The sequence below is a fragment of the Perca flavescens genome, chromosome 6 (genome assembly GCF_004354835.1).
Source record: "Perca flavescens isolate YP-PL-M2 chromosome 6, PFLA_1.0, whole genome shotgun sequence".
Classification (NCBI taxonomy): Eukaryota; Metazoa; Chordata; class Actinopteri; order Perciformes; family Percidae; genus Perca; species Perca flavescens.
Window position 1 is genome coordinate 11,740,697 of NC_041336.1, and position 144,179 is coordinate 11,884,875.

General features: G+C 39.6%; 4 protein-coding genes and 2 long non-coding RNA genes across 11 annotated transcripts; 4 read left to right on the forward strand and 2 right to left on the reverse strand.

Annotated features, from left to right (window-relative positions):
• Positions 1-674: 674 nt before the first annotated feature.
• On the forward strand, positions 675-23,229 carry nr2f5 (nuclear receptor subfamily 2, group F, member 5). 2 transcript variants are annotated; one of them, XM_028580061.1, is made up of 4 exons: positions 675-1,940; positions 13,909-14,189; positions 16,449-16,695; positions 21,007-23,229. In XM_028580061.1, exons 1-4 carry the CDS (start codon positions 1,562-1,564, stop codon positions 21,324-21,326), a joined length of 1,227 nt encoding a protein of 408 aa, XP_028435862.1. In that variant the 5' UTR covers positions 675-1,561; the 3' UTR covers positions 21,327-23,229. The 2 variants fall into 2 exon arrangements, with proteins under 2 accessions (XP_028435862.1, XP_028435863.1); XM_028580062.1 differs by having other exon boundaries at positions 675-1,928.
• Positions 23,230-23,851: 622 nt separating this feature from the next.
• On the forward strand, positions 23,852-76,421 carry il21r.1 (interleukin 21 receptor, tandem duplicate 1). Of its 2 annotated transcripts, none has more exons than XM_028580548.1 (9): positions 23,852-24,310; positions 66,166-66,282; positions 66,559-66,667; positions 68,222-68,409; positions 68,921-69,054; positions 69,170-69,359; positions 69,597-69,678; positions 72,560-72,653; positions 75,473-76,421. In XM_028580548.1, exons 2-9 carry the CDS (start codon positions 66,222-66,224, stop codon positions 76,238-76,240), a joined length of 1,626 nt encoding a protein of 541 aa, XP_028436349.1. In that variant the 5' UTR covers positions 23,852-24,310; positions 66,166-66,221; the 3' UTR covers positions 76,241-76,421. The 2 variants fall into 2 exon arrangements, with proteins under 2 accessions (XP_028436349.1, XP_028436348.1); XM_028580547.1 differs by lacking the exon at positions 23,852-24,310 and adding an exon at positions 65,697-65,809.
• A 26,460-nt stretch (positions 76,422-102,881) lies between these two features.
• LOC114557169 (uncharacterized) lies at positions 102,882-110,909 on the forward strand. Of its 3 annotated transcripts, none has more exons than XM_028580520.1 (5): positions 102,882-103,584; positions 108,017-108,313; positions 108,775-108,865; positions 109,990-110,526; positions 110,619-110,909. In XM_028580520.1, exons 1-4 carry the CDS (start codon positions 103,197-103,199, stop codon positions 110,477-110,479), a joined length of 1,266 nt encoding a protein of 421 aa, XP_028436321.1. In that variant the 5' UTR covers positions 102,882-103,196; the 3' UTR covers positions 110,480-110,526; positions 110,619-110,909. The 3 variants fall into 3 exon arrangements, with proteins under 3 accessions (XP_028436321.1, XP_028436322.1, XP_028436320.1); XM_028580521.1 differs by having other exon boundaries at positions 109,990-110,138; positions 110,187-110,909; XM_028580519.1 differs by having other exon boundaries at positions 109,990-110,909.
• A 6,019-nt stretch (positions 110,910-116,928) lies between these two features.
• LOC114557789 (uncharacterized) lies at positions 116,929-127,509 on the reverse strand. Its single transcript, XR_003692840.1, has 4 exons — positions 127,259-127,509; positions 126,593-126,710; positions 120,086-120,153; positions 116,929-119,273 (listed from the first exon to the last, which is right to left on the reverse strand). It is a non-coding gene; the product is annotated as an uncharacterized LOC114557789 (long non-coding RNA).
• rpz (rapunzel) lies at positions 118,783-125,103 on the forward strand. Of its 2 annotated transcripts, XM_028581442.1 has the most exons (3): positions 118,821-118,870; positions 121,565-121,633; positions 122,384-125,103. In XM_028581442.1, exon 3 carries the CDS (start codon positions 122,434-122,436, stop codon positions 123,115-123,117), a length of 684 nt encoding a protein of 227 aa, XP_028437243.1. In that variant the 5' UTR covers positions 118,821-118,870; positions 121,565-121,633; positions 122,384-122,433; the 3' UTR covers positions 123,118-125,103. The 2 variants fall into 2 exon arrangements, with proteins under 2 accessions (XP_028437242.1, XP_028437243.1); XM_028581441.1 differs by lacking the exon at positions 121,565-121,633 and having other exon boundaries at positions 118,783-118,869; positions 122,382-125,103.
• Positions 127,510-128,914: 1,405 nt separating the features above from the next.
• On the reverse strand, positions 128,915-136,316 carry LOC114557395 (uncharacterized). The gene is made up of 3 exons (XR_003692793.1): positions 136,126-136,316; positions 130,237-130,517; positions 128,915-130,113 (listed from the first exon to the last, which is right to left on the reverse strand). It is a non-coding gene; the product is annotated as an uncharacterized LOC114557395 (long non-coding RNA).
• Between the last annotated feature and the right edge of the window lie 7,863 nt (positions 136,317-144,179).

Here is a 144,179-nt window from a genome sequence, read left to right on the forward strand (position 1 = left end):
TTCAGTAACTCCTACTTAAGTAAATTCTCATTTTATGTACACTGGGGTTTCAGGTTTCCATATCATACTTGTGTAAGCTGCATATTGGAACACAATTAGCCTCCAAATTAGTCACAAAATCATGCTCATAAGTACACGTATTAAACTGAGATTTAAGACGAGCCCAGAGAAACTTTACGCCTTCCACCTGAATGTGAAAACAACCTTCCAGCCTTCATCATTCTGCACAATGGAGGTCAAACATCCACATTAAGTAAGAAAAAGCAAAACACATGTTTGTAGAGAAGGTCTTTAAATCCCTTCCCTGCTCATTATGAAGATGAAGACATGATGCTGGTTTAACAGAATATAGATGCAGCACTAATAGTTTCCAGAACTTATTTAACAGGTTTGTCAGACCTGGTCTGGGCGCGCAAGATGCACAGCACTGTATTGTCAATGGGACACTAACTAGTGTAGCCCACTTTAAAGTACTTGTATCACAACAACCGCTCCTGTCAGTCAAACCCAGCCTAATCGACCGCGGTCCAATCAGAAAGCTCCTTACTTTTTTAACAGACTTTGGGGGCCTATCGCAACCGGCCATTCACGTCTCACCTCTCCCGCTGAGGGGAGGGGATATGACCTTATTTGGCAGTTATGACCTTATATGGAGCGCCGCCAGGGGGCAAGCCGTACGAGGCAGCCTGCTGGTGACACTTTCCCCCAAATTGTAGCTTTGACTCTCGGAGATGGGGCAGACAGTCGTAGGGTGAAGCGGTACACTCGAGCGGCAGAGATTGTTGTGCGGGCAAAGTGTCTCTTGTTGAAGCTTCTCCCGCGCGGACGGTCACCGAGGATATTTCAGGCTGTGTGTTGGGTAAATAAAGACCAGACTTCGCTCTCCAAAACCTCAGTGCGGCGCGCAAGAACAAGAGGAACAAGGAACGCCTCGGGACTGCGCCTGATACTGTTTCCACGAGCTTGACGGGACTAAATAAATCCGTCGCTGAATGACATGAAATGCGGCCAGTGTTGACTCGATCGTGTCATTCAGGAGGCAGAATTAATCTTGAGTGAGTCCCAACGCAGTGCGGTGGACGGACCGGAGAAGACCCGGGGCAGAGGGGCGAAACATTGTTGTCTGCTGTTCCGCCTGTCTTCCAAATTCGAGAGGCGAGAAAGAAGCGAGATAACATTTTATCTTTACAGCCGACGCGCTGACTTATTGGACTGACTTTTCCAAGAGGTCATACTCTGAAGAACAACGTGTTTATGGATTGCTGCGCAGCGAGGAACACCCGGAGTTGTAGGCTACGCTCGCATGCGTCGATCATGTTGATACCTCGCTGTTGCTGTGAACTTTGATAGATGTTTACAGAAAAAAACTCAGTATTATAGATAAGCGATTTAAAATAAATACGCTCAGATAAGCTCAGATTGACCTCTGGAGGAAGCGCTTCTTTTTTTTTTTTGTTCACCCTCCCTCGTTTTTTCTCTCCCAAGACGTCAGGACGGATCCCTGTCACTCAGTCTCTCCTTCTGTGATTTTAAACAAAGGCCGAAAGTGTTTGGGGATAGCATGGCAATGGTAGTAAACCAGTGGCCAGAGAACATTTCTGCAGATCCGGGGTCTCAGCTCCAGATATGCGGCCAGGAGCCCGGCGGGGCACCGGGAACCCCCAACGGTTCCACCCCAGGGAACGACGCACTTTCCGGGGACAAGATCCCCAACGTGGACTGCATGGTGTGCGGGGACAAGTCCAGTGGGAAGCATTACGGGCAGTTCACCTGCGAGGGATGCAAAAGCTTCTTTAAGCGTTCGGTGAGGCGGAACCTCTCGTACACCTGCCGGGGGAACCGAGACTGTCCCATCGACCAGCACCACCGGAACCAGTGTCAGTACTGCCGGCTGAAGAAGTGCCTGAAAGTCGGCATGAGAAGAGAGGGTAAGACCATAGGTGTGTGACGGATGTCCGTGTAAAGTGTGGCACGGGAGACATTTGCTTACTAATCGTATTATACTGTGTAAATTTGTGCGTAATGTTGCTCGCCGTAAAATATCAATCTTAACAGGCCATTAAGTCTGGAAAGGCAGCCGTAAAAGATTTTACTGTTTTAAAACAAGTGACTGACTGTTAAAAATCGACTGAGGCTCTTTTTTTATTGCTTGTATTTAGCCTAAATAATATATTTGCACCAAAGTACACCATCGGTTGCATGAAAACACATTTGAGAAAATTCTGGACACAAACATTTGAATTGGAAACAGTTATTTTACCACATTTTCGTCTTGCTGTAAGAAAAGAAAAAAAAATACATTTAAGATTAGGCTGACACTCTTTCTGTAATTATGCCCTTTCACGTGCCAGTGAGAGATTCTGTGCGTAAAATACGCGTCATGTTTTGTGATGCCTGTTGATCTAATGGTTATGTGCTGCACAGTTTATAGGCACTGTTGTTATGGGTAAATAATCAGTCACCACCTGCGGCAGCACAATGCTTCTTATTTCACATTCATTTACGCTACCAAATCCAACCCATTCGCCCTGGTTCGCTCTGTTCTGTGAAATCCCTCCTTTGTCCCGCTGTTTTAATTATGCTGTTTGCTCACCGACACCCAGAGCCGCTATAAGAGGATGCCGCTACATTTGTTGTATTGTGTTGGATTAACAACGGGTCACTTAGTGTCAAAAGGGAGCAGTGGAAACGTGTTTGTGGAGAAGAGGCTTCCCTTATCAATTTTTTTAATGATCAAAATGCACTAAGAGCCTGTAGAAATATTAGATCGTCTGCATTGTTGTAATATATAGCCTATTTGAAATTAATGACAATGTCAACAGCTACGTGCACACCGCTAACTATCACACAGCTTTAACACAGGTGAGCCATGGACAATAAGGCTTTTTTTGTCTTGTGAGTGCAACAAAAGTTCGTTTCAACCACGTATCCTCAAAAGTTTGAGTCTTTAATGAAGATGTCACCTTTCGCACAGTTTATTTTCCTTCTCAGAGGACAGAATTAGGGTCAGCAGCCGCATCTCAGTGAGCAGTCTTGCTCACGGACACTTCGGCAGGGGATGTTGAAGGACAGACAACCCCGCCGCCCTTTGCGTCCAAATGTAAATCCACAGACGGTGGAAATACCCGTCCTCCTTAAGGGTTTCTGGTGTGTGTGTGTGTGTGTGTGTGTGTGTGTGTGTGTGTGTGTGTGTGTGTGTGTGTGTGTGTGTGTGTGTGTGTGTACTGTACACACAGTCTCCTCATGTAAAATACCCGCAAGCCCAACCCGCTCGGCCGTGCTTGTTTCCGACTGAATGAACCCGAGGTAATCGCCTGACGCGCCGCAGCGTGTTTACTGCAACAGCAACAACAATCTGATTCAGTCTGGTAATGAGAAAAAAAGTTCATTCATTCAAACAGGCGAAATATATCTGTAGAGGGGAGATTTTTTTTTTTTTTTTAATGTAGTTCATGTAAATCCACTCATCAAACCACATCATATTTGTCTTATTTTGGAAATAGCCTACGTTAAGCTATCACTCAAATAAAAACCGGAAAGTTATTTTGCATGCAAAATAAAAGCGTTATTTTACTTCATGTGGCAAATCCTTTAACTTTTCGAAGGGAACAGGTTTCTAGCATTCAGTTCAATTAGTACAAGTTTAGTTAACTATGAGATTCTTGCAGTGCCGAGTTTACAGCGTTGAAGGCTTAATATTCTTCATGAGACACGAGATACGCCTTAAGAATGGGAAGGTAATCTGTTTAGATGAGATAACATTACGATGATTTGCTTATAGACTGTAGGCTATAGTCTACACTGCAAAAAGAAATGCATCTTAAAGTAATTAGTGTCTTGATTTTCTTAAAATAAGTGAAATATATTTTCCAGCACAAATGATTTCTTTCAATTCATTTTGAGATCATTTCAAATGTTGTTAAAATTGTGTTGAAATAAGGGCAGAAAAATCAATTTAAGGTTTTAAAACTCATTATCTGCTCATTATCCTCTTCTTTTTTTTTTTTTTTTTTGCAGTGTTGGCTTATAGTGGTGCAAAAGGCTTAAATGTAGAGCAGGTCAACTTACATTGGCTGAGCTCATATGTTGGTGCATTCGGGGTCAGCAGGATTAAACTGTGCCCTTTAAATCCTCTTTGTCGGCTGACTTCTGTTTATCAGCATTCATTTGTCTGCGTAGGACAATTTTTGTTGGGACGCCGTTCCGGCAATTTGTAAAAGTAGAGAATTAAAAACCCAAATTTATCATCCTACTGATAAATGTTCTGCATCAATTAAGTAAATCACAGACATTCAATTGTCCTAGCTATTTCATCATCACTCCCATTGTATTAATGAAGTAAAAGTCACACAAAAAAAGACATTTGAATATTTGTGTACACATAAATATTCATGAATATCTGAAACAAAACCCCGGCATCATTAATTTATCGTTACATCCACAGGAAATTAAACACTGCTGCATCCTAGAATCCAAACACTGAGAGTGTCAACTGAACAGTGGCCGGACTGTTAAAAGCACACAGACTCTGTCGTCCTTCCCTACATACATAAGTCATGTTTCATCTACATTATTCAACAGGTTCACCTCAGGTTGTCAAGGGGACGCAGTGTTTATTCTCAGTTATGATCCAGGTGAAATATGCATTTGATTTTTCCGTTTTACATTCCCAACAACATGCGAAAGTTCCTGAAAAGATACAGTCGAAATGAAGCGGAAGATCACAAGTGAAAATGCATGTTTGCTAAAAGAGTTTGGCATGTTATGAATCATTTAAAAACTTACTTAGTTTGAAATGTACAAAAAGTCTGAGGGAAAGGGCTGGTTCATGGAACAAGTTATATATTTATAACTATTTGAATTGTTTTATTCACAAATGAAGTATATTGAGCTACGTAAAGAGGATGTTTTTTGGATAACCCTGTGATGTAACTCCACCATTTCCTCTTACAGAAAAATCAGCAGGAGAAAGTCTGATGTTGGTTATAGAAATTACAGCATCGTTTGGTATCACTAACACTGCTGCGTGACTTTTCTGTTAAGACTGAATTAATATTTAGCTTTCTGAGAAGACATGCTAAATGTTTCATGGGATTTAGAAAATCTGAGTTTCTTTTTTTCCCCTAAAGGAGGATGTTTGACCTCTTTCTGCAGACTGCTGTGTAGAACATAATATCATTTGTTGGAGACTTTTATCCAGAGCAGCTTTCAGCACCATGGCAGCAAACAGTTCTTTGCTGGCCTCAGTGGGAATCAAACCGTTAAAAAACCTTGGCAACGTTGGTGTCATTGTCTCGCCACGCAGCTCCACAGAACTCTGCTCTTGTCTCTCTGTCAGTTTCTTAGCTGAATAGGAAGCGGAGAGGCAAAGAGAATCAGCCTGACAGTTCCTTTGAACCGGAGTGAATGTTTTAATTTTCAAGCAGCCCACAAGGACGAGCTACTGACTGACGTCGTACTAAGGACAGACAGACACGCGTGGTAGTTTACTGCTCTGATTAATGCACAATGATAATGTCATCTTGTCTGTTGTGTGTATGTCTTGAAGTCTTGAAAGATCCCTGTGTAGCTAAGAGCACACCAAACACATGCAGACACACAAAGTTAGTAGAGTGTAGTGATGGTAAATAGTCTTTTATCACAGGTAGGGCTGGATGTCGTTCCAAAATTTCCGATAATGATACCGGTGATAATAATCTTTAAATCTTTTCAAATCCATTTGAAAGAAAGGAGTTCCAACATTACACATTTCGGTACAAATCTTTTTTTTCTTTTCTTCTTATAGCTCCATTACACCTATGTGACTCACACTGTAGTCAAGCTTCTCAAAATACAACACACACACGTTTGCCCCGTTACTGTGCGTAACGTATTTCCTGCCTCTACGACGTGTAACATTACACAGCCAATCACAAGCATTATTAGATCTTGGTAGAAGCATGCTAATTGGCTCACTGACGCTAATGAGATTTTGCTCCTTGGGTATTGAAATTTGGTATTGAACGACAAGGCACTTTTTTTCAAATCTCTATTATGGAGGCATTTCGGTCGGTGCCAAAATAGTATCGAAGTTCGGCACCCAGCCCTAATAACAGGAATCTGTAATACCTGCATGGAACGTGTGCAGTGGAAATGCTGCTGCCTGCTCTGACCCATATTGCACTCTGACAAAATACCAACAGTAGCGGGAAATATAGGTCAACCAAAACTAAAACATTAATAACAGACCGGCTCGAGTCAAAGTCCCAATGTGTGAACCGGCTGGGGCCCCTCCAGTGAGTAAACACCCCACTGGAGCGCTAACAGACAGCGTGTATTGACTAATCCATACGCCACTGGGCAATTTAACACCAAAACACTGCCGTCTGGCCTGCTTTGGCTCTGAAAACCTTTACTTATCCCAGTAATTTAGCTATTGACAAATTCAAATACTTAACCCCTGTCACCACTTGTCGTTCATTATCAGAGCCACTCAGAGAAACATGGTTCCCATTCACATATCGCTCAGAACTGCCCAGCCTCCATTAAAGTGATACACTGCAGGTTGCGGCCTTATCTCCAAGGCTAACTTTAATATTACAGAATAGATGAATGATGCATAATGCTTCTGGACACATCAAGGTGAGGAGGCTTCATGTCGCAATATAACACAATATGACCTCTTCCCTATAAAGGTTGGGCTTCTTTCTGCACATCCCACCGTAGCACTGATGTCACAAAAGTAATGTGACCCTCTTCAGGTGCATTCAGTCAATCATTCTAACAAACCGACTGACCCTGGACTGTTTTGTTTGTGACTTAAGTAGCTCAACCTGTTTTTGCGTGTCACTTGTTTCACTTGTAATGACACACACACACACACACACACACACACACACACACACACACACACACACACACACACACACACACACACACACACACACACACACACGAGAGAAAGAGGCACAGAATTTGTCAGAAGCATTTAACAACCAACAAGGCTTCTCCTATATCTTTTGTGTAATCTAGCGCTGTGGTGGGATCTGTGTGCATTTATAATTTAAGCATTTAGTTGATGATCTTAGACACGCTCACCGAGTGGGATTTCAGCATGACAGGAGTAGATGAAAAAGAAGCAGAGGAAGCCACAATGCACCAATAACATTTACTATTTGTCCCAATTTCGGATCAACGGTTTTATGTTGATGTTTTAATAAAGACAGGATATTGGTCATGTCTTCCACCCTAATATGATGGAGGCTATTTTTGGTTTAATTTGCTCTGGTTTAGAGGTCCGCCACCCTACATACAACAGACGGTAATGGTTAAGTAATGCTTTAAGTAAATGTGAAAATGTGTTGTGTTTTTTGTGTGGCCTTCATGACAGAATGAAAAAGCCTCTGAAATAGCTTGATGTGAAGCTAAAACCTTGTGCTGCAACACTAATAATTGTCATTTATGTTGGTTTGCAGCTCTCTTATTGGGTGAATGGTTCTGGATTTGAGCACCAGAAACCAAATTGAATTCCCTTACACTGTATTTGGGTGGCAGCAAAAGTCTCAGTGGCAGATATCTCATATATAAAAAAAAAAAAAAAAAAAAGTGAACCAAAAATATCAGCATGGCTGGATACCACGAGGGATAAGTGGTAAATAAATGTTTTAGGTGAACTGGTCCTTTTAAATGTATTGCCTATCTTACTGTAAACAATATTTGGTAAAGTAAAGGAAGCTCCAGCACAAAAATTGGTTTTAAAAACTCAAATAATTCAAGTCATAGGCTCTATTTTTACTGATGACACAAGCTGATAAATTACACATGAAGCCAGGCACCTAAGAGGTGTTTAAAAGAAGACATGTATGCACGGATGTCTTCTCCGAAGGCTAAACTCCCAGAAAACAAAGGAACGTGTTGCCCTGCTGTGGCTCACTGTGTGTTAAATAAAGAGGGGAGGGGTGGTGTGTAAGTGTAAATAAGGATGGCGTGAATCACCGAGGTCGGGGTGAATTTGGTCTACTAATTAATTCAGGAACTGCCTCATCAAAGTCTGAGAGAGAGACTGAGGCAACAGCATCCACACAGAGCAAAGCCACCAAACTTTCTCACGCAAAAGCCCTCTGCCTTCCATGTCTCTGTCTCTCTCTGTCTGTGTCACGGTTTTCCCTCTCATTCCTGCACTGCCTCCGGTTTCTCTGCACTCTCGTTCTGTTGTGTCTCTTACGTTTCGCCGCTCTTTCATGTTCGACACACAACTGAGGACGTCGGAGTCGATCCTCTTTCATTGTGCAGATGGCTTGTTATTAGCAAGGTTAGCTGACTAGTAAAGTTGTCATGAGCAACGCTTTTATATAAACAATTTTGCTATGCTCTATTTCTTTCTCTAATTTGATGATGTGTTTTCCTTCAGTGGGGCGCAACAATTAACAATTTTGAGCAGGCCCTCCTGTACGGTGGCCGAGATGGTTCAACACAAACACAAAAGCCACAACACAAATACAAAAGCCACAACACAAATACAAAAGCCACAACACAAATACAAAAGCCACAACACAAATACAAAAGTCACAACACAAATACAAAAGTCACAACACAAATACATGAGCGACGGAAGGAAGTTAGTTTGTTGTTGACAGACGGAGCTGGCAGATGAGCAGGAGGAAAGTTCTTGCGTGTTTGAGAACTGAAACATGGTTCCTTGCTAATAATGACGACTCTCGCTATGTGGTTGTCACGAATAAGCAATGTTGTTCAATATCTTTTTTTATTTTCACATGTATGTACTCTGCCATTTAGGCTACAAATATAACATTTGTGTGATTTAAACAGCTTCACTAAACTAAAATTTAGATAATGTTATAGCTGTAGCTTCGTATAGCTTAAATGGCAGAGTACATACATATGAAAATAAAAAAGATATTGAACAACATTGCTTTTTTGTGACAATCACATAGCGACATTAATCATAATTAGCAAGGAACCATGTTTCACTTACTTCTCAAACATACAAAAAGTTTCCTCCTGCTCATCTGCCAGCTCTGTCTGTCAACAACCGACTCACTTCTGCTGTCGCTTATGTATTTGTGTTGTAGCTTTTGTATTCGTGTTGTGGTTTTTGCAGTGGTGGCCTAATGGTTAAAGAAGCAAGCTTGTGACCAGGAGGTCGTCGGTTCAATCCCCAGACCGACAGGATAAAATCTGGTTGGGGAAAGTGTAAGAGCAGCGCTTGTCCCTCCCTCATTACCACCACTGAGGTGCCCTTGAGCAAGGCCCTTAACCTCCAACCACTCCAGTGGAGCTGCTCAGTGGCCAGCAGATCAGACTGTGGTTGTACTGGGCAGCTTCCAGGTATGGATGTGTAACTGTATGAATGTGACAGGTCATCGTTGCAAATGAGAAATTGTTCTCAATCGACTTACCTGGATATATAAAGGTTAAATAAAATTGTGTTGAACCATCTCAGCCACTGTACTCCCGCACTGTGGCGTGCCTTTTGTTCCATTTAGGATGTATTAAATGCTACACTTTCAATGTTTTCTTCTCAAAGATACACAGACCAGCATTCACTTACTTGTATATTAGCAACTAGTATCAAGACATTGCAACAGTATCTTTAAAGTGTCTTTATAAAGTTGACATGTTGAACTTGTTAGCAAACCGTTACTTATTTACACATCTAGCTTTTGCTTTCCACTAACTCCTGACGGACACATCTGTCTCTGTAGCTGCTAAATGCTCCACTATGTGTCTGTTTGGTGCTGCGCAGGTAGCATACAGTGTTTTTTTTTTTTTTTTTTTAAGAGCAGTAAGAGTAAACCAAAACAGTAAAGTTTATTGGCCGGAAAACTAAAACAATAAGCTGAAATACGCTAAAAATCCCTGTAAAGTAGACCTGTGATCTGTTACGGCCTCCATTTATAGGAACAAACAAAGGCTCAAAAGGGATTGGAGGTGTGTTTCACCTTTTAATGGATAACCGTTGTGTAATGTGTTGTAAATGCTCAACTAATTGTTTTGACCATTGTTTTTCTGGCAGCACAAACTGTTTCTGTAGAATAAACAGAAGAAGAACTTGCTCTTGCACAATAGCATGCAACGGGACAAATACTTTTGGACCATGCACTCAACCAGACTGTGTGAAGCCACAGTCCACACTATATGTACTTATCATTTTCATAGGCAAGTACAAAGTTATGCATCTTATTAACAGTGTTAGTGACTCCTAGAGCCGTGTTAGCCAACCACTGTGGCTCCAAAAAAAGAGCATCACAGAACTGCCCGCTGTTTGATTGGCAAATTGTATATGAGAATTTCAGAGTATATTTCCATAACTCTTTCTGCTCAGTAAAATCCCTTTGTTTGTGTCTGTATCTCTTTATCTCTAACTCTCCTGGTTTACATATTAGCTCCTATCTGACTCACGTTGGGAGCTTTGCCCTGCTGCAGAGCAGTGACCTGCAGGTCAAAGCTCAAAGCCAAAATAAAACTGTGAGAGCAGCAGGGATATTACCTTGGTGTCACATCACACACTGCCCTCTGAGCTGGAGCACACCCGCGTACATCTACACAGGCTTGCAGTGGGACACAGACATATAGGCACTGAAACACATGAAATTATATATTTCTTTTATCTTCCAAAATGTTAGTTTTTTTTTTTAGCTTTACAACCATGTTGCAATCCTGCAACCAAGTTCCTTTGGTTGCAGGATTGCAGAATGTTTCTAGTGTTGTAAACCTCTCTCATACACAAAAGCACATATGCACACTGTGGGAAGTGGTGATGTCAGGCACAGGTTCGTTCAGGATAACGTGTTTTATTTTTCGCTCGCCGTTGGAAGCTTTAGAAATAAAAAATCTACTCATTAAACACAACTGTCAGACTGAGCCAAATCTATAATGCGTCTGTGTTAACCCGGCACTGTGACCTTTGAGTCCAAATGTTGATAGGCCTTAATTGTATTTAGCTGCTGTAATTCCACTAACAGTCTGACCCAGAGGCTAATCCAGGGCAGCCAGGCAGCGAACTGTGCACTCTGCCAGCTGCCATTTGCTGAAGTGGCTTTTTAAAAGTCACAGCTGAAATGTCCCAAGATACCTCTGTTTACATGCACTTTCCTCCTCTCCCTCATTCTCCTGCCATCATTTTTTGCCCTACCTATGTACACGGGAAGCAGTTTTGTTTGGGGTTTTAGGGATTTATAGCTCTTTTTTTGTGCTTTTTCTGCCCTCAATTTGGTATCAGAATATTTTTGTTTGCCAGGAAGAAGGGACGTTGTATAGCGTCAAGATTTCAAGTCTTCTTCCCCTCTGTTTGTCTGATGACAAGCTCAGTTAATAGCATTAAGCTCACCCACAGTGCACCAATTAAAAAGCAGGACACAGCTTATGGCAGACACCCAAATCTGACGTTATACTCCCATCCCCCCTCTTTATTCTCTATCTCTGACCCTGCTTTCCTTTTTTGTCTTATCCTCAGGCATCTGTTTTTTTTACTAATGTCATTTCTGTCTCTCTCGCTCTCTTGCTCCCCTCCTCTATGTCAAAATAATACATCTCTCTGCCTCTACACTTGTCCGTCTTTCTCTCTATTCCTTTGGACATTTCCATAATTACCCCCCTCTCTCCCTTTTCTTTCTCTCTGTCTCGTCCAGCTAGCTGTAGGCGAGGAAAAACAGAGAGCGATGTGTCTCAGTCAGAAGTACTCAAGTGCTCTGCCTCTCAGCCACGAGTGACCCCCACAATGAGGCTTTTGAAAAGTCAAGTGGATCAAGTAGATTCGCCACCATCTGCAGGATTAACCACTAATCAATATGAGAGCAGATTCATAGCTGTGATTTCACATATCCGAGACGTGAGAGGCAGCAGGGTCCCAACAGGTCATGGAATTTGTGGAACGTCATTACATTTTGAAGAATTTGGCATATTCCCCATCAAGGTTAGGGACAATGCATTAGTGAGAAGCCCAAAAGAAGTGCATAGTGACAGTTCTAGGTTATGGAAGTGATCTGACTTAGATATGTCATGGAAGAGTCTTTCAGGACTGTCCTCTCAGGGAACACGACAGAATCGATCCTTTCAAAAAGTGCTCAAGTTCAAGCCTTAACTAACTGCTTCTTTGAACCAAAACTACAATGATTCCCCAACCCTAACCGAGGTGTTTCTGTGCCTAAAGCCATAGCATTGTCAGACAATGAAACCGATTTTTATTCTTCAACAGTGAATTATAACGGGCAGTTACAAACAAATTGTTGTGACGTTTAATGTGGAGGACTTGTCGAGTCTTTCACTGTCAGTCAACTTCTCTGACTGACAGCAGCAGCACTGTATGATTTAGCAGTCTTTCACTTCACACTCAAAGCACCTCAGAGTGACTGAAAACATATTTGACCAGGTAATCTTTGTGTGGAAATTGCAGTGCCTTGCTCTACTTTCACCCCCGCTGCTCACGGTGGTGTTTCATTTTTCAAACCCTGCAAAGACAGACGTGTGTGGCTAATCTGACAGACGTCCTTTGCAAAGCAAGACGAGCGCGGCTGGAGTGCCAGTGACGAGGAATGTCCCATTGTGTAACATCTTTGTGACAGGCAACACCTCTTCATAGCTCAGCCCAGCGAGACTGTGCTGTTTGCCAAAGGAGACCGCATTCTTTTCCGGGAACACGCGGGTTGACACAAGTTCACAGGGAAAACTAGTCGTTTGAGGTCAACACCTTTTGTGCAGAGGTATTTTTTTCTGCTCAGAGGACAGGCTAGAATTAAAGGCATTTTTTATAACGCTCTTGAGTGTTTTGACCTCTCGTTTTTCAGACGTGCTACGTCCGCGTTCAATTGACACAGCTGCTGTGTGTCTGAGGTGACAGGTGATGCAGAGTTGAAAAGCATTTTCCAAACCCCTCATCCTCCTCCTCCCTTTTATTACACCCCTTCTCTCCACCTCCTGCTTCCACCTGTCTTTTTATGTAAACCACCGCTCTCTATCTGAAGCCTCATCTCAGACTACATCCAAATACATTGAACTCTGCACCTTTTCTGTCTTTCCCCACTCTCTGCCCTCAATCTCCCTTTTCTCAATTCATCACCTCTTCCTCTTCATGTTATCTCGCCATTTCACCCTTTTACCTCATTTTTCCCCTCACACGTCAGGCGTCTGTGTGTGTGTGTGTGTGTGTGTGTGTGTGTGTGTGTGTGTGTGTGTGTGTGTGTGTGTGTGTGTGTGTGTGTGTGTGTGTGTGTGTGTGTGTGTGTGTGTGTGTGTGTGTGTGTGTGTGTGTGTGTGTGTATATAAGAGCTTGGCCTCTGCGTGCCCTTTTTGCCTCAGCCTGAGCCATTTGCCAGCAGAGAGAAGGGGGGGCATCGTACCGTATGTATTTATGTGTGGTGCGGGCATGTGTGTATGAATATGCGGGTGCATAACATATGTAGGTGTGAAGAAGCGGTATATCTTTACCAGCTGCTGCTTGTCATTACTCGTTGATGCACAACAGCAGTGCAGAATGGCTTTGGCCTGGCCACTTTCCACCGCTCCACTGAAAAGGCAAGCGCTGACATATTTAGGAGTCGGAGAAATGTTCCTGTCTCCACACTTTTTGCCCCTTTGACCCCATTCTACAAACCCCCCACCCAACACATTTGACATGCCCAATTTCACTCCTTCTTTTCTGTCTTTGTCTCCTCTCCCTTTGGCGTCTCATGCAGGCTTTTAGGATTACTTCACTTTACATACAGGCTGTGCGAAGGCCGTTTGGATGTAGATCAGGTTTAGGCATAAAGCATAAAAGTGTATAATAACCTGATGACAGATATTTACTGTTAAAAGTTGGACTGAGATGAAGACAAAACACAACCACTAACAAATGTCACATTTTCATTAATTAAAAGTTCACATTAATGCGTCCGAATTCTCATCTTCACCTGTCTTGTTTTCCATCAGCTGTACAACGAGGACGTACATCGAACTCCCAGAGCAGCCCAGGACAGTACCTGACCAATGGCACCGACCCGTACAATGGCCAGCCCTACCTGTCCGGCTTCATTTCTCTTTTGCTGCGCGCCGAGCCCTACCCCACATCTCGCTACGGGGCCCAGTGCATGCAGGGAAACAACCTGATGGGCATTGAGAACATCTGCGAGCTGGCGGCCAGGCTGCTCTTCAGTGCTGTTGAGTGGGCCAAGAACATCCCTTTCTTCCCCGATCTGCAGCTCATGGATCAGGTGAGTCAGCGAATTTAATGACTGAATAGAATTTACTTTAAAATATCTGACCAGCAACTTCAAAGGAATAGCTTGACATTGTGGGCTTATCACTTTCTTGCCAAGAGTTCAATGAGAAGATCGAAACCACACTTATGTCTGGACGGTATACTCTACAGCCAGTAGCTGGCTAGCCTAGCTTAGCATAAAGACTGGAAAGAGGGGGAAACAGCTAGCCTACCTACCGTCCTCCAGGACGTTACTGTACCTGGCCTCATCAGAGACTGAGCCAGGCTAGTTTTTCTCCATCTTTCCAGTCTTTGTGCTAAGCCAAGCTAATTAGCTGCTGCCTGTAGCTAATCATATTTAGTGTCAGACATAAGAGTGGTATCATTTTTTTATCATCTAACTCTCTACAAGAAAATTGATTTAGTAAAATGTTGAATTGTTCCTTCAATAAAGCATGCAAGTATTACACACACACACACACACACACACACACACACACACACACACACACACACATACTAGGAGCGTGGATTTGGCCTCGAAAATGTAGAAACTACATTATATAACATACTGGGTGCCTTTCTTAAATATCAACCCAAAAGTTTGCAACATTTTTTGCATTACATTTTTTTCTGTTTAAGTCTACTTCTATAGAAAATGTTGAGCCAGTAAAAAAGATTTGTTGCCATAATCATAATTAAATTATCCTGTTCCATTTAATCAAAACCCAAAAAACTGTAATCCAATAAACACATTATTTATCACATGCACCCTTTGCTTTCATAAACAAAAAGAGACTATAAATAATTAAAATAAAATGATTTTCCTTATTTGTGAATCAGTTGCATATAAAAGAAAATCTGTTTGGATAATATTCACTGAAGGCGGAAACAGCCACAACAGACCTGATGTCAACCCTGCACATGTAGATTTATACCAGCTGTAAAGTGTTGGCACGGAGTAATCACCTGACCTATAAATATTCACATGCACCCTGGGCAGACATCACAAATATGTCATGCTGTAGCTGCACTATATCATTAATATATCATTAACGTCATGTCAAGATGTAGAATACATGCGTCCTGTAAGTACTTTGTGGTTCTATGCTTTCGATAAACCTGCTTTTCATGAGTCTTTCAACCTGCTATCAAAAGACTGTTTACACCTGGCATCAACACATATCTTGTAATTTAACTGCATCTGAATCATACAGCATGTGTCTAGATTATCCAGGGTAGACAAATTAATGTAAACACCTAAAAGAAGAAAATGTGTGACTAATCGTAATGATGGTAACCATTATCTTAAATTTTGCTACAAAGGTGGGTCATATTAGGTTGAATGCCGATTGCAGGCCATGTAAGCTCCCTGTGTGTGTGTGTGTGTGTGTGTGTGTGTGTGTGTGTGTGTGTGTGTGTGTGTGTGTGTGTGTGTGTGTGTGTGTTTTTTTTTTTTTTTTTGGGGGGCATTTTTACAGGCCTTTATTTGTATAGGACAGTTTAGACTTGAAAGGGGAGAGAGAGGGGGAATGACATGCAGCAAAGGACTTCAGGTTGGAGTCGAACCTGCAGCCGCTGTGTCAAGGAGTAAACCTCTATATATGGGCGCCCGCTCTACCAGGTGAACTAACCGGGCACCCCATTTTACCTTTTAAAACTGACAAAGGTTTCATCACATCATAGTAATTCATCCTTACAATCAGTTTTTGACAGTTAAGCTGGTTTGTGTATGCTTCCTTCTTTTTAATTAATATATTACTTGTTGGGGGGGGGGAAGAAATTGTGCATAAATGGACCATCTTTATCTAGTTTGCATTTCCTCTTTGATAATGTGGCCACATTATGACTATCTCCAAAGGTGGTTTGAATTATTGGATGTTTAGTGCATCTCGTGTTCGTTTACACTTAGAATTAATGTGTTTTTGTGCTATTGAATTACAGATTGACTCTGTAACTCAAAGGCGCTGGTTGGTGTGCAAACATTGAACAATTCTAATACGTGCTGTAACATTTTAAATCATAATTCCTATTAGATACAATTGATTTGACCCTGTAAACACACATTTAGTAATTTGAATGAATTCTTAGTATTATATTTATGATTAAAAAACCATAACTGTCTTAAAGTACAAATCTCAAATCCAGATCTGTCGACAACATATGATTTAAAAATGTATGTTTTTTTATTTTTTTTAGATATTCTGCTGAAAGTCAAGCAGGAGTACAAATAATAACCTGTAATAACCACTATATGCTACCTGTATTCTAGGTTGCGCTGCTGCGCATGTCATGGAGCGAGCTCTTCGTCCTCAACGCCGCCCAGTGCTCCATGCCGCTTCATGTGGCTCCTCTGTTGGCAGCGGCAGGCCTGCATGCATCGCCCATGTCAGCAGAGCGCGTGGTGGCCTTCATGGACCACATCCGTGTCTTCCAAGAGCAAGTGGAGAAGCTGAAGGCCCTGCAGGTTGACACGGCTGAATATTCCTGCCTCAAGTCCATCGTGCTCTTCACATCTGGTGAGTTTGAATGAAGCACATGTGTCATATAAACATTGGAGAGTCACAGGGAAGCTGCATGAAATGGCAATGGTGTCACGTAACGTTGAAACAGGATGTTAAAGATTTAACTAGTGGTGGAAGGCTCTAGACCGGGTAATCAAAAGTTTAAGAATGATTCGAAATTCATGACCCTAAAATGTTGAATCAATGGTACAGTATTACTGTTCTCTAAGCTCTCTAAGAAAACGAGACAAAACTTGGACATTGGAAGAGAAATAGGAGAAACCTCAGGAGAGGAAATTCAAAGAGCAATCATGCCAGACGGCTGAGGATGCAATTGATGTTGCAGGGAAAGAAAGTTGTTAAATTATATAAACAGACAGTTGTAAGTGTTCATAATAAAATAAAGTTTAACAGTAGCATTATTATAAGTCAAATTTTGGTAAGAGAAAATCAAACACCAAAAAAAGTCCTCCAAAAAAAGATCAAATGATCAATTATTTGTTAAGACTAACTAGCATTCCTTTCACTTGATCTTTACCCTCGACTCAAACTCAGACTCACAGAGGATTATGGGTAGATTCTGATGTCAATAAAAACATCACCTGTCTCCTGTGAGTAGCTTTACAATTGCTCATGCAGAAAGAGAGGATTTAGCAGGCAGGTGAGCTGACTTCCGTTGGCACAGGAACATTTGGCACAGGTTTATTCATGTCGACAGGGATGCTTCATCGCAGGACATGGGAGCACTTGTAAACAGCTTAACCAGAGTTAGAGAAATGGCCAATAGTAGGGTTATTCTGTACATTTAAAGAAGGTAAACTCAGCAGATAATAAAATTGTTTAATTATTAGGGCAATTAAATAATAATTAATACATTTAAATAAATATTGATTTAAACTATATCACCGGTAAAGAACTTAAAATGGAACCTAAAATGACTGCCTTATATTGCTTTTGCCGTGTCTGAATAAGCGCTCAAGTAAAATGACTGCCTTATATTGCTTTTGCCGTGTCTGAATAAGCGCTCAAGTAACTTTTACGTAAAATTCATAACGGCAATCTTACGACATAGTTGGGACCTAGTAACATTTCTGCAACAATTTCAACACGCCACGAGTCTGAACCAAAAGTCCTGCAGGCATTCATCCTTGACACAGATCAAGAGAGGACCAAATTCCTGTGTATGATTGTACATTTCTTTTTACATTACTTGAATATTTAACCACAGAATAGGAAGTTCTTAGTGCCAAGAAAACTTTCTTCCGTCTACTGTGTTGGAATCCAGTTTAAGCTCACGGACGCATAATGCCAACTCAACTGTACTTAACCTGCAACCTTTTCACCTCCGCTGAGCCTGACCGAGATGTGACCTCTAATAATGCTGCAGCAGATATTGTCTCATTGGCTCCATATGTAAATGCTGCTGCTACAGCCTTCCCACCAGTTAGTCATGGTCTCTGCCCTCAATGAATTTCACTGTAATTTGATCACTCTCTCATACTGTAAAAGACCTTTATTGATCCCGTGAGTAACTGCTTGTGCCTCACTGTAATCACTTTTGCTGGAGTTAACCGTAAGCTTTTACCGGAAGCTTTTACTTTGGTTTTTAACTTTGAGTGCTCCTTTGCTAAGTTGTATTTTGGTTTCTGCCCATGTAATACATTGTTCACAAAATCTTGTGGCAAAGACTGATAAAGTATATTTTTTATTTAGCCTACAACACACCCAGAAAAGTATATACTGAACCCACCAATCCATGTTTTTCTACCTCTTAATAAAAAGGAAGCCAGAGGCCATTATCTGCCAAAATAGCATCTTTGTGCATTGAGTGAACATGATAATGATGGCAATTTCTCACCTAAATTAAACCACTCTCAGTTTGACGTAATTACAAAGAAAATACCTTCCTGCTAGCATAGATTTGTCTGTTGTCTGTTTGCGTCCAAACCGCTTTAAAAAAACAACAGGGGACTTGTGCCTCACACCGTCACTGTGTGGAATTATTTTCTCCCCACTGAGCTGCAGACAAGATTAAATAAAATACAATTGTGTTACACCTTGAGGAAACCCAAGAGATAGGCATTGTTTTGATACTGCTTGTATATAAACCCTGTTGAGGTTTATCCCAACAGTCACTGTGCTCTAGTGCCAGCCAAAATACTGTCACTTCTGGGATATTTCACTGAGAGATCATGCTTTGTGACCCAAGGGGAAACGGATGGTGAAGAAGCCAACACTTAGATGTCTCTCTCCTTGTTATTTAAAATTTTTTTTTTTTTATTGCTTTCCCTTTTTTTTTTTCCTTGCATGGCTTGTCATATTCACTCTGCATGTATCTGTCTCTCTTTCATGTATGTGGGTGGCTGTGGATCCACCTCTCCCCTCTCTTCCTTGCTTTCATCAGCCGTCTCTCCTTCATGATCCTATCTATTATTGAAACCAGTCATTCACCCCTCCTCCCTACGCTCCCCAAACCCAAGCCCAACCCAGGCCCAGGACCCCTGCCCCCACCACGGGAGTTGAATTATGTATGGTGGGTTTCAGTGAGACGGAGGATTCGCAACAGCCACGGCTATGACCTACATAACCCCTGTAGCCCTGAGCATCCCATGTGACTTCCCTCATGTACCCACATGTATACACGTCGCAGAAAACTGCAAATGTCTTGGCAAAAGAAGACAATGCATTTAGTAAAACGAGCAGATATTAAAACAGAAATCTGAATTTAATGGAGACAGACACGCATACACACTTGATAGACCCGTTAATGAACCTGACTGCTGCAGACCTGGTAGGATGAGCTAACAATCTTCGACAAACACCAATCGTCTCTCACCTCCCTCTGAGTCCCCGCCCTCCACTCTCTCAGTGAAGCACAGTCCCATCAAGACACATCAGAGAACGGGCATCTCAGTCCTGCCACCCTGATCCCTCACCCCCACTGACCCAGTGTGTGCCCAAGGATCAGACAAAAGAACACAACGCTTGACGTGTAAGGGCGCCCACAGAGCTGTCTCTTCGGCACGCGATGTGGTTTCAGTCACACAGACAGCTTTACTAATCCCAACCAGGCAGTGGCGGCTTTGTCACGCAGGACCCAAAATGGCGTCCCGACAAAAAAGCAGTCCAGCTGCCCTTCCGAGTGGACGGACACAGCTGAAATGGGAGCAATTATTCACTCAGAATGATGAGAATAATTGCCGCTGGGGGAGGGGAGGGCTTGACACACTCAGTTAAGATATGACGTCAATTAAATCTTTTGGTTGTATGGATCTATGGCTCAGCAGGGTTTACACAGGGGACAGATCAAAGTGTGACAGACTAAAAGAACGTGCTTAAGAAGAAATTGCCCTCATCGAAAAAAACCTGCCTTTCAAATGAGGGTTCATTCAGGGGGCAGAGTCAGTGAGAGCACCCACTGAATGTACAGTATGTGGCAGAGTACAGTGAAATGTGTCTTTGTTTTGAGTTCGCACGTCTCTGACCTCCTTTGCTAAATCCCCCGTCCCCTCCTCTGCACGCACAGGGTGCGAAAAGTATCGCGCACAGTGTTACACACTCTATCGGTTGCGCGAGACTCTTGCCAAGGCGGGGGCCTGAGGAGGTGTGAGGAGGCAGGAGTCAGAACATGACCTCCAGCTGCGGGGAAAGGGAATGCTGTAGTGTGCTGTGAACACAGACCACAGGGGTGTAGTAGATTCGTATCTCTGTAGTGACAACCTCGATTTCCTCAAGTTTCAGCAAGATTTCTCTGACCTGAGAAATTAGAAATTAGAAGAAAAGAAAACCTGTCCGCTCTTTATTACATTTGATTACCCCACTGTGACGGCATTATTTGTGGGTGGTGATGGCGTAGTGGATATGACTTTGGTGTGGGGAGATCCCGGTTTGATTCCCACTGCGAAACCTCAACCTATGTGTCCCTGAGCAAGACACTTAACCCATAGTTGCTCCAGAGGCGTGCAACCTCTGATGTATAGCAATTGTAAGTCGCTTTGGATAAAAGCGTCAGCTAAATGACATGTAATGTAATATTTCAATCAACTAGATGAGATTTGAAATACATGTACAGTACCAGGTCCAAGACTTCACATTGAGCCACCCACTTAACATCCACCACGAGTTAAATTCTCAGTTATCAGACACAATAGCAACCTGATAACAGGAACAAAGATAAACATCAGACATGACAATTTGTCATTTGTCCCGTGTAGCGTGTCATTGCTAATGTTTTGCAGATTCTGTTTACTTTCTTGCAGTTTCCTTTCAGACACTATAATAAGGATGATAAACCATAAATCGTTATATTGTCTTCCTTCCCTCTAGATGCTATGGGGCTGTCCGACGTTGCCCACGTGGAGAGCATCCAGGAGAAGTCCCAGTGTGCCCTGGAGGAGTATGTAAGGAACCAGTACCCCAGCCAGCCAAACCGCTTTGGACGTCTTCTCCTCCGCCTGCCTTCCCTGCGCATCGTCTCCTCTCCGGTCATCGAGCAGCTGTTTTTCGTTCGCCTGGTAGGCAAGACACCCATTGAGACACTGCTCCGTGACATGCTGCTCTCGGGCTCCAGCTACAACTGGCCTTACATGCCCACCGTGCAGCGCGACCGACCCATCTCCCTCCACTACAACGAGAACGGGCCCTGAGGCGGAGAGACAGACGGAGGAGAAGCTGCGGGAGAAATACAGGCTGAACGTCCATCTGACTACTCATCCATCCATCCTTCCGTCATTCTCTGCGTTCAACTTCTCAGCTTTCCCAGAGGAAGCATCTCCCTCACCATTCCGCTCACAAACCCAGGTCGACGATATAATCCGTTACCGTCCCAGTTACACAAGCCAGCCAATCATTTACCATGGCCATTGCAGAGACTTGGTGGTCCCGGTGCAGTCTACATTTGAGATGTGGCAAGAGATGGACAAGTTGGTAGAACAGGTTATTGCAGTTCACCAGCAGGTCTGTTGGACTCACTTCAGATGTCAGTATCACACCCCATGAAAACAAGGGGCAGCAAAAGACAAAACATTTGCTTTATTGTTGGTGCTATGCCTACATTTACAGAGGCTGTGCAAAAGCATCTTAGTATGGTGAATACTGAGCAAGGGCTTTGCCAATGGGACTCTACAACCAAGAGCACAAGGCCCGTTGTATACTTACCAATTTTTAAAAAGAAAGCCAGAAGCCATTAAAAAAAAAAAAAAAAGACAAATGCCAAAATATCTTGGACTTTTTCAGAGGACATGTTTTAATGTGTGTTTGTATTAGCACTGTTTATATGGAGAGAAAAAAAGTCATGATTGTGTCCATATGTACAGTATATCGTTGATTCATCTAAAGCATATTAGGGTAAAGCTCAGGTTCAAAGGGTGGAGAGACAGACAGACAGACATGCCAATAACAGTACAAGAGCAAAAAGACAAACCCACTAAAAATTTACACTTATCAGCAGCCTGTGCCAAAGCTGTAAAAAGCATATTGTTTGGATATTTTTGTGGTAGTGTTGGTGATGAAAGTTTAATGTTTGGTTTGTCTATAATTTGACTATATACTTGTTTTGGGTCTCAGGGGGAGAGAAGGAGTTTGTAAAAAAAAATAAATAAATAAATAAAAAAAAAAGCTTAGGCACTTGCATTGTAACCTAGTCAGAACCTACACTTATTCACTCCTGTAAAATCACAGCACTGGTAGATTCATGCTACCCATATGCCATTTGATTGATCTACATTTTTACTTTAAAAGGCCCATTAAAACTCCTTACATGTTGTTATCACAGGAGTGACACAACTCATCCTCATTGTTGTTTTATTGTCATGATTGTCAATATTGGACCTTTTGGATTGGGGGGGGGGGAGCATTTTACAAAACTAGCTGTACTTGCCTTAGAACAAAGATTTTGTCACTGAGCATTTATCTTATGACTGTGCCATAATCTCTCGTTACCTGTTATAACAGGTATTATGTCCTGTCAGGAGAGGAAATGGACTCACATGATGTAAAATTGATTAATGTGCACATAAAGTCATATATAGAAAAGTGATGCAAAACACAGAGATTTTATTAATGCATCAATAGAGAGAACAGGCATTTCTGCTTTATCATCAGCACTTTCATTTAGACCTCATGCGAGTTCTTTTCCACTTCCTGATGATATTGTCATGTAGGGAAAACCCCCTCGACTCATGTCGTTTGAGCTTATCGTAGCGATACCGTAGAGAAAAAGTATCACTAACCTCTGAAAACCTCAGTCTATGTTACAATATTATCGCAGTTGGACTTATGACTGTGACTTAGCTTAGGAATATTTTTAAGTTTTTTTTTGTTTTTTTAATCTTCCCCTTGGCGGAAGCAAGTTTGTTTTGACATTTTCACATTTCCAACATGGCACTGTGGTATCAACACTGGTATTGGAAAAGACATCTGGGACCTTTAGAAAGCTGTCTGTTGATACATGAATTCACAGAAAGTTCCTATGAGTTTGTTTTTATCCCCTCTACTTTTGTTTGGAAATATGGATTATCCATTAATTGAAATAAAATTGTGTTGTTCACAGTACGTTTCCTGTAGTCTTTTACTGTCATATATAATGTGTTGTAGCTAAAAAAAAATTGTACTTTAGTCTGGTCTGTGATTGGATGTTTCTTGAGGGAATACATCTTGGAAGACATCTTCTCCCCCCAAAGTTAACAGTAACCCTATGTAGGAGCTACATGTTGAGTGTGAACAACAACAAAAAAGGAACAATGCAATAACAATTAAGGATCACGTTATTATGGGTTATGGTTAAGTTAAGGATTATTGTTTATCTACATATAGTTTAAAGAAAAGGCATACACATTACAAGGTTCATTTATTTGTCATTTTACAACACAGGATTGCACAATGAAATGTAAGTTGTAGCCCTCCATGCTACACACAAATAGAACTAGCCACAGATATTTAAATTAGAATATAATGAAATAAAATAAAACAATAAGCCTTTATACAGTTTAAATATATGTGAGTCCTTAACCGTGTTAGGCAAGTTACTTCCAAAATGTAATACATTATTGATTACTAGTTACTGTCATTTGAGAGCTATATTTCAATATTCTGTCTCTGAATTGTAATTCAATTTACACTACTTTTGCGTTACTTTTGAGTTACTTTCACCAAAATAAAAGCGGAAGTATGACTTGGCAGGTAGCTTGTGAATTTCACCACGGGATTGCGTTACTCCCATCACTGCTTAAACATATAACAATATAGAGAGACTTTAGTGTATAGTGTGAATGAGGGTCACCGAGAAATAACTGATTTAATGCACCACCCGGCCAGCACGCTAAGTGACCCGAATCAAACACACCTAAGATGTTGCGTGAGAACAGGTGCATGCTGTGTGTAGCTAAATGCTAACATGTACTTGCTTGGTGGATCCTGGCATCTACGTCCACTGAGGAACTTTTTTTTTTATTTGAGGAGCGTGGTGGGAAAGAAAGTTTGAGTGGACTGGTGTGGCGATATTATACACTGAGACTGAACGAGCAGGGAAGTGTAACTGGAGCAGATTGTGGAGGCAATATCGCGTTGCTCAGGGACGACCATAGACTGTGTATTAACAGTCTGGAGGACTCGCAAAATGACGTTCAGACAGGTAAGTAACGTACGCCTAAAGAAACATTGTAAGTCATTACAGAGGAGGACTCAACAGGCGTGTTAAACTGTGCAGACTCTCTTTTCGCTGTAATGTGATTTTTTTTTTGGGGTGCACTTGCTGTCGAATTTATTGTCTGTATCTCTCTATGTTGATTGCTGATGGTTTATTCTGCTGTTAAAGGGTATTGTTACATGTAAGGTTAGCCTATGCACTATGGGTGGGAATCACCAGAAGCCTCACGATACGATATCCTCACGATACTTATGTCACGATACGATATTATCGTTATGCGATTTTGAACATATTGCAATATTCTGCAATATATTGCTATGTATTACCTTTTTTCCAACTTCAGATTTTTCCCAATTTCAAATGATGTCCCGAAAGGACAATTTTGTCATCATCTGTCGTATCTAAAAAGATACATTTCTCCGTTTGTTCATCTCACTCCAATTTTATTGCTGCAAAATGGGATTGTCAAGCAGACAAACTGACCAACACATATATTATAAAAGATTGATACTTGGCCTCTGTGTATCGATACGGTATTGCCACGAAAAATATCGTGATACTATGCTGTATCAATTTTTCTATGCACCCGCTGCGGTGTAGGTCTTTTTATATATTGTCGGTCATTTTAGTGTAATTGTTTTGTCCCGTCAATTTTTGTAAGGTTATACAAAGAAAGGTGTTTTTTTTTCTTCTTTTTTTAAATAAAGGTAATTGATGCACAGGCTGTAAATATCCATCTATAGAAAGTGAATTGTTTTGCATTGTGGGATGTAACTAAATGCATTTACTGTACTGTAAGTCCAATTGTGACGTATTGTAGCCTACTTTGCTTTGCCAGTGCTGCCAGGGATTCGGCTAATGCCGCTGTACCACAGTGGTATGCCATCAGCCACCGACAAATGCCGCTGTAATGAGTGACATGTGCCGCCAGGGGATTGGCATCTACCACAGTGGCTGACTATCAGCCACTTTTCGATCTTGGCCTTGCTGCTCTATTGACTGTGTTGAAATCTGTGATGCAATCATCAGATTATAGTTGCCCATCTATCCATAGAACCAGAGTTTTTTCTAGTTACACACTTGCACCTAAGATCATCAGGGATAAGTAATTCTACTGCTTGCTTGCAGATATTTCTTTTTTCAAAGAGCACTTTGATTCAATGAGGGAAATAGGCACATGTGCTAATCAATACTGCAGATCAATCCACGATTTTAAACCAAGTGGGGGGTTGCCCCACACTCACGCTGGGATGCAGCCCAAATGTTGATACAGGCCCGCTTGGTGCGTGACAGAAGAGTAAGCAAACACCATGACCCAGTGTCTGTGTGTGTGGGGGGAGACACACAGAGAGAAAGAACACACATGGTCTTTGACCTTTGGGTTCAAGGTGTGTCAGTAGGTGTGTGTGTGTGTGTGTGTGTGTGTGTTTGGGTAAATAGCTGCTGGTAGCTCTCAGTGTTAACAGTCAGACAGAGACCACAAAGACCGAGACATAGACGAAGTACAGGTTTGTGCATTTAGATTCTCACACATGATGTCAAGTTCCCTCTTTCTCTTTCTCACACACACATACACACACGCTTGAACGCACACACACTCTCCCCTCACATGGTAACCTTGTGCCCCCTACACTCTCCCCTCACATGGTAACCTTGTGCCCCCTACACCTAGCCTCCCCTCCTCCAACTACCTCCCCTACCCTCTATCTTACCCGCCCACTGCCATTCTGTGTGTGTGTGTGTGTGTGTGTGTGTGTGTGTGTGTGTGTGTGTGTGTGTGTGTGTGTGTGTGTGTGTGTGTGTGTGTGTGTGTGTGTGTGTGTGTGTGTGTGTGTGTGTGTGTGTGTGTGTGTGTGTGTGTGTGTGGAGTAGCCGATTGACTTATGCCTTCATTTCAGAGCTGTCACTCCTGGCCAAACACCATGACCCTTCAACCTCCATTTTGGAGGCGCACTTTTTTTCCCCTTCGCCATATGAATATAAAAAACACATGTGGCCCAAAGGTGTGTGTGTGTGTGTGTGTGTGTGTGTGTGTGTGTGTGTGTGTGTGTGTGTGTGTGTGTGTGTGTGTGTGTGTGTGTGTGTGTGTGTGTGTGTGTGTGTGTGTGTGTGTGTGTGTGTGTGTGTGTGTGTGTGTGTGCATGTTTATGTCTACAGGTAAATCAAACTGACACAGTTCCTTTGAATGGCAGGAGCTGAATTACTTTTGCACTTCAATTTTGCACACCTGCCATTTATTGCAAACACTGGGCTCAGCATAAACCATAAAAGCAAAATACGTTGCTTCAAGATACAAATCAGAGCCAGTAAATATCAGAACCAGGTGCAGCAATTTCTTTGTGGGTAAATAACTTTGCATAGTATAAATACGTGGTTATGATTGTAGGTCTACGTTAACGTACGTTAATGTGGGAATTTAATGCATTTAGTGCATATTTTGTGCTTTGTTGGAGCAATTTGTATTTGAATCGTAAAAAAACAGACCAGTCAATAATAAATAAATGAAAATCAATAAGACCACAGATTAGATGAACATGTTTAGGGTTGTCATTTGATGCACTGTAAAATCTGCCGATCAGTGTCTTCTTGCAACAGAAAACAATAATTTTAAATCTGGGTATTTACAAAAGAAGTAAAAACCAAAAAGCAATGAGTGTTAAGTACTTTCAAAATTTAAGAAAATGTCCCAGTCCCAACATGCTCTATATAAAACAAAACAAAAATACAATTATATATCCATTCAAGCCAATGTTGCGTTCAAAGACAATACACAAAACCTATGCTCTCGATCCTTTTGCAAGCGTAGTTGTCGTATTTGTTTCTAAATGGATGACTCATTCCATGACCATTTTTCACCCCGTGACACGAGAGTATTTCACCAAACCAAGTGAGGGTCAATTAGGTTATAGCGTAGTGCTATGAAGCACACATTTACACATGCAGGACAGAAACAATGCATCCATCTGAGCCGTCTGTAGGTTGGCGACCATACCAATCAGGTCCCAGCCAGAGGTCGAGATGACAAACACAATAAGGCAGTGGATTCATCACCCCGTGTGCTCTGACAGTAATTGTCCTGGGTCCATGTCACAGTCCCCCTGTTAAAAATACAAGGGATGCTCCTTTGACAGAGATGACATCGGCGCCAGTCACATGCATTTAAGCTAGACACCTCCTCTATTTGTTATGACACACTTTCAATTTAGCAAAAAGGCCCCGCCAAAGATGAACAGTGCCCTACGTGGGAGGAGGAAGGCCTGGTGTAATTTAGACTTGGGTAGAGGAGGCGAGACATGTGGAGGGATTTTGTTTAATAAAAAGACATGTTTTGTCATGTTGCTAAATGTGAATGTTTGCAGTACAAGGGCGAGCTAGACGTCCATCTCTGGGGGATACGGCAGCCCAGATCGATAGGTGGGATGCCAGATTGAATTGAGGTCACTCTTTGTCTCCCCAAAGAGGTCCCACTTACTGGCTCACCATCAAAATGTAGTGGGGTATAAAGTGCAAGGGAGGGTGTGGAGGGGGAGGAGAAGGGACAGTTGTATCGGTGACCCTTGTCTTGTCAGAGCAGAGAGGCTTTCTGTTCTGCAACATGTTTATTCTCAGTTGTTCTGAGAGACGGTGTACGCGTGACAATGCCACTGGTCTTTGAGGGATCAATAACCTGATGAGATGTAATGAGGCTGTTGTTGCTTAATTCTATCTAAATGTTAAACAGACTGACTATGGAGTCTTTCTCAATACGGTGGGTGGAATCACTGCAGGCTGGGGCTTTGGTAGAGCGGTTGCCTGCCAATCGGAAGGTTGGTGGTTTGATCCTTGGCCCTGCAGTCCCGTGTCGAAGTGTCCTTGGGCAAGACACATTTACACTCCGATGCTGCGCATCGGAGTGTAAATGTGTGTGACTGATTATCTGATGAGCAGGTGGCACCTTGTAGGGAAGCCTCGGCCACAGTGTATGCATGTGTGTGAATGGTGAATGGTTCCTGTTAAAAGCGCTTTGAGTAGTCGTTGAGACTAGAAAAGCGCTATATAAGAACAGTCCATTTACATTTACATTTAACAATTAGTTGATTAATCAATGACTTGCTAGACAGAAACGGCATTGATTACATTCATGATCATTGTTTTAGTCATTTATCAAGCATTGAAATGTCTGTGGGTTTCTTATTATATAGTTTTATTTATTTATTTTTTACAAATATTGGTCAGACTAAGTAAACAGTTTAAAGACAACATGTAAAGACAACATGCCAGTGGAATTTCATTATTGTGGAAATCTTAAATGATAATAAAAAACAATTATTGACCAAAATGATAGACTAGTTAATCAATACTGATAAAAGCTGCACTGTTACAAGCAGCTTTTTGTTTTGGTTTAACGTCCTGCAACTGTTTCACGCTCATCGTTCTCAAAGCATAATTTCAGGCACAGCAGTTGACTGTTTTTTAAGCAAAAAGAGCTCTAAAAAAACTCATTGTACGCAACCTGCCCAGCATTAAATGACAGACCGACAAAATTAGCAACTAGCTGGTAAACGTAATGGATCATTTAGCAGCTAAACAGCTGGATATTTCCGTTAGGAATTGTTGGAGCCCAGAATGGAGCTAAAAGGAGAGTGAATACTGGACTTACCTTCGTCAGGTGGACAGAAATGCTAACCCGTGCCATTTCTACTTTATAAGGTTGTAATACGGTGTCATGTTTGAAACTCGTTCAGCTGGCCAAAAAAAATATAATAACTCTTGTTAGCCGAACTTGCGCAGTCCATTCTTGTAAAAAGCTCAGAGATGTGTGTTTAACAAGTTTAACTGATATTCAATGGCTTTAACAGAATCGTAATTTTTTTTGCTGCTTTGTCACCGCATTACAAAACAGAGTGCTTCTTTAGCTTTCCATGGCTTTTACAACCCACAATATTTTATGTAGCATGACAAATGCAGCAGAAAAACTCAACCACCAGTGTAGGCTTTGCAAATAGTTTATGAGAACAAGACAGAGCCAAAGTTCATTTTGAGTTTCATTAATTTCCTCTTGTTTTTTTTGTCTTTGTATGATTTATATTTGAATGCATGACAAAAGAGCCAGGTCTGAAACTCTTTACCGAGCACGCCCTCTAGACACTTGATATATAGAGCAATGCATCTCCAAAGCTAATATTATAATGAATTGGATCTGTGTCTACGTGTGTGGCCCAACAGTGGGCTGTTTGTGAAGATGTCCCAAAAGCAATACCCCTTTCTCCAGAATCAACAGACCCCCATTTAGCATTCCCAGATCCCCTGAAATGAAACGTTCATTTTTCCATAACTATCATCTCCGGCAAAGTATTGCAGGGGAATTGGATCTGTCTCGGCACAACCACTCTCCACTCAGATCTCATCAAGCGTGGGCTGGAGTCACCCCTCTCCCAAAGAAATTGCTCTGAACGGCCGGAAAATGTACATCATTGAGGTGCAGACCAAAAATGGCATTGGCCCCCTTCCCATTCAGACACCACCCCCCACCAGCGTTCCTCTTATAAATCCTTAAAGAGGGCCCCGACTCCAATGTATGGCAACACCATCAATATTGATGTGGGAGAAAGTTCCTCCAAAGCCGCCTCAGTCACAGAACATTAATATTGATAGTGTTGTGCACCAGCCCGGACGCTCTAAAATGGTAATGGCATCTAGACTGGGGGTTAAAGGCCAATATCATTGCTGAATATGGACATGGCTGTTTAGCTGCAAGCAGGACAGGAGGCCATGCCAATCCTCATGTCCTCTTCGTCAACCGGGCTAACCAAAGAAGGGCACGTCTGGGGTCACTGAAGAACTTTGACTCTTACTTCATTTGACTTGATTCTTCTAATGAACTTTTCACAGGACAGGACCAGTGAGATTAAATATATTTTTCAAAGGACACCCCACCAAGATGTACCTTCAAGAATAACTTTAAATAGGAGGTGGCTCAATGAAATGCTTTCCATGGCTAGGATGGAAGAGATTCATTTTGGCAGGGGGAATTCACAGGGTTGCTTCTTGAAGGTGTGGAAACCATTTTTGGTTTTGCTTGATGAGATCTAGATGCCTTATTTTGGGTGTTTGCTGCTGTGCTAGACCCTTGATCCAAGCAGGTTGGGACTTGTACTCCGTTGCTCTGACGGCTCTCCATCTGTTTGTGTTTTGTTGTATATTGTGTTTATGTTTTATTATTAAAAAAAAAAAAAAAGAATAATTTTAAAAACATTTCATGGGTCTAACCTGTGGCAAGGATGGCTGAAAATATATTTTGTCTTTTTAGCCATGGCTCTATAGCAATGTCGGTCGGTCCACCGCTTGTCCAGACTGAATCTATATATCTCAACATATATCTCAACAGCTGTTGGATAGATTGCCATGAAATTTGGAACAGATATAAATGGTTGCCTGGTGATTAAGCATACACTGTTATCCCAAATTAGTTGAATCTACTAGAAATTTGCATGGAAACCCATTGCCTTAAACTAGAGATGTTCCGATACCGATATCCTTATCGGTATCGGCTCCAATACTGCCTGAAACACTGGTATCGGTATCGGGAAGTACTGGAGTTTATGCACCGATCCGATACCACATAATAAAGCCCTGAAGAAAATCTACGTTAAAGTAGTTTATGTTCTTTTTCCGTTCTAACTGACTGTCAAACTGGATAATAAAAGAAAGTTCTACGGCATTCATTGTTTAACCTAAGAGTTTAACCTGAGCCAGACCGACAGCAAAGATAGAAATAATATCACATCCATACAGGGATAGTAGTATACAGTTGTTATAACATAATAAAATATATGACACACTGGTATTGGATCGGTACTCTGTATTGGCCGATACGCAAGTTCAGGTATCGTATCGGTATCGGGAAGCAAAAAATGGTATCGGGCCATCTCTACCTTAAACCGTTTAAGTTTTTAGACAAGGTGAAACTTAACAGGTCAAGTTGTATTAGCACAGACTGGTAGTTTGATGCAGTAGACAAATCAAGTTCATATAAGTAGTCATTAATAAAAATCAGTAGTTACATGACATTTTATAAATATGAAACATTAGGCTCTACTTATAAAGAAAAAAACATATTTACATACATACATATTTTACATAGTTTTTGATAACCGTATAGTGTTAAGAAGAATGTATTCAATACATTAATTCCAGTAAAACAGACAGGATGACAATGCATAGATTATAATTTCCGACGTGCTCTGCTTGGATCTGTTTGACCTTACACTTCCTCACTGCCCAGAGCTCCATCAGTCTGCTAACATTGTCATTGTGAGCATGTTAGCATGCTGATGTTAGCCTTTCAAGCTCAAAGCACCCTTGTGCCTAAGTGCAGCCTCACAGAGCTGCTAGCATCTCTGACTCTTAGTCTTGTTTGAAGGTGGATGCCATTCAACTTCTGGGTTTGGGATTTCAAAAATGTATTCACTGAATTATACTGGACTAGAAAATGTTTGATCCAGGGGCTTGGCAAACACAGAACACAAAGTCGTAATTTGTTGTAGCCTATTTATTGTAGCATTAATGTTAGTACTGTACATATACTTTAAATCTACATTTCGCTTAACAAAAATACAACACAAGGTGCTTCTAAGTCATCTATCTGGTCATTGCACTTGATGCTGCTGGTTGCATTATGGGAAATGTACGATCCAGGGTTTTTGAAAATTGATTCCTACATACAAGGGACTAAAAATCAGGATTCTGTTGCTTGCATGCTTCATTTTCATGTGACTAAATTGCTGGAGGGTCCCTTTTAAAGACAGATGATGCCAAGTGAGCTGATTCAATCATTCTTTGCATGATTTTATCATCCTTATTGGCTCAACAACTAAAACGCATGGCTTATTTGCGTGTGACTTTGATGCATTAACCTGCAGCAGAAAGCACTGCATGTAGCATGCATTTTATTAAGAGCTACCGTCATTCCCTAATTATATCATGGCCCTGTCGCTGTGGTGTCCTCTGCTTGTGCAAACATATTACACTGAGGCTGTTTTCTGGGTCAGTAAGTTAAATATTTCAGATGGTTTATTTTTAGCGCCGTCTGCTTCCACTTTGTGTATGCGCTGCACGTTGTGTGTGTGCGCGTGTTAGTGCATCGCTCTCACTATCTGCAGGCTGCATTTGACCCACTAAGTCATCTTCACATGGCCCCCGGGGTTTATCAATTGAGTGTTGTGTGCAGAAGGGGGCCATCACTATTGGTTGCCAACTGACTGTTAACACATCCAACAATATAAAGGACATGTATTGGCGGTTTCGATATTTAAAGTACTTTATGCTTGGCCGCAATGTCAGTATATACCCACAACCTATCAGTTAGGTTTAGGGTTGCGCATCGTTTGGATATTAACAATTCTGATTCCAATTCCGATTCTTCCTTTCGATTCCGGTTCTTATCAATTCTCGATTCCGATTCTTTGAGGGTGGAGTTGAAACGGGTCACACGCTTATTTCACAAAAAGAAGAAAGTTTTATTTTGATTCAAAGGTGGGTTGCAGTTTGACGGGGCTTTTTCAACGTAAAATAAAGCCACACTAGAGCACCGCTTACTACGCTCCATGGCTGCAACACAACAAGCGCCTGGCCGCTTCAGAAACCAAAACTTGCGCATGTTAAATTTGGAAACCATGATCAGATTTGAAACCAAATCCTCCAAACGATTCCAATAAAGAAACGATTCCAATGGAATCGTAATTTTTGAAACGATTCCAAGTAGGAATCTGTTCTCGATGCCCAACCCTAGTTAGGTTTCACTGTGTGTTAGTTTCCATAAAGCTCAGTTTTAGCTAGTTTACAAATCAATGAGTAGAGGACATTTTCCCACCGGTTAAACTCATGAGAAAACCTGTGTTACCAATTACATTGTAAACGCACCACTGCTGTGTCTGGCTTACCTTGCACGGCAGCTACCATTTTCGTGATATCCCATGAGAATCGTAGGATCACATATCGCATGACAATCTGTCCTGTAGAATAACCAGCTGGTCAACCAATGAGCATCCTATGAGGAGCTACTGGCAGCTCCGGGCGTCGTTTAGGTGTATATGAAGACTGGGACTGTGCGCCTTAGGTTAGTGTCTGGCCTTTCCGGTTGGGCTTTTGATCCACAGCCGCCAATTATACAATCTATGGTTGAGACAGGACAAAATAAAAAAATACTTGTTTTGCAAACTTGAATATACATTACAAGAACATTGGCACCAGACAAAAACAGCTCCCTGTTTGCCATGTTGCTGAAAATAATAAGAAACATCTTCCACCGCGTACACATACTGTACATCCGGCATACAGCTTCTTCTTCTTCTTCTTCTTCTTCTTCTTCTTCTTCTTCTTCTTCTGTTGAGTTTCATGGCGGTTGGCATCCAAAAATGTTGCATTAGCGCCATCTGCTGGACTGTCCTTTGCCCCATCTATTCCGGCATTGTCATGGCATGTGTGAAAATGTGCAAGATGGAAATGTTGCTGAATGTAGTGCATATGTGAATAGTGAAAATCACTAGTGGTGCCTGGTAGGTAATCCTGGTAACTGGGATAACCTTGGGTTTACTGGTAACTATGTGTGAAAGAGGCTAAAGGCATATTAATTATCTTCTTTTACAACTCTTTATTAGGTTGCTTGCATCTAATCAATTCAGTGTGAATATAATTGTCCTGCAGTAGTTTAAGTATTCAGTTTGCTTAAAGCAATGGGAAATCTAAATCACATTAGATCACTTGTACATGGCATTGAACTGTCCGGGTGACAAAGAGGGCACAGAGACAAGTGATCATTGAACTGTGAAAAGCAGAAAGGTTTTCCACAGATTATGAGAAACCGAATGATTGGAAACTGCCCAGGGGCAAAGGTCCCATGATAGTTTTTTAACCTTACCACATATGTGGAATCAATGCAGGGCTCTGTTGTTGACCTTAGCTGTTCTCTGCAACACATTCCGCTCTTCTGTTTCCTAAAGACAGCGCTCCTACATTAGCAACGCTCTTCCCCTGCTTTGCTCCTCTCCTCTCTCTCCCTCATTTCACCTCTACTCGACTTTCTTGAGTCTTCTAGCTTTAATGGTGAAGTCTCATCCGTTTCCTTCCACTTAGGTTTTCCTCATAAAATCAAAATAAATTCTACTCAATATATTATGGTATTAGATTTTCCTTCCAGAATTGGTTAAAATGTTAAATTTAACGTAATATTGTTTCAAACTACTTGTAGACATTTTTATTGACTAAATGTAACACTTTTTGTCTCAGCACCTATACTGTAACTCCCTGAAATTTCTCCACAGAGTACCCTTATTCATCTACTACAAATAGCAATGTTTTCAACATCTCCAACTATATCATAGATGATTCAATTTATGTCCATTACAATGTATTCCGTTGTTACAACATGTCTCACTACCAGGGTAAGTTTTAACACATCCTGGGGTAAGTTGTAACAATAACAATGAAGAATTAAAAGTGGTTCAAAAGTTTGCTTAAAATTCACTTGACAATTAAATGAAAACACAGCTATTGTTTACCTAGCTGTAGCAGCATGGTGGTTTAAAAAGTGGCATAGATTAAATACCTCACATTTTACCGAAGCGACAACTCTCTAATCTAATACAAGTAACAAAATTCTAACTTTAACAGTATCAGAATTCAGTATTCCAAAAATCTCTTTCATACCCGGAAATCAGTGCTTTGGCTTTAAAATCCCAAACAAAATTTCACATTCCAGGGAAGGAAGGAAGTGGTAATACATTAAATTGATCTCATGCCTCTTAAGTTCATCCCTTCTTGGTGCAAGTGGTGCTGTTAAAACCCTCCCTTTGTTCCAACCGTTCTTGGGCGGTCTCTCCTAAATGTCATCATTGGTTTGTGTTGACCAAGAAGGCAATCTTTCCCTAAACATAACCAACTAGCTGTATTTGTCTTAATTTAACCAGACCGTAACCATAGAGGTGGAAGATGTAAAAATGCTCATGTAAGTTTTATGCAACAATCTGTTTTGGATGTTTTATTAAAAGTGTACAACCTAAAATTAGTTAGAAATACCATGCAATTACATACGTAAGAGCTGCCTGGTTTTGTGGTAATATAGTGTTTGTTTTTTTTAGCAAATGTGCATGGCAGATAATAAAACTGAAGTTTAAAGCTACACAAAACTCAAGTACTTTATTTTTCATAATCTTGACAAGTCATGCACTGTGACTAGACTGCATGTTCAGCTTGAAAATGAGAGTGAAGAAAACAAACAGACTGTGACAGGCACACACAAGGCTCCTCATTTTCATCTTATCTGATCAATACAATACACGTAAGAGCTGTCAAAAATGACGTTTGAATGTTTCTTCTGAAAACCACACTGGCTCAAACAATTGGAATAACTATTTTTGCACATTATGTCCATAAAGTAACATTAATAAACTAATATCATATACCATGATATTTAATATAAAGGCCGTAAAAGACCTCTCTCTCTCTGCTTTCTAGCCAGCCGGCCAGCCTCTAAATAAGTTAAAATGTACTAACTTAATGTTTAATTCACACGCTAATGTCACATCATAGGAAAGCACATTGCTATCACCAGATGAGTGACATGTTTGTCGGTAACCAGTGTATGATGAAGGCATGTTGGGTGGAAATTAAATGAAATTAGCAAGCTAACGTTAGCTAGCCATTCAGTCCCTCCGCTCCCACTGTAGGGAGACATCTTTGCCGAGAGAACGGATGACCGCCAGGGAAAGGCACAGAGTGGCCGTAGGCTGTGCTCGGTTCTGCTGCTGCTCGAGCAAATGCTGTTTGTTGTGAGTACCATAGCAACATTATCCCGTTTCCCCTGTTGAATGAACGAATAGATTACAGCCGCCTGCTGGTATGGAGAGTTATTTTCTCTCACGCAGGCGGCGAACGTACTTGGTACTTGGCCGTCGGCTGTAGACTCTGCGGTGAAGTCTGTCAAAGCATAAATGAAGTGGAACCATCTTGACTATCTTGCTCACAAACACAGTGGAATAAGCTTGTGACAAAACTCAGATAATAAAGATATCTCATCTTGAAAACGCTGTTTTCAAAAGAAGTTCTACCCTGGCACTTCATCTGTAAATGGGCTTGCAGCCGTTCCAGGCACTGCCACAGGGCTTCATTGTGCCTCTGCCAAGCTGTAACAGGGCCCCGTCCAACTTCTCACCTGCAGCATTGTCTGCCCGGGGAGCTCAGTGCAGAGTAAATGGCACCCAAGATTCCAGGACAAGTTTCTTTTTGTCCATTTTGTGGGAATCACTGACCCGGACATGTGAGGTCACAGCTGTGGTAATTGGTGCTGGGTGATGCAGGTGTGTGTGCGTGCGTGCATGTGTGCGTGCGCGCGTGCACACAATCTGTGAACAATTGTTCTTAATTACACAGATTGTGTATGGACAGTATTAGCAATGCATGTACTCTTGTTGCAGGCGAGTGTTTGTGTACTTTCAGTGTTATCGACTGACTAGTCTCACTTTGCCAGACCTTCCTCCACCGCTGCAAAATAGCCTTGGGAAGGAACTTGTTTTGGTGGAACATGTGTACGTTCAAAAGTTGTTTTAGTCGTGCAACAGAAAACTCTGATTGGACAGATAGTCTAGCTAGCTGTCTGGATTTACCTTGCAGAGATCTGAGAAAAGGTTAACCATAGTCCTCATAAGTCAACTGGTGTTTAAAATGCAGACACAAAGGTAGCCCAAGGCAACGGATATCCGGCCTAAATGAGTGATATCCGGTGGAATTTCAGTCGGCAACGGAGCAGTCCCGGAAGTGGAACGTCAAGGATATAGACTAGAACCTGACAGTCTGTCCGTAAGCTACAAAGGGATGAGCTCTACAAACTGAGGGCCTTTGTTGGATGACTAAAAAAAGTTAGCACACTGGGTACCAGATAATCACTGCTCTATCTCTGTGGAACAAACAACAATAATTATTCAGTCTTTGAGAAATACTATTCTCTGAGAAGGGGTAGATCAAAACTCAGTCTGGCTCTTTCCCAAACTGCTTCCTCTCCACCTACAGATTGTCACTCTGCATGAAGCCACACTCGCAGCAGTGAAGGACACTCTGGATTAAGGTTAGGGGTAAAAATAAACCGGTAAATTATGGGACACACTCACAACTCTTCCCCATAAGCAGGGAACAGGAGATGCCACTGTGGATTCTGATAGACGCTTTGCTCATTAAGATGTTATGTGTTGCTCCTCTGCAAATGTGTAACGCACCCAAAACAATGAGCATGTGCAAATGGTACTTCCTTAGAGGAAGAGATGATACACACACATGCTGACAAGTTAATTTCATATGAGGAATTTTAGTTTATCCACAGCTGAATAGGAGAGGAACGTAAAATGATACACTGACAAAGAGATCAGTTAAAATTAATACATCAAATCCACTAAAGATTAAGTTAAAGGATGAAGATAAAAGTGGTAAAAATCATTCATCAATTTAAATGGTTGAACATACTAAGGCGTGACGCTAGTTAACATTCAGCAGGTAATGTTAGCCTACCGTTAGCTAGTAATGTTATCTAGCTTAAACACGGTTAAAATGCTGACAGCTAAACGGTGTCAAGTGTGACTATATTTCACTGGAAAGGATTCCAACACCGGGATGAACTACTGTCTGCAGCTAAAGACACAGAGGAGACTAGCAGCACTTTTGGCAGCATGGACACTGAGTTGCGTTTGGGTCCTGCTCCGTAAGGTTGTGTTGCGTTCCATGTTGTTTGTAAAATACCCTTTCAGCCATCTAGTTTCTTCTTTTTGTCGTTAAACAAAACGACTGGTGATCAAAGTTGTTGTTATAAATTGTTATTACAATTTTGATAAATTTTGTTCACTTTTGATAAGAGGACACATCTGCTGTTTTGCACAGTTTATATAAACAAAGGAATGTTTTTCATTCATTTCACATGTCATTTCATTCTGTTAAAAACAAATGTGAGAAAATCGTATCGTGGACTTAAAATCGTGAATCTAATTGAATTTGGAACCTGGAAAAACTGACCTCCATTTGGCCCTAGAGGTGAAACCCCATCCGAGGTCATGAAATGTGCCCCCCACCCACCCACTACTGACCACCTGTCAGTCTTCACCCATGGTCCGAGTCCACTACCTGGTCTCCATGGAATTGGTTTCCAATGTCGCAGCTCCGGGACGCCACCACCTGCTATGACCTAAGGGTAAACTGACTGTAACTGATAGTGTAAAACTAAGGGAATCAATCTTGGATGATTAAGCAGTGTTAAGCGTGTACACATTTGTTGGGGGGGGGCAGGCCTTTTCATTTGGATAGGACAGCTTAGACTTGAAAGGGGAGAGAGAAGGGGAATGACATGCAGCAAGGGGCCACAGGTTGGAGACGAACCGGCAGCCTCTGCGTCAAGGAGTAAACCACTACATATAGGCGCCCGCTCTACCAGGTGAGCTAACCAGTCGCCTGCTTGTAACATTTGAGAGATAGAGACATGACTTTCCAGCCGTAGACTAATCCTCTTTACATTAGGGACCTGGGTTTAACAAGGGATATTGACAAGCTTTTGACCCTGGGCCTGGGCCAATTTACTTGGAGCTGTGCTCGAAGTTCAGACTCAGGTCATTGCCATCAACAAGAAATCTAGCTGTACTAAAAAGAAAAAAAAGAAAATAGCTACTTTTTTCGAATAAAACTCAAATGTAGGACTTGCTATGTCATGAAAAGAATATAATTATTACATTTCTTCCTAGAATTAAGTGTTTTGCACCAGATTGAGGGAGGCTTTTTTGGGGAAACGGTTTGTCTGGATTTATTCAAAGGACAAACCAAAATAGAAGAAAAGGGACATTTCCTTCTTACTCATCCTTTTTTGTTGTCCTATGGAGCAAATACACTGAACTATTTACTCTAGTGAAAAAAGATGAGTCAGTCAGATAATTAAATTATTACATCTTATGTGGTCAACTTTAAAAGATGAGTCATAACAGTATAGTTTCTGTTTGAGTATGGTACTTTCACAGTATAAATACACAGAACTTAAAAATGCATGTATACAAGCATGTATATAAGAACTGCTTGATGTTTAGCGTGGTCATGTCGGACAGTGATTCCAAAACTAGTTCTCAGGATCCCTATAAGGGGTCACAGGACAAATCTCAGGGGCTTGTGAGATAATCATCAGGGAAAGGATCAGAAAAAAAGTCTTCTAAAGAAGATATGATTATTTGATATGATTGTTTTTACTGGGGAAATGTATCTCTTTAGGCCTCTGAAAAATAATGTTTAAAATTAAAGTAACTAATGGTTCATTTTAAGAGGTCACAAACCAAAATGTTTGGGAACCACTTATGTAGGATACTATCATCTTCATGGACATAATGCAATACACCATGAATATTACTCATGACTGTGAAAAAAAAAAAAAGTGAAAAGAATGGTAGACAGAACAGGGCAGCAATCAAATAAAAGTGTTTAGCCTGACAAAGCTCACAAAACAAAAAGTAAGCTTAAAAATGTGTACTTTTGTAATGATTTCTAACATTTTAGTAATTATTTGTAGTTTGTTCTGACATTTTTTATAAATCTTAGGGGTTGCGAGAGACTTTTCTCTATTCTTTGGAGGCATTAACACTTAAAAAAAATTGTATACAAACTTAAAAAACAGACTTATTGTATTTGGGGATGGAAGTGGGCAGGGTGCGATTTGCCGGGGGGGATGTGTGGGATTTCCCCCTTTCTGGTCTACATATCCCTTAGAGGATGGATACCCGAACCGAGCCCGTCGGGACCCGGCAGTACCCGACGGGCAGGGCCGGGTTCGGACAGATATTTAGAAATGATGTTCGGGTTCGGGTCGGGCTCGGTCACATCAGTGCGATAAGGCATGGAACATTTTAAAATTAAAAGCAGCTTATTATGTAGGTGTACGCTTGTGTTAACGTGCGCTTGTTTCCCTGTGTGCGCTACTGCTCTGTCAGATGCCGCCGGGCTCGGACAGAAAAATGCGTCCCGATCCGCACTCTAATATCCCTGCCTCTGCTGAATTATTTTTGATCCCCGGTGGGGACGAAATGTATGCTACTCAACCAATAGACGACAGTCCCTATATTATATATGTAAAATAGAAGGAGGTTAAACTAAGGAAAGCGCTGTAACGTGAACACATAGTGCCATAGAACGATAAAACCAGTGGCAGTTGTTTAGCTGCCAATAGTTAACTGTGAGCCGGGTACAGGCACCGTCTGATGATGAGTGGCACTATATCCGTCGTATTGAAAGGGGGATTTCATTCTTGCTTGATTTGTTTTGCATGATCAAACCCCTCCCTCCCCCCCTTCTCTCTCTGCTTTTTTCATAAATCACACCCTGGAGGTGGGACACAGTGTCAGTCTATGAACAGCACAGGGTCTCCCAGCCATTCCTCCAGGGACAGCTCTGTGACCTTTTCACTTGCAATGTGTGTGGTAGCACAAGTAACACAACTTGTTCTGGCAGAACTCTGTGATGCCCTCTAGGCTGGACACCAGCATGTGGTCCATGTGTCACCCACGCACGCACGCACGCACGCACACACACACACACACACACACACACACACACAAAGACGCAGTGTCCGCATGATCTTTGGCTGACTGACACCCTGTGACCTTACAGAACAACAGTGTTGAGCAGCAATCTGAAATCCTCTGAAATTTTTATTCCACAAGGGATAAAAATCAGCATGTGTCTATTGTGTTTATTAGTAATGCATTTAACTCTGTCTCTCTAGATAAACAGCGGTGTCATTAAAGGGTTTGACCCAGAGCTAGACCACGTAGAGTAACCTCTCGATAACCTCTATAATAAGCTTAGAAACATTGTTTACAGGCTTTCGCTACACTTTGAGGCCACACAAATCCATTTGTCTCTGAATAAACAGTATTCACAGTCATGTTATTGAATTGTTTAGAGGGACAAATGTTTTCATGTCTTTCTGTCTTATTGTAAATTAAAAAATTGGATAACATTTCCTCATTGCATTGAACCACAATGTAATGTACTGTATTTCAAGTCATTTATTTTGGGCCCATTTGTATTGAATAATTTTTCTTTTTTATCTTGTGTATACATTTTGAAATAAAATGTTTTAAATTGCTTTTAGATGTTCTAATGCTGATTTTCACCTTTATGCAAAGCACTTTGAATTGCCTATGTGTTTGAAAGGTGCTATACAAATAAACTTCCTTTCCGCACATATATGCATAGCCACTCATAATTCAGAAAACAAGACAAAAAAATAGACACCTTGTTATAAAATTTCATTTAATTTCCATTTCCTGATAGATCATTGTGGTCCCTTAAATATGAGTTTTAGAATAGAAGTAGGTTCTTCTTTATTTTTATGTAAATGTTGTCTCTAGTCAATCATTGACTTTGAGAAAAGCAGCCTTGCATTTACAGCAGGATTGCTACAGGAGCTTAAAACACATTGTTTCTCTGAGCTTAGAGAGGCCTGCCTTTAAATCAGATAATGCAATTTGTCAGCTGAGACATGTGATGTAGGCTTCCATTCAACAGTCCGTAATGTTTTCAGCCCAAATAAGAGGCTCCAGATTTGGGCTATTGTGAAAGACATAGAGGTCTTTCTAAGGTTTTTTTGGGGTGCATTTTAGGCCTTTATTTGTATGGGACAGCTGAAGACATGAATTGGGAGAGAGAGGAGAAACGACATGCAACAAAGGGCCGTAGGTCAGAGTCGAACCTGCGGCTGCTGTGTCGAGGAGTCCACCTCTGTATATGGGTGCGCGCTCTACAAGGTGAGCTACCCAGGTGCCCCTTTAGCTGGGTTCTGATGAGTCTTGAGTGTTTATTAAAAGTATTTTAAAGTCAATACAATATAGATTTAGTGAAACATAAGTACCTTAATACACAGTTTGTGGCTTTTGGAAGCAATGCTGTCACGCAACATTGGCACACGACTATGTCATGTTTGATCTGTACCCTTTCCATTATCTCCTTCACTTGTAGATGATAATATAGAAAGTCGTTCACCACTTCTAAGCCAACAATTTGTACACCATGATTCCCTGAGAGATTGTCCTTCTGCTGAAAGAGCTTTTTACTTCCCCATTCAATATTTGTCATCATTCGGAAATTGGGACGCTAGCAAGCCAGACCTAGCTTAGTTTAGCTCAGCAGCTGGCTCACAGCTGGTTAAATGCCAGTGTTAGGAACTATTTTTGATGTTTGTTCACACAGATGTAGCACAAAATGAAACCAACAAACTGCTGTCCCGGCTGTCTATGCACCACTTATCTGGAACAAACTCCCAATAAACTTGAGTTCTGCTCCAGGGGTTAAACCTTTTCTATCTGCCACTGCCTTTTATCAAAATTAACCTGGAACTATTCATTCAAATCTCTCACTGCACTGTCATTTCCCCCCTGTAATTTAATCTGCTTGATTACATTTTTGCTTCTTTTTATCCTCCGTTTCATTTAAATAATTAAAATCCCATTTTTATATCTCTTTATCACCTTGGGTTTCTTTAATATCTTGTCTTAGTGACTTTTGTTCTGTTTAATGTCAGTTTTAATCACCCCATTGTTGAAAGTTGCTATACAAATAAGCCAGCCTTGCCTCTGCACTTTATGGTTAAACTCAACCAAGGACATTATCTGTGCTTCCAGAAAAACTGGTGAGACGTGTGTGTAACTACGATGCCTGGCTGGAGCTGCTCAGCATTCTGCAGTTGTAGGCTGTGGTTGTACTGAGCAGCTCCCTGGAGTGAATGTGTGTAAAAGTGTAATTGTAAGGTATGGTGGTATGATGAAAATGAGCATACATACTCAGAATTCATTTGGGATAAAGGTTAAAAAAATCAACTGACTTACCGTTTACTTTTGAGGTCCGTTTGTAGAAAAACAGACTTCAAAATCCTGGCATTTTTCTTCCTCGCATTATACCTGTGGGATATGAATAAGTCATTAGAGGAAAGTCTTTATTTCGCCAACTAGCTACATGTAAAACTCAGGTGACTTCCCAGCTCAGCTCAGGTGAGGGGGTTTTAGTCCCATAAGAGGGGCCGTTTAATGTGTTTCTGTTGCCATGAAATATTTCTTTTGCTTAGTGTGTGAAGTCAGCGAACAAAAGGAGCAGAGCACACAGCCCTCTGTAACTTGAACAGGAATTCAATATTTTAATGCATTTCTACTGTACTGTATATACTGGGGCAGTATGGTAGGTTAAATATAGAACTTTCATTGGTATATTGTGGAAAGGGGGATGTAGTATTACTGCAGACCAATTACACTTTACCTTAACATTCTACATTGTCTGTGAATAACTGCATCATGAAGTTTAATCTGATTACAAACTGCCCCCATGTTTTTCACATGTCAGAACTTTGTTTAAATGAGCTTCATTTTAGCAACATCTTATCAGATTTGGGACGACCGGTCACAAAAATATACAAAGAATTAAAAAAATAAATTGGGATTGGCTCAGGGATTGGAAGGACAGGGATTGGAAGGACAGTGTGGATCTGGTGTAAGCGTTGTGCTGTGGCATGTTGACATCTTAAGTCGGTCCTAAACCGGACCTGACAGTGCAGGAGTGGCCTGAATGGGGGCGAGGATACAGCTATGAAAGATCTCACAAAAAAAAATCATTACTTTGCACGCTGTTGGATCTTCAACTGCAGCCTAAAATTGACCAAGAGCAATATAAATTCTACTGCCAGGTTTAAAGCGCAGGAAGAAAACATGAAATGGCGTCATTTTAATTTTTGCTCTAACCTCAGCCATCATCACCCCCTCCCTCTTCTCTCCGTCTGTCTGTCAGCTGAGCACAAGACAGAACCAGGATCATTATGTGTTGTGGTGACCGGTCCCTGACCCCACAGTGCATTCTGCTGTGCCCTCCTGGGTGTGTCACAGTGGGGGTAGTTAAAGAGCTACCACAACCTCTGACATGTCTGGTGGTGTTTGGTTATGTGCACAAAAGCGTATGCATGTGTTGTGGGTGTATTTTTGTGTCGGTGTCTGTACCTGGCATACCTTTTTAGGTTGTTACTTTTCTACAAGATTGCAAAACTCTGTAGATTAGCATGTGCCCGCTATAACGGTATGTACAGCAAAGAGCAAGGTTAACATGCATGTTCAGAGGATCAATGTGTGTTTTTGTGCTTTTGTGTGGGTGCAAAATTCACACCAGGAGCCCGTTTCAGGAAGGAGGTTTAACAAACTCCGAGTCTAACCCTGAAATCTGAGTGGATTTACCCCGAGATGGGAAACTAAGTTTTCGGTTCCAGGTGTCCGTTTCAGAAAGCAGGTTTAGTGAAAACTCTGAGTTTGTTAACCCTGAGATGAGGGAAACTACACTGTGTGTGTGTGTGTGTGTGTGTGTGTGTGTGTGTGTGTGTGTGTGTGTGTGTGTGTGTGTGTGTGTGTGTGTGTGTTTGTTTGTTTTGCTGTAGGCTAGCTTCCGTGGTTCATAGCTCCCACAGGGAAATCCATGACCGGAGATCCTCAAGTTTAGAGTTCATATTCAGTTCAGAGAGAGGTTCAACTAGCGGTCAGCAGGCCACTGTTAGAGCAGCCTCATTCTCCCTCTCTCTCTCTCGCTCGCTCTCTCTCTCTCCCTCTCTGCTCTTATTCTCTAATACCAACCCCCCCACCCACACTCTTCCTTACTTTAGATATGGCTCTCTATTATACTCAAATTCTCCCCCGCTCTGTTTCCTCGCAGCTGATCTTTAGCCTTCTGGTTGTGAGGCAATCAGGTGGCAAACTAAGTCTACAAAAACAAGACTTTTTTTTTTTTTTTTTTTTAAACTCTTTATTCTAACATTCATATTATTATCTTAACTTAGATAAAAAAAAAAACATTGTTCATGTTGATGGAAGTGTGTCAATGTGGCTTACAAATAAGGAGATAGATTAAAAAAATACATGCAATATGTAATATATTTAGATGTAATTAATATACTGTACATATATGTGTGTGTGTGTGTGTGTGTGTGTGTGTGCGCTAAATATGGCTCTGCAAGAAGTAAATATGTGCAGGTGTTAGTTACAGGTCCCTCACTGCCTGTTGCAGAAATAGTTTGTTAAATTGAGTTTGTTCATCTCCTCTGATATGTCTTTTTCAGTATATAAGGCAAACAGCTTGTCACTAAAAGCCAAAGGTTTTGATTTGTGGGCTTGAATTGACTTTTCAGGTAATTTACCACGTCATACAAATGAACCTAAAAGCTTTTGTTTTGGTTTCATGATTGGAATTTTGATGAGGACATACTGTCCTTTTCTGCTTGACTAGCGTGTGCCGTGAGCCTGATGACCGTTATGGCTGCAAAAATTTAATCAGAAACCCCTTTGTCTCTCATTACAGGAAAACGATGACCTATTTCAGCAGCTGACCTCAAACAAAGTGGTGTAGAGAGTGTTGGGACTCGATTTGAGAGCCTTATTTGTGGGCAGTGTCGTGCAAAGTGGCCGACATGACCTGACTGACGAGATTAAAACCAAATACTGCAAATCACATTCGAAAGCTGTAAAAAATTCCACTGAGTTGCATGCTGTCTAACACACTTTACTCAATTTCACTTTGTAATGTATTACTAGTCGTAATAGTAGCAGAAATAGTATAGTTCTTGTTATAAATCTAAGGCTAACTTTACTCTAAATAGCCCAAGTACAGGGTTTCATGTTTTCGCTGTTTTCACAGACTGTATTAACATTAACAGAATAACTCAATATTTGTTAAATGGATAACAAATATTGAGTTATTCTGTTAATGTTAATACAGTCTGTCTTGCAAATGCGCTGTATAACTAATTGCTTTAATTTCAATGACCAGTTTTATTATTTCTAAGCAGTGGTTTCCTGTCTGACCTGACGGTTCAGCCAAATGCTACTTGCTTTTTTCAGGAACACAGAATGAAGTTAAGGCTTTATTAAGGATTTAGTCCTATAATTTGTCAAATGTTGTCAATTGTTGAAACACTTTAATTTACCAGATAATTTAGCGTGCAGATCAAAAAGAAATAATTAACTCCATTTGAATGTTTAGCTTTTGGAGAGTTCCTGATTTTTGTGTGGAAATCAAATGAACTTAACTATGTTGCTCTTCGATTAGATTCATCCCCAACTTTTTGGTTGAAGAGAAAACTCCCCAGTGGAAGAACAACCCAATAAGCAACTGCTACAGTACTAAAGTGGACTGTTGTTGTTTTGGCTTCACCAAATCACAATCCATTGTCACAGCAAGCTTTGCCATAATATACAATGCATGTTTGCTTGCTGTGCTCACACCTCAACCCTTCACCCCCCATGCCTGTTTGCGCTGATGTGGCCCAGCTTGTTAGGCGAGCCCATTGGCTTTGATCCAGGAAGGATAATGCCAGATTGAAAGGGTTAGAGGCAGCGTAATAGTTTACCACATGACACAGGACAAAACCAACCAGTCACACATTATTTGTTTAGTTAAGCAGAGAGGCCTTAAATCATGGACATGATAGTCCATGAAGAATATGTCTCTCACACAACTTACATACATTAGTTAATGTAAGTCAATATACATTTTTTTTTCAAATATTCTGTGTAATTTCCTTGTTCATGAATAGCATTCACCATTTAAAACCAGGGGACTGATGGCTTACTTTAAATACAAAATATGGTACTTAATGATGAAGTTAGTGTGGAGTAGAGGTTAAGTGGTTGTGGGTAGATGAAATTAAAAAAAGCATTTAAAAATTAGTGTGTGTATATATATACATACACACATACATACATATATATATGTGTGTGTGTGTGTGTGTGTGTGTATGTATATGTGTATGTATATATATTTATATATATATATTAACGTGTTATTTTGACAGCCCTAATAAAAATATATATATATATATATATATATATATATATATATATATATATATATATATATATATATATATATATATATATATATATATATATATATATATATAACGCGTTAATTTCAATTAATTAATCTGAGAAAAAATAACGCGTTAAAAAAATAACGCAGATTAATCTATTCCACATTGACGTTTGACCCGGAGCCGTTCTAGCCACTATTCGACTGTAAAATGAAGGAGGGAGACGAGAATGTGCTGCCTGCATCATTGATTGGAACATTTAGCTACTTGTTACTTCTTCCTGCCAACCCTGGCTACCGAAATCTGGTGCCACTGATATGTCTGCTCTTCTCTCTGATGCTCTGAAACGGACGATACAGAAACACAGCTGCACGGGACGCTAGTTAACAGTATACTTGACAGCAGCTAACGTTAGCCTAGCGCTAGCTAGTAGCTGGATTAAACACTGTTAAAATGCTGACAGCTAACGCTAAACGGTGTAAAGTTTGACTGTGTTTTACTGTAGAGGATTCAACACTGGTATGTAACAATCTGCTAGCCCGACCAGCCAGCTGCCACTAGTGTGCGTCTAGATTTCTAGGCTAACAATCTGCCGCAGCAGCTGCCGTCGGATTAACAACACAGACGGTGCATTCAATGAAACTGGTAAACTACAGCCTCGTGGTGCATTTTAAGTTATTGTAAATGTCCTTTTCCCATCTGGTGGTTGTTTTTCTCGTTCAACAGCAATTTACTAGTGAAATATGTTATTGTTATAGATTATTATACAATCATAATTAATTATGACCAAAATATGGCCTTAGCAATAAACAAGCCCTTTAATGTCACCGACTGTTGTTTAGTACCCTTCTTTTTTCTTTTCTTTTTTTACTTTCTTAAAAAGTATCGGTTCAGGCACCGTTAATTATGTATGCGATTCATTTTGATTAATTAATCACAATATTAATAATTAGAATTCGATTAAATTTTTTAATCGATTGACAGCCCTAATATATATATATATATATATATATATATATATATATATATATATATATATATATATATATATATATATACACATACTGTATATACATTTTTGATGTTTATGTTTTCAAACAGCACACTCATAAAAGATTTAAGTAGTGTATCCATAGGGATTTATAGGAAGTTATTAGAAGGAGTGACTCTAAGCAGAGGCAGTTTTTTGCATAGTTGGACCAAACTATGGGCTCAGCAATGGTACCTGGCGATGAAACCATCTTATCAGAACACAAGCTCTGCTGCCTCTGCTCTTTGGCTCCCGCCGCGATATCGTATTGCTGAGTCTCACTTTGCATGAGAAATCGAAGCGCAATCCCGTTCTTTATGGCAGCTGCCTGCGACCTTTGTCAACCCAGCGAATTAACCTAGAGGCATATCAGCAACGCTGGCCCTTTTCTCCTAGAGCCTGTCCTATTAACTGAGTGAGGAGCACAGTGCGGGTCACACTTAAGTAACCTTATCTTGTAATTGGGTTCAAGGTTAAGTGACCCTGGAGCACGTAGGTCCGGGGGTTAAGGTCACAATGTCAGGCAGAAGGGGGAGCTTTTAATCACTGATGGGGCTGGAAATCAAGGCCCGGGCTTCTGATATCTGGCTAGGCCGGACCCACCCACCCCCATCACCTCCAGCCTCATCCACATGCCACATGAAGCTGTCCGTGTAGGCTGGAACAAGGTGGGGGTTAGGGGGGTCGTATGGAGTAGTTGCCAGGCAACCCATATTCAAGCCAAGGTCTTGCAAGCTTTTAACCTCAGCATAAATCGATGTAGACGCCAATTGGGCTAATATTCATTGAGCAGATGGGAAAATTAGGCACAAGTCTGCCTGCTGGAGATAGAGGAGAGACACGCTGTTGGTCAACGGGTCATAGCATCACTCAGACTCCTCTAATTGAATGTGTGCACAGAGGGGGAAAAGCTGTAAATAGTGGGGAAAGTATGGCGGGGAAATAGCTGTGACAAGCTTTTTAATGAAGCAACATCACGTCGGCCTGTGACACTTTCTTCCTCAACTGCGATATCTTTGTCATCATGCATAACACTTTCTCTATCATCACTTACCCTGTCCTTTTTTCATCTCCCTCTTTCCTGCCTTTATAGCCTATCATCTTTCTCCTTCCTTATTTATTCTCTTCCTTCCTTTTCTGAATCACATCTTTTTTTTTAAATATTATTCCTTTTATTGTGACATATCCAAATGGTTTATTGGTAGAAATTCATAAATTGCTCTTTAACAATATATACACACACATCAGCAAGAATTACTAATAATGGTGGACTGCATGATCTTATGTATTGTAAAACAAAAAGGGTGTTAGGTGTTGCAGTGGCTGAATGTTGCTAATCGGTGTGTGATTACCAGTGAATAAAAACATGCATGAGCCATAGTTTCACATTACAACACAATACGTTATTGTTGACTAAAAATAATCGGAAGATCTCATGAAAAGAGCAATCCCCCCCCCCGCTTCCCCCTCTCCCTCCCTGTCTTTTAGAGTGGGAGATGGATGACCACTGGTGGAGGGGTTCAGGCAGCATGACCCATAGACCTATCCATTGCCAAGGGCGAGGAAATAGCCCAGATTAAAGAGCTTGTAAATAATGGCCTATAAACATCTGCCTGTTAGCCCGGCCAATCCATCTCAGTCTCCCATCTGGTCCTCTCTTTCTCTCGTACTCTCCCGCTTTTGATTTCCTCACTGCGAACGGTCCACAGGGCAAATGCATCATCAGACCAAAGTCAGTCATATTCCAACACAAACAAACACAGCGATTGACCCTTGGGTCGTGTACAGTTCAAATCCCCACCAGTCACTGAACCCATGACTCAACCAAAAGACAACAAAGGAAAGCATTAGCTTTGTTTTCTTTCCTTGGGCTTTCTTCCATTTATTAGATCCTCGTGTATATTGCTTTGTTGGATTAGCATAAAGCAAAAGTGAGTGCATGTATGTATTTATGTACAACTACAGTCATGAATTCCCCTAATTATTTTGCATACATGATAACAGTTGTTTTACAGTCCACCCTCCTCTAAGTCGAACCTTAACTGGGGCTCTTGTTAGCAGGGCTTCATCAGAACTCCTCCCTAATTAGTCATTAGGCATTGTTAATGTTGGGCTCCCAACATCTGCTCTGAGTACTGGCCACTTGCACTCTCTCAGATCTCCTGTGACTAGATCCCTGGCTATTAACCACCTCAGTCACGGCCTGACTGCAGGTGGCTAATTAGACCAAACAAAGGGCCGATTGCAGGCAGACTGAGGCTGAGTTCTCGCCATCAAGCCTCATGTACGGTAAAAGCTTTGGCTTTCATTTCACATCCGAGATTCAAACGGCTTCACTGATGATTGATGGCTCAGGCAAAGTTAAGGGATCACCAAAGTTCTTACCGAGGGGAACATTGAGAGATATTTCATGTGATTCAAGTACTCGACCAACCTACATTTACCCGCTAGCATGGCAAGAAATGTTGCTTAACGGAGCTTTGAGTGCACATGTGTTTATTGTGTGATGAAATTTACATACAAAGTAAATATCTATCTATCTATCTATCTATCTATCTATCTATCTATCTATCTATCTATCTATCTATCTATCTATCTATCTATCTATCTATCTATCTATCTATCTATCTATCTATCTATCTATCTATCTATCTATCTATCTATCTATCCTGTCTTCATGTGTATGCTCATACCTTATGCAGTTATGTGCTTACCTTGACAAAGCAGATCCTTAGGTGCCTGACGGGAGTGGTTTGGAAGTAATTGTTATCTGCAACGCATGCAAAATTGAAAATGAGTGAAATGCAAGCTCAGAAAATTATAAAATAAAGTATTGATCCCATTGGACTTCTTAATTGTAAAACTAGCAATCTTGTCCTTTTGTAATAGCTCAGCAGACCACTAACGTGTGACTTGGTGTTACAGTATGTCATGTAGACCAAGCATCAACTTGTTATTAGATCTTCGAAAAAAAGAAAAAACTACTTTGAATCAAGACCAAAGTCAGCTCCAGGTAAAAACAACACTTGGGGCTGTGTTAGTGGTGATGTGTTGCTTTGAGTACTGGTGAAATCAGAAATATGATCCAGAAAGCCCACTTTAAAGAACAGATCTGTGAATTTCAAGGTTTCTCATATGACAAAATACTGCGCAGCGGTTTATAATACTATGAGACAGGATCTTACAACTCTGAAACATTATCATGGCAGCAATTATTTTATCTTTCACAAGTTAAATCGTAGAAATATGGTGTTCACATTACAGTAATCCAGCAGGAATGTGCACTTGCACATATTTCATTGGCCAATGCAGTGCCTTGCTGAATGACGTGTTGCTGCAGAAGTTGAGCCAGAGCACACAGACCCAAAGTTGGTCTGAACGGGGCCTGTGACACATTATACCGAATTTTAGTTGGCTACTTACCAAAAACATCAATCATTTGACAAAAAAAATCAATAAAAATATATTTTACTACAACTTAAAGTAACTTTAAAGCTTCTGTCAAAAAAATAGTTAAACAGACAACAAACCAGAAACGTGTATAGCTATGATCTGGGCTACACCGTGGCTCTGACTTAGTCTGACAAGCCAGACCCACATCAAGATGTTGGGTCTGGGAACTCACCATTGACGTAGCTTAATCCGAGGGGCGGGATAAACGGTTGTCTTTCAAATTCCCTCTGCACACAATAGGATAGCGCTACAACCAGGCAGAGCAACAAAGAAGGTAGCGAAGCTAGTTGATAGATTAAACTTTAAACTTTTGCCATATCCGGTCGGCCAAACTCCGAACACATCTTCCTTTTTTAAGAATGATTTCTGTGCCATTCTTTGTTCTTTTCTCAAAGAAAACCTTAACTCCAAATCTTCCAGAAGACCGCTGTTCCCAGCAGCAGCAGCAGCAGCAGCCCACCAACTCTATACACGATGTGATTGGCCTGACCAGATTTTGGTTTTTCAAGCTCGCAAGTCAACAGAGAGTGCCTAGACCTAGCCTCGTGAGACCGTCCTGATCTCGCGAGCTCCAGTTTTCCACTCGCAGATCAGTCTGGCATCTTGAGGCAGAGAAAATTTGGAGCCGTTAGCCAAACGACCGGGCCAATCAGCGTTGGTTTTGAGGTGGGTTAGGTGGTGATAGACCGATGGTTTATCCAATCAGCTAACCAGTATTATCAGCCAGCGGTAGCCCTAATTCTGTTAGCCGCTCGCTAATGCTTTTTTTCTCTTGGATCCTTCTTTTGGAATATGGTCCGGGAATCTGAAATGGTGCCTTTTATTCCTAAATTCTCGTTACACAAATGGCAAATATCCTTTACCGATATGTTGCTTGCATGCTGAGCTTACGAGCTATGCTTTGCCTGCAGCAGCAGGGGCGGGCTTGTGGTTGTATTTTCATACGCTTCGTGGATCTGATTGGTTGATTTGGCCCGTCTATCACCAACATAGGTGATAGACAGATGGTTCATCCAATCAAATAACCAGTATTCCGCCCCTTCCCAAAAGTTCTCCAACGGAAAGTTCCCAGATGGATATGCCGAGCAAATGCGAAGCAATCCATCTGGCGGAGTCAGGTTAGCCTAGACCCCCCTGGCTGCAAATTAATTGCTGCTGCTAGGGTACGTCTAGATTTCTAGGCTAACTCTGACCAGCATTTAAACATATTGCATATTGAGTAAATAAGGCATTAAAAAGGTATTAAAAAGCAGTGTCATTCACCAGATTACACTACAGTGTAGCCTACTATGGTAATGAGAGAATTCCATCAATAGTGGGGGGAATATAAGAACTCTGTTCATGATTTTGAAACTCCAACAACACCGTTTGCACATAAAGATCTATAGTAGATATAAAGACGCTGGCATGTTTAGTGAAAAATGTCATTCATGACTGGACTGAAATGATGAATTTTAGTTCCAAACAAAGTTTCACAAACACTCTTTTGCAAAGTAGTGTGTTCAGAGACGGCAGTCAGTCATTCTACTCAGTGACACTCAATGTCACAATAGACCGCACACACGAGCCACAACAAGACTTATAAGTTTGAATGAGAGGCAGGTAGGTAGATTTTCCAGGCAGGTGAGCTGAAACTAAAGCTTCATGATCTCACATCACTGAGAGGGACACTGGCCTTCACTTCTTAAATGAGCCCTCTAACCTCACACTGTCAAAATGACTGATATATCATCTTAGCGCTGGATCTCACTCAAGGTAAGGTGTCCAATGATGGCACCTTATGTGTCTTGCTTTTATGGATCTCAAAATTGCACCACATTTTTCTCTAGATTGTTTAACTTTTTTTAAAAGTCATACAATTTTTCATTCCGAAACCGTTTCCAACCAAATCACCATTTCCTCACTTCTCTTTTTAAGTCACGCATCAGCCTCAATTTATGAGCTGCCATTTTTGACCTAGTAAGTGACCCCACACCTTAAATACATTCCAATGGAGCCAACACATTTATATGGTAGATAAATCATTGCTTACTAAATGCTGGTGGTGTGCAAGGTCAAAGTTGTGGAAGGAGATAAAAATGAAATCCCAGAGATAGTGGGTCGAGGGGAGTGCCTATGAGTTGGTGCTTACACACAATTTGATTTGAGACACCCATTGTTTGCATGCATTTATCTAAACCAGGCGCATATGGAGCAGGTCTTGATCAGTATCCTCTTATATGATTAACTATAGTATCTATCATTTGTCCATGAGCAGGAAAATAGCTTGACTCAACACATTTTAGTCAGTTGAAGAAATTTCTCTGGCCAAGTCTTCTTCAAATCTCCAGTGTTCAGTAATTAGAGCTACAGTCGCACTAGTCTCGCTTTGCCAGACCATCCACACGCTGCGGAGCGGAGGAGGGTCTGGCTAGTCCTCAAAGCATTCTGGGATGGGAGAAAAACGTGCTCTGGTTTATTGGCATTTCTTTAAACCAATCACAATCGTCATGGGCGGCGCTAAGCTGCGCACGGAGCCGCTGTAAAATAGTCAAAAACTCAGATTTGACAGTCAATTTAGCTGTCTCAATTTACCCTGCAGAGATCTGAGGAGTGGTCAACCATAGTCCTCTAAATTCACCGGAGTTTAAAATTTCAACACAAAGAAAGTGGAAGGAAACGGACATTGGCGAAAATACATGCATCCGGTGGAATTTCCTGCAGCACCGGAGCAATTCCGGAAGTGGAACGTCAAGGATATAGACTACAGTCGCACTAGTCTGGATCAACGAAAATTCATTTCCAGGATAAGCGCCGCCGGATGTACCGGCGATGTGTGTTACTGCTGTCTAACTCCGTTCTCTTTGAAAGAGGAAACCTCAACAAACTTGGAGGTAGCAAGCCACACCCTGAGTCGCACAGAACTGACATGTTAATGAATCTAGCACTCTTAGGCCTGTTCATACAAAAGACAAATATAGTTGTACTCCTCATATTAGCAGCAGTAATGATACTTGCAAAACAGACACTTCCTTAATAAATTAGCTTGGCTGGACTGGAAGGGGGAGATAAAACTGGTACTTTTGTGAGGACCAATAGGAGTTTCAGACCTTGAGGACTTTTGAACAAAAGTAGGAAATACTGGCCTGTCCTTGCTCTTTCAAAGAGTTGTTTGAGGGCTACAGCTTGTTGTTATGGTTCAAATTAAATTTTGGTTAAGGGTTGGGGTAAGGCACATAGTTATGATGGTAAAGGTTAAGGTTGTGGGCTAGGGAATTAATCATACTAATAAGGTGCATTTGGGTACCACTGCACCATGTAGCTATTTCTCATCTCTATGCACATAAAAAATACTTTGTTTCAAATTATCTTTTCAAATCACTAATGCTCAGAGTTGGAGTCATGACGTCAACTTTATATCTTCAAAGACTGTTAGTAGCTCGAGGAATCTACAACCAACAATTACTCATCATTACCACCTTCCACATAATGACAAAAATGTAAAAACACACTAGAACTTCACAAACTGTACAAGTGGACACCCCATAGCATTTAAATGTGTGAATCTGAACTGCAAGGTATGCCTTATTGTTAACTTCTCTACGTATCCACAGATCAAATAACACGATGAATCAAATGAAATGTGCAGCCACCTCATCTAATTCTTCATGGGTGGCAGTTTAAAGGGAGATCACCAGGGGATGCTAATTTGATTTGTCTGACCAATCGCCCAATAGGGCGTCTTATCCATAACCTCTGAAACTGTGAGTTTTCCAGTTGGCTGATCAGGGCGAGAACCTTCTCTTGACCCCCAGCCTCAGCCTGTATGGTAATGTCATTTACCAGAGGGAGGGGCACAGATAAGAGGAAAAGATGTTGAGTGGGGCGATGCAGCATGAGCTCAAGGCCAGTAGCCTCTCAGCATCTTATCATGTCAAAAATATAACTTATGTCCACGAAAAAGCTATCAAACAGAAATCTGATGAAAACATTTTTACTTTATATAATTTCCAAAATATATGTGCATCAGTAAAAACAAACAAACCATTTAAATCGGCGGAAACCACGTTTTATTTCTCCGGATACACTGCTTTTAATGCCCCTGGCACTCCCTCTCTTCAGTCACTCGCTACCTCCCTCGACCACATAATGTCACTGCGCACGCGGGCGCTCGTTGAGCCTCTGTCTTAAAAATAGAAATAAAACAGACACACTACACACTTATTTGGGGGTGCTTAGGAACATTTTAGGGTAGCTTCAGCTCCCCTAAAATAGGTCTAACAATGTCCCTGAGTATATGCACATATCTATCTATCTATCTATCTATCTATCTATCTATCTATCTATCTATCTATCTATCTATCTATCTAAAGGCGTACATGTGTTAGAGGGTGATAATCCCATGCCAGGTATTGACAATGATAATAGGTAGACAGTAAAGGGGATTTCCTGGTCAGACTCCAAAGCCCTGTGAAAGCATGCAGGGCTTTGCATAGAAGTGCTGCGATCAGAGCACTGGAGCTCAATTAGCTACTGTTGTGGGTGGGGAGCGAGCAGAGGTCCAAATCCTCTCTTGCAGGCCCAGCTGGGGGGATTAAGAATGGTTCCTGTCCCATGGCTGACCTCTTCAAAGCCTGCGCAGATGTCCTGATCCCCCTCCAAGCACCCACCGATCGCCAACACACGCTCAAATACCCCCTCTCCTCGAACCCTCTCTTGACCCCATAACCAAAACAAAGCACTCAGGTGACATTTCTTATCACAAGAGCACTCACCCGCTGTTTGATTTGGTATCTCTGGTATCTCATCTCCTCTGCAGTACATCTTTCTTTCTTTTTCTTGGTTCCCTCTGTCTTTTCTCTGGTGCTGAGAGGGTTCCCTCCCAGTATCGGCTGTCGTTTGACACAGAGCATGGTCAGATTTCTGAATGACCTTAGCATGGAAATTAGCCTGTCACGCTCAATACTCTTCCGCCCTTTGGTTGAGGTGGGTTTTCAAATAGGAAGCCAAGGTCAAGAGGCACCGGCAACGACACTGAGCGTGAGATTTTGAATGATGCGTCTAAATCAAAATAGGAAATAAACACTTTAAATGGAGATTGGTAAGAGGTCCTCTGAGGTCGGTGGTGGTCCTTCAAGGTTTTGACCCTTTTTGGGGATGTAAGTCATGTCTTGATCAAAGTAATGGCCACCCAATTGGAGCTTCATTTAAGGCTAAAGGGGGCACGGTGAACAATGAATGGATTAAATCACTCTAGGGGGCACAATCCAAGATTACTTTCAATCAGTAAAGACCCTCACTGGTCTTCTAAGAGTAACCCAAATGTTAGATTAGGTGATTAGATTATTATAATCTGTATTAGTGCCTTCTTTGGTTCGCTGAGGCTTTATGTTTTTCCAAGAAGATGAGTTCTGTCGTAAGAGAAGTTTCCATATTAGAGATCACACAAAGTTGTTGATGAGCACTGTAAACCATTATTTAGGTTTCTAAAATGTCAGTATCTAAGATTTGTAGACGAATGCTTAGCTCTGTGATTCGTATGTCATGGCAATACATGAGAGGAACAAACTGCTGGCAGCTTATACCATTGCCACTTAGGCCATTTTACCTTTTAGTTCGTTAGTCATTTGAACCCTTCATTACGTCTGTTTTAACAGTGAGAGTTAGCCTAACTTTTAGCACCTGTAGCATGGTTTGCTATGGATATCTTTACAGTAGTTCATTTGTACACTATTAAGAATGTTTAATGAACATTGTATTGGTTTGAGGTGGACTGTTACTTGATTTTGAATTGACACCTGCCTGCTAATCAGGAACAAGTATTTTACATGGCCATTGTATTCAAGCCAATTCTTTGGTCAAAGATAGACATCATTAAGTCATATATCTTAATGAATAAATGAAATCTTTATTTTGAACGGAATAAACAAATACATTAAAAAAAATAGTCCTATATCTCTGAACGTCTCTCTAAGACTGAGCAGATTGTGTCAGAAACACATGGAGCAGAATAAGTACGTTTGTTTCTTGTGGTCATCAGAACAAAGTGCCAAGATGTAGATGTCTATGTTTTGAGACTCTGTTCTTCAAAGCATCTGCTCCAATATCTGCTCCACATCTCTCTTGCTCATCCTCCAATCTGTCCATTTTCAATTTCCACTGTCACTTCTACATTCATCGCCTCTGCCACTCCATCCCTGCGCTCTTCCTCATTCCTTCCATCTCTCCCTCTCCTCCCTCATTACCCCCCACCTCAGTGCAAGGCTGTCAGAGTTTTAGGGATCCGGTGAGCTGTGAAATCGCACAAATTGCTGTTGCTTTGCGTCTGGCCCGGCAACAGAGGGGGGAGATAGACAGAGAGAGACGGAGAAAGAGAGAGATTTTATGCTTCAACACTTCTGAACCTGAATCACCCCCCTCACTGCCCCTTCCTCCCCTTATTCACTCAGACGTGGACAAGCACATGCACAGCTGCAAGACTGCATACCTACCCTACAACCCAAATACTTCCCACCAGCACACACACACACACACACACACACACACACACACACACACACACACACCTACCTCTGAACATGTGACCGCACCACCACCCTCGCGACCCTCACGATAAAGACACCTCCACCACTTTGCTTCAGTGTGCGGGTCACTTCACAGAACAACTCGACAAGAGCCTGCAGCCCTCGAGAGGGATAAAACCCCTTCTCAACCTGAGGAGAGCTGTTTCAACCACCTCTACTAAAAAGAGCAAAGCCCCCCCACACACCGCACACACCGTGCCCCCTGGAACACCCACTGAGATATGACAAAAACTGGCAAAAGGTCACAAGCATACATGTTGTAACTGTTTTTGCACTATTTATAATAAATGATTTTTTCAGTTATATTGTTCTACAGTACCTAACAAGTATGTGCCACACAGTGTGGATTATTGTGTAACTTCTACTGGACAACTGTGTCCTGTGTATTTCTAAAATTTTAAAGCAATGGAATTTTAAAAATGGTAGTCAATGTTCTTGCATATTTATTTATGTGTTTATTTTACATAAGACATATAATTAAGTTCACAGTACTGTGAAGTGCAAGTAGTGCAAGTAGTTTATGATATTAATTTAATTGTATGTAAAAGACTTTACAGCAAAGACATGGGACTCAATAAAGAAAAATGAGTAGATAACACAAACTGAGACTAGGAGAAAGTAGTTTTGACATTGTTTGCCAGTTGAAATCAATTTGAATGTGTGCTGGGACCTGCATTTAGAACTTTTCGTACTCACTAATGATAAGTCATGTGTTAGGTATCCTGTTATTGAAAGCACATTTTTGCACTGCATTCAATATATCACAGTGTGCAGGGTCAAAAGTGCAAAAAAAAGGAAAAATAAATAGAGACTAACTCCGCTCTACATGTATACAAACAGACATAGGGACACATGGATGTTTTTGCTCTACATGAAGCAAACCCATCTATACTGCCCTCCAGTGGAGCAAGTCATTCATTGTTCCACACTGATATGCTCTGCAGTGCAGCCTCAAAAAACTAAAGACATCTGCATTTTATTCTGTATCTTTGAACTATTGCATAGCACTTTTTACATAGCCTACAGATGATCATGGAATAAAAAAAACACAATCTTAGATCTTTTGGGCAATTATTACTGATATTTATTTTGAATAACACTTGAGTGAGCTAGTTTGATTACTGGAGCAAAGAGGATATGGTATTGATTCACAAACTCTGTTCAGTATTTAGTGTCACAGAAATCCTTTAAATACTTAACATTTACAAAAATATTTTACCAATTTACTTTTTACAACATTTTGTACGTGTACAAGGTGCACTGGCAGTTAACTAAAACATGTTAAGTGTTCTATTTAAAATCTTAAATTGTGATTTATAATTTTTATTATACAAGGGAAGAAGTCAAGCATGTTAGATGAGTAACAAGGATAGCACTGATGACGCAAAGGCATTTGTCAACCCCAGTAAAAATAACTTCCTGCAATAAAAAATAGTGATAGTTGTGAAAGATACCTACTTTATAATGGCAAACAACTAACCCAATTCAAGGTCAAAAGGCTATGGCCTACTATTGTAGATAATGTGTAATAATTTAGGAGTGGATATTATTCTTCATACAGAGAAATGCATTATCAAATTCTCCATGGCTTCTCAGGTTGGGTTTATGTCTTGCAAAGGGATCTTGACTACTTATTGTTTCCATTATAAAATAAAAGGAAGAATAATAATAAAAGGAAGTCTATTCAAATTATTTGCTGCTTTACACGTAAAAGTCCTGCATTAAAATTTTAACTCAAGAGAAATATAGAAGAGTTTGCCCTAAAATGCAACGTAATGTATCAAAATTAAAATGACAATGGACACATTTGTTTATGCATTAGGCACAGATGTGCCTTCAACCATGTGTTTGTGTTGCATTGCGTTTTGGACTGCTTTGTCACACTAAATGTGCTGCAACACTAGGGGTTAATTTGTTTATCAGTGAGAAAGGTTAACGTGTAACTACATCCTCTGTATGGGATCAGTTCCTCAATTGGTCTGAGCAACAACAGCTTCAGTCAGGAGACCGCTACTCCCTGTGTGATCGATTTAAATTGTAAGTAATTTAATGATGTAGCAGGCCTGACCACTCCAAATATTGTGGAGGAATCTAAACTCACATTTCATGAGCTTTTTGTATTATATCTGTAAGTTTTCACTGCGTATTCAACGTAGGCCTGTGATTAAGTTGCACTGTAATTACATCATACGTTGGGCAGCGCTGTGTGTTTACAACATCAAAAATGTACGCAAAGAAGTTGTCAAGCCAACTTAACAACTTTGTCATTAGATTTAGCGACTTTTCAAACCCCCTTAGCGACTTTTTTTCAAAAAAGCGATTAGCGACAAATCTGTATTGTCCAGCGAGTACGCAAGGTATTTCTCTCCTGTAGCCACCCAAAACAGTCTTCTGTTCTGTGCAGCAGCACTGCACAGGCAGATATGAGGGGAGGGGGGACAGGGTGCGGGGGCCTGTTTAGGTAGGAGAGACAGCAGGGCGCGACAGGAGAAAGACTCCGCTGAGCTGGCCTGGCCTTGGGCAAGCCAGCCTTGACCAACTGCCACTTTGCTCGTTTGAAAGCCATGATGTCTCTCTCTCATGGGTGGGCCAAATTCTCTGGGCGGGCAAAGCAGAGAAAGGGGAGGTAACCTTGCTCTTTATGATCTCATAAGGAGCAAGATTTCATATTGGCCAATCTGAGCTTTCATTTTCTCAAAGGCAGAGCAGGATACCCAGGGCTCGGTTTACACCTATCGCCATTTCTAGCCACTGGGGGACCATAGGCAGACTGGGGGAACGCATAATGTTAAAAAAAACTCATAAAGTGAAATTTTCATGCCATGGGACCTTTAAATGAAGCCCAAAATGTGTTGCAGACTAGAAATTGCTAGTATCAGCTAGCGTTAGCTAACGTCAATGGTAGGTAGCCGCTAGCTAACACTAGCTAGAAGGGTTTGTCGTGACTTTGCCTGGAACGCTACCAAGTCGCAAGTCGTAACTTGAAGTCGTAACTTATGGGCTAAAAATTGTGTCTGGAAAGCAGCATTTATACAAATGATTGCGTAATGACATCACAAATATGCAAATGAGCATATGAACTTTTGGAGCTGGTGTTAGCGACTTCCATTGGAAAAGAGTTGGCAACACTGGTCAAGCCAACGCTGTCAGAACAACGTTACTGCTGCGGCTGCCTGTTGCAGTTGAGGCTATGTTCCTTCTTTCACTTTTGATTTATCTCTTGGTAATGAAAGCAAATTGCCAAAAATAATCATTTAAATGCTCACAAATACCCCGTTTGTTTGGACAAAAAAGATGCTACGCTAACAGTTAGCTACTGTACCTAGCAGTTAGACAGTTAACGGACTTTAAGCTAGCCAGCTGTTATTTGAAAATGAATGATGGCTCAATTGAGAACCTAATGTTAAAGTCGAAACTGTTAGCTACATTAACGTTATGCAAGAGGAGGATGTTATAAATAGAAATCAAATAGATTTTTTTTTTTATGGGTGATGCTAAATTGATGAATGGGATGGTGCTGGCTGAAAGGGACAAATTGGAGCGAACTCAAAATTAACTGATTAAAGGGGCTTTCAGACCGCTGTGCGGCAGAAGTAAGGCGGTTTTGATCACAGCGAATGAAGCGGTTGCACACAAATTAATTTCTGTCGCCTAGAGTTCATCGCATAGATGGGCTGTATGTATATGTACGTATTTATATCCATGAGTTCACCGTGCTGAACAGCTCCCAAAACTTTAAAAAACGCTTTTTATTTTGGGAAACGCTCTTGCAGGTAGGTGGTTCAGTTGTCAGGACTTGTGAAATTAGCATACTCTGTTGATCAGAGGACTGTATACAAGTCACAACTGATTCAGATCATGAGAGACCACAATGTGAAAACGAAACAAGATATCATAACGGAGTTCCCCAGTGAGTAGGCCTACATGCTTGGATAACTTTGTGCGTCTACTGTTCTGTATATTCCCGTTACTTAAATTAGGTCTGTGTGTCAGTCATTAGTAGCCCTAACTTTAATCACAGGATGCACCCTTTGAAAAGCCATATTTTATTCCACCAAAAAACTAATTTATCAGTTTTCACTGCTGGTTGTATCACCCTATTGTCTCACCTTTTGAATAAAGTGAGTAATATAATCTCCTTATCAGCGGTGGAATCATTCACTGACATCCAGTTTTTACAGAAAGGCTGTTTGGCCTACTTCCCCCTCACATGAAGACATGGTTCTCTCTTTGTTCATAAACATTATTTGTTCTCTCTCTGTTGAAACAGCAACACCTCCACAAGTCTCTGCAGATCGAGTGCAAAGATGGCATTTTAAATTCATTCAACGCTTTCAATTTATGTGGCGTTTCAGCAAGATAGTTCTCAGTGAACACAATAGTCTTACATGCCAGTAATGTCACCAGCCCTGTGGTAAAAGAGGAGTTACCTGCCAATGGGACATGTGTAAGAAGAGGTAACGTTAGCAGAATCTCAAGAACAAAAGGTAGATAATCACTCTCGCAGCAATATTTTCCCCTTGTTTTCCAGAAGCTGTAACTCAGAATGTCCTAATTTGTAGCTATTTGTAGCTCTGTCATCATGTATTGCCATAGTGCTTTGATATTGAGTTCATTCTGCATTTGACAACTTTGCACATACGTGACACTAAAGGACAAGGATGTAACTTTTTGAACAAGTGTGACATTGTGTTGTAAGATTTCATTATAATGCATTCAGTCTGAGTAACGCCTGCATGTGAAGAGCTTTTACCAAAGCACACCAAAGACATGCAAGGCAAACGATCTAATGCTGGAGGTTTTTAACATTTCAATCAATAAAAAATTGAGGAAAATTTCAGCAATAAAATAGCTTAAATAGGATCTCTAATCAGACCCTCTATACGTTTAATAATAAATATATTAATATAACATACGTTTTCACGAGCATTCAAATGGGCAGATGTATCATTGCACAATACTACATTTGGTTTGCACATAATGTGGGTGGTACTGGATCCATCTAAGTAGTAATGAAAGTGACCTAGTTCAAAATGACGAGCAATAGAGATGCTCCCTCTGATAAAGATATGCTACTACATTATGGTCTTAAAATTCAGTTACAGTTAGAAACACAATAGTTTTAAGAACAGGTGACACAAACACAAAAACTGTGTTCCAGTTTGCAAAACAGAAAAAGCGTGCTCTAAAAGGTGGTGTTGTATTCTCCAAACTCTTCATACAATCTCCAAAATTACATATTGGTGTCTCATGAGAAACTGCTGTAATAAACCCCTCACTCAAGACAGAAAAAACTGTACAATCTTTTTCACACACAGGTCACAAGTTCACATCAAACAAAACTGTAAACAAATTAAGAAAAATATTTTAGGCAGCCTGTGTACTTCTCCACATCTTCTCTGTCATTTACATTATACCGTAGTAGACTTTCATCCACATCACACCACACCTAAGAGACACCCACTTCATTTTCCAAATTCCTAAATCACAGCTAGATTTTCTGGTCTTTTGGCTTAGCTTTTTTTTTTTTACACACTTAAGATAACCAATGTGGTCTGTCCCTTTACATGTACATCTACATACTGATTATGGCAACAGAGAATGAGCCAACACAACAGTAACCAATTGCTCCTCTTTGGGAACAAGGTATAAGAATATTGTAAGCAGAAGACTGTAATGTGAAATCTGCTCATGTGTTAAATGTTGTGCAAACCATGCATTTTACTCCAAGTGGTAAGTGTGTTAAATAACTGTGCTGAAAGTACCAAAAATCATTAAAAGTGTATGAATTTGTAGTCTATTCAATAGTTGGCTGAAGTGAACAGTAAACTGCATCAGTTAAAGTTAAACCTAATTTACAGTGACCTCTAGTGTCAGTGAAGTGTTTGTACAACATTTAGACCATTGGCTGTATGCTGTAGGCTCATTTTTGGGCAATAACCTTCTATGGAAACAACCTGCACCTACGCTATGGTATAATGACCGAGTAACAGCAGACAGATACCACCCTATCAGCACCTTACAAGGCCATGCAATACGAAAGCATGGCATTAAGTTATACTTTATTAATTTCGATGGGAGAATGTATCCTCTTCATTTGACCCATCCTAACCAGCAGACACAATGAAGCAGGGGCTAAAATAAAACCACTGGAAACCAATAAATAAAATCTTGACCTCAAGGTGATATCATCAAATGTGTTGTTTTGTCAGAGCAACAGTCCAAGACTTACTGTATGCTCAAAACTCATAACTATTTAATTTAATAATAAGATAAGAAAAGCAGGCAGTTTTTCATTTGAGAAGCTGGAGTTGTCAAATGTTTGACATTTTTGCTTGATTGAAATAAATGATAAAATATTGCAGATTAATTTCCTGTTGATCAACTAATCGATTAGTGGACTAAGTGTTGCAGCTCCGCAGTGCAGCACCTGCAGATCAACCATAGTTTTAAGGCCATTGTCTTGCCACAAAGCAATTGCAAGAAAAGCTTTACAAAATACAGTATTTAGTGTTCAGCTTGTGCTTTTGTCGTGTGCCACCAACCTGGGCCAAAGCACTACAGGTGCTACACTTTGGCTTGGCATTTGGCTTTGACTAATACTGTTAGGATGACATTAAGTGAGAGGTTTCTGCACACCTACTGGGTGATTTGAATACCACAAAGGCCCACCCATTGTACAAAACAAAATCTGTCATTGTGTTATAATATAGTTTAGAAGGCACGTTATATACACGTAAATCATGATTCTTATGCTTGAACTGGAGAAAGTGTACATAGCTCAACATGCTCGGAGTTAATAACATTAAGAGCTAATTGAATTGATAAAAGTGAGCTCTGAGGGGCTGCACTGCAGGGTTATGACTCATTTAGCGTCACACATTCACAATTGAGTGGAAACTACAAAAAAATCCTGAGAAACTGTTATTGTAGACACGTAGGTGTCTAAAAAGGGTCTTTTGAAAGGTATCATAAACCATCTCTAGTGTTACTGTTTGAATCATCTCAGTACTGAAACATAAATGTTTTAGTCGTGTTGTGAGTAAATGTTAAAAATGATTTCAACGCACCAAGTAGGTGCGTTGAAATAATAATACATTTTGTGACAGTTTTGGTAGAATACAAACTATTCAGGCAAGAAGAATATATGTGTATTATAGTTCTGTCATTTCCTTCAACCGAAAATTGATTTTGTCGCTTGTTCTTTTAAAAAAAACCTCTTATTTTATTTGTCTTTCTTCATTTAAGTGACACAAATATGACAAAATTATTATTCAAGAAAATATTTTTAGTTTCCTGTTGACTTTTTTTGTTCTCTGGTTAAGTATTGCATATTCATAGCAGCAGTGTGGATGTGGTGGGAAGGCACCACACAGACACCGCTTAAAAAAAGGTTTGAAACCACTTCCTTAGTCACGCCACTGCTGATGATGATGCCTCGCAGTGACAAGCCGGAACATTGTTCCACTGAGCGTTCTCACACAGACGTCAGTGCATTAGTGACTTTGTTGGCTTGTTGACTGATTAAGTGGCTGCATTTAAATAAAATAAAAAAGGTAAGATGGTTAATTCTTTAAATTTATTGAACATGCGATCAAAAAATGTTGATGAAAAATGTGAAAGATGTTTAGCTGGTTTAAAAGATAATTTGTTCATTTCATTACCCTTTTAATTCTGACTAGTAAACATCGCTCTTTTATGACTGTATATAATTATTGGTGTTCATGCTAATGATGGTGTTCATGGTCGATAGCTTTTTTGAGCCTTTGTGTTTTTGGTAACTTACTTAACCTTTTAACCAATTTAGCAGCAAATCCCAGAGGAAGGATGAATATTTTTATTTCTTTTAGAGATGAATTCTACCTTTTCTTTAACTACAAAAGAAATGTATAACGAGTATGTCTTTATTTAGTTTCAGCTGCTGTGGTTCCTTTTGTCTCTCTCTTGGCTGATAAGTGGGTTGTCCCCATGGCTCTCAGACCTATGTTCTTATTGTTGCTGTGGTACCTCACTTTGTCTGTTCATAGAGGTAAGTTGATTTATCTAATCCGTATCTTTTTCTTGTATTGATATGAATTTCTAAAGGTACTTCCCCACATTAATGTTCTCCATTTAAGATTAACTTAGTATTTTACTGTCATACATTGTTGTGTGTTTATCTTGATGCTGGGGCCAAGTTTTCTTAACCTCAATGAGATTGCCTGTGTAAACAAATAATTTAAAGCGTTAGACGTTTGTAGGGCATCATTGTTGAATATATAATAAGTGCAGTAAGAACTGACCGCACTTTTCTTTTGTGCTGCAGTCACGTCTTTGTGCAATGTCACCTGCTCGACGGACTTCAAGACTTCACTGAACTGTTCCTGCTCAGACTCTCTACCAACCTATTCATATTTGGTCGAAGTCATATGCAGGTACAAACTGTCTGTTTGTATCCTTCTTTCAGAGGAACAACATTCATTTCATTTCATTTTTTATTTATTAAACAGGAAAAGATTAAAGACAATCGGGCCTGACTCAGTGTAAAACTGATTTTCAGCAGGTTCCTGCTCTGCAGAACATAAACACCACATACACAACAAAACTCCTAGACAGAAACAGTAACAAACATACAGACCAAGAGAATGAGCAGCAGGGCAAAGCCATAAAGCTGACTTAATGGATACGCAGATAAACCTCTCCATTAAATAGCGAGCAAATGTTAATTTAAATGATGTTATTGACGTTAAAGTTCTGATGTGCTGTGGAATGTCATTCCAGACTTTAGTGAGCACATAGAAAAAAGATCGCTGTCCATAACAGTTTCTAAAAGCCGGTAAAGGCAAAAGTCCATTTGTAGCAGATCTCGTAATGCGCTCGGGCCTTGAACTGAGTTTTGGAACCAACGTAGACGGAGCAGCTACAATGTGACCATTTAAAATTTGATAATACAGTTTTATCCCAAGGCTTAATTTATAATTCTCAAATGTCAAGGCATTACACAAAGATAGTGCAGTACAGCGGTGAGTCCATCCAGGAAGCCTAACATGTAGCTTATAGGCTTTGTTATAGAGTCTTATTACTGGTTCAAGAATCTCATTTGTTGTAAGTGACCAAACAGGTAAACAATACGACAAAGTGGACATAACATAACATCATGCATCTTGTGATCTAAAACAGTGCAGAGCACATGTATGTATATATTTATATATATATATATGCTTCATGTTGGTGCATCATACTGTATGTGGCTTCATCTTAGCACTACTAGCTTTTATTCAAATGGTATTCTGGGACCTACCTGTTGATTTTCCCCTTTGAATTACAGGATCTCCAAGTTAAGTCATTTTGAATATTGTGCTCTTATTATAACATTAGTAATAATAACACAAGATGTTGTGTCGTCAGTTGTTTTTGTGTTGTGGGCAACTTTTTAGAAAAATGAGTTGCTTTGATAAAATGGAAAAATTGCAAGGTGCCAAATAGATTTTTGACCCCCAGGATGGTCTTTATTGCACCTTCCTCAGAGCTTTGCAGAAATCAGAAATTGTCATCAGAATGTTTTCAATAATAACGTCCTTCACTGATGTCATAATGTGAAATTTATTTCATTTTTTATTGTCATTGGTGTAAGGAGTAGAGCCCAACTGATATTGATGTTTGAGAGTTAAAATGTTCAATAACTATGGGCTACATTACATGCTGTTAATCTTTTATTTTAAACATAAAAGTATGACATTTGTAGAAAAAGGATCCCTTTAATTTGGTTATTTTAGGCTTGCGATCTAACAGTTGAAAACTAAACTTGTAAGGGCTGTAAAGAACACTGTTTCTAAAGAGATCTTTATGAATTGGAGCTCATCATATACCTGTAGTGCATTAGTCCTGTTCTTAAACAATCACATGGAAACTAAAACCTTTGGCGCTGAGACGTTGACTGATGTCACAGGGCATAACAATAATTACAACAAACCGTTTATCTGTCACAGGGATGAAGAACTTGAGGTTAATGGCAGCTGTGAAGTCAAACCACCTCAATCCTGGTGCATAATGTATCCGAAAAAGCTTGATGAAAATCTTTATGATGTTGCAGCCATTGAAACCATATGCACTGCTAAAGTCAGTCAGGTATTGATGAATACCAGTGTGTCATCCAGCTGGTCACTGTGTGATGTGGGTAAGTTATACTGAGAATAACTGCGTAATTTCTAGTGTTCGTCATTTCTGCTGAACAGATAGAAGGATAACACAGAAACAAAAAGGTCACAGAGGACAGCAGATAGATCGCTTATGACATGTTTAGTGGCCTTAAAATATGTGTGTGAAAATGGTTTGTATGAAGTTAAATGTTAATTTATCTTAATTCCAGAATTAAGATTATTTTACATATGGTAGACATGTGTAAAACATGTTCCCTCTTATCATAGCCATCACATTACTGTAACTTAAACCATTTTCTGTTTTGTTTGAAAGTTCAGAGATGACAAGAATGATACTGGCAACTTTCCTAAGTCACAAACATTGTCATTTTGGCAGCAAACCCCCTCCCACCTGCTTTACCCTCCAGATAAAGACTAGAGCTAAAAATAATGTTCAACTGTCACTCGTGGTGTAAAGCACTGTAGGCACGCACACATTTTCAATTTCATAATACTCCCCATGACCCCTTGGGGCTTAACTTTTTACAGTGAAGCCTCTGCCTCCTGTCGATGTTAAGGTGACAAACACTGACGGATTCTACAACATCACTTGGAGCCACACCAACACAGAAGACTGTCTCACATACAGAGTGCGCATAAGAGAAAGCAAAGACTTGTCAAAGGTATTATGTTAGCAAAACCACCTAAAACAAAAACAAGAGGCTGTTGCAGTACAGTATTGCCGATAGTCTCTGCTCAGGACCCCCATCCAAATCTGTTTCTATTCCTTTCTTTCAGGGTCCAGCTCTTTCCCGTTCATTGACAGTAAAGTACATTGAGATAGACCATAAGAACCTGCTACCACATGTCAACTATACTGTGGATGTTCAGGCCAAAATGTGCCCTGGGAATGTCTATCGTGGTCCATGGAGCGAGTGGAGTTCCGCTGCAGGATGGAGGACTAAAGGAACTTCTGCGGAGATTGAAGGTAAAAGAGAATGGTATCTTCCAGCCTGGAGCCATGGTCTAGTTGACTTCTGTCTCATGCTAAATCAGAGTTTTGACACCAGTCACTGGTGTTATTCTGTGGCGTTTCCATGCTTCAAACCATCATACAAGTGTGTGTTTCCGCATTGATCCTTCATATAGAGAAGAAACAGGAAGCGTAAAGTTTATCATATCATTTATTTCAGTACATATTTCATACCCTGTCTCTCCTGTACAGGAATGAATGGCTGCTGGTGGTACATCTCCCTGTCCGTCGTTCTTGTTCTTGTGCTCCTGTTGCTGGGTTATTCACAAAAACCGTGAGTATTGTAAACACTGGAGTTACTGTCTTTTTCTCCAAGTTTGAGAATTAGTTTTTTGTGAAGCACGTGTGGCCCCAGTGGGATTTGAGCCTTAAGCATTGAACCTTGATGGTGTTGGTGCTGGGTTACCTGCAGAACTGTTCTCTTGATTAACAATTCTCAATGGTCCACCTTTTCATATTTCCCCAAAATACAGTCTGCCATGATATCTAAACAGGGAAATGTTTTTAAACTGGTGGTCCTCGATGTTCAGTGATCAATACTGGCTTTTGGAGAAGCTTGCAGAAATGAAAATATATTTAGACTGAACCAACTAGTATCATAATATAAAGAAAATGTGCAAATCATATTAAAGGTACATTTATTTTGAATTTACACATAACTGAATCTGCATTCATTGCACACAAAAAAACTTAGCAAAGTGAAAGCAAATGAAGTCTTAAGGTCAGCAACACTTTGTCTTCCAGTAAATGATTAGCAAAGCTTTACACTGCTTCAATCTACACTTTCCTGGCATCACCTCCCACATATAGGGAAACCACTGCAGCGCTGTACGTGCAGCGACACATTGCACTGAATTGGCTAGCAGACATAGGAAGTCATGCAGAGCATCAGTGTCTGAGAGCACCTCACTTATTAAGGGCACACAGTGACAAGATAAAACACACAAGCTTAGAAAAGTAAATTAAATTAGCACTTCCACAATTTTCTCTGTTTAGAGGATGATACAGGATGATATCTTCTGCGAGCCATAATGATTTCAACTTCTGGTTTTGGTTCAATGCATAACTACGCTTACAAAAGCTCGTTCCAATGAATCTCATTAGTAATATGCAGTCTGAATATGCTTCGCAGGCATCTGTGATATTCATTCTCAGTGTGAGATAAACGGAGCTAAAACTAATCCTACTTTCAATGACGCTTATAGTGTTCAGTTTTTGTTGTTGTTTTAGAGAGATGTTCTCAACTTTATGGTAATTCTGAAGTTCCACCGGATATCCCTCATCCTCTGCTTTCTTTGTCTATATGTTAAACCCTGGTCTAATAGAGGAACAGCAACCAAAACATCTGAGCTAGCAAGCTAATGTTACACACTAAAATTGGCACGTTTTGAAGAAAGTTTAGATGCAACAAGGCAGGCTTCCTTGGTTCTTTCGGGGAATGATTGTTAAGATTTACAAAGAATATGCTTAAGGCATTTACTCTCTTACTGGGACGTTTTGGGACCTATTGGTGGGGATTTGCTATGGACATATACACACGGCGATACACTGGTAAGAGCACATGACGTTTAACCATGTATCTAGCTCATTTATATAGCTCACGTTACTGTATTGTGTGAACAGTTAACTTCATTTAATATTGAATGTGACATTTTCTATTGTGGGGTGCAAATGTTCCACCTAAACAAGTTCCTTTCTGAAACTATTTTGCAGAGCCACGCGCGCTGCGTCCGGAGCTTAGCGCCGCCTAAACGGCTTTTCAAAAGGGGAGTGGGGTCACTGCGCTCCTCATGTGAATTAGTCTCTTTGCCAGATCATCCTCCACATGCTGCGGAGGAGGGTGGGGATGGGAGAAAAACATGCTCTGGTTTATTGGCATTTTTTTTAAACCAATCACAATTATCATGGGTGGTGCAGCGTACGGAGCCGCTGCAAAATAGCCTCGGGAAGAAACTTGTTTTGGTGGAACGTGTACGTTCAAAAGTTGTTTTAGTCGTGCAACAGAAAACTCAGATTGGACAGATAGTCTAGCTATCTGTCTGGATTTACCATGCAGAGATCTGAGGAGAAGTTAACCATAGTCCTCATAAATGCACCGGAGTTTAAAATTCCAACACGAAGAAAGCGGAAGGTAGTGGACATTGGCGAAAAGACATACTTCTGGCGGAATTTCCTGCGGTACTGGAGCAATCCTGGAAGTGGAATGTCAAGGATATAGACTACATGTGAATAGACAGGCGGACAATGCCCTGCGAGTAAAAGCCAGGCAATCAATGTGTAGTAACCATGGGGATACTGTGCACTACTGTATCCCTGCCGTACAACTGAATGAGATTAGTTGACTGTGGGATCATATTACCTATCCCTAATCACAGGTTGATTTATAAAAAAAAATAGTGGCAATATTAGTCTTTCCTAACCACAGACTGTTATTGTTGATAGTTAAGTTAGCTAAATTAGCATAGTAATAATTACAGATGGTACTCAATAAATCCAGTCTTGTGCCAATGCTCTGACAAGCCAAAGCCCCACTGTGTATGTCCTGATAACTGTTTAGTTTTGCATTTTAGTGAACTCACAAACAGCAAGAATCAGTCACTTGTTCATTGATTTGCACTGTGCGCCGCTCACATAAAAAAAATTTCAAGACAATTTTTTCCTCTATTGCTATCTGGCAGGCGCTACAGAGCGCTCTATGCCTGCCCCAGTAGGCTAAGGAACAGTTTTTATCCACATGCAGTTGCACTGATGAACCCACTCCATCTCCTCTGCCCCCCACCACCCCAACCTGTGTGCTAGTGTTAACACATTAGTCATTGCAAACTATTTTTATGGGTACAAGTGCAATTTGCATATCATGTGTAACTATCTATTTATTTAACTTATTTTATGTATTTTAGTCTTTTTTAGCTGTGGGCATCTCAGGTTTGTTCCAAACAATGTCTTGTTGTATCTGTTTACAATGACAAATAAAGTATCTATCTATCTATCTATCTATCTATCTTGCAGTGGGTGCACGTGTGACGAGCACGAACGCAACAGTTGAATTGTGCCCACTTGTCGCGTCACTGCAACAGTTGAATAATAGATGTCATGTTATTTTTTTCCCCTTCTATTTCCATTCTTTTGATGATACTGTTTCATATTTGTTTCAGGTGGTGGCAGAAAAAACTCCAGCGGATTATATACATCCCCAGGCCAGATGAGTTTTTCAAGCCCCTCGACCTCAACTATGGAGGGAACTTCAAGGTAAGAGAAAGCAAAACAAACGTTGGGCTCTGTGTAATTTCCAAATTACCCAGCAGGTGTTGCCCTAGAGGGGACTTTCAGCACATCTGGATCCTGCTTGATGGGACTTTCCCTTCACTTCACATTTAAGGGCCTTAGTGATGTGAATGACTCAGTGTGCAGGGGCTTTAAGAGGCCTTTTCGTTTTTCATCTGTCTCACAGCCCGTGGGTAGATATTTGTGTATGACAGCCCAACCTGTTCCACCCCATAGGAAAATACCCTCGGTTGGTACACATCTTTGATGTGTCATGTCTCAAGCTAAAAACAGCCTGTTATTCACCTAATAGAGGCACAGGGTGAGAATGATGTGGTTAATATTTTTTTATCGACTTACTGATGTTTTTAAGATGATCTTTTTCATCAACTTTTTACATTTTCCCCTAATGTAAATTCTTCATCCTATCTTTTGACACCCAGGGATAGACTGATTGTTAATGTCACTTATTCCTTCACTCTTACCTCACAAAAGAAACCTGAAACAGGCTCAGGTTTCTTTTTTCTTTACTTTATTAAGGCCTGTGACTGAGCATCTGCTTGGCGTAAGTGCCACTTAAAGAACAGCTGTTTAGCAGTTGAAACCCAGGAAAAAAAGATCATGTTTTCTAGGTTTCAAGAAAACTAAAAAGACTTTTCACCAACTTCAGCCATATATTTGAGTGTTGCCGTCTTATACAGTGAGTCACAATAATATCCGTATCATCAGGGTTGTACTGTAGATGTTGTCTGGTATCCTATTTAACTTAATTGTAAGATTTTTAGGGTAATCTTTTCCTAGTCTTAAAGGAATTAAAGGTGAATTTTGGTCATCAGGTTCCTATTATATATGATTGCTCCTAGAGTTTTGTTGTTTTAAAATACTGTATCTGTTAAAAACACCAATAGTCACCCTAACACTATCATCACATTATATTTTATGAAGTATTCTGTCAAAAATATTGATTATGCAACTATTGCTCCTGAACAGACAGTTACTTGTGAGTGAACCACATCAAGCTCAACCGTCCCCCATAGCTTGAGATCTGTGTGCAGTTACAAATGTTGGTCAGCAGAGTGCGCTACTGCTACAAATAACAAAGAGATCATACTTTGAGAGAGGAAGTACTAGAAAGAAAGTGAATTAGTTCCTTATTTAGCTCTGCTTTCCTGTACTTTTCATTATTATGCTATGTGCTGAACTGGGCCAAATGCGGAACATCTTATGCTACGTGATTATATTCAAAATACTTGTGTCCCTCAAGTGGCAAGGACAGCTTGTTTGCAACCATAAAAGGACACAGAAATACAATTCAATGAATAGTTTATTCAAAATATGATGAGATAATGTATAGCATTTTGTAGCACAAAGGCACATTATGTCAGAATTTGTCAGAAAATGCAATTTTGTTTTATTCAATATTTTCACAGAGTAAACTGACTATCTCTTTACCTTAGCTGTTAACAAGTCTCACGGCTTCTGAAAGGAAAATTAAACTTGCTTGTTTTAAATGCAAGTGATATAAAACAAATGCAGAAGCAGATGACATTAGTTTATAGAAGACATAGAGCACATGAGTAGGATTATTGATACAGTATGTGTATGCCTTTTTTGAGGGCTTCAGTGGATTTAGGAACAATTTGGTAAGTTTGTTAGTTTACAAATGACATATGCAACCACTTAAATTACATATTTCAGGTGCCAGATCTTTTAAAACTCATTGTTCGAGTTTGACTGCATTATCTCACTCTTGTGGTGCAGACTGCTTACGCTTTCTCAGCGAACAGAGACGATTCAGTGATGCTGTGAGCTCTGTACCTCAGGATGTGGTGGCATTTGCAAAAACAACCTGATTCATGCTTATCTGGCCATATCAGCTTGCTGAATGGAGACTATGTGGCTGCAGGAGGTTTACATTACAGCATGTACTGGACGTGTTGATGTAAAGCCATGGAAATCACAAATGTAACTTATTTGAGCACAAAACAAAATAATTGTTTCCTTTTATTACAGACTGCATACCTGCATACTTGCAGTCTGTCCATTTTTTGACTGCTTCTTGTTAAATGCCTAAAATATCAGTATTTTCAATGCAAAGTCAGAAAGTGTGTCATGTTATGTCTGTATGGAGCTAACTATTAGGTGTGTAAGGACTTTTACAATAGCTTAATGTTCAGATGTATCCTGCTGAACACTGTGAAATCCCCCATGTAATGAATATGTTTATGTACTTGCCCGGGTGTCTCACACTTCAAAGCAGTAGTAGTGGTTAAAAACGTACTAAAAAGAACATCCCTAACCTACCCTTTAGAAAAGGCTATTTGTCAATGGCACACCCATGTCTGTCATTTGCTTTCTTTCAGAGAGTTTGATGGTAAAACCAATACCACCCTGCTGCTGCTTAGCTTAGCCTCACTTAGCTTACCTTAAAGACTGGAAGCAGGGGCAAACACCTAGCCTTTCCAAAGGCTAAAAGAAGCCGCGGCCTCCCAGCACCTCTAAAGCTCACTAATTAATACATTCTATCTGGCTGGTTTAATCCGTACTGAAACCGAAGTGTAAAAAAAAGTTGTGGTTTTACTGGGAGTTGCGTGCTAGAACTAATGCTTGATCAGGCCTGACCAGGCTAACAGTTCCTCCCTGTCTTTATGCTAAGCTAATGCTGGCTCCAGCTTCGTATTTACCGCAGAGAGTGGTTTCAATCGTCTAAGAACACAAATAAGCAACTATTCCTTTAAGTATTGATCAGTTTTGCCATTTATTTAGGGCAATACTTCAATTATCTTCCATTTGCTCTGTTGCAGGAGTGGGTGAAGCCTGTATTCAGCGAGTACGATTACCTAAAGGTCAACTCCCACGCTGAGATGATAAGCAAGAAGCAGCACGACGTCCTTCAATGGAACGACGAGAAACAAAGCTACAGCAAGGACAACGAGATGAAACAAAGTGGTCATTTAGTCCACATGCTGCAGCCTCACAGCAACTCACTGCTGTTCTTTCACGACGGTGGCAGTTCCCAGGGCACCGGTCACTCCACCGGACACGTCTCCATCCACACCGTGACCCTGTCTGGAGAAGAAGAGTTTGAGGAGGAAGTTGGGTCACAGAGCTCTGCACACACCCTCAGAAGTTACCAAGATGGAGAAAGCTTTGGTTCATTTGAGGAAGACAACAGAGAACACGCTGGCTATGACTTAGAGGAACTTCATAGGCAAAGTAGGATATTACCACAACATGAAAACCAAATATTGAATGACTTATCAGTGGAAAATATAAACTTTCAGCCCCGTGCCCAGCTTAATGAACCAGAGAGGGTATCACTCGACTCGTTGGCTTTAAACGAGCAGTCAGAAGACGGCTACCCTCACGTGGACTTGGACACTATTGACAGTGGTTTTGGAGAGTGCAGCAGCCCTGGAGCCTCAGACTCAAACATAGCACAGCAGATGGACTCCAATTTATTTCATGAGCACACAAGCTCAAATTCTAACTACGTCAAACAGTGGATGATATGCAGCACTATTCAAGAAGACTGTAGCAAGTCAGAGAACGAACTCAATGAAACACAGTGATTAGGGCTGCTGATTAGCTGCCACAATCACAGTTTGCAGTGCTGTGGGACACATATTTAACAAATGGACATTATTGTTGACATTTTAAGAAAATATACGTAAATTGGAAGTATCTGCTCAGCATATATTCCTGTAAATCTTGAAATGTTAGTTGTGCACTTTGTACTATGTAAATGTAAATAGTCGGATTTCTTTGTTTTAAAACATTTAAACATTTGCTTTTCAGAGAGGCAGAGAATAACTGATCATTGATCATTTAAAGACATAAATAAATAAATAGAATTACAATTCACAAATGTAATCTTTTTATGATTTGCCTAATTTGAATGGAAAATTTGAAATTTGAAAAATCAAGTTATATTTTGCTTTTTAAAATATCAATTTATACTCTCACAAAGCACTGAGAAAGTAAATTATTATGGGACACTCCAGACGCCATAGACATGCAACAAGGAATACAAATTTTGCATATTGCTTTGATTTACACTGCTAAAGGATGTTTTTTTTTTTTTTTTTGCCATTTGTGTCACTGTATTCAGCTTAATATTCTCATGGACATGCAAGCTTCATTAGCTTGTACTGTAGCACCAGCATGCATGCTGCCTTATCACGATGTGTGATAACGTCTGCTGTCCCTGCACATGCATCTTCTGAGTAAACACTGTAACCATATATGCGTTTTTTTGCAATGTTAGCAAAAGTGCAGACTTGGAGCAAATGTTATCATCTGTACACAAAAAAAAAAAAAAAAATTCTGCCCTTGGCCTCATTTATCAGAAGAAAGTGGCGAAACAAAAGCTTTTTTACCTTCAGTTATATAGAAAATGTTGGGGGAGTATATTTGTCCTTTTTTAACCAAATTTCTTGTTTCACATTTATATAGGTACTACGCATGAACAACTGTGGGAGTGGAGTATTTTACCATTCTACTGGGAAAAACAAACACTGAAAACAATACATATTTTTTGTGTTATGCTTTTCTGGGCCCATGCTGGTTAATTTTGCTATTCCAGTGCAACTGCAGTTATGACATTACACCCTGATTCATTAACTGATAATATCAAACAGTTAGAGGATTGTTCCCTACTCAAAGGGCACCTAATGGTAGCTGTAGTGGGAAGGGTTAGTGGGTCTCATTTACTTTAACAAGTCCAGAGTTTCTGTGACAGCTAATGGTCTCACGGTGTTGATTGTTGTTGAAGGGTAATTATTTTTTTTTTTCAACCTGGATCCTTTTTCCCCATGCATTTGTGTTTAATTAATCAATATCCATGACGTTTCACTTCTGGGATTGCTCCATTGCCGTTGGAAATTCCGCCGGATTTCACTCTTTTCAGCCGGATGTCCGTTACCTTCCGTTTTGTTTGTGTTGGAATTTTAAACTCCGGTCTATTTCTGAGGACTATGGTTAACTGCTCCTCATATCTCTGCAGGGTAAATCGAGACAGCTAGCTAGGAGAAAAGGGGACGATGACGCTGGCTGAGATGGATTACATGGACTTTTGAAAGAAAGTCTTCTAGTCGTGCAACAGTTTTCTGTTGCACGACTAAAACAACTTTTGAACGTACACATTTTCCACCAAAACAAGTTCTTTTCCACGGCTTTTCCCGATGCTTATGCCATGAAGATTGTGATTGGTTTAAAGAAATGCCAATAAACCAGAGCACCTTTTTCTCCCATCCTGGAATGCTGTGTGGACTAGCCAGACCCTTCTGTGCAGCGCTGTGGATGAGGGTCTGGCAAAGCGAGGCTAGTGTCTAATACGTTAAGCCGGTACATACGGGTACTTCGCTAAACGTCAAGGCTGCGCCAAATTTTGGGGGATAGAAAACAGACGATCCCTTAGAAGTCAATGCAATATGACGTGTGTTTGGATCATAATTTTGACAAATGTGTGTAGATTTATTTCTTGTTAAACAAATGTTTTATACACGTCTTATGTTTATTTTGTGACCTTGCCTGAACTTGAGTGTTCCCGATACCTTAATAAATTACGGTTGATCACCGTCATGTCCCCTCAGTCTTCCCCCGTATAATCAATATCCTTCGCGTTCCACTTCCGGGATTGCTCCGGTGCTGCAGGAAATTCCGCCGGATGCATGTCTTTTCCGTTAACTTCCACTTTATTTGTGTTGGAATTTTAAATTCTGTGGTTTTATGAGGACTATGGTTAACTGCTCCTACAATCTCTGCATGGTAAAATGAGAAAGCTAGCTACACTATCTGTCCAATCTGAGGTTTCTCACGCACACTATTTAGCAGCGGCTCTGTGCAGAGTTTAGCACTGCCCATGATGATTCTGATTGGTTTAAAGAAATGCCATTAAACCAGAGCACGTTTTCCTCCCATTCCTACTCTGGATGCTATGTGGAGTAGCCAGACCCTCCTTCTGCGTGCTTTGGAGGAGGGTCTGACAAAGCGAGACTGTCCCCCGTATCAGTGGATCAATGACCCAATACGGTGGCTGCATACTGCTTATGTAGAAATACATATTTGATTAAATCACTATTGTTAGGCTGAGTGTCGTCTGTCATTAATCTGTTATTAATAACCAACTGTTTGATCTGTTTGGCGGAGATTTAGTTAATGTTAGCTGTCCATCAGTAGTAACTGTCACAGCATCATTTACCACACTGACTGAGAATATTCACGTATCTAATGAGCCTCATATGTCAGTGTGAAAGTCTCGATTAACTAGCTACACAACAGCTTTTCAGGATTTTTCCTGTTTCTGATGTGACACCGCAATTCTTCCCTCTCATAGGGAGCCTCGGCGATTAAACCTGTTTGAGTCGTGACTCACTCTGATCTTTCACCCGTATCTTTAAATTAACTCATGAGTCGCGAGTTAGCTGCCAAAAGTTTTATAACTTTCAATTTGGTAGGCAACCACAACTCCACAAGTCAACTCAAGAGACTGAGTGAGCAGAGACAGTCCAAGACAGGTTAAGGCTCTGACACACCAACCCGACAGCCGACCTTCGGCAGAAAAGGCAGTCAGACTGACTGCCTCCCCGAGTTGGTCAAAAAAGTGCCTCAGAACACACCGAAGCGACGCCGACTTCAGCATACGTTGTGTGTGTACGCAAGATGTAATACGTTTCCATAACGGCAGGCAGCGCTAATCTGTATTGTCGCCCAAAAAATGAAAACCGGCAGCTGATTGGACAGTCTCTTGGGTCTGGCTTCTCACGAATTTCAAAGCCAGAACATAATGGTGGCTTGTTCAGAATACAGTCTCATATTTTATGAAAAGAATTCACCGAAACGTCTTTCTGAAAACATTTTAAGCGAGAAATAGGTCATGCAGTTGCTGAATCTGTCTTCATTTCAGATCGACAAAGGTCAGTTTAAAAGATTTTCATCAGATTTTAACAGTATCAGTTACAGTATCAGTTACAGTTACCCCCCATTTCTCTCCCCTTTCAGGTTTAAGCTGTCCTGTAGAAATAGAGGCCTAAAAAATGCCCAAAAACTATAATAAAAAAAAAGAAAAGTGGAGCCAGCCCACTTTTTTCATATAAACTTAGCACAAAAAGGAAAGGAAATTTGTGTTTGGTAGATTATTTCTCTGTGGTAACAATGCTTTTTGGCAATAAATCTTATACCTTTGGAAAGCCTGTATAGTTCCTTTTCATATTGGCCCAATATGTCTTGTTTTTTCAAACTTCAGAGTCAATGGCAGAATAAGCTGTTTGGCATTGGCAGAGAAGATTTGGCAAATTTTTCATGGGCGCAACCCACATACTCAGTGCTGCTGGTCATCCCACAAATGCATGTTCCTTACAATGGGGCACCATTTGAAAGGGAACTAAACAGGCTTTCCAAAGGTATAAGATTTATTGCCAAAAAGCATTGTTACCACAGAGAAATAATCTACCAATCACAAATTTCCTTACTTTTTGTGCTAAGTTTAGTACACAGGGATGAGCATGACATTTATCTCATGTAATAAAATGCATGGCACAGTAATAAAGTGCATTAAGTGGTTTTACAGTGGAATGACCAGCATGAGAGATATCTCATCAAACACACTCATTGTGTGAGAGAGAAAAGCATGCTTTATTCTGATACAAGAAACCTATTTTTATCTTCAAATTATGTGCAAGTTGTTCCATGTGAAGTTTGAAAGTAAGATTGCTATCTAACCAAATTCAAAGATTGAACAAGTTCAGTACTATTATGTATATGAGTTTAGGGTTTTTGAGAGTGAAATGCATTTTGTTTTTCATCATTCAGTACAGACTTGAGGTCATGCAGAGATGTCTGGCAGTATGTAATCTAGACATGGCTTGAGTTGGAGAATAGCTACGTATGTGCATACAAGCTAGTAGCATTTACATGGATAGTAAAATGTATGTGTTAGATTAATAATATATTAAAGTAAATAGTAGAATAGATAGTAGAAAATAATGGACAAAGCACAGAACCCTGTGGTACCCCCTTGGTTATTAAAAGGGAGATTAATGTGAGACCATCAGTACAGATCGCCTGTGTTCTGTCAGATAAATATGCATGAAACCAGATCTACTCTCTTGGATGTTATTATAGAGAAATACATGGGCATTGTACAAGATATTGTGACATCAACATTTTATATTTCTAAAAATAATATACTCTATTTGTAAAGCACTTTTCTTAACACAGTTACAGTGATGACTTTTTTTTGCCTTGTATTGGTTGGCATGAACCCCAAACCTTTCAATTAATTTCGAATGTCCGGCTGGATTGAGCAATTATAATTACCTCTGCCTTATCCTCGTTAAGATGGAAAAAGTTAAGAGACATCCAACACTTACAGTAATATTATCAAAGCGTTTAGGACAACCAGAGTACAACAATCTGTAGGGTTGACAGGAAGATATACTATGTAAAATGAAACAATATATTGTCTATTAATTAGGCTACAAAGGGGAACCATGTACATTACCAAAGGAAAAGGGTTCAGGATCTACCCTTAAGTTACCACGTTAAATGTTTTGCATGTATATATGTATGCGTACATGTGCATACAGTATGTATGTTGCATGAAGATGTGATATACAATATATATATCAAGTCAGTTCTTTGCACAGTAATATTGGTTATTGCGGAGAGAACATGGCTTTTCTTTTGTTCCCTCTGTTTTCTCTTTCTTATTAAGTGTAAATGTTGAGTTAGGTTTTTATGTTGTTTTTCTTTCCTGTCTGTGTTGTCAGTGTATGCAAGCAGATGACAAAGGAAATGAATGAATAAATGAATATAGAAGTAAATACAGATGCTTCCACACAAAGCGTAGGGGCTCACTGCATGATACAAAAAACTCAACCAAAGAAGAAAAACTGTGACGTACCATTTGACTTCCTGTGCAGTGATAAGTTAAACCTCAGTGCTATATCTCATTCACTGTCTAAGACATCAACAGCACCAGGACAGCCCCTAGGTAATAGCACTTTTCCATTCATACACATGGCAACTGTTGATGTTCTTGTCTTTTTTAAATAATGTAAACTAATGAAATATTATTCAGTTTGTGAATTTGTTATATTCATGTCACCGGTGTATATTACAGAAAGATACATTTCTATGAATGTTGGTGTAGACTGGAATGATACATGTCTTGTATTACAGAGAGGCAGTAGATTTAATTAGACATTCAAGAATGAGAAGAAATGTTTTATTCATGTCCACAGTGTGATACCTACATCCATGGAGACATGAAGTGTTTGCCGTTTATGTTCGTGTGTTGGTGCTCCAGCATCCTACCAGTGACCAGCTGCATCAAAGGTACAGCTCACATATTCTGAACTTCTTCTGTGGGAAATGCTTTAATAAGGCAACTTGTAGCATATCTCATCTTGTGATCGGTATTCACATGATCAAATATTCTCCTTTGTATGATTAAATCTGCCTAGATAACTTATTCCAGTAATCAACAGTAGGAGGGGAATTATTAAACTATGGAAAGGTCAAGTTGTATCATCATCTGTCTGTCATTTGTGATTGACATTTTGATTGTGCCGCTGGTGGAAAGTCACTAAGTACATTTACTCAAGTACTGTACCTTAGTACAGTTTTGAGGTACTTTATTTGAGTGTTTCCATTTTGTGTAACCTAATACTTCTATTACGCTACATTTAGGAGAAATGTATTTTTTACTCCACTGCATTGATCTGACAGCTGGAGTTGCTGGCTACTTTACAGATTTTACATTAAAAAAATATTAGTTTATAAAATACTGTACATTTTTTAAAGATGAAACTAGAGGTTCCAACCTTTTGGGTTTGTGACAGCAGTGTAGGGTCCCCTTGTCAAATTTTAGATATCAGTTTTTAGCAGTTTCATCAAAGAGATATTTATCCTTTAAACTTCTGAGATAGTTTTATTTAAAATAACTGTTCAAGGCCTAAAGAGGTAAAATTATCCAATGTTTCATAGAATTTAGGAAAAAGATCAGAATACTTCTTGCACCACTGGATTATTCAGTATTTGAGTAACTTATTATGTTGTGTTGTACACATGTACAGTATGTGATGTATGTGACAGCACACAATTGTGTAACTTTAATACATTTTGCAACATAAATTGTGTCAAAATGTACATCCCGATTATCTTTTCTTTCCACTTTCATCCTGTAGTGGATGGATACTCATGTGTGACTGCCTTTTGGAACACAGTTACTTGTGTCTTGAACATCACTGGTAATCCTGTGGGACTGTCAAACACCACCTACAGCCTGAAATTTACAAGGTAATTGTTCTTCTTGCAGAATTTTATTGAATAAATGAAAATGTTACATTCTTCTTACATAAATTAATGTTTGTGTTTGTGCCACACAATCACATGTTAATGTTTTGTTATTGTTTATTGAATTGTAGTGCAGAAGAAAAGTTTTCCTGCCCGCTTGTGCTGATGAATCACAGTTACAGCTGTGTCTGTAAGCTCCTGGAAGACTCACATGTTTTTTCAAGTTATGATGACTATGACTTGAAACTTTGTTATGAATCTGGCTGTCAATCTTTAACAGAGAATTTTCAACCAGCAAAGAACAGTAAGTATGAACTAATTTAAATGAATAACTGATTGTATATGTCTGAGTGACTTACATGTGTTGATGTTTGTGTTTCTTTGTTGGCATGATATTGTACCCATAAAATTACACGAAATGTCATGAAATTAGGATATTTCTAAAGCACGTATCTTCATTAATCAATTGAGATACTGAACAAACGGCTTGTGCTTTTGCAAAATGTGCTGTATGTATTGTTATTTTTTTTATATACTGTATATGTAGATATGCTTTGATACTGTAAATGTTTGTGATTAGTTGAGCTGACATCCCCGCATCAACCTGAGGTCCACCAAACACCAAAGACTTTCAACATCACTTGGAAAAGTGGGTATGAAGACCATCAGTACTTGGACAATTGCCTTGACTACGAACTCTTACTTCAAACATCTCAAAGCACAGAGAACAAAGTAAGAGCCATTGTTATAAATAGTCATACAATTAAATTAAAACTATGTTTTGCTATAATAAGATCAAACAACAATCATTTGTTTAATTGTTTCAACTTTTCCTCAGATTCTTCATTCCAATTCACTCGTGGGGTATGCATTGATCCAAAGGTCAATACTTAAACCAAGTGCTACATATTGCATTACAGTGAGATCTATACCTAATGATTACAATATTAGCAATTGGAGTAAATGGAGTCCATCAACATGCTGGAAAAATGAAGCAGCAAAAGGTAAAGTGCCCCCTTTTTTTGTATAAATACTTTGTGGCTCTGACTGTCAATAATGCATGTACATGTACTGATATACATGTAAAGTCTGCTCTCTGCTGTCTTAAACTGTGTGTGAGGTCTTGTGGTCCTGAATTGTGTGTCTCTGTGTCATCAAGAACAGTATTGTATATTGTGTGAACGACTGGAGACTTGAAACAAACCGTTTCATCTTTTTTTTGTATCACAACCTTTGTAGAATAATACTAATAACTCACCGGCTGGCACAAAAATTTACTGTCATTACTGTAGTATGACTCACTAATTCTGTATAATTTCACGAAACTTTCGCAGAACAAGATTATACATTAGTCATTTTGATCAAATCTTTGGGCCCAGTGTGTGTGGCTGTTGGAGTCCTGCTGTTTGTATTCTACAGTCCCGCTGCAAGGTAATTCATCTGTTCTTTGAAATGTTGTGAAAGGGGAAATTTAAGATTTTCATAATCACTGTAGCCTGCTCTTAATAAATTTGATTTGATCGATCTGATCTGTCATGATTTGTATGACAGACTGAAGATAAAAACTCTGTCCAAGACACCATCGCCTGCCCCTTTCTTCCAACCTTTATTTCAACAACACGAAGGCAATCTCCAGGTGAGGTGTTAATGCAATGTCCTCTTATCCATTCTCTGTCTTGTTGTCTTATTTAAGTAAACCACTCCATATATCTGTTTTTAACAGGAATCAAAATTTAGTTTGATTTCAAACTGACTACAGTTAAAGTATCCTTGCACAACAATAAACAGAGGGAGACTACATGATGTGCAAATGAAAGCACAACATGAGAAATAATTCAGCAACTAACCAACTAACTAGTTACTGTGTTAGTCAATAACTAGTCTCACTTTGCCAGACCTTCCTCCACAGCGCTGCAGAGGAGGGTCTGGCTAGTCCACACAGCATTCCGTGATGGGAGAAAAAAATGTACTCTGGTTTAATGGCATTTCTTTAAACCCATCACTATCGTCATTGGCGGCGCTAAGCTCCGCACCGAGCCGCTGCAAAATAGCCTTGGGAAGGAACTTGTTTTTGTGGAACATGTGTACGTTCAAAAGTTTTAGTTGTGCGAGAAAACTCAGATTGGACAGATAGTCTAGCTAGCTGTCTGGATTTATCCTGCAGAGATCTGAGGAGCAGTTAACCATAGTGCTCATAAATCCACCAGAGTTTAAAATTCCAACACAAAGAAAGCGGAAGGTAACGGACATCGGTGAAAAGACGTGCATCCGGCAGAATTTCCTACAGCACCGGAGCGATCCCGGAAGTGGAACATCGAGGATATGGACTAGTCAGTAACGGGTTATTATGGATCCCACGTAACTTCTAGACAAGTCCCACCCTACAAAGCAGCTTGATTGGTTGGGGTTAGTCATTGACCTTGATTAGGATAACCGATTGGTTAGGGGATAGGACCTGAACAAATCGGGTTACGTTATCTTGTGTAAGCATGGATGCCTGGCCAATATTAGTATGTGAATGCTATTAAAGGGCAGGTCTTGCCTTGAAGTTGCGTGGGTTCCACAATAACGCATCAATAACATATATGAGGCAAAAAACAACAGAGATTGCCAACTAGCATCCTGGTTACCAAAATAGTTAGTGTAATAATCTGAGAGGGAATTATCAGCATGGTTAAAGAGTCTGTAGCATGGTACAGTGGAAATGATTCATGCAACTTTATCACACCTAATGTATCTCAATGCTTCTGAATTGCAGAAATGGCTTTCACCTCAACACCAATTTGTGCTTACGTACAAAACTGAGGAGAACTTGACAACTGATCCTGTGATTGTTGTGCCGAAACCCATTACAAAGGACCCGGAGGAGAACCAAGACTTCCACAACCCGCCGGTAATACAACTGGCATTCCATCAGTGTCAAACCTCCTATGTTGGCTTACCCGGGATACATGAGGCCTCCACGCCCATAACTACGGTCTGTCCAGGGGACATGCCTTACACTCAGCTCCCTTGCTCTGTCTGGGGGGTTGGCATTAAAGAAGTAGAAGTTGTCTGCACTCCGCCTGAAGATTTCTTCAACATGAGCCGTGCGGACTCTGGCTGCAGCTGTGAGGACCTGACCCAAAGCACAGAGTGCAGTTTACCGAACAATCCTGTTGATGACAGTCCACCACCATGTTATTGCAGTGATTACTGCATTCTCAACAAAACCGCAGAAGGTTTTGCTCCTGTGTTAATGTCCAAAAGAAGCAACCTAAATGTTCCATTTGATTCCCTGCAAGAGTGCGAGAGCTAAAAATAGTCGGTTGTTTTGGAGAAAGGAAAATTTACATTATGACTGGTCACAATGGCTGTATATTGCATTGCAGGAAAAGGTCATAATCAGACAATGCTTGCATGCTCACATTTTTTCATGTTTTCCAGATAGCACTTTTTATTACTTGAATTTCCTACAACATCTATGAACCGTTTGAATGTACTTCATTACCTTTATTTTTATGAAGAAAACATAAACACAACACATTTGCAATACCGACTGTCATGACATGTGCGTTATTTTCACATCAGCTTTTTATGAAATTGTTTTTTTTAATGCTTAGCCTAATGTTTTTTAGTAATGTACTTTGCCTTCAACTTTTATATGAAGTATGTAATCTCTGAGTTGAAAAATCCAACAAAGTCAAATGAGTAGCTTTGCAATTGTTTACTGGCTCGAGAGAGATGTTTACAGTTATTTGCTGGACCAGCATCCATTTTTGAATTCTTGCACTGTTGGTGTTGATCAACTAAAAATATTGCCTGGTGAGGCCTGTTGACAATGTTCTTTAAATGAATAGAATGGGTCAAGATGTACAGTATTTCTCCAAAAGGATCAATAAAGAATAATCTCAATATGAATGTTTCTCTATTACTTTCTGCATTGATGTTAGCAAGTAAACACATCAGTGTTTCTTCAGGCACTATACTGGTAAAGAAGTGGATATATTTGTGTCCTTCGGATGGCAGTAGCTCAGTCTGTAGGGAGTTGGGTTGGGAACTGGAGGGTTGCTGGTTCAAGTCCCCATATGGTATTAAGTACCGAGGTGGATTGGTAGCTGGAGAGATGCAAGTTCATCTCCTGGGCACGGCCAAGTTGCAGTTGCAGCCCACTCATTCTAACATCTCTCCATTAGTGCATCTAATAGCCAGGACACACCAGCCAGACGGCCAACCGTCAACAGAAAAGCCAATCAAAATGATCAGTTTCCCCGTGTTGGTCCAAAAAGTGCCACAGAACACACCAAAGAGACGAGATGTAATATGTCTCCATAGCAGCAGGCGGCGCTAATCTGTATTGTTGCAGAAGAAATGAAAACCGGCAGCTGATTGGACGAACGCGTCACATGGGTTTGTTTTCTCCGGAAATTCAAAGCCAGACTGACTCTGTCATGGCGGCCATTCAGAATACAATCTCACATAGTTCACTGAAACATTTTAAGCGAGAAATAGGCCATGCAGTTGCTGAATCTGTCTTCATTTCAGATCAACAAAGGTCAGTTTAAAAGATTTTCGTCAGATTTTGACAGACTCTGGTCACCTCATTCCGCTCACCATTTCCGGGTGAGTCCCGACTGCCCTGCCGCCGTCAGGTCTGCGAAAATGAACGCCGACAGCCCCCCAGACTGATGACGGCACAGGACACACCGAACTGACTCGAGTCACTAACCTCGCCAGACTGTCCAACGGCCGATTTTCGTCCCTGTTTGTCCCGTGCTTAAAGGACCTGAGTATGTGTGTGTGTATTTCAGGCCTGTGTGTAGTGTGTAATAACAACAGAGTGTAAATTGTAATTTAATAATAAAGATAATTATTTATATGGTCATTTTATGCTGTAGGTCAATAGAAATCTTTACAATATTTAATTTAACATTTATCTTCATGCTGTAACCCAGGCCATGTTTGTTGGAGTGGGATGTTTTAAAGGTCCCATGGCATGAAAATGTCACTTTATGAGGTTTTTTAACATTAATATGCATTCCCCCAGCCTGTCTAGCGTCCCCCAGTGGCTAGAAATGGTGATAGGTGTAAACCGAGCCCTGGGTATCCTGCTCTGCCTTTGAGAAAATGAAAGCTCAGATGAGCCGTTTTGGAATCTGCTTGATATTAGGTCATACGGAGCAAGGTTACCTCCCCTTTCTCTGCTTTGCCCCCCCAGAGAATTTGGCCAACCCATGAGAGAGAGACATCATGGCTTTCAAATGAGAAAAGTGGCAGTTGGTCAAGGCCACACCCCCACCCTCCACCTTGCCCCCCCCCCTCTCCTCCTCAATAGCTACAGACACAGAAATGGCACATACTGAGGAAAGCTCATTGTGGGACTGGCTCTAGTGGCTGTAATTCTGCACCAAGGCTAAATTTCAGGAAAGAGACTTCAGCTACAGTATTAGGGGACTACTAAGGTCTATATAAAAGAGACTTCAGATACAGTATTAGGGGACCACTAAGGTCTATATAAAAGAGACTTCAGATACAGTATTAGGGGACCACTAAGGTCTATATAAAAGAGACTTCAGATACAGTATTAGGGGACCACTAAGGTCTATATAAAAGAGACTTCAGATACAGTATTATGGGACCACTAAGGTCTATATAAAAGAGACTTCAGATACAGTATTAGGGGACCACTAAGGTCTATATAAAAGAGACTTCAGATACAGTATTAGGGGACCACTAAGGTCTATATAAAAGAGACTTCAGATACAGTATTAGGGGACCACTAAGGTCTATTTATGGCGTTTTTCCATTACATGGTACCTGCACGACTCGCCTCGACTCTACTCGCCTCGACTCGCTGTGTGTCCGTTTTCCATTGCAGATTTTAGTATCGCCTCAGCGTGTCTGGTCGTCATAGCGACTGCCGTGGGCGTGGCTTAGTAGCTTGCTTTCCCATTGACATATCCCCGACGCATTTCCTGGTTCTCCGTCTCCGTAAACAACATGATATCAAAGAGATAGTTAACGTTTACTGCTCCAGATTTCCCACCGTGGTCACATATATATGACTTTAGAGTCGCTACTCGCTTTGTTTCTCTCACATATATATGACTCTAGAGTCGCTACTTGCTTTGTTTCTCTCACATATATATGACTCTAGAGTCGCTACTCGCTGCGGAGATAATCGCCGTCACTCTCTCACTTCTCCCTCGCTCACTAGCTCCCCACACACACACACACGGCGACTCGACACACACACATCACACATGCACACACCAGCGCACCAGTATAACCATCAGGCCACTTGTATGCTACGGAGAAAGCTCTGCGTGGAGCCTCCAGCAGCAAAAAAACACCGCTGGCTAAACTATTTAAAAATGCCGTCTCTCGCTAGCAATGCAGTGATCAGTGACGCTTCTTTTCGACCAATCAGCAGCCTGCAGGGTTTCACGTCACCTTCTCGGCTTGCCTCAGCTCGCTTGGAACCTCGACTGAGCAGGTACTAAAAAAAGTAACTGTTAGCAGGTACCAGGTACTTTTTTTCGTAATGGAAAACCAAAAAAGGCGAGTAGAGTCGAGGCGAGGCGAGTAGGTACCATGTAATGGAAAAGCGCCAATAAAAGCATCCAAAGAGCACCATGTCATGGGACCTTTAAAATAATTAAACAAAAAACACAGTCAGTTGGCAGTTTATACACCTAGCTCAAACCAAGGTTATTATAGTTTACATGTTTCATTATTTATTTTCTTTATTTCGTTTTGACTTTTTGTTTTCAAATTCAGTTTGGTTTTAATTAGTTTTTAAAGCGGGTTTGCTAGTTTAGTTTATTATTTATTTTTTGAAAATGCTTAGTTTTACTTAGTTTTAGGTTGTTTTTTTAATATGTGTTTTTTGTCAGGGGCAAGATTCAAAAAGGTCAGAAAAAGTATTTTGTAATAATAACTCAACAAAAACATCATACCATTTTAGAAATATGTATTCACAATGTATTCAACAATAACACCAGTACATAAAATGTAGATGAGCACAAATATGTAAACAGTCTACACAAGACGCCGCAGTAAGGGCAAAATGTGTACGTGACGTGTGCCAGGAAAAAACCTAAATAGCCAGGAGACTGAAGAAGACATACATAGGTGTTTTGAACTTTGGTTCGAGCAGTGGCGGTGCCTGGCAAAATTTACAGAGGAAGCCAGTGAGCTTAGTATGGAGGTCATATTGCCTTATGATTACATAATGACTGACTGAATGTAATTTGAAGAGTATAACAATTGATACTAATCAAATGCTGAAATTTCTTTATGAATGTGTATTTTTTATAAATGTGTTGGCCAGCGTTAGCAAATCTCGCCCTCATCACGCCTACCCGCATGTAAAAACGAAATGCTTTTGTCACGTTACTTCTGATGAAAAATAAAGTTAGCGGGAGGGAGTAACACAAGATTCAATATTCCTTTATTTGTCATTTTTATGCACCAGCACTGCATAAAAACGTAGTATACTTAAGTATAGGCGCAGCCCTCTTAGGCTAAGCTATTGGGTTTATCCCTTTGCGCATGCGCAGTCGTGAAGATTTTCTTTCCCACCCTTGCGTCCAGCACAGGCTTCACCAACGTCCGCAGATACTGTATATAAACAGAGTGGACCCGTAGCTCATCTCCCAACATCATCTTTTTCTATAACTCTATAAAACAGGTCTATGGTCGGAAATGTCAACTCTGAAAGATATAAAGTTATTTAATCTATGAAAAAGACATTGACCAAGACGAAAACTGACGACATTTAATCATTTTATTTTATTTTAGTTACGTTTGCAAACAGACATTCCAGTTTTAGTTAGTTATGTTTTTTTGTAATGCCTTGTTTTTTGGGGTTTTTTCTTTCATTAAAGCGTATAACCTTGGCTGAAACTAATGCAGCTGTAGCAATACTTCTTTATATTTCTACCCCATTACAATTCAGAGGGAAATATTTTACTTTTTAGTCATTGCATTTAATAGACAGGGGTAGTTACTTGTGTGTAGTTACATACACGCTTATTCAAATACAATACAATACATTATTCAAGACATTGTGGTATTACTATTTTCGCTTAAAGGTCCCATGGCATGAAAATTTCACTTTAAGAGATTTTTTAACATTAATATGAGTTCCCCCAGCTTGCCTATGGTCCCCCAGTGGCTAAAAATGGTGATAGGTGTAAACCGAGCCCTGGGTATCCTGCTCTGCCTTTGAGAAAATGAAAGCTCAGATGAGCCGTTTTGGAATCTGCTTGTTATGAGGTCATAAGGAGCAAGGTTACCTCCCCTTTCTCTGCTTTGCCCGCCCAAAGAATTTGGCCCACCCATGAGAGAGAGACATCATGGCTTTCAAACGAGAAAAGTGGCAGTTGGTCAAGGCCACACCCCCACCCTCCACCTTGCCCCTCCCTCTACCTTGCCCCCCCCCTTCTCTCCTCCTCAATAGCTTCAGACACAGAAATGGCACATCCTAAGGAAAGCTCATTGTGGGACTGGCTCTAGTGGCTGTCATTCTGCACCAAAGCTGAATTTCGGGAAAGAGACTTCAGATACAGTATTAGGGGACCACTAAGGTCTATATAAAAGCATCCAAAGAGCACCATGTCATGGGACTTTTAAGGATCTGAATACTTCTTCCACCACTGCTAATAAACTGGCAGTTGAAGTAATTCTTTTCTTAAATTTCATTATTTTTAAACTTTTTGTTATTGTACTTTACTATTATTATTATTATTATTATTATTATTATTATTATTATTATTATTATTATATTTTGCCTGATGTGAACTCTTCTGTTGCCAGTTGAGGTCATTTTTGTTTTTAAATTAATTTTATTATTGTTTTACTTTTTTATTGTACTTTTTTCTAATCTATTATTATTATTATTATTATTATTATTATTATTATTATTATTATTAGCCTAATATGATGGCTCTGCTTATTATCCCCTGCTTAAATTTCTGACAACTAACAACACTGAACTGACTGCAGTTTACAATTTCTCCAGAATAATTTTGTGTCGCTCATTGCACATTACTTCTAACCGAATAAGTGTACACTGTTGTAATTGCTACTTTTACTCAAGTAAAAGATCTGGGTACTTCTTCTGCAACTGCAGGCGACACATCTCCCCTGAAGAACAACATGTGGGTGTGCTCAGGAAGTCCACCCACTCATTTTTTCTGTTCATTTATCTGTTCATCAGGTGTAGGGGCAGCAACACCCACACCAATTTCCCCCAAGTGCCATGACACAGCGGAGGCCTTTCCCCACCAACATGCCCAGACTCCTCCTTCAGGAGCAGCTGGAGGCCAGCCCTTTGGATGCATTGCCTCCCTGGTTAAGGACTTGGAGGTGGTCATTACATTGGAAGTGTGTAAGGGGAGTTTGTTGAACCAGCAGGAAGGGTCATCATGGAGCTGAATGTCTGCACAAAGAAAAAAAAGGTAAGCTCAGCCACTGATTCCATCATAACAACAGTTATAAATAACTTCTACATGTCTGGTGTGTCTGCAAAGTCAAATCCAACACAGATGAGGCTGTTGCAGTAGAAAGTGCCATAAGAGCAGCTACAGTATAAAAACTGTTTATTGTGGTCTGCAGACTATCAGTTTCCTGATTTTTGTACCTAAAATCAATTGATTTTAAAATGAAAAAGCACAACAAGTAAAAATTAAAAGGGGTACAACCTCGCTCCCACACAACTACAGGTTTCAGTCACATCGTTGTAATTTTTACCAAAGAATAACCTGGGGAAAAGGTCTCTCATTATGCTTCAAACGAAGTCAGATCTTATCGGAAAATGCAGTATCTGAAACCCCCAATACAATTCTACATCATGGCTGGGTCTGAACGTCTCACTCAAGCGCTCTTTTTTTTCCTTCTTCACACGCCAGGTATACAGGTATGTACAACATTGTTCATTTCAAACATATTAAAACCTTTACATCCATGACAGCTCTGGGCTTTTCCTCTGTGAAATCAGTATTGTTGCAAGTATTTGCTGCAAGTATTTATGACCACTTTTCAGTCCATAACTCTGCAGATTTAGATGGAGGGAATAACACCCAATGGGTGACAAAAAAGTGCTGACAGTTGAAGTGTTTAGAAGAAACACAAACAAAATATGAAAGAGGTTGGAAAGACAAAAGTTTTCATTCTATTTTTGTCATTCTATTGCTGTGTCCCGATTCCATACTTCATCCTTATTGTACACAGTATACAGTATACAGCTGGGCACTAAGGTTTTTAGCAAACACTACTCAAATAGGAGTTAATAGTGTCTTTATTAGGAACTATTTTCAGCAGAGGATAAATAATCCTTTGGTGCTCTAGTGAGTATTTACAGCAGCAGGATGGTGTGTGGATTTTTTTTAACCAGACAAGTTATTAGACAATAACTACAGTGCCCATGTTTATCACGTAGGAACATGACACCCAGTTCGACGTTGTGTCTCATTCCTGTGTTTTTATTAGTTTTTGGACAACAATGGAGCTATATGGCACAGAGGAATAAAATATCTGGCTTTGGCTGCACAGATAATACTTAATATGGGATAAATTTAATATTTTCATGATATTTGTTGACAATAACAAGATATATATATATATATATATATATATATATATATATACATTTGTATATATACAGTATAGCCAATTTTATTGAATGATCATACAGCTATTGTGTGCTATATGATTATTACTAGCATCTATGAATTTACTGACACAAGAGTGTTACAACATGTGAAAACAGTGGAAAATAAAGTGTGTGCTGCCTGCAACTGATTCATGTAGAAGTCTTCCATCCTTTCTCTGTTTGGTGTTCTTATTAACAACCAAAGACTGCATTCAACATTACAAACTAGAAGGGTACTTGGACAACGCAGATCTCCGCCAAGGCATGCCCTATCTCATGATGTTAATCCGCCCTGTGATTCAGATCCAAATGTATTGGGTTTAATTGGAAAAAATATCCTCCTTACGGAGGTAATATTTAACCCAGGTATGATGATTATTTGGGATTCTGCTGTATGTAATAATAATAATGGCCTAAAGCAAAGTAACAGTCTGTGTAATGTATTGTACACTTTACGTTAAATCCAAACAAACCATTGTTGTGTGTAGAAAGTAGCCATAGTAGTATTTCCTTTTATTATGACTGTGAAGCATTGAACTGCTTCTGTGCATGACATGAAGAAAAGCTCCAAAACTATGCCTTTACACATGAGTTCACAGGTCCTCAGGAAGTGAGGTAACAACTTCCTTCCAGGTTCAGCTAGTAAGTTGCCGTTTCCTGTGTGATTTACAGATGACTGTTTTAGAAGTTTTTGATTTTTAGGTAGTGATTTCAGTATCAACACCTGTAATGTCAGAAAATGTGTGGTCATATTGTGTAACATTTTACTCCAATTCGACAGAGATGAAGCATCATGTTGCAAGTCTTGTGGCCATCAGAATTCAGTTGTGAGTAATTAAGAAATGTCAAATTTTTAATCGTTTTTGAGGCTATAGTTAGTCATGGTTTTTGACTGCACAATATAAAGGTTGTTTGTGACCAAAAATTTCCCAATAATCCAGTGGGTACTTGGGTAAATAGTCAGCTGCAAATATGGCTTGACCCCAAAAAAATTGTAACAAAAGATTTTTCAGTGGTTTACAGTAGTATCAGATATACTTAAAAACATACTAAAAGTTTACCAAAGTTTGACTTCAAGAAAGGCCCCATTTTCAAAATGGCGGCCACCAGGTCCTTAAAAAGACCATTACTCCTTTGTATTCCTACTACACCATGAATACTGGTACCGTATACATGTTTTGGCCATTTAATATTCTAATTAGCATATTTGTATGATAAATAACTGATTACAAGCACAATTTTATATATATATATATATATATATATATATAAGCAATTGGTTACAAGCATATTTATGCGAAAAATAAGGGCAAATACAATTACAATTTAATAATAAAATTTCCCTTAAGTAATTGCATATTTCTTATATTGTTTTGCCTAGTGTTGGTGGTTTCTGTCCATCAGCTCCCTTCTGATGAACCTCTACCACATCAGAGCCATTTCATAAGTTTTTACGGCAAATGTGGCAAGTTTCTTGGTTTACAACAATATGACTCATGGTCAAAATTGGAGTGTACTTTTTCCTCAAGCTAATCCAACAATGTCATCCTCTCCTAATACACTCACATTGTTGGCCTTTGTCATGTGTTAGAAATCTTTCTAATGTTCTTTTGACACCCCCATAAAATGACACTGAGCATGTGTCTGAGAATAAGACATTTGTGCTGTAATATACACTACCGGTCACCCAACACCCAATCTTTTTAGTTTTTTTATTGAAATTTGAGCAGTTCAAGTCCAATGAATAGCTTGAAATGGTCCAAAAGTAAGTAGTTAACTGCTTGAGGTTAAACAAATAAGTAAGGTTACTCAAAACTGAAAAATAATGTACATTTCAGAATTTTACAAAAAGGCCTTTTTCAGGGAACAAGAAATGGGTTAACAATGTAAAGCTGTTCTGCAGCAATGGAGGTTGATCAAGCTTTGGAAGTTGGTGCTACCAATTCCTACAGGTGTTCCAACTTGTCTGGATTACTTACAACCCCATTTGTTTGTATAAAAGTATTATAGGAACACACTGTGGTACCATACCCTCGTGAGCATTGTATGAACAGTATTGTACTGCAGAAAGTAGTGTGTTGCTATAAAAATGGCGGGAAAAAGAAAATTAACAATGGAAGAGAAACATCACTTAAGAATGTTGGTCTTTCCTACAGAGAAATTGCGAAGAAAGTCAAGGTGTCAGTGAGCACAGTATTCTTCACCATCAAAAGGCACTTAGAAACTGGGGGAAACTCTGACAGGAGAAGGTCTGGCAGACCCAAAGCCACAACAGAATCTGAAGACAAGTTTCTGAGAGTCAACAGCTTGTGTGATAGGCGGCTCACAGGACAACAGCTTCAAGCACAGCTTAATAGTGGTCGTAATAAGAAAGTCTCAGTTTCAACTGGAAAGAGAAGACTTGGAGCTGCAGGTTTGATAGGTCGAGTTGTAGCAAGAAAGCCATTGCTAAGACGTCAGAATAAGAAGAAGAGGCTTGCCTGGGCCAAGAAACATCGTCAATGGACTACTGAAGACTGGAAGAAGGTGCTATGGACTGATGAATCAAAATTTGAAATCTTCGGTTCATCACGCAGGATTTCTGTACGCCGTTGAGTAGGCGAAAGGATGGTTCCTCAGTGTGTGACATCAACTGTCAAACATGGAGGAGGAAGCGTGATGGTCTGGGGCTGTTTTGCTGGATCCAGGGTTGGTGATTTGTACAGAGTGAAAAGCACCCTGAACCAAAACGGCAACCACAGCATTTTGCAGCACCATGCAGTACCCTCTGGTAGGGGAGAACCGGGACGAATGAAACAGTTTTTAATTAAACGTCATTTACAAAGACATCGTAAAACACTGAAAGCTAATATTTTGTCACTAGCAACCTACATCTGTCCTCTGTCAAATACAGTTGCATTTTCAGCTCTGAACGAAACCGTTCTGGAGTTATTTAAGCAGTAGTCAGACGTGCGTTTTGTTTCATTCGTCCCTCCTGGCCTGGACGAATGAAACAGGCATAGGGGACGAAAGAAACATCCAGTTTAAGCTATGTACACTTCCCACAACTTCAATATTTGGCAACATATTACGAATGGTACTTCAGATAGGTGTTATTTCAGATAGATTGCTGCAGGGCTATACGTCTTGGTGAATGTCTGTTAACTCATTGCTGTCATCGTGAAGTGCGTATCTCGCAGTTATGGAAATACCATGCACTATGCCATTTATATAGCTAGAATAATACATGTTTCCAATTATATAATGTTTCTATAGTACAAAATGTTATTTCACTCTATTATTATGTAGGTAAGCCACCCCACATCCAAATAAGTGCGCTTCATGACCCATAGCCGTCAGTCTCCATTGAATAACATGGCAAAACTCAACCCCCTACCTGATAGCCCCAAATATATTTACATCTTTCTAAAACCACTTTTCCATGTCTCACCTGTATAAAATATAGTATAAACACAGATATGTGTGCAATTACTTAGAATAAATGGGGTTTACTGCCTGGTCGGGATGAATGAAACAGCTGTTTCAATTGTCCCGACAGCAACAATTGACATTTAAACCTAATTTGCTCCTAAACTAAAAAACTCTGACATTCCACACTGTAGGACATTTTAAAACACTAATTCATATGTTGTATGACCATGACAATGGTACATGAAACAATAAATACAACCTGTCATTAAAAAAAAATTACCGCATCAAACATTTTATTTACCACACTCAAATTGGGTTTGCGGGTCTAACTTTGTAGCAGCATGACGTCATGACGCCAACTTTCCTGGGTCTGGTAGATGTTGTGTGCTGTACGTGCTGACGAAATTTGACATTTGCAACGTGTATGGTTTTCGGGATAACTGCAATGTTTCATTCGTTCTCCGTTTCAATCGTCCCGGTTGTACCCTATGCGCCTAGTTGGTCAGGGGTTCATCCTACAGCAAGATAATGACCCAAAACATAAGTCCAAGCCAGAACTACCTTAGCAAAAAAGAACAAGATGGTAAGCTTAAAAACATGGAGTGGCCAGCACAGTCACCAGACTTAAACCCCATTGAGCTGGTTTGGGATGAACTGGACAGAAAAGTGAAAGCAAAGCAACCTACAAGTGCCACACATTTATGGGAACTTCTGCAACAGAGTTGGGAAGAACTTTCTGAAGAATATTTTATTTCCATTGTAGAAAGAATGCCACGAGTGTGTTCAGCTGTTATATCTGCCAAAGGGGGCTACTTTGATGAGTTAAAAATTTAGAATACATTTTGGTTTATAAATTGATTCCACGATTTCTTTTTTAACTTAAATTTGTTCTATTCTTTCATTTCAGAGTACAATAAGACATTGAACTGCATGAATTTCAATTAAAACCTGGAAAAATTGGGGTGTAGTGTACATTTTTTTTTTAACCCACCACATGGAGGAGGGGTGTGGTGGTGGGGGGTAAAAGTAATTTAAGTTACTTTTGGGTGGAATAACTTTTACATTGAATGTCAAGTCTGTGTTTTAGCAAAAAAAAGGGTATGTGTCCAAAAACGCATACTGAATAGGAGTTACGTGACATAGGCTAAATCGTTTACATCTCTGATTCACCCCAAAAAAAGATAAAACCTTACAGTTATCTCACAAAATGTATTCCATAAGTATGTCATCATGTCAGTGCAATTTAGACAAGTCCAATGGATTCATAGACCCAGAAAACATGTGATTAGGCACCAAGATTACTTAGCTAGGTCAAATAATGAAGGAGTTAGGATATTTTGAGGGCTTCCTGCCCGTCTTGCATGCCATCTTGAAAATTACACTTTTATAGTGGTCAAACTTTGGTAAACTTTTAGTATGTTATTAAGGACACCTAATACTACAAAAAACAGCTGAGAAACAGTTTGTTTTTTAGGGTTAGGTGTTTTTTTTTCATATATGCAGCCGCCTTATGGGTTAAGAAGTTTTCATGAAAGTATTATAGTCATCATGTTTCAGTAATGTATATGTTATGTAAAGCGTGTACACAATATTAGACTCACCTTTCAATATAATTTGTTCTAATACAGCACAAACTACCTCCAAAGGCCAAATGTATTAGTGAAATTAGTGTTGTATTGATATTGTATAACATTGCACAGAAGTTCATATTTTTGTGGTCACTCAAGGCCCTGTTTACACGATGATGCTCGCGGGTGATAAAAAAATATTTTATCGTTTATACAGCGACAGCGTTTTTGGGGCTTAAAAACGCAAAAAAGTGAAACCACCTCCAGAGTGGAAATCTTAAAAACGTCTAAAGGGTAAAAACTAGAGATGCACCGATTACAACTTTCTAGGCCGATTCCGATTTCCGATTTTCTTTGAGTTAGGCCAGCCGATACCGATTTTAGCCGATTCCGATTTCATTTTTTCTAACCACTTTACAGCACACACAAATATTTATTTTCTATCTTTTCTTTAATAGAACATTTTGCGCAGAACATAGAACATTTTTTGAACAGCTAATGGATCACTATGAAATCGAACTTTATAAATTACTGGTGTGGGGAATTCACACACATCTAAAGTACAATGTAAGAACCATTTCCTTCTTTTCACATCCAATATCCAACTAAAAAAATTTTTTTTGGTGTGGTCCCTCCACGCCCTACTTATTCCTTGCAGGTGTTGCATATTGCAAACGTGTTCTCTTCTGCACACACGCTGAAGAATTTCCAAACAGCTGACATGTTGCAGGTTAATTCACGAGGTTCCCTACATGTGCGAGAATAGCGCGGACACGCGCTTCACACCGCGAGTGGGTACGCGCGACACACGGCGGAAAAGTTGAGAGAAAGGAAAAAGAGACTGTGCTGTCGCGTCCGTGTGTGTCCTGTTAAACAGGAGATGATATGACTGAAATCAGTCATGCGGACATTCTTTAAAGGGATTTGTTTTTATTAGTTTTTGGACAACAATGGAGCTCTATGGCACAGAGGAATAAGATATCTGGCTTTGGCTGCACAGATAATACTTAATATTGATCAATTTAATGTTGGTTTTGATATTTTCATGATATTTGTTGACAATAACAAGAAGAATATATATATATATATATATATATATATATATATATATATATATATATATATATATATTTGTATATATACAGTATAGCCAATTTTATCATTGAATGATCATACAGCTAGTGTGTGCTATATTACTAGCATCTATGAAATTACTGACACAAGAGTGTTACAACATGTGAAAACAGTGGAAAATAAAGTGTGTGCTGCCTGCAACTGATTCATGTAGAAGTCTTCCATCCTTTCTCTGTTTGGTGTTCTTATTAACAACCAAAGACTGCATTCAACATTACAAACTAGAAGGGTACTTGGACAACGCAGATCTCCGCCAAGGCATGCCCTATCTCATGATGTTAATCCGCCCTGTGATTCAGATCCAAATGTATTGGGTTTAATTGGAAAAAATATCCTCCTTACGGAGGTAATATTTAACCCAGGTATGATGATTATTTGGGATTCTGCTGTATGTAATAATAATAATGGCCTAAAGCAAAGTAACAGTCTGTGTAATGTATTGTACACTTTACGTTAAATCCAAACAAACCATTGTTGTGTGTAGAAAGTAGCCATAGTAGTATTTCCTTTTATTATGACTGTGAAGCATTGAACTGCTTCTGTGCATGACATGAAGAAAAGCTCCAAAACTATGCCTTTACACATGAGTTCACAGGTCCTCAGGAAGTGAGGTAACAACTTCCTTCCAGGTTCAGCTAGTAAGTTGCCGTTTCCTGTGTGATTTACAGATGACTGTTTTAGAAGTTTTTGCTTTTTAGGTAGTGATTTCAGTATCAAGACCTGTAATGTCAGAAAATGTGTGGTCATATTGTATAACATTTTTTCTCGAATTCGACAGAGATGAAGCATCATGTTGCAGGTCTTGTGGCCATCAGAATTCAGTTGTGAGTGATTAAGAAATGTCAAATTTTTTATCGTTATTGACTAAACTCAGTTGTCATTTTTGAGGCTATAGTTAGTCATGGTTTTTGACTGCACAATATAAAGGTTGTTTGTGACCGAAAATGTCCCGATAATCCAGTGAGTACTTGGGTAAATGGGTTAAGAAGTTTTCATGAAAGTATTATAATCATCATGTTTCAGTAATGTATATGTTATGTAAAGGGTGTACACAATATTAGACACACCTTTCAATATAATTTGTTCTAATACAGCACAAACTACCTCCAAAAGCCAAATGTATTAGTGAAATTAGTGTTGTATTGATATTGTATAACATTGCACAGAAGTTCATATTTTTGTGGTCACTCAAGGCCCTGTTTACACGATGATGCTCGTGGGTGATAAAAAAATATTTTATCGTTTATACGGAGACAGCGTTTTTTGGGCTTAAAAACGCAAAAAAGTGAAACCACCTCCAGAGTGGAAATCTTAAAAACGCTCCACCATTGCGTTACCGTCTAAAGGGTAAAAACTAGAGATGCACCGATTACAACTTTCTAGGCCCCGATTTCCGATTTTCTTTGAGTTAGGCCAGCCGATACCGATTTTAGCCGATTCCGATTTCATTTTTTCTAACCACTTTACAGCACAAACAAATATTTATTTTCTATCTTTTCTTTAATAGAACATTTTGCGCAGAACATAGAAAATTTTTTGAACAGCTAATGGATCACTATGAAATCGAACTATATAAATTACTGATATGGGGAATTCACACACATCTATAGTACAATGTTAGAACCATTTCCTTCTTTTCACATCCAATATCCAACTAAAGAAATTTGATTTTGGTTTTTGGTGTGGTCCCTCCACGCCCTACTTTTTCCTTGCAGGTGTTGCATATTGTAAACGTGTTCTCTTCTGCACACATGCTGAAGAATTTCCAAACAGCTGACATGTTGCAGGTTAATTCACGAGGTTCCCTACATGTGCGAGAATAGCGCGGACACGCGCTTCACACCGCGAGCGGGTACGCGCGACACACGGAGGAAAAGTTGGAGAAAGGAAAAAGAGACTGTGCTGTCGCGTCCGTGTGTGCGTGCGTCCTTGAGAACTGTAGCTCGTATAACTTATGTTGTCAGTTAAGTGTAGCATTGACCGGCATGAAATCGGCATAGCCTATGTCAGACTGACCTGACGGTGAAAACCGTGCTCGTCCTGTTAAACAGGAGATGATATGACTGAAATAAGTCATGCGGACATTCTTTAAAGGGATTTTTTTCTGCAGCGACCCATTGTGTCCATGAGCAAGGGTCAAAATAAATGTGCTTATTTGTAAGATGATCATCCACGGAATCCTTACAGAACAAATTCTGCCGGCATGACTGCATCTGCAAATGCAGGGTAACCTCATTAAATCATCAGTGATAAATGTCCTACACTGAGTTTGTCGTCATCGCTCCCTTGGTAGGCCTATTCTAGTCTGAAATAGCCATCAGTTTGTTGCAGCCTGCATGCCAAATCAAGTTTTAAAGATATGTTCTTACCAAATCATCACTTACAAGTTACTCCTCCATGATGGACTCCTCCCAACCCATGCAGCTCCTTCCGTGACAGGCTGCTGCACCCCCTCTGCGTCACGGAGAGATACTGCAGGTCTTTCCTGCCTGCTGCTGCTGTCAGACTCTACAATCAGCACTGCTCCCAGTGGACCACATGGACAAAACACACACACACACACACACACACACACACCAGGACTGATAAAACGTGCAATGAAACATGTGACTGTGCAATACTGTAAATACACTTTACTATTTTAATAGTATGTTATTCTGTCTTCTACTTTTCCTATTATCCATTGCTGCTGCAACAGTGTGAATTTCCCTATTGTGGGACTAATAAAGGATTTTGAATCTTATATCTTACAGCATACTCAATGAGGATAATTTTTTTATGGTAAGGTTCTTGATTTTCAGCTTGTTATTCCTTCCTATCCAGTTATGTGAGTTATTAAAATTAGTTTTTTTTTTATCTTATTTTGATATCACTTTATAATGTTGTTAATCATATGCATTTTTACTCCAGAGAATATATTGTAGTCATTGGATTCGGCATGCATTGCAGGAAATGTATTGCAGAAAATCAGTTGGAGTTACTGTTGAATTAGTGATACCAATAAAATCACACCATCAATCAAAACAGTCAGTCAGATGAGTCAATCATTTTAAAAAAGAGAATATTTCTTTGCAGCCCACATACCAATACTTGTTCACTTTTTCAATCACTAATGCCCTATTAGTGATTGAAAAAGTGAACGTGAAGTATTGGTCAAACACCAGGTGGCGCTGTGGCCGCCAGACTAACATCCACTGACAAGCGCTTTCTCCGAAGAAGTGGACGAGTAGGAAGCAAACCTGCATCTGGTTTTTGTTTGTTGCAGATTCAACGTTAGCTACAGACGAGTTTGTCTAACTTGGTTTTGTTTGCGCTTGCTTTACATTACAGCCTTGGATTCCTCCTGTTAAATATGACTATATTGTTTTTAAGGACCGTGTGCGAGCAGCTGGTGTCTCAGTGAGCCGCGGCTTGTGGTAGTCTAGCACCCTTGTAGCTAACGTTAGCTTGCTAGCGTCAAACCTGGTTTGATTTTTGAAGATGAATTTGCTCAAAAACAAAACGTTGCACCCACACTTGCGCGACGAGGAAGCTCTCGTGGTGGAAAACGCCATCCGGCTGGCGATAGACTCGATAATAAACGTGCTTTACGGTGTCAACAGTAACAGGACTCATGAGTATCAGCGGATGGTGGCTGACAGGGACAAAGAGATCCAGCGGCTGGAGGACAGGCTGACGGAGATAGAGCACGAGCTGCAGGTGCTGCGCCTACAGGGCTGCACCTGCGGGCTGTTTGGAAAAGAGAACAGCCTCGTTGGATCCCAGCCCTCCGGTGAGCCCCAGACGGGAGAGCACAGCGGGTTTGAACCATGCTGTGTTGACGCTGAGATCACAGCGGAGGAGCAGCAGTGTGAAATGAGCATCTCTTGTAAGTAAACATGAGTACTAAGAAATTAGAGCAAGAATACATCCTCGCTACTGTAGCTTCATCATAATAATAAAAAAATTATATATATATATATATACACACACACACACACACACATATACACACACAGTGGGGGAAATAAGTATTTGACCCCTTGCTGATTTTGCAGGTTTGCCCACTTACAAAGAATGCAAAAATCTACAATTTTAATCATATGTACATTCTAACAGTGAAAGACAGAATCCCAAAGAAAATTCCAGAAAATCACATCATATGAATTTATTAAAATTGATAACCATCTGATGAGGAAAAACAAGTATTTGACCCCCTGGACAAACTGCATGTTAATATTTTGTAGAAAAGCCATTATTGGCCAGCACAGATTTTACACGGTTTTTATAGTTGGTGACAAGGTTTGTGCACATTTCGGCAGGGATGTTGGCCCACTCCTCCCTGCAGACAGCCTCCAAATCATTCAGGTTCCGAGGTTGTCGCCTGGCAACTCGAATTTTAAGCTCCCTCCAAAGATTTTCCAATCGGATTCAGGTCTGGAGACTGGCTAGGCCACTCCAGAACCTTGATGTGCTTCTTCTTCAGCCACTGTTTTGTTGCTTTGGCGGTGTGCTTAGGGTCGTTGTCGTGCTGAAACACCCATCCTCGACCCATCTTCAGCTCTCTCACTGAGGGAAGGAGATGTCGGTCCAGAATTCCACGATACATGGCCCCGTCCATCCTCCCCTCAATACGATGGAGTTGTCCCGTCCCCTTGGCTGAAAAGCACCCCCAAAGCATGATGTTGCCACCACCATGCTTGACGGTGGGGATGGTGTTCTTTGGGTTGTACTCGGTGTTCTTTGCCCTCCAAACACGACGAGTTGAGTTGAGGCCAAAAAGTTCTATTTTGGTCTCATCTGACCACATCACCTTCTTCCAGGCCTCTTCTGAGTCGTCCAGGTAGTGAATGGCGAACTTCATGCGGGCCTGTACATGTTTCTTCTTGAGCAGGGGGACCTTGCGTGCGCTGCAGGATTTCAATCCATGACGGCGTAGTGTGTTACCAACAGTTTCTTTTGTAACTTTGGTCCCAGCTGCCTTCAGTTGATTCATCAGTTCCCCCCTTGTGGTTTTGGGATGATTCCTCACCGTTCGCATCATCAGGGACACCCCACGAGGCAAGATCTTGTGTGGAGGCCCAGACCGAGGGAGGTTGGCGGTGGTGTGGTGCTTCTTCCATTTCCTGATAACTGCACTGACAGTTGATCTTTTCTCTCTAAGTTGCTTTCCGATTCTCTTGTAGCCCATCCCAGCCTTGTGCAGATCAACAATCTTGTCCCTGATGTCCGTAGAAAGCTCTTTGGTCTTGCCCATGGTGGTGATGTTGGATGCTGGTTGTTTGGGTGTTGACAGGTGTCTTTTATACAGGTAACGAGGTGAGGCAGGTGTATTTGATGTAGATAATTGGTTCGGATTGGGGCTGTGTCTTAAAGAAAGACTAACTGGCTTGTAGGAGCCAGAATACTTGCTGTTTGTCCAGGGGGTCAAATACTTGTTTTTCCTCATCAGATGGTTATCAATTTTAATAAATTCATATGATGTGATTTTCTGGAATTTTCTTTGGGATTCTGTCTTTCACTGTTAGAATGTACATATGATTAAAATTGTAGATTTTTGCATTCTTTGTAAGTGGGCAAACCTGCAAAATCAGCAAGGGGTCAAATACTTATTTCCCCCACTGTATATGCGCTTAGGTTTTTTAACATTAATATGAGTTCCCCCAGCCTGCCTATGGTCCCCCATTGGTTAGATATGGTGATAGGTGTAAACCGAGCCCTGGGTATCCTGCTCTGCCTTTGAGAAAATGAAAGCTCAGATGGGCCGATCTGGAATCTTTTAAGGACTGAACCATTTCTCTGCTTTGCCCACCCAGAAAATTTGGCCCACCCATGAGAGAGAGACATCATGGCTTTCAAACAAGCCAAGTGTCAGTTGGTCAAGGCCACACCCCCACCCTCCACCTTCTACACTTGCAGTCCCACATACCCTTCTGTTATACATGTGAAAATAATCATATTATTTTCAAACTCAACTACTCTGACAAAAAGGAAAGAGACAAAATTATCTTACAGAAATGTCACACTATTAATTCTCAAAGCATAGTACACAAGACAAATGTAAGTTCAAAATGTGCACCTTATCAGAAGTTGTCTCTTTTTTTTTATACCTTGGACCAGTCTTATCTATAGCTGCATCTCTTAATCCCTAAATTGCCTCCTTGACTCTTCCACTTGCGTCTCTTTCTCGTGTCTTAGTCGCTCCCACCTAGGAGGTACGGGAGAGACGTGAGGAAATCATGGGAGGAGAGAGGACCCGAGGAAATGTGCTTTTAGAGGGTTGAGACGTCCTTTCCTCTGAAGTGTCACATGAATTCGTCAGCTGTTTGGGCGGAGTTAGCAACTCCTTCAGCTGCACGGCTTCCGGAAAGGCTGCTCTTGTGTATCCTCGCTCATGGCTCCTCGGTGATCCCTCCTCGATGCTCGCTCCTCGGGGCAGAAAGAAAAAGTTATTTGAGACGCCCTTCACCGAGGAGGGACCGAACAACTTCCGGTTCAGCCGAAGAGTCGAGGAGCTATCAAATAAGGGTTGTGAGATGCACCTAGTGTCCCCTTCTGTTGTGCTCCCTTCGGCCAAGGCTGCTTCCTATCAGTCTTGGCTTCTCTGATGTTGATAATTAAAAGTCCCCTCTGCTTGCTCTCGCAGACAGTCCAAGGTGTTTGACCTCTTGGCTTTAGCAACATTGGTTGACATTCCCACGAGATCAGACAATGTTTCTCAGAGGCATCCTTGCACAAGATTCAGAATAGAGTCTGGATCTGGCCGAATTTTTCTGTCCGAGCCCGGCCCACGTCCGACAGAGCCGTGACCGAACCCGGCCCGAGCCCGACAGGCATTAAGATATTTATGTCCAAGCCCGACACAGTTCAAATTTCTTTATTTTCTCAATCTAATGACACATGTACGTTTGTTTGTGTGGAAAGCCCGCTTTTATTAAGCAACTGTAGGAAGGCATTCGGAAATGTCAACAGATGAGCGCATAGCACACCTGTTCAATGTGTTAACCTTTCCGGATTGCTTCGTTTCCGACCGTGATCCAAAAACCAGGGGAGACTCGTTACCTCCAGGGCCGACATTATAAAATGAATAACGTGGGAGTTAAAATCCCGTTTCTGGTGAGCAAATGAATGAACTTTGCTTTCAGTGTGGGGTTTATCTTGGACACCGCACAAACTGTGAACAAAACATAAACACGTCTGCTTTCTCTGTCTCTCTTCTGCCCACTTTCCACACGCACTGAGCACTCTTAAAGGAGCCACAGCACCATTTTACAACAAATGCCTTATCGCACTGATGTGACCGTGCCCGACCCGAACCCAACCATCATTTCTAAAAATCTTAATTCAAAATGATATATACAGAAACATAGGAACTGTTAAACATTACAATATACCGTAAAGAATTCAAACATGATTGAGCATGCAATAACCTATGTGTAATAAACATATTCAAACGTGATTATGTGTATATGTGCAATTTGTAATTTCTCTTGCAGTTTCCTTTTAAATGCTGTTCTCTTTTCCTTGGACCTTATTAACCTTAAAATACAAAAGTGGCCATAAAGCATTGTTATGGCACGAAAAAAAATGTCTTGTTTAAGTCATTTATTGAATACATTTTCTGTTTAACGACTAGTCGTTTCCACTCTACATCTACTACTTGAAAATAACACATTTAAAATGTACACTGAGTAAAGGTTACTGCATTACTTTTAGTCTTTTATCTGAGCATGTGTGTTAAACTAGGGCTGGGCGATATATCGATATTATATCGTCTTAGATTTTGGATATCGTTATATCATGATATGACATAAGTGTCTTTTCCTGGTTTTAAAGGCTGCCTTACAGTGAAGTGATGGACTTTTCTGAACTTACCAGACTGTTCTAGCTGTTCTACTATTAATGATTATTTATCTAAAATCTAAGTGTGAAGATATTTTGCGATACTGTCAACTCTAGAATATATTGCCGTAATATCGATATCAAGGTATTTGGTCAAGAATATCATGATATCTGATTTTCTCTATATCGCCCAACACTATATCAGAAAATATAGGATGTAGAAATAAGCGCTGAAAATGTGTAGAAGAAAAATGTAACAATTTAAAACGTTGGAAAAAACTAAAACAAACTGAAACATTTGCTCTTACTTTGCGGAAAAAATATCGGGATATATATCGTATATCGATATTCAGCCAAAACATATCGGGATATGATTTTTGGTCCATATCGCCCAGCCCTATGTTAAACACACTCAAAACGCACAAATTTTTTTATCTTTTACTTCCATTCCTGAGAATGTTTGTCTCTTTTCTCCACAGTTGGCCTTTTTGCAAGACCCCCCTCACATGTGTCCTCCCAAAGCCAGGAGTCAGCTCTCCCATCATCCCCCAGCAGAATGGCACTGGAAACCTGCACCTCCCACTCCTCAGTGTCCTCGGGTGTATCCGAGGCAGCCAGGAATCCGTCAACATCTCCCAGCAGCCTTGTCATCAAAGAGGAGCCGTGTGATATCGACACCGTTTTAATCAAATGGGAAATGAGTGAAGAGAGACTTGGGGAGCATCCGGAGAGTACATGCAGTCCTTGTCAGGAAAAAGAGAGCCCCAGTGTAAAAAGTAATACATCATACCTTTTTTAATTCCTATTTCACATGAATATTCACAACATTACAGGGACTAAAATACTTTATACTTTACTGATCATAGCTTTGCTCATTTTAAACAATTAAATTATTATTAAATATGGAAAGCCATTGTATGGCTGCTTTGTGCTGTATCAAAACTGATCACTGTTTCTCTCACTCATTTGAGAACTTTGGCTTATTTTGTTGAACAGATAAAAGCATGTTTATATTTAACAAAGTAAAAATGTGATGTTTTAGATTTAGGCCAAATAGGCTAGCTTGTATCATTTAGGGACCGGTATTAAACATTTTCAAACAATACCCAGGTCTGTGTAACAGCCTTAAAAAGAGAGAGGCATTGGCTAAATGCTGTCATTGTAAAAATAAATTAACATGGCAGTGAGGTGGTATGACTAAGAACATGTTCATGTTCATCTCTTCTGATCCATTTAGAAAAACTGGAGAACAACGGGAGAAGGAAGTTTAAAGAGAAACCTCATGCAGATCCAGACGAACAATGCGACCCTCACGAAGAACAGCCGAGGTGAGTTATGTCATAGATAGAAATGAGCCAAATTAATGCATGATGCCTCATCAGGATTTCTACTTCTTAAAGAGAAAATCCACCCCAAATCCCTGCATTCAATTGAGGGTGGCAAATAAGGATTATTTACATGACTGATTTATCTGTTTCAATAATCATTTAGTCAATTAAGTTCTCATCACAGTTTCTCACACACCAATGTGACTTCTTCAAATACCTTTTATCATTGTCTTCTTTAAATGTTTTTATTTATTGGGCATGTTCACCTTTATTAGATACAGTAGGACAATATAGATGTATGGAGGATATATTTATTCATAATTCAAATTGAAAGTCCAAAGAGAAAACGAAGCATTATTATTACTACTGTACTGTACTGTGTATCATGCCATAATTAAATTTAAAAAAGGAAACTGAAAAACGTTCTCAGAAGTGAATTTAGTGGTGAAATAGCGGACGGAAATTGTCGCACTTGAGTACCTCCAGTCTAACGTGGCAAGCTAGCTGGTTGCGGCCAGTGGTCGCTGGCCAGCCAGTGAAGCTCAGAGACCCCGCTGTCAGCTGGAAGTCTGTCACCCTCCAGCCGTTGGGCCACGCCTCCTCATTCGAATTGACAAGTGTCACTAAATATATATATATATATATATATATATATATATATATATATATATATATATATATATATAATTTCCTCCATATAGATGTAGACATGTAACAAGAGGAGAGTGAGGAATTGCTTGCTTTGTTGGACCAACAGTCCAGAACCCAAAGATATTCACTCACATATGAGGAGCCAGAACCAAGATTTTTTTATAAATTGATAAATAACTTAAATGATGACTCCATTATTACAGTTGTCGATTATATTCTTGTTTATCAACTAATTAGTTAATCTGCTAATCTTTTTAGCTTTATTGAAGACATAGCTTTAATAAAAAAGACTTCAATGCTGTCAGAAGTACGGTGGCACTGAAAGCTCAATACACTGCAACTTTTTTAAAAAAAAATGATATTTGCTTATACTTTCATCAAAACAAAGCCCTCAAAAATCTGAATTTTAAGTGCTTAGTAAACTCCATAACTTATCATTTGTGTGATCCTTTCTTGCCTCTTGACCTCGTCAGGAACAAGAAGAAAGGCGTGCCGATGTCAGAGCTGCCAGATGAGGCTCAGAGACAGAAGAGGGCAGCCTGGAGAGCAGCTTCCAGGCGGTACTACGCCCGAAAAATAGCACGCCAACAGGCAAACCCCTCACGCTCCGGCACCTTCCCCTCACGCTCCGGCCCCTTCCCCTCCCCCCCACGCTCCGGCCCCTTCCCCCCACGCTCCGGCCCCTTCCCCCCACACTCCGACACTGGGTATTCACACCCCGTCTCTTTTGTGGATAAGAAAAGAAGGACACTGGTATCTGAGTTACCTGAAGAGTCTCAGTCGTTGCAGAGGGAGGCGTGGAGAGCCACGTCCAGGAGAGACTACGCTCGAAAAAGCGCTGACCCTCAGACCGGGTCCACACAGTACGGACACCTGCTCCAGAACATAGAGCCGTCTGGAGAAACACTTGGACCCAACAGAGGAGGCTCCAACACCAACAGTGGAGAAATAATGTGCAGCTGATAGACAGTTATGCTGTTGATGAGATGTTCTATTCTGCACATTTAAAGGTAAATTTCATTGCATACAAACAATCAGAACAACACTTCGATCATGTTACCTTGGTTCTAATTTCTCAGCGTTTTATTTGTCTTCATTTCAGCCTTCTTTAGTATACTGCATCGCATGCCTGTGGAAAACTCTAACTGCAAATGAAGATTGAATAAATGTATTCTGCGGCAATATGAAGATATTGTAGAGTAGTACTCATGCAGCACTCCTGGAGTCGTCTATAACTACAATCGAGGCATCATTTTTAGTCAATTATGAGCTTAACATTTCTGTGTAAATGACAGATTAAAGATGTAGGGTTACATTTTTACTGGGATGACTTAAAATGTATTTTTGTTCATTTTTTGGAATATTTTAAATAAAGATAATTTAATAAAGTTGATAGTGTTGTAATAAATAAAATCATGCCTGTCTAATTTCATTTTTATGACATACTATGACATTTCTATGACTTATGGCATACACCATGACATCTTTTATGACTTATGACATTTTATTACTTTTTTATGACATGCTATACTATGACCTTTTTTATGACATACTATATGTATGACTTTTGTAAGACTTCTATAACCTGACTTTTTTTTGTCACATTTTAAAGACTTACTCTACTATATGTTTATGACATAATACTATGACCTTTTTACGACATACTATACCATGACTTATGAAATTTTATGACATACTATACTATGACATTTTGACTTTTTTATGACACTATACTATGACTTTAAGACTTGCTATACTATGACTTTTTCATAACTTTTCATTTCATACTATACTATAACTTTTTGGCTATGACATAATTCATGACTTTAATGACTTAAGACATACTACTACTACTTTTTATGACATACTATACTATGATTTTTCTGACATGCTATACTATGACTTTTTTGACTATTTTCTGTGACTTTTTTTCAACATACTATACTATGACTTTTTTCGACATACTATACTACGACTTTTTTTCCGACATACTATACTATGACTTTTTTCAACATTTTACAACTTTTTTTCTATGACTTTTTGATGATTTTTTTGACATTTTTTGACATACTATACTATTACTTTTTTCCAACATACTACACTATGACGTTTTTATGATTTTTTTCCCGACATACTATACTATGACTTGTTTTCAAACATGCTATACTATCACTTTTTTACGACATACTATACTATGACTTATGACGTTTTTATGACATACTATACTATGACATTTTGACTTTTTTATGACATACTATACAACTTTTTTAAGATTTGTTATGATATATATATATATATATATTTATATATATATGTATAATTCTAGACTGCCGGGGAAGTTCTGAGCTGCTCTCTCATCTCTGTTTTCATTTGTTTCCTTTTCTGTACATCCTTGTCCCAGAAATGCTTGTTACTAACCTAGCTCTAGGGAGTTTACTCCCCGGAGTCCTTATGTTTCTTCTTTGCAGAGCTATGCTCTGCGATTCCCTGCAATGTCCGGCTGCGTCCTGCTGCGTCCACTGCATCCACCCGTGCTCTGCTGTGCCACGTTACATCCCACAACGCCCTCCTGTGCCCTGCTATGACATGAACTACAACGACTACCATTGTAGTCACTGTTCCATTATCTTTATTATGACTATTATTGCCACTGTTCATCACACCCCCAACCGGCCCCGTCAGACACCGCCTATCAAGAGTCTGGGTCTGCCGAGGTTTCTTCCTAAAAGGGAGTTTTTCCTCGCCATTGTCGCAACAGCCACTGCTTATGCTTGCTCTTGAGGGAATTACTGGAATTGTTGGGGCTTTGGAAATTATAGAGTGTGGTCTAGACCTACTCTATCTGTGAAGTGTCTCGAGATAACTCTTGTTATGATTTGATACTATAAATAAAATTTAATTGAATTGAATATACTGTACTATGACTTTTCATTTCATACTATACTATAACTTTTTGGCTATGACATAATTCATGACTTTTTAATGACTTAAGACATACTACTACTACTTTTTCTGACATACTATACTATTAATTTTCTGACATACTATACTATGATTTTTATGACATACTATACTATGACTTTTTTGACTTTCTATGACATACAATACTATGACTTTTTTTCGATATACAATACTATGACTTTTTTTTCGACAAACTACTATAACTTTTTTTTGCAATATGCAACACCTGCAAGGAAAAAGTAGGGCGTGGAGGGACGACACCAAAAAACAAAATCACATTTTTTTAGTTGGATATGTGTAAAGAAGGAAATGGTTCTAACATTGTACTTTAGATGTGTGTTAATTCCCCACACCAGGAGTAATTTATATAGTTCTATTTTATAGTGATCCATTATCTGTTCAAAGATAGGAAATAAATATTTGTGTATGCTGTAAAGTGGTTAGAAAAAATGAAATCGGAATCAGCTAAAATCGGTATTGGCTGGCCTAACTCAAAGAAAATTGGAATCGGCCTAGAAAGTTGTAATTGGTGCATCTCTAATTTTATACTATGACTTTATATGACTTTATTGTCTTCAGTCGTATGAACGATAAAACATTGGTTTATGAGCTAGTGAGATGAGCTTCTAGAGATGAAATGAATATTTGAGGTTGCGGGATCAGTTCTTTAATGTACTATGACTTTTTTTCGACATTCTATACTATGCCTTTTTTTACAGATATACTATACTGTTACTTTTTTCCAACATACTATACTATGATGTTTTATGACTTGTTTTGACATACTATTCTATGACTTTTTTTTCGACATACTGTATTATGACTGTTTTACGAATTTTTTCGACATTTTATGCTATGACTTTATACAACTTTTTTCGACATACTATACCAGGACTTTTTTTTTCGACATACTATACCATCACTTTTTACTGACTTTTTTCCGACATACTACACTATGACTTTTTTTTAACTTTTTTCGACATGCTATACATTTATTTTTTTGACTTTTTTCCCGACATACTATAATATGACTTTTCTGTGACTTTTTTTCAACATACTATACCATGACTTTTTTTCAGAAATACTATACTATAACTTTTTTTCAACATACTATAAAATGACTTTTTTTTCAACTACTACACTATGACTTTTGTAGGACTTTTTTTTAAATATTATACAATGACTTTTTTTTCGACATACTATTAATTTTTTATGACTTTTTTCCACATACTATAGTGCGACTTTTTTCCGACATACTATACTATGACTTTTTCAAGACTTTTTCCGACATAATATACCATGACTTTTTTCAACATACTATACTATGACTTTTTTTCAACATCTTATACTATTACTATTATATGACTTTTTTTAGACATACTGTACTATGATTTTTTTACATACTATACTATGACTTTTTTTGACATCCTCTACTGTGACTTTTTATGACTTTTTTGTAACATACTTGACTTTTTTAAATTTTATGGCATACTGTACCATGACTTTTCATGATTTTTTAATGACATACTATGACTTTTTATGACATACCATAATATGACTTTTTACTGACTTTTTTCCGACATACTGTACTATGACTATTTTTTAACTTTTTTTGACATGCTATACATTTATTTTTTTGACTTTTTTCCCGACATACTATAATATGACTTTTCTGTGACTTTTTTTCAACATACTATACCATGACTTTTTTTCAGTAATACTATACTATAACTTTTTTTTAACATACTATAAAATGACTTTTTTTTCAACATACTACACTATGACCTTTATAGGACTTTTATTAAATATTATACAATGACTTTTTTTTCGACATACTATTACTTTTTTATGACTTTTTTCCACATACTATACTACGACTTTTTTCCGACATACTATACTATGACTTTTTCATGACTTTTTTTGACATACTATATTTTGACTTTTTCAAGACTTTTTCCGACATACTATACCATGACTTTTTTCAACATACTACACTATGACCTTTATATGACTTTTATTAAATATTATACAATGACTTTTTTTTCGACATACTATTACTTTTTTATGACTTTTTTCCACATACTATACTACGACTTTTTTCCGACATACTATACTATGACTTTTTCATGACTTTTTTTGACATACTATATTTTGACTTTTTCAAGACTTTTTCCGACATACTATACCATGACTTTTTTCAACATACTATACTATGACTTTTTTCAACATACTATACTATGACTTTTTTTCAACATCTTATACTATTACTATTATATGACTTTTTTTAGACATACTGTACTATGATTTTTTTACATACTATACTATGACTTTTTTTGACATCCTCTACTATGACTTTTTATGACTTTTTTGTAACATACTTGACTTTTTTAAATTTTATGGCATACTGTACTATGACTTTTCATGATTTTTTAATGACATACTATGACTTTTTATGACATACCATAATATGACTTTTTACTGACTTTTTTCCGACATACTGTACTATGACTATTTTTTAACTTTTTTTGACATGCTATACATTTATTTTTTTGACTTTTTTCCCAACATACTATAATATGACTTTTCTGTGATTTTTTCAACATACTATACCATGACTTTTTTTCAGTAATACTATACTATAACTTTTTTTTAAACATACTATAAAATGACTTTTTTTTCAACATACTACACTATGACCTTTATAGGACTTTTATTAAATATTATACAATGACTTTTTTTTCGACATACTATTACTTTTTTATGACTTTTTTCCACATACTATACTACGACTTTTTTCCGACATACTATACTATGACTTTTTCATGACTTTTTTTGACATACTATATTTTGACTTTTTCAAGACTTTTTCCGACATACTATACCATGACTTTTTTCAACATACTATACTATGACTTTTTTCGACATACTATACTATTACTATTATATGACTTTTTTTAGACATACTGTACTATGATTTTTTTACATACTATACTATGACTTTTTTTGACATCCTCTACTATGACTTTTTATGACTTTTTTGTAACATACTTGACTTTTTTAAATTTTATGGCATACTGTACTATGACTTTTCATGATTTTTTAATGACATACTATGACTTTTTATGACATACCATAATATGACTTTTTACTGACTTTTTTCCGACATACTGTACTATGACTATTTTTTAACTTTTTTTGACATGCTATACATTTATTTTTTTGACTTTTTTCCCAACATACTATAATATGACTTTTCTGTGACTTTTTTTCAACATACTATGCCATGACTTTTTTTCAGTAATACTATACTATAACTTTTTTTAACATACTATAAAATGACTTTTTTTTCAACATATGACCTTTATAGGACTTTTATTAAATATTATACGACTTTTTTTCGACATACTATTACTTTTTTATGACTTTTTTCCACATACTATACTACGACTTTTTTCCGACATACTACACTATGACTTTTTCATGACTTTTTTTGACATACTATATTTTGACTTTTTCAAGACTTTTTCCGACATACTATACCATGACTTTTTTCAACATACTATACTAAGACTTTTTTTCCAACATCCTATACTATTACTATTATATGACTTTTTTTAGACATACTGTACTATGATTTTTCCACATACTATACTACTTGACTTTTTTAAATTTTATGGCATACTGTACTATGACTTTTCATGATTTTTTAATGACATACTATGACTTTTTATGACATACCATAATATGATTTTTTATCACATTTTTAAGACATACTGTACTATGACTATTTTACGACATACAATACTATGACTTTTTTGGGACTTTTCTATGACATTCTATAATTAGAATTTTTATTGCATACTATACTATGAATTTTTCACATTTTTATGGCATACTATACTACTATGACTTTTTAATACTATCAATTTTTTTACAATTTTATGTCATACTATAGGTTACTAAGACTTTTAATGACATACTACACTGACTTTATCACATTTGTATGACATACTATACTATAACTTAAAAAAAAACAACATTTGTATGACATACTGTGCTGACTTTTTAATGACATACAATACTATGACTTGTGTTGCATATTTTACTATGACATTGTTTTATGACATGTATGACTAATATACTATGCCATTTTTATGGTAGACTACATATTGTCTGTTTTATGACTTTTGACTTTACTGATCCCAGAGTAAAATAAGCTTTCTGTGTTCCAAAGTGTCTTATTTTGTTCTGGAAAATCTTCACAATAAAAGAAAAACAAGATTTCCATTTATATTATTTTTTATTTCAGAATATTCACACATTGAATGATGAAATCAAACAACACAGTATCCTGTATGCTCAAATAATTGTTTTATTCAGATAAATATGCTTTAAATACGAGAACAGGCAAACCAAATCATATAAAATGATAAACACGAAATATTACCGATATTAACAGGGAGTCATTGCAGCTGATTTGTATTCACAGTACTGTGCTTCTTGTTTTGTTCACACTTACTGCCAGACGTAATTAATGCGGCTTTCAAACCGTCAACAGAGCGCTCCTCCCGACCCTCAGCTAAAAAAGCAAGACCGTCTTGCCACAGAAGCTGTTGTCACCCTGCAGCCTAAATATTACGCATTTTGACCACCAACCGATGCACAGCTGATGTTGCACAAGTGTGGTTATTACAGCATCATATGTAGGCCTATAGGACCTGTGAGTATTCATCGCACTGTGACTTGAGTGTGAAATATGATCTGTTTGACAGCTGCTGCGGCAAATGCACAATGAGGACAGGCGTGCGTCCGTCCGTCCGGAGCTCCGGCTGTGCTTTGGTAGCCTACTGAATAAAGAGCTACACATGCGTCTGCTTTTCCCAGCAATACGGAGCGTTGTTGTGGACGGTAATTTCTGAGCAGATAAAGAAGGCATTATTATTTCTAACGGACACCCGTCTTTATATTTAATTTTTTTCTTCCACTAGGCTAAACCGAAGATAGGACAGGGCTTCTCTTGTGTTGCTGCTGCCTGAGGCTTGGTATCTCAGTGAGGGGATGCGGGGTCTTTAACCTGCTAGAAGCTCAGGTCTGGACACGCAACGAGGCAAACGCCCATCATATTTGTGCCTATGTGCTGTTGTAATGTACGACGTAAACATCACAGGCATCAGTAAGGCTTTGAAGGGAACAGGATTGTCCTTTAACGCTTTGCTGGAAGCTGCACACATAATTTGCATAGGAGTTTATTTTGGGGAAACAGCTTCAACTGCCGGCGCAGTCTTTCCCCCACCTACTAATCCATTTTATCTGTCTGCAAGGATTTTGGACCATATCTTTTTTTGTGCTTCAGGACTAAATTGTTGCTTATTCAGGCCTGGATGAAGACAGACTAGGACTTCTTTGGCGCACTGAATTGGTGCGTTGATAGCTCCGGTTCTCGTCTGCTTGGTTGCTACTCTTGGTCAGATAGACGGTCATTTCAATTTGTGAGCTATATGCTACAGTGCTGTCGGTATTAACACAAACATATTTAAGCAAGTTATATATTTAAATATGTGAAAATATTTAAATATTTAGAACTTTATGGTCTAAAGTGCCAGCTGCGCCATTTGGTAAGTTTTTCTCGATGCAGTTAGCTTTCAAATGTACTTTAAATTTGAGAATCTTTGAGTGTAGCTTTAATGGTTGAGAACTATTGGTCAAATCTAAAGATAATTACTATCATAATTACCCTTTAAGTCGGACAAACTTCTTATTTTTTTCTCCTGAAGCCTTATGAGAGTTTTCTGTTCCTTTGGATGCACCTGTGCACTTTTGGAGAGGTCCATTTGGATCCATAGCTCTCTCTTTGCCTGGTTAGATTCTACGCAGATGAAAATATTTTTCTTCCAGTTTTTATGGTCAAGTCCACAAGAAAATGGTCTCTTTGACTCATAAATACCACCAATGGACTATTGTAGCTTCCCAAAGATGCTCCAGGGCTTGGCAAACGCACAAAAGGCAGTAGAAAGCGCATGAGAGTTCAGCTGCGCACTAACTGACAATTGCTCTTCAGTATCAACTGTATGACTACTGGATGGACCAAAATAAGTTGAAACTATAGGGGTGGGACATTATGTATTTGAGGAGTGGGCTTTACTCTTTTATGTCATTGGCATGTCATTTTAAAATGTCAATTTGGAGCTTGATGATATTTGGGGACAAATGGGCAATGTCTGGGTTTTAGGGGCCCTCTGGGCTCTTTAGAATTAGTTTAGTCCAATTTGATCACCCCTACATATTCAACATACATGGAAGTGTCCTTTTTTGCAGGGATTGCTGGGAAGAAGAAGGAGGCTGTCGAGGTTGTGACTTTGAAGAGGAAGGCATAGCCATAGACACTGTCAAAAGGTAAGAAATCCTCTCTTCTGCTGTGGCCAATGGTGCCCAATGTTGGCTGGACGGCAGATGGAGACTATATACTTCACATTTAGACAGAGAAAGTGATGTTTTGAGGTATTTTGGTGTCATTGCTGTGTGATAGAGCAGGGTGGGTCAGGGCATTATGGTGTGCATTAACAAGGAAATATGGAGGCACGGCTAGGGGGAGCCATAGCTGGGCAGGGAGGCAGCTGTCTGGCCCTGACATGTTAAGAGAGGGAATGTATTGCTTGTTTTAGTACTCACGAACGGAAGAACTCCGTAAAATACTACATTGTTTTATGTTAGTTTACATTTATATAGTTATTGTTTGAACTGCAGTATCCTCAAGGGTGTACACTTCCTTAGAAAAGTGTCCCAACTGCACCACAGGCTGTAGTATGTAGAGAGAGAGCAAACTGTCAATATAACATGAAGAATTGACAGAAAATCAATCAAATAAGTCATGAAAACGTAAACTATGTACTTTAGGTACAATCTCAATAGAATATAACATGTAAATGTGGAATAGCCTAGCATTGCTGCAATCATAGAAAACATTCAAGATGGCCACTCCACCGCAGAGAAACAGGTGAGAGCAGCCTGTCACTTCCTGATTAGACAGACAGAGCTGCTTTACCAACACAGTCAAATCTTTCTTCCCAACAATGACTAAAACTAAATTTCTTATAGTTAGTTTCTGCGTAGATGTACAGTAATGCAGAAGTTGAGTCACTGTGCCACAACTTTAGGCCAAGACTCTGACTGAGATGTGGGTGTGCTGTGCTTTCCTTTTTCTTTAAAGGCCATGCTGCTATGGAGTGATTGGTCAACCCACAAAGAGCTGTTTTAGTTCTCACTTATTGACCCTTAATTCATATTTGCATTAAAATATGAAATCAATATGATTATACATCAATCCTTGTCTTCAGATCGATTAAACAATGGCACAAATTAATCTCACTCGTTAAGACATGTATTTAAAGGTGAAGAGTCAATTTAGAGATTTTTTAATTGGACAAAGGCTTAATTGCCTGCTGCAGATTAAAATACATCTGCAGGAAGCTGCCAGATTTACCAAGAGCATCCAATTTGTGACAAATATAGCTCAGATTATGCATTACTTCGAAACCATACCAACATAAAATTTAAGATTTTTTTCAGACCTAATATTTGTCAAAAAACTGTAATTAACCCTTTGATTACCTGCATCTCCTCTTGCGGATTGCTGTATTATGTTGAGACCTGGAGTGTTTTCTGTTGCCGAACATCCTCTGTGAAAACAAGGACAAAAAAAAATAGAAATATAATGCATTTTGAATGTAATTGTTTATTATTTAGTAGCTATCAAGTACAACTATGAGGCAAATAACTCTTTCTCTGCAGTCATAATAGGAAAATGCCACCCAAAAAAATTTCTGCCGAAATTTCTCGGCAGGGCAGATGGCTTTCAGCTCAAATGCTGATGGATGTGATGCAAACAATTATAAAATGTGGCGACGAAGTGACATTTAACAATCATCTACTGTAGATTTCTTCTAATTTTACAAGATTTTTCAAGTGTAAATTACACCAGTATTTAAATAAAGTGAAACATTTGCTCATGTTTTTTATTGAATTTGTTCATTTAAACACATTATCTACAGTTAATCTGAAGCTAAAGGGTTAAATCCTGCTCCTGAGCGTCACTGCTTTTAGTCCACAGTGATGGTGCTGAAATCAGATGGTGGATATTATGGGTTTCTTTGTCGTCATTGGTAAATCACCGCCCCCTCTGGTGGACACGGGTATTTTATTTAATTTTCAAAAGGGACGAAATCAAAACGGAAACACACACACCATCCTGTTTATTACAGTGTGTTTGATCTTGCGCAACCTTGTGGCCCTGAGCTGTGTGGGTCCCCAGTGTTGTAATCTCATATTGGTATGTGTCTGTAGTACCAGAGCACGCATGCCGAGCCATAACTGACTTAGATCCAAGGTGTAGTGGAAGCTAACAGGATGCTTCACACAAACACTTTTCCTTCCTTTTCTTTTGCCAGTGCTATGAGTCCATGAACCATTTTTAGCTCTGTGGCTGCTCATATTAGGCTTGTGTTTGTGGGAAAACACCCCTGTATACTGTAATCCTGTTTATAAAAACACAAGTATCAGATGTCAACAGAGCTTTTACTGCTCCCTCTAGTAGCCTTCAGCAGTCAGTCAGCTCACACAGATTTTACTTACTAATCTAAATCCTGCCCCTAAAGTAGCTTGAAATCATATATTTTGTAAAGTAATGCGTTATGTGATAAACAACAGCTCAGGCAGCCATCGCACATTAGTTTTCCCATTGTACTGCAGCTCTCTGTCACGCCCATTAGCTGCTGCTATGGCGTCTCTACATGCCTTCCCACATTTAGCTCGCTGCTGCTGAGGAGCTATCAGCTCGGTCCATAGAAACACACAGAAAGCAGAATGGTGCTGAAAGGCTCGAGTGCCATACAGAAGCAGAGAGGCTGTTAACTCCTTCACTGCTGAAAACTTCAGCCAGCAAGAGACAAAAATCAGCTCACTTCCTGGTTCACAGAGGCAGAATGAATCAGAATCAGTCCTATGCAACTTCTGTTTGAAATGTCTGAATTGCGTCTCGTGTCTGAATCTCTGTTTGTCTCTTGTTTCACAAATCATCCTGATTAAAACCAGAGTCCCTTTCCTCACCGTAGCATCTCCAGGAGGAGGTTACTGTGTGAGCTTGAAGATAAGACATTTGATGTAAGAAGCTACAACTCTTCTCCAACACTTAAACGGCAGATTCATTTCAACATCACAGGTCTATCATGGGGGAATATTCTGTGAAACTGCCATTAAAAAAAATGCTTGTGGCTGTCAAAGCATTCAGAAAACAAGTCAGGCTGAAAGGAATGAAATAATCAAATTAGATTGATTGGATCGATTAGCCGGTGTAGAGCTGAACTGAATATACATTTCTCTGTGTAAAGAGTGTCGGCACAATGTAAATGTTGTTGTTATTATTATTATTATTATTATTATTATTATTATTATTATTATTATCATCATCATCATCATCATCGGTTTTGCTTGTAGGCTTTACGTTGATTTATTGAGCAGCTGATAAGTGATTTAACTGATTTTGAGCTGTCAAGCTTTTAGAAGATAACATACTTTTTTCACCTTTTTTTAATATTGCGTTTTTGTTCAACAGGCTTTTTTTAAGGCAAATATTGGGTGGATGTGAAAAATGTTGCTTAAAAAACAGGGATCAGGGAAGCAAATTAGTTTTTCCCCCGGATGGCCAAGTCATGTCCCGCCCTACTCTGCCTCTGATTGGCTAGTACTCATTGGTGGAATGCCCTTTTAATACTACACTTGAAACTGAAAGTTTTGCGAGTAGTAAGATATGTCATGTAAACAAACAGAGTGCCTTATTTTGATAAATGTAAATGTGGCTGCAGCATCCTAAAGACCATCAGTTTTAGTAAACTCTTTCTCTCTTTGTCACAGACGTCCACATCTGCACACAGTGACCATAATACCTGCGCCGCCTGGACATCATGATGGACGAGGAGATCATTGAGGACCGGGCCAAGCTGAAGCAGGGCCTGGTGAAAGTGCTCCAGTGTGTGGCCACCATCTCCTCAGCAGCAGCTGTGGTCAACCCCATTTTTGGCGTGGCCGGTTCCCTGATCCGGGTGGTGCTGCACCAGATTGATGACGAGGACATCCGCACCCTGAAGCGCGAGTTCGGCTCGGTCAACCGGGCGCTGGACGAGCTCTCTCAGCTGAATCGCAACACGCTGGTACAGATCAAGAAAGAAACGCTGGATGGGCAGTACTGTCGCGTGGAGGAGAACCTGAAGAACCAGTTCAGAAAGTTCATGGAGATGGTAGAGGCACGGCCGGAGCACCGCGAGCGTAAGAAGGACGACTTCGAGGAGAGCTATTCCAATGACTTGGGAGACCAGAATCTGCACACACTCTATGATGGCGTGGTGGGTAAACCCAAGCTCTTCAGCAGACCCATCCTGGAGGTGTACCTGAAGCACTCGCAAGGCGACCGCCGCACCATGGAGCGACTCTGCACACGCCTCACCTACCTGTTCTGCATCGGCCTCATCGCACTCATGGGCTACGCCGCCGTCATCGGAGATGACGAGGAGGGTCTGAGCGAGGAGTGGGCCGAGAAGATGGAGCATGTGCAAGAGAAGATGCAGGAGGCTCTTTCCAGGTGCAAATGAAGAAGCAGAAGCCTGAAGAAGAGCTTTTTTTCTCCACTGCTGCTTTTCTCTTAAAGTCAGGACACACATGTCCACATTCCCTCTGTAACTCCTTTCCTCTTTCCCTTAGCTTCTTTTCTCCTTATAAGCACTTTGTGAACATCTACAGTCACTGCATGAAAGCCCAGTGATAATGAGTAACAATATGGCTCATTCTTTTCAATTCAATTCTCCATTTGTCCAAACTTCGGTCACAGAGTCACAGGCATGTTATGTTCTGTCCAAGATGAGGTAAAAGACAACTCAATAAGGTCTATCAGTATTTTGTATTGGCTTCACAACCCAATTGGCTCAAATTCACAGATTAATTTGTTCAATTACGTGATGAATCTGGATAAGACTGCAGTGGTTTCAAATGAGACTGAGCACTTTGAGATAAATCAGCTATGGGAGCATTACAATTAATCACAAATATACTTTGAAAGCTACATTTTGAGCAATGTAAGGACATTACATGCTATAAGTCATCTGGGTTTAACATAAATGTACCCAACTTCAGTTTGTGATATTGCAATGAATTGTGCCCATTTTGCACTTTTGGAAAAAATTCGCCACTTATTGTAGTTACAATACAAGTAAATCAGTTGGTTGGAACGAGCAACTGGCCTGTGTAAAACCTCAACATGCAATTTTATGCCATTGATGTAATAACTGCTATGAGACAGACTTTGTTTGCCAACAGAGGGAGTTATCAGTTGAGCTATAACTATAATCTATGATATAAAAAAGCAAACCAAAACAAGAACCAAACATCCTAAAGTTTCTAGAGCTATGAATGTAACTACAGACATACAATAAGCATTATCATACTGCAATGTGCAAATTAACAAAAACAAATGCCGCATACAGTATATTATATGTTGCTCATGCATGGGCTTCATGATACACTATGCATACTTGTTGCTGTCGAGCACTAAATGTAATTTGACACTAATTTCAGGTGCTGCTGTACCAAGTTCTTTATTTTTGAACATTTGCAGTTAATTGAAAACACTTAACAGCACACATACAATTTGTTGTAACACTACATCTGGCAAAAACTCTTCACCACAGAAGGTTACACTAAATATAACTTGCCATTTATGAGGTCAAATTAAACAAATTGCGATGTGTGCTTCCATTTTCACTCGCCAGAATTGTTTTAAGTTTATACACAACTGAAGAATTTGACTTGTGCAACTCTGCCACTCTTTTTTATTTTCTATTATATGTGCAGGAGGAGCACCAAGTATGGTTGTAATATAAAGGTAACATTACCAATGGGTTTCTTTGGTGTACAGCCATTTAGAGCCTATAAAAACATTTAATATCCATTATTTGAGGGTTGCTTTTTTACACTTGGGCATCAGCATCAAGGTTTTTTAGTTCTAATATACTCCCTCATCTGACCAACAGTGCCTAAATGTGCCAATAGTTTGTATTATGTTTTTTTGAGGGTTTTTGTCTTAATCATTAAGGTATTTTATTGTTTAAGGCATTATGTTTGAATGGTCTACATGCTGCAGTTCAGATTTGAAACTTAATGTTTTTAAAGGTGTCTTTTTTTGTGCTTGTTTTAGCAAACTTGTGGTATCAGTTAGTATGTGGGTTTGGATTGCTGCATCAGGACCGTTCAGAGACAGCAGAGTAGTAGTAGACAAAACATGGATCACAAAACATTTTACACAGTTCTAGCCCATTTTACTCTCATGCTTTCAGCACATAACTCTGTCCTAAACTGGTTTATAGTTCTGTGGCATTGTGCCATATCTCTTATTGTTACAACAGATTCAGAATACGCTACATAAATATAGTCAAAATGCTGTCAATATGGAGGAATATTATATAAACCTCATAAGGCTTTTAAAAAAATGCCATATATGTGAATATGTTGCCTTTTTGTTATGAATCGTTGATGCCTAGTTGTATATGTACCACTATAAATAAACATGAGTGAATAAATACGGACATGGAGTTGTCAATTATTTAAGACTGGCCCGCACAGAGGTCTGACTTCAACTTTTGGGATGAATCTGGAAGTCGTCAGTCGCCGACTTCACTAATGCACAAATCACTGCAGCCAGGTTCCAAAATGTGGAAAGTCAAACAGAATGGAGGGTATTGGTGTAGCAGATTAATGCCCACTGTTATAGAATCACATGTTCAACTATTGCAAATGAGGGTAACGTTTCGGTGTCCATATACTTTTGGCCATATAGTGTATTTAGCTATAACAGAAGTTCTAATGTATCTTCTTGAAAACACAAAGCAATTGTCATTAATACATTGCAAGTATAGGTAGAAAATCAACATAAATATATTATATATATTTTATTACATGTATGTACAAAATAAATAAGTATGGTGGAATAAAAGACAATATTGTATGTGCTGTCTTTCCCTCAGACTTCCCCTTAGTCGAATAATGGTCACCCTCTACTGCCAAACAGGCTCTAATGTTAAATAACAAAAAGAATAGAAAACCAAGAGAAATCTAGAGCAGTGAAATGAAAGTGAATAACATGTTTGTTTAGTTTTGTGGTAGGTGTTTGCTTTTGGGGTGATTCTTTTGGTTTCAAATTCTTATCAGTCACTCTCAATGTTATGTTTGTTGTTTGATTCTTTGGATATTTTGTTCAATCATAGCAGAGCAAATGTAATTCCATTTACAGCAGAATAATTGTGTTAAAAAGCAGCTTTATCTAGAAAAATCAGACACATGAAACATCAAGGAAGTTGTTTTCCACAGTTTTACAAAGTCGTAAATATTTGGTTGCTGCTTGTTCCAATAACATACTGTTACGCCCATTTTATTACATGATAGTTAGTAGTCAGACGGTAAAATATTAAAACCCAAGACAACTTGTTATTTTTATGACAAATAAAATATTAAATTGAAATATTAAAGGGTTGTGTATATTATATTATTTGTCAAGAAAATCTATTTGGTATCTTTGGAAAATAAGAGATCTTTATGCAAATGTAAATAATTTAGCATTTGAAAAATGTTCTCGGAGGAAAGGCTCAGGAGGCCAGTAAGGGCTGTAAAGGTGCAATGTACTGGTTGGTACAGCAGAGGGCGTGAGTACTTCACTTGCTTCAACATTACACCTGTTCTCACGGAACTCCCCGGGGGCCCAAAGGACTGAAGCATCACATCTGCGTCTTCCCAAACTGACGGGCTATGAAATACTTCCTTATTAGGGCCCAAACAGATCTGTTACATGACCTGCGCGAAGCCAATCCAAATTAATTTAGAGGATCAAAAGATTTTACCTAAGGTGAAGTAAAATGGGCTCATGGCCTAGGTTAATAACTGTGGTATGGCCCTCATGCATCCTTTTCCAGCAGAACAGGTTTGACTAACAGCTCAGAGTTGGGGAACCGAAACAGGAAAATGTGCATTGCAGGCGTTGGAAATGCAGATTACTGAGACACAAAGATTTGTGGTTCTTACCTGCCCCGCAGACTGAATGATGACTGTCTTAGAGCCACCGACGCACGTCGTCCATCATGTGATGGAGCTCGTTTTTTCTCTCCATGACAGGAGCTCGTTTAGGAGAATCCATTTCCAGCTGGACAAAATAAATCTGTATTATTTCTAAATTTCAAATACAATTATTGGGCATGAAACAAATATAAATATTCATACATGGCGTTAAGCTCGACCCGCTTTGGAGGAGAAACGATTTGCGTAAGGATTTTTTATTTTTGGTGAGGGAGGTTCAGCTTGGGAGCTCACAGGGCGCGTCGTGTGCGCGCAGATGAGGATGTCAGGTTTAATTTGATCACCATAAAGTCCTCTGACTGATTAAAACACTTTATTCGGTGTTCTTTTCGATTTTAAACGCACGTTTTAACCTGATTTATTTGTGACAAATCGGAGTGGATGAATACTGTGCGGTTGAAAACACATTCGCTCCCTGCACATTCATATCTCCATCAATAGGATATAATAGATTATTATTACAAATCCCATATCACACATCTGTGTATGTACACATGATATGAGATGTGGTAAAAATAAAAAAATAAAAGCTGATGATGGTGATTACATGAAGTTAGCGCATACAGACACTAAAAAAAAGACAAAAACGCAACAATAGTTTCCTGATCGTCTTACCTCAAGTTTGGATCCTTTCACATTCAACAACAGCTGAAAAGCAGAATGATTAGGAGACATTTGCATCAAGGGCGCAAAAAAACTCCCAGGAAACCATCTGTCGAAATTATGTTGGAAATGATAAACAGCAAAACATATTTAAAAGCAGCTCCGTTTTGCTGAGAAGAGACTGAATCGTCCTTTCGTGGTGATATGAAGACTGAGAAGAAAATGGAACCGAGCACATTTCACCTCTTGCAGTTTGCGCTCTGTCTGTCTGTCTGTCTGTCTGTCTGTCTGTCTGTCTCTCTGTCTGTCCTTCTCTCTCTCTCTCTCTCCCTCTCACGCTCTCCTTATCTCTCTCTCCTTTGCAGATATTGAGTGCGCATTTTATCTTTCTCTCTGGATCCTGCTTTTGGACCCCTCCTCAGCTCCCCAGTGGATGAGATAACCGTGGGAATTTTCTCAAACTTAAAAAGGAAAAATAAAACTTGTTTGCAGCTGTCGGAGCTCATCAGCCGTGAAGGAGCACCAAAGTCCTTTCAGTCAGGTAAAGAAAAGCACCGCTGTTATTACAGGAATGTGATGCTGTCCTTATCTTCCATCAGAAGGGGTAAAAATGCTATTAGGTGTGTCCGATGCTCTCAGGGGGATTTGTGCGTAAAAAAAGCCTGCCGTTGCGCATTTCTTTTGGGTGCGCATGACAGTTAAACATGGTGCAGTTTGGGCACATGACAAACAATTTTTAATTTAAGGATGGTTTTGTTCACACACCATTTGGTTTTCAGATATTTGCCCTTCTTTATTATAAATATAGAAAACAGCAGTCAGATGCAAATAAACAAAACTAATGTCGATGTTAATATGTCGAGTAGATGGGTGACGTAGCATCTGTGGTCCATCCACAGAAAAACATCCGAACAGAGAAAAAGGTAATTTATGTATGTCAGATTGCAAGCGAGGATGAAAGGGGATTTTTAAACATGGTTTGGCCTTGGTCTGTTCTGACATGAGTCATATGCAGACCCAAGGGCATTTGTGTCATTTTCTCATCCCAAGTAATCTCGGGGCCCCCATTTTGTTTAGATGACATCATTACCTCCATCCTTTTGGGTAGGGAGGTTTTTCTGAATATAATCTTCAGGTCACAGCTGACAGGGTCAAGGTAAAGATTCTTACTTTAAAGCCTGCATTTGAGCCGTACATTATTTACCTTCACATGTATTGCCTGTTAACAGAAAATAGTTCCATTCATTTTTTGCTAGAGGTATTCTAGGGCAGCAACCAACAAGTCGTTTGTTTTGTCTATGAAATGTTAAAAAAAGAAGTGAAAATACCCTTTATAAGTTAGTAGTTTGTCTGCTTCAAATGTCTTGGTTTGTCCGACCAACATTCCTAAATGTAAATATATTTATGTAATATATACATATAAATATATTTTTGTATTGTCACACACAAGACAATGAAAAGCAGAAAATCCTCACATTGGAGAAGCAGCAAGCAGAGGTGTTTTGGCATTTCTGCTTGAAAAATGACTCAAAGATTCTTCAATTATCAAAATAGATGCAGATCAATTGTCTGCCGATTGATCGACCAATTGTTTCAGCTCTGGAATATCCAGATAACGGTTCACCGATATATTCTATAACCTTAAAGGAGAAAGCTTATTCATGTTAATACTAGTGAGTTTTATGAAAAAAAAGGAACAGAGGTCAAGATTCTTTGAAAAGCATTTAGCTTCTATTCTCTTTAGTAATTAGCTATGTTAAGTTGCTCTGCAACACAAATATCGTATTCCTTTTTGCCCTTTTATCTAAACTTTGCATTTTGCTTGTGAAATAGAGGCCAGAAGATGTATTAATTATTCAAATGAAACCATCTGAGATGTCATGAATAAACAGAATAAAGTCTTTGATCCCTTTTGCCACTTCACTTCTTCTTTCTCCAGAAGGTTTATTTATATCTGACTCCAGATTGTGTCCCTCTGTCTCTCAGAACATGAGCACTTCATTGGAGAGGGCTGTGGCCCAGAAGAAGGAGGCCATCGAGGCAGTGATGGATATGTTTGAGAAGGGGGCCGAGGTGTTGGCCAGCGCTGTGGGCGAGCTCTTCCCCCTGTGTGAGGCCGCCGCCCCGGTTCTCCGCCTGGCCTTAGACAACGTCCACAGCAAAGAGGTCTTCTACGTTAAAGAGCAGTTCCTGACGGTGAGGAACAAGCTTGACGTGCTCTCCACGCAACTGGAAGACATTGACAGCGAGATCAAGAAGGGGAGACTGGATTCCCAGTACTTCTCAGTGGAGGAGAACATTAGGAACCAGTTTCGGAAGTATATGGACATCTTGGAGGCAAAACAGCAGTTCAGGGAGGTCAAGACCAGACTTTTTGTGGAGCACTTTGCCAAAACTGGAGGAGAGAAGAACCTATTTGTGCTGTATGATGCTCTGATGGGAACGAACAGCTTTGGAGAGTCAGTTTTAGAGGTGGTCGAAAGGTAAACCGTTATATTTCATCACATTTACGTTTCTGGATTCACTGCAAATTTTATTTATTGCTTCTGTGCAGGTTTTTGACACCATTATCACTGCAGTTCCTCGGTATTGGAGCACCAGATAAACTCCTTCCTCTGTTTTGCAGGTATGTAGCGAGGAACCGTCGTCTCCTTGAAGATTTCTGTGTCCGGATGAAGGAGCTCTTCTGTTTGGGCCTGATTGCTCTGCTGGGCCACTGTGCCTTAACCCAGGGCCAAGATGAAGAAGACGACAAAATCCTAGAGTGGAGCAGCAAAATTGAAGAAGTTGAGTCCAGGATGAAGACAACCATCGAGTCCTGTATCGCTGCCTTCCCGGAGCAAGCAAAATTAGACGCCAAGCACCTCCTGCAAGAGAAAGAAGAAGAGAATCTGCAAGACACAACTCAGCAGCTTCTGGAGTTCTTGGTGAAAAAGTATGATTGGGTCAGCTGGTCAGTGCGCCTAATCAACCATTCAGGGAGCACATACCGGAACTGGCGAGCAGGGGAGCACTTTCACCACGTGGCGGGACAGAACTGGTTCGAGGTGCTGCAGGTAAACAACATCAACCTGGTGGTGTCGTACAGCACTAAACCGCAGCCGGTGCCTCGCGACTGCATCCGGCAGGTGATGGAGGGCCAGGGGAAGAAGGGAAACGCCCCGGTGGTGGTGGAGGTGTTGGAGAAGCAGCTGTGCGGGTTTGTTGTTCACGCCGTTAGTCGCCACAAGGAGTCTGCAGCCGCGTGGAGCTTTCCGGAAGACTGTCACTACTGGGAGAGACACAAGAATGTGTCAGTGTGTGTGCACTCGGAGTAAAGGTGATACGGGTTCCAGATTTTAGGATGTTACCGCAGAGGGGTGTACTTCAATTGAGATACTGTAGATGTATCTTGCTTGTCCAGAGAATATCAGTATGTAAGTTTACCTTAAATGAAAATAATGAACCACAAAAACTGGGGATGCACCAATCCAATAGGCTTGATGGGTGAATGTTCAGCACCACAACAATCCCATGTGCACAATTTTACCTTATTCATAAATTTTTCACTCTAGATACCTAAATAGCATTCTTACAGCACTCGCTTTCTGTTCTGCTCCTTCATTTTTTTGGGCTGAGCTTATGCAACTACATACATCGTAACTCGTAGATTCCACTTACAGTTAAGAATTAATGTACAGTCAGTGGAGAAATAATCTGATCCTTTACTTACTAAACAGGTCAATACAACAATGTAAGAATAGTCCATTACAAGTAAAAGTCCTGCCTTCAAAATCTTCGTAAGTACAGAAGTATTATATCAGCAACATTTTAAACTGACCCGATGTCTGCAAATATTCTATATGACATTATTAGATTGTTACAATTGAATATATGCAAAGCATTTTACTGTTGTAGCATTTTACTGTTTTTTGGGAGAGGAGTGAAGAAAATACAAAGTTTTGCTACACAAATTTGTAATAATTGTTTCTTCAAAACCTTTATTTACTGGATAATTGTACCTCTTTGAGTCTCTTTGGTTGAACAGCTAACAACTACAGACATCTAAAACATGACCCAGGGCCATAGACACTGCTTGTCTGTAAAGGGTCACAAGACAAGCCAAAAAGGTTGGGAGCCACTGCTTTAATCTTGAGCATTACAATGTGTTTTATAAGCTTATATCATTTTTTTTTTAAATACAGTTATATCCTCACGTTACTTGATTTGTACATGCAAGAATGGCTACCATCAGATCCATGCAGTGAGGTATAAGTGTTTTAAATTGGGGGGGAAAGCAGCACTGGTCAATACCTTAATTTCCATATCGAGAAAAAGTCCGATTGGTGCATCCCTATCAGAAACATTGTATTTCAGATCGTTTGTTTAAATTATTTTATCACAAATGCACTTTTATTAGCATTCTGGGTTGTGTGAACTTGGTATACATGTAGATATTGGATTTACAGTCATATGATGTAAATGTGTTTTATGTTGTAGCTCTTTCAATATTAACTGCTTGCATAAGTGTATCTTTTTATTTGTAATGTATGAGTTACTAACCACTTTGTTTATAACTATAAGACACCTTATAAGACTAACACTGTATAATGGGACATATCTTGTGCTTTTACCTCAGCTGCATACAGTACTAATCCAGTCTCCCATGAGAAATGGCTTCTGCACCTACAGCTCTAAAGAGATGGTTTTGCTGAGGCTGCATCTACCGAGCTGTGCTCCCATTTTGTCTCTGCTCAGCAGGCTGGCCTACATAACTCTGACGGGGGGACAGAGGCCACTTTTTCAGGCGTGAAAAACAAGAAGCTTGGAGTTTGGCACTGGAGATGCGACAATGTGCCTTGTGTTTTAAACAGATTCAAACCCCCCGAACCAAAACAACCAAACCTCAGTGCTTACCAAGTGCTGTGCCTATAATTATGTAATGGATTAGCAGTGATTTCGTCTGTAAGATTCTTTATTTGTGCATTTTATTTTTGTAACGTTCGGTGATAAAACCACTGTGTTGTTTTACATTTCCCAGCCAAATTTGATGCATTTTTTTATGACTTATGTATGGTTTTCTGTCTATGTGTGAGGGATTTTTCTTAGTTACCTCCACGAAGGAGGTTATGTTTTCTGAATAATCTCAAAAATGAGTTCCCCGACTACAGCTTCTTTCTTCAAAGAAATAAAATCAATGCATGATCAATGTTCATCATAATCTTTATGCTTTATGACAATTAATGACCAAGTACAAATAGTTAATGGATGTGTAAACAAGTATAATCTAATATAGGTCTCTCTTTTCTTGTACAAATGTGATTTACGCAGCACTGTTCACATCTGTGCCCATTAAAACCAGGCAGTGCACCCTCAGCAACAGGCACTCCGACTAATTTAATTGATATTTACACATAAGTCAGCATTTCCTGACTGCAGCTCTGGTTTGATAGTCTATGAATAACCTTTGGCTGAGCTAATATTCTGTAGACGAGCAGCAAAGTGCTTGGCTTAGCAGGATGGTATCAGTCATAATGCTCGGTGAAGGTGCAGAGCGGTTAGAGACGGCCATCATTTCATATCTCAGTGGATCTGGAGGATTCTTTAGCCTCTTGTAAATCCAGCCTGTCAGAATCCATCAAGTGCTTTCTGTAATATACAAGGCAGTACAGGAAAAGTGCACTGTGTTGAATCATCTGAGAGGTTTCTGTGTCTGCGGTGGAAAATAGCTGCTGGTGGGAAGATGAGGTTGTTATGGGGATAAAAGGTGTCCAAATAACCAATTTTAAGCCAAAATTATCAATTAGATTATTGACTGATAGCCTGGCTCTGTCTAAAGATAACAAATACGCCTACCAGCACTTCTAAAAGCTCAGCATATCATCATGATGCATTTAGTTTGTTTATTATAACCCCTCAAAAAAAAACTCTAATTGTCCTTTTTACACATTAATTTCAGAAAGATATTAAACAAATTAAATGTTAATTGAGGTGCTGATGGACTGATTTTTATTACATTCGGACAGAGCCAGACTAGCTATATTTTGCCCCATTTAATTCAATTCAATTTTATTTATAGTATCAAATCATAACAGAGTTATCTCGAGACACTTTACAGATAGAGTGGGTCTAGACCACACTATAATTTACAAAGCCCCAACAATTACAGTCTTTATGCCAAGCTAAGCTGATCGGCTGCTGGTAGTACAGTATATAGCTTCATATTTAGCATACAGATATGAGAGTTTTTTCATCTTCCTCTCAATAAGAAAGCAAATTGCACAAACTATTGGTTAGCTTAAGCTATGTTGGCAGGTGTATTTCTGAACTGGATAGAGCTAGGCTAGCTGTTTTCCACTGCTTGCAGTCTTTATGCTAAGCTAAGCTAAGCTAAGCTAATCGTTTCCTGACTCCAGCGCTGCACTTAACAGACATTAATGGTATCAATCTTGTCATTTAACTCTCTAAAAGAAAGGTCCTTGAAATGTTGACCTATTCCTTTATTTTAAGGGTGTTTACATCCATAGGTGAACAGTGTAGAAATTGTAACTTTGTTGTAACCCCTGGAACTGTATTAAAGTTTAACTCTGATGTAAACAACATAAAAACATCCTTATTTTCTAAAACTCTTGACACTCGTCATTGTATCATTCTAAATCAAATATGCTGGAGTACAAAACCAAAACAAAATGCGTCACTGTCCAACTACTTATGGACTTAACACGCAACACTGCACCTGCTACCTTGTTGGCACAAAGCCTTTTTATAATTAGAATTCCCAGACAGGTGACTAACACTCTTTATCACCTTTGAGTTGTATCAGTACTTTAATCCTACGTTGAAAAAACAGAAAATGTGGAGCAGACAGAGAGATGGGTGTGCCAGACAACAGTTCCGTCTTCAAACACACCATAGTTGCAACACAACAAACAAAACCGGAAAACTCACTGCAACAATAGGCCAGTTCATCTACTATGATCGGTTTATGGTTTATCTAAATAAATCTCATCCTAATCTCTTCACTTTTATTTAATCCAATGTGATGGATGGATTTAGATGCTAATTTCTACATTTCTACCAGGAGTGTTAAGTATTTCCAAGGTTTTTCCTCCTGGGTAGACATAAAGAGCAGCAGCTGCCTGTACTGTAAGCCACTGGATTCATTAGTGGTCGTGTGGGCTATGCCTAGGTAACAACTATTGATCCAAGAGGCTCTTCCCCTGCATAAAAGGCTTTGGCTGTGGTAGCCCGTCAATCCTGACTGTCATTATGGGAAGACTAAAGCATCCGTTTACTGACAAGATCGACTGCATCCATCTCGTGCCGCAGGAGCCAGCGATAGCTTGTCTTGTGGTTGAGGGAAGGTTAAAGTTAGGTTTTTTTCAGATGAAAGAGTGAGATCTGGTGAGCAAATGGTACCAGAGGTAGTTTGCAGACAGAGGGCGCTATCATCATACAGATCTAAAAGGCAATCATGTTTTTAAGAAAACCAAGAAATCATCTGTCAGGCTGTTGCTATGGGCCATCTTGATACACAAAGTGTGCATTGCTTTTGGGGCGGTTTCATGTTTTGGTTCATTCATTTAGAGTTAAAAGATCTAAGTCACTCTCACATTGGAGCTACTATACATAGTTAAAGTGCAAGTGGTCGCAGTGTCATATGAGAGTGTTGATCACAGATTTTTACCATGTACTAGTCTAGAAAAGTTAAAAGAAAGCAGGTACAGATGTTTCCCTTTTTTCTGCTGGGACTGGATAAATAAGGCTACTTTTACAGAGGAAGTATGACACAGAAAGCAAAAGCCGTCATGATGTAATTCTGGATATAATAAACTGATTACATCCCTGCAAGAAAACAAACTACTTTCAGTTCACAAAACCGTTTTCCAGCATTTCTAAACTCTCTCGCCTTTCCATCAAGCCAAGATAGAAAGCCAATATCAATATTTCATAAACAAATGAAAGACTGGATGGAGGCTAGCATCAGAGTGGCCCTGGAGGGGAGAGTCGATCAATGGTAGGATAGCTCTGTTCGCTGCTGTCTGCCAATCCACAGACCCACACAGGATAATGCTATTACCCATCAGTCCGAGTGGACCATCGACCAGCCGGCTGCTGTTTGAGTGGACTAATCCAATAAAAAGCATTAAAACATTTGTTCAGTGACACGCTGAGCCCAGAACTCAGGACTGACGATCCCACCTGGCTGATGGTTTTAGACATAGAGGCAGGGGGGAAGAGTAAAAGAGTACATTTACTCAAGTACTGTACTTGAGTACAATTTGTGGTACTTGTACTTTACTTGAGTATTTGAGTAGTTACTTCTCCACTACACTTCAGAGGGAAATATTGTACTTTTTACTCAACTATTTATCTTCTAACTTAAGTTAGTTACTTTGCAGATTCTAATTAATAATACACATTATGATCAACAGATAAAGTATGATGTATTATTACTGATAATGATAAGACTTGATTAATTCCTTGCTGAAAATTCACAAGCTACATAGCAATATACAATAAAATAGTAAAAATATATCTCCACTTTTACCAGCTGCAGCATTGAAGTAATGCACATACTCATGCATTAATAATTATAACCAATAATATTATATATATTATTCTGAAATGGGCCATTTCAGGCAATTTAGTTAATTAAACTGGCAACTATGAGCCACTATTAGCTTCTGTGCATTTTTGGCCAGGATTATAAACGGAGTTGCTTGCAGCTAACTAGCATACTATGGATTAACTTAGAAGCTGTATATCTCAAGAAAAATGTATCAGATGAGGGCTTTCAGTTTTCAAATAAAAATATTCTCAGTCTCTAAAATCAAAAACAGGACAGAAAGTTGTGGTGCCTATACTGACTAGTTTGTTGAAAAAAATTACTGTTTCACCTTTGGAGATGCGTTCAGAAGTACAAAGCTGAAGTCTTCCAATATGGCCGCCACATGGTCAGACATTATAGAAAGAGTGTGTTGTTGCTGCTTCACCTGTCAACTGGTGTTCAGGTAACCAACATGTGGTCCTTCCTGAGGGTGTTTCACAGAAGATTAAACAAAAAAGTCTTTGTTATACACAAACAAGATGGCTGAACCTTTGTCAATTATCCAATGAGAATTAAGCACATAGAGGGCCAGCCCTTAAAGGATGCAGCACACCTAAACACAGACATGCTTCAAACTAAAAGCACACAACAAAATGTTACACAAACACACAGAAGTATCACAGAAGTATATATCATAAAAATTACGTTTCTAAAATTCTAATTTTGATTTTTACCTATAGGTTGTAAATATGATCCTTATTTGCTAGTATTAGACTCTTCCATATGGTCACATATCATATGGTCACATATCATATGACATGGTCCCATATCATATGCATATTACCTACTTTTATTTACTATCACAATTGGTGTAGATGCAGGTTTGTATATGTGTTGCCTGAATACAATTCAAACAGGGTTAAAGCTGAATTCTGTAAATGTATACACATTCCAGTGGTGGAATGTAACTAAGTGCATTTACTCAAGTACCGTACTTAAGTACAATTTTGAGGTACTGTTAATTTACTTAAATATTTCCATTTTATGTTACTTTATATTATTGTGTTTTTTACACCGCTACCTTTATTTGATCACTTTAGTTAGTTTTTTTGAAAATTTAGATTGTGAATACAAAATAAAAATAAGTTATGATTTATGATATATTGTTATAGATTACTGTAAGCTATACTGAGTAGTCTGGTCTTTGCCAGCTTCAACAGTAAAGTGATGCTTACATATAATAAATATAACTTTTGTGAAATGCATAATGAGCTTTTTTTTTGGTGGCTTTTACTTCTGGTGCTTCAAGATGCTAATACTTTTGTAATGTTTACTTAAGTAACATGTTGGAATGCATCCAGTCATGCATTCATCATTAGTATTGTGTTTGTAAAGTTGTGTCAACTCATTGTTGGTACAGATTTCAGCGTTAACAGCAGTTTTACCTGCTGTATATATCTGTAGAGGACCGACATGTGTCTGAATGCAGCTGGAATGTCTGAAGAATCCATTGTAAATCTTTTAAGTGGAAATCCACCAGGTGGTAAACACGTGTCTTGGCCTTCTGCAGCGCCTCGAAATTTCCCTCATGTTTTCCAACACTTCCCTTTCTCCTCCGATGCCATGTTTGTCTGGCTTCCCTCTTCAAGGCCTCATGTTGCTCAACTCAAACCCCCAGTGCTGTTGTAGTCTAACCCCCCCCACCCCAACACACACAAAGTCAGATTCCTCTCTCCCTCATTTGCAGCAGGTTGTCGACCCCGTCAGCATTGAAGAATCTCACATTATTAATCTGTGTTCTTGTTCACCCTGACCTTCACTTACCACACTCTCTGTTTCTGCTGCTAACCCATCTGTCTCTCCTCATTTGTAGTCCAGCAGCTCTTTACTTGTCTGTCTGTCTTCTCTCATTCTGGCATTGTTTCTTAAACAGGTAAGATAAAAGCCATCTAAAATCCTCTATGTTCTGCAAAAAAAACAAAAAAACATATTTTAGTGATCTGGGAATAATAAGTAAACGTTGCCAGACGGTCATTATTTTACTGGTTCCATCTGGCAACTGAAAGCAGGAATGCTTCAATATTTTAAAACAAACTTCATTAGGTAAGAAAAAAACAAACACTTTCTTTGGTTTCATCAGTAGGCTAAAAGAAGCAAATAAGCTAGGTGAGTCTGGTTGTGCAACACAGATAGGGGAGGTGACGTTGTGGATAAAGACCCCGAGGGAGTGGGAGGTGAATAAGTAAAAGCGTGAGAAAGAGGAAATGAAAGAGAGGAGAACCAGGAAATGCCACGTCACAAAGAGGCATTGCCTTCAGTTAATCCCTCACAGTCTGCATCAAATCCTCATGAGAACATCAACAAATACAGAGGATCAGATGCAGGAGCGGACTAAATGATTTAAAGGCGCAAGGCAAATACCAACATGGCCCCCCCTCGATGATGCGTCTTCCTCTTAAAAAGAAAAGACTAATTAAAACTAATGAGTGCTTTGCATGGAATATCGCAAGGCCTATTCTGCCCTCTGCTGTACAACACTGAAACGCCTCTTTACGTTGTTTTCTGTGTTGTATTGTATAATCAGCAGATTAATTGATAATGAAAATAATTGTTACTTGCAGCCCTATTCTTAAACTCTTAACAAGTCATAGATATGTGAGTGTAGAAGTATGCCTGTGAAAATGTGCACTTGTACTTGTGAAATGCTGTATTGTCAACACATCCGCTACCAAGGTGTGTTTGGGGAGGGTGGGTGAAGGGAATCGGGTAAGGGTGAGGGTATTGTAATGCAATGTGTAAACTGTATTGTACCACTCCTCAAAAGTAATGGTGAACAAGGTTTTTTTGGACAAAGTTTACCGTGCATGCCTTTTGCAACAGTTCGAGCAGGATGCTGTTACAGCGGATGTCAGCAGCAGGTGCAACTGACACAGATATTTATTTCAGATTTTTATGAGTCTCTTCTTGATTGTTTGAGTCATTGTCCATTTGCTGTATCAATGTTCAGTTAGGCCTTGAAGGGGTTATCCTTGGCCAGTTTTCCACATAGCTGGATCTCTCTACAATCTCAATGTAAAACAATAAATTTAGTAATTAAAGACAAAAGGCTTAATAATTGTCATGTGACATGTGTTTTTCATTTAATTGTTACACAGTTAATGCATGCATACAAAGTAAAACACTTTATTTCTGTGTTGGATTTTAGTTTTTATTTAGACATTAGAAATCTTCCATATTTTCTTATCAGTTCGTGCATTATTGGCATTTGGCCCTCAACAAGAGTTCAAACAGAGACAATGTTTGTTTAGTAGGACTTTGTTTTATAGCAGTCATGGTAATAGCTAAGGCAGCAGATGTGCAGCAGTGGACTCTGTGTTGAAAACAAATTTGAACACTGATTGAACTCATTCACTTCAGACGTAGGGCTGATATCTGAGGTAGATGTCAGAGGAAAGTGAGGTTAGTTAAAGCAAGAAGCTCCAACATCAGATCTTTTTAATTAGAATTTTTGTGTAGGAGTCCACTCTGTAACTAACAGTGTGGTTTCCTGAAGAAAAGCAATAGTATAATTTTAGAAGGAGGGTGGGATGACGATGTGTGATTTCAACATTCAGGAAGGTTCTGGGAGAGCGGGAGTTAGTCCTACGGTATAATAGTCCTCCAGGCATATTTGTCTGTCCACAAAAGCAAGCATTAGTGAAATACAGATGTAATTGCTGTATTGATCTGTGAACATGTTGTATCCCCTACATCAGTATCTCTTTTTTGTCCCAGCAGTCTTTACATGCCACAATAGGCTCTGTGATTAACTGTATGATAGAGCTGATTCCTCTACATAAAGGACAGACATGGGAGCATGTAGCAGCCACACGTTTTATTGTGGAATGTAACAGATCTAAAATAATATATAATATAATATAATATAATAATATCTTGAAGTTTGTTAATATAATCAGACAATCTTTAATTAATTTAACTTCTGTTATATTTATGTGCAGCAGTCTGACCTAAAATTAGAGCTTAGAGGCCTTTTTGTAGGCTCTCGGTGTATTAGGAGTACAACAATATGATTAACAAAAGGTTGCCAGCAAGAACAAATGGATTTTCAATTTACATGGAGCTTAAAGGTGGATTGACTCACTTGTGTAAGGGCAAGGATGGATTCCATGAGGGGGGGGGGAGGGAGAATTGCCTTCAATCAATAAGTCGCCTTCTCCCAGCCTCTGAGCCTTTATCTGTTTCCTCAGATCGAACCCGAGTTTATATTGATCTGTGTGAGTGACAGATGGGCTTGTATCCAGGCGGTCTGTTGGCCTTTTGCTGCTGGAGTCACTGTTGCGCATACAGATCGTTGGTGCGTGACTCAGACTGGTCAAAGTTCAGTGTTATAGATCATAAGACACCTGTAGCCTACACAGCAACTCAAGAAAAGGAGGGTAAGGAGAGGAAGAGAAAGTGTTGGTCCATGAAAATCTTGTGAAAATCTTTCTGCTTTTAAAAGTGCCTCCTTAATAATAAATGCCCACCCTTCAGGAGATGGAACCAGGAGGTGCTATCTTTACTTCAGCTAGAAAAGTTTAGACATACACTGAAAGGTTCTTGTGACACATTCAATAGAGTGTGGACTCCCTTCATCGAATATGTGAAGGAGTTGAATCTCTAACAGCTCATGTTATCTAAGCGCTCTCTTTAGTCAACTGTATGACTAGCCCATTGATATACCTCTGTAGAATTGCATCTTGTTTTATTTTATTGATTTTTATTTTTTTTGCATTCTTGGCTCCATGGGAGGGTGTATGGAGAGGGAGAAGGGGAGGGCACCAATGTGGGACTATGTCTTGAGTTTGTATATTTGTATATGTATGTATGTATGTATGTATGTATGTATGTTCATTTCTGTATATTGAAAACGCCTAAAATAAAGTTATAAAAAAATAAAATAAAATGCCTCCTTAATCATTCCCAACTGAAACATGTTGTAATTCAAACAAGGACCTTTAACCCAATGTTCAAGGTACAGCACAAGATAAGCAGAGAACAGTCAGCGAAGAGGAACCGAAAGCAGTTCTGTCACTTTTATTTTCCACGAAACCGTCCTTAAAATGAACTAAGGAAGCACTTTCCCTCTGCCCCTGCGCTCCCTTGACTGCTTTAGCCCAAGTGATGCGTTAGTATGTCACTAAACGCCATGTTCTCTGTGACCTGGAAACATCTGGAGGGGGAACGGGGAAGGCCACCTTCACAACAAAACTAGAGACTGTTAAAGTACAGTGTATGCTGACGTTCTGGGTTGTGTTACTTCATCACAAAAAAATCCCTGAAGGCCAAATTGAGACACAAAGAATAACTGACATTGCTGAAATTTCAGTCTCAGTATGAAAAGTATGTGTTAGCGACGTGATGGATGGCAGGATGCAGCCTTCGGCCCTTTTGGTAGTTCCACGGGCCAGGCTCAAGAATAAATATGACTGTGCTTTCTGTATTAGGATATAATCGTTTTGATGCTGATATTGTTTTAAAGACTTGTAACATAATCAGTCTGTGATGTGAGCATTTGTCATGGCTGCAATGTTCACCTTCACCCAATCTTAGGCTGTGGCAGTCAGAGCAGAAGTGCATTCATGCAATATTCACAACTTCAGAAGGAAAAGGAGGCACACTCTTACTCCTACTCTTTAAAGACACAGATTATTTTGTAGACGCATTGGAGAGAAAACTGTCTATGAGATTCCCAAAAAATACAGTATATCTTCACGCTGATCGCTGATGTTATCTCATTAGTTTACTAAACAATGCTTACACTGAGCAAATCTTCATCAGGATATAATTGTATCAAGCACGTGTAAACACACCCCATCCTGACATTCAAATCAACGCAGTTTCGAGGGAAATTTTAATAGGTGATAACGTGGGCACGCACCAACTTTCTGTCTCCTGTTTAGGGGCCTCTGGCAATATCCCACGATCAAGCATCCATTACACAAGGAAAACATTTGTCAATCCTGCCCACATTTATTTTCCCATGGGAGTCAAATCTGGCATGACGGGTACTAAATCCTGTATCTCCCACTAACAGCTTTCTCTTTATGAAGCAATCCTTCATTACACTGATGTAATACTGAGGTGTGGATATACAGAAAATGAGAGCAAATATCTGTAAGCACATGAAATCCGTTTTCTTTATGCGACTACTTACAACTAAAACGGTTCCCCAAAACTAACTATATCGTACAGCTTGTGCAATTAAATAATTGGCATTAAATCCTGGTCTAGGCAGGTCATCAACATTTTTCCTGGCTTTATTTAAAGCTCTGCCAAAAATAAGTCTTGTATTTCAGGCTGAGCGTCTTTATTTTCCTCTGTAAAGTTCTGTCCTATGAACATGTCTCTTCATCTCTTTGCATTATAATACTCTGTCTTTTCTTAGTTTATGATATAAAACTATACAAATATCCTCTTATGTAGTTAAGTTTTTCAGTTTCTCTTTATTTTTTTCTGTCTCAATTAGTGCCATTGATGTTTTCAAACACCGACCCTGTCCGAAAATGCTTCGTATATTCTACCATGGGATGAGCCACCGCGGGCTTTTCCTGTGAGCTGAAGAGACATCTTGTGGTGAGGAGGAAACACTAGACCTTGGCCAGGGTCAAAAAGATAAAACACGGTCAATAGCTTCCTCCAACCAGGAAGCCATTCATCATTTCAGCTTCTAGACACAAACAACAAAGACGGCACAACCTCAGTGACAGGATTTTGTTATTAGATTTAGTGCCATGAGACAAAACAGTCAAGAACTTCACATAAAATGACATCAATGTCAAAAAAAAACAAACATTAAAAGCTATTGTTTTATCATTTTTTTTTACAGAATATAGATTTATGACGCAGCTGCAATTCACAGATAATGCTTGACGTTTTACTTTCTTGCGTTGAAAAGAAAATCATCAGCAAGGACTGAAAGTTACATTTAGATCCAGAACATCTTACAATGAGTGCATACAGTATATTTATACTATTGGTGATATTGTAGGAATCAAAGCTCCTGATACTGGAATTATTAGTGTCCAAATGAGTGCTTCAAAAAGCAGACATAATACTTTCAAGCAACTCGGTATAACACAAAATCATGAAAAAAATCAGTTCAGCTTGTCCAACATGCTGAGTGGATGCATGCTAAGTAAAGCCAGAGAAAACAGCTTGATGCACACAAAGCTTTCCTCAGCTGGCTGTCATTATCGCAAATATTTTACCCATGTTTCTACCTGGTGAGTCTGAAACAACAAAGGCAAAACTTTTCTACAAATTCAACACTTTTCCATTGATGCTGGAGCCAGAGCTTCTTCAAAGACTATGTTGTTTGCTTGGTTCCAACTTCCAGGCTCCAAATGTCGGGGCACTGATGCGTTTTCATTTTCTCTGCCAACATAAAAGAAATCCAGCTCTTTAGAAAAATCTGTCTGGAAAACAAACACCCAAAGAAAACAAAGCGTGGTCCTCCAGCTGAGTGACGTCACATTCAGGCCTCTACAGCGTGTGTTTACCAGCATCGGCCTGTACCACCCATCACGCCACATACTGTTGAGTCCCTGCGAAAGCTACTCTCAACTTTCTGATGGTTATAAGTGTGAGATCTGACAGAGGGACGACACAGGAACAAGGCGTTGGCGGACGTGCTCGCCTAACCCTCCTCTGCTCGGCTGGCCAGTATCAATTTTCTGCAGACATCCTTCCCTCCTCTTCCTGTTCCCGCCTCTTTATGATCCATATAGGAGCACGGTTGACAGTGACATCGGGCTGCGTGTGTCACGGCCTGCTTAATAAAGCACAAAGGCCATGAGTGAGCTCTGACTGTCATGGTGTGTACTCCAAACACAGACTTGTCTTTCACTGGGTGGCACTGTGACGGACTGAGTGCTGCCCCTGCAGGGCAAATGTCATCCCTATTTGCAATGCTTGAATCCAGCAACCAATAGGTTTCCATCACTAATTATCTGCTTCTGAGTGAAGTAGGTCAACATTCACAAAATCCTCTCAAAAGCCTTTTCTTAAAAAAAGTATTTTTCAGAAAACAAGTCTCTGCATGCATGTCTAAATAATGTTTTATTTTGTTATGTAGGGTACTAACTTGCTTTGGATCCCAACTTGTTGCAAACAGAGGGAGCTGAATTAGGCTTTCGAGCATGCACAGTGTCACAGAAGTTAGAGGAACCAGTGCAGTGGCCATGGCAACCTTATTCGAGCCACAACAAGAGGGGTTTTGTCCTCATGGGTCGCTTTGCTGAACCCTACTGCGACTGGACTCCTTTTTAATTCTCTTTCCCTCTCTCTTTGTCTGTCTGTTTCTCTTTCTCGCACATGAACATATATATACACACACACACACACACACACACACACACAGAA

Coding starts and splice junctions, on each gene's coding strand:
- rpz (XM_028581441.1), top strand. CDS start 122,434: ATGATGGACGAGGAGATCATTGAGGACCGGGCCAAGCTGAAGCAGGGC.
- LOC114557169 (XM_028580519.1), top strand. CDS start 103,197: ATGAATTTGCTCAAAAACAAAACGTTGCACCCACACTTGCGCGACGAG. Junction 103,585..108,016: donor GTGTGAAATGAGCATCTCTT/GTAAGTAAACAT, acceptor TTTTCTCCACAG/TTGGCCTTTTTGCAAGACCC. Junction 108,866..109,989: donor CCTCACGAAGAACAGCCGAG/GTGAGTTATGTC, acceptor TGACCTCGTCAG/GAACAAGAAGAAAGGCGTGC.
- il21r.1 (XM_028580548.1), top strand. CDS start 66,222: ATGGCTCTCAGACCTATGTTCTTATTGTTGCTGTGGTACCTCACTTTG. Junction 69,360..69,596: donor AACTTCTGCGGAGATTGAAG/GTAAAAGAGAAT, acceptor TCTCCTGTACAG/GAATGAATGGCTGCTGGTGG. Junction 69,679..72,559: donor CTGGGTTATTCACAAAAACC/GTGAGTATTGTA, acceptor TATTTGTTTCAG/GTGGTGGCAGAAAAAACTCC.
- nr2f5 (XM_028580061.1), top strand. CDS start 1,562: ATGGCAATGGTAGTAAACCAGTGGCCAGAGAACATTTCTGCAGATCCG. Junction 14,190..16,448: donor ATCTGCAGCTCATGGATCAG/GTGAGTCAGCGA, acceptor CCTGTATTCTAG/GTTGCGCTGCTGCGCATGTC. Junction 16,696..21,006: donor CATCGTGCTCTTCACATCTG/GTGAGTTTGAAT, acceptor CCTTCCCTCTAG/ATGCTATGGGGCTGTCCGAC.